Source organism: Peromyscus californicus, unplaced genomic scaffold (assembly GCF_007827085.1).
Source record: "Peromyscus californicus insignis strain IS unplaced genomic scaffold, ASM782708v3 Scaffold_4__1_contigs__length_199733344, whole genome shotgun sequence".
Lineage (NCBI taxonomy): Eukaryota > Metazoa > Chordata > Mammalia > Rodentia > Cricetidae > Peromyscus > Peromyscus californicus.
The window spans coordinates 53,155,023-53,288,130 of record NW_026294562.1 but is presented as its reverse complement, the minus strand read 5'-3'; the positions used below and the strand labels follow the sequence as shown (position 1 = coordinate 53,288,130).

Genomic DNA, 133,108 nt, shown 5'->3' with positions numbered 1-133,108 from the left:
TTCTATTTCCTGGTCTTCACACCTTATATACCTTTCTGCTATCTGTCGTCACTCCCTGGGATGAAAGGCTCACTTTCTGGGATTAAAGGCATGAGTCACCATGCCTGGCTGTTTCCAATGTGGCCTTGAACTCACAGAGATCCAGAGGGATTTCTGCCTCTGGAATGCTAGGATTAAAGGCGTGAGTGCCACCATTTTCTAGCCTCTGTACCTAGGGGTATTCTGTTCTCTGACCCCAGATAAGTTTATTAGGGTGCACAATATTTTGGGGAACACAATACCACCACAGGGGGACATAATACATCACATTTCCCCTTTTTTTGTCTAAAAAAGTTATAACTAAGAAAAACTACAGTAAGTACAGTAACTACATTACATAAGCAAAAATACATCAGTAATGTCTAGTCCATTTGCATTTGACAAATTCAGCGAAAATATTCCATTATCTATCATATTTTGTTGAATCCTAAATGTACCTAATTCACTTTCTATCCTAACTTATTAACAGAAAACTATCTTATGTCTTTCAAATTTATACATTTTAGACCTCTTAGTTTCCTTTCTGAATTTCCCAACAAAAAAAATATAATCTTCAACTCCCTCAGAGACCCAAGAAGGAAATAATATTACCTAGTAAAACAGGAAGTGCAAGTAAACAACTTCCAAAAAATGTGAGTTATGACAGAAACAGCTAGTTTCCTGGACAGTCACCCGAGGTTTCTCTGCAACATTGGGGCATCATCTTTGGCCTGCAAGCTTAGCATATCTGACAGACTCATTTGTGAAGCAGGATGTTCGCAAGGCCTACAGCTTGACCTCACATTCGATGGGAGTATTCCATGTACCAGATAAACTTGATTTCCACCAGTGTCATGTCATGATTCAGGATATTAAATTCTGGAAATTGCTGGTGTTTTTGGAATTCGGCTTCCCATTCTTCTTTCTCGGCTTGTGGGTGGCTTCATCTCCTTTATTAATTGCCAGTCTACCATTGAGAGGCCAGACAGACTCTGTCAGTCTAGTTACTCCTCCAAGAACAACTGTTCAATTGCACACCAGGAGTCATGGGTCCTCTGCATTCTCAGCTGCCTTCAAAGGAAGGGGCACTGTACCTTTTCCAGATTACAAAGCCACTTCAGCAATGGTGCCATATTGCCCTGGCCTCAGAGTATGCCTTTTGCCAAAGCTGCAACCACACTTGTCTTGCAAGGATCGGTAGTCCGTGTGTGTGTGTGTGTGTGTGTGTGTGTGTGTGTGTGTGTGTGTGTGTCTTGTTTGTCCATTTTGGACAGCATACCGTCAGCAGTTGATGCAAGGGCACTTTCTTGCCCGGTGGCTGACTTTTGCCACAGTGAAAGTAAACTCCATGTGGAGGTTCTTCAATGCCCATATCTTCTCTGAAGTAGATTGGTGCTACCAGGAGCAGACATGTCTCATAGTCATAAAAAAAGAAAAAAATCTGTTATTAAAACATTTTAAATGTCATATTCTATAGATCTCTGAAGGGTTTGAAGATGACTTGTCTGTCTAAAATATATCTCTGCTTAACCTTGAAATTAAACCTGCTTAACCAAGTAGAATTGTAATGACTACTAACTTTCATTTCTTTATATCCTAAGAATTGGTAATAATAACTTTCAAGGATTAGCAAATTGCGTTACATTGTTAAATGAACTGTATAGGTACAATATCTTGAACAAGATTAGAAATATATGTACAATATATTCTAACAAAATCAATCTCAAATTTGTAGCAATATACATAATTTGTATACAATATACAAAAATTCAATCCAATGTAAAATATTTAAAGCTAGTCGTTGCCTTTTAAAAGTAGATTCAATAATCTACATTTTATCTATATCATATCTATATCATCTTTTTTCTTTTCACAGTAGATTCAATAATCTACCCTTTATTCTATCATTTCTGTATCTTTTTTTTTGTTGTTTTTTTTTTGTTTTTCGAGACAGGGTTTCTCTGTGTAGCTTTGCGCCTTTCCTGGGACTCACTTGGTAGCCCAGGCTGGCCTCGAACTCACAGAGATCCGCCTGGCTCTGCCTCCCGAGTGCTGGGATTAAAGGCGTGCGCCACCACCGCCTGGTTCATTTCTGTATCTTTTTTTCAGAGTAGATTCAATAATCTACCTCTTATCTATATCCTCTTTTTTCTTTTTCTTCTCTTCAAACAAGAACCTTTAATCTCCCTTGTTTAGCCTTTTTCCTGACCGTTAACAATAACAACTTGTAACCTACCATCCTAAACAATGACAATTATCTAAAACCCATTGGAAGACCAAAAACCACCCACCCCACCTCTTGGGAATGTGGACGTTGTGTTCTTAAAATTACTTCTTGCTGTTTGGGGGTGAAGGCATCTTTAGGAGATTCTGAAAAGAAAAATTTTGCATTAATTATCAAGTCCAGGGAAAGGTAGCTGTATCATTTGTTGTCCAGTCTCTGCATAATGCAAAAGTGCAGGGCTTATCTCAAGTCCTTGTTCTAGTAGTCCGTGAAGCTGGATCACTTCAGCTAGCCATCTCAAAATTGCCCTGAGCAGTGTGTAGTCCAAAGCTGATCTTTGGGTGATGTTTGTCAACTTAGTGGTATTATTATTGTCCATGTGGAATCTTCTTTGTGGGGCCCCATCATCCTTTTGGAGACTTCAAATTTGCTGTTAGGCCTGGTCATGATTCCCTGCAGAAAACTGATAGAGACTCAAACACGAAAACATGTAGGCAGCTAGATGCCTTTTTTCTAGAATTAGTACTTTGTATGACCATTAATATCATGATAAAAGTTAATATATGTATGTTAATCTTATAAATTTTGATATAAAATTTATACCTTAAAAGTTTAGAACCATGGAATTAAGAGATTAGTGGCAATAGAATAGACCCTTATTTTTGGTTTTCTTCTGTCCCATATCAGATGGCTATGATACAGAGATTTTGCATTTTCTTTTAACAAGCATGCTTGGGTTTAGAGAAGGACAGAGCCAGCTTGAATTTTTAATTGAACTGGGACTACATAAAGACCATTTGTATTAAGTGTCTATAGAGAAGAGCAGAAACAAACATTTAAGAAGACTTATGAAATTTTATATGTGATATACCAATAGGCCAATTTACTTTTTTTCTTGGAACTTTTTTTTTCCTGGATGATTTGTCCTTTTTCTTCAGATGTTTCATTTGTCTAGTGTTCTTCAGATTCCTTAGCCTTCATTCTCCTGAAAGACAAAACCAAAAACCATTCCCCAAGCCTAACTTGGGGAGGTTCACTTTTGGCAAGTTATATCTGATTAAATGAAAAGCATTTGTTAGTGGTATAAATTAATTTAAATTGGATGATCATGCTGGTTGATGAACTATCACCTCTTCTAATTAAGAGGTCTCTCTTGTTCAAATTGAACTTTTATCAATTTTGATGGTATCCATTGCTGTTCTTTTGTAGAAACAAAAGCAAAACCTTGTCCCCAATATAATATATATCCTGGTTTCCATTCTGAGGTCAGCACATCTTTAAAGTATATAGGCTGATTTAACTCTGTAGTTTTTTTCTATTTTCCAATGTCTCTCTGTAGCTGTTGTTCCTGTCTCATTAGCACTGAAAAAATCCTAAGTTAATAGAGCATTATGTAATCTATTTCTGGGGGTTTTTGTTACCCCTTTCTGTTTATTTAGCATATTCTTTAGAGTTCGATTTGATCTTTCTATGACAGCTTGGCCTGTAGGATTATGTGGTATACCTGTAATATGCTTTATATTGTAATAAGCAAAAAACTTTCATTTTGCCAGAGACATATGCTGAAGCACTGTCAGTTTTAATTTGTGCAGGTATACCCATGATGGCCATAACTTCTGGCAAATGCGTGCTTACAGAATTAGTCTTTTTTCAACTCAGGGCAGTTGCCCATTGACATCCTGGATAGGTGTCAATGGTGTGGTGTACATATTTCAATTTTCCAAATTCTACAAATGAAACACATCCATCTGCCAGATTTTATTCCTCTGAGTACCCTTTGGGTTACATCTTGCTGGTAGTGGAGTTTGATTGTATAAAGAACAAGTAGGACATTTCCTTATAATTTCCTTGGCTTGTTGCCAGGTTATGGAAAAATCCTTTTTAAAACCCTTGCTATTGACATGATTTTTTTAAAATGAAATTCTGAGGCCTCGAGCATATTTCCTATCAATAGTTGATCAGTCTCATCATTACCTTGTGCTAGAGAGCCTGGCAGACTCATATGGGATTGGATGTGAGTTATATATAAGGGAGGCTTCCTATTCCTGATTAAATTCTGACTCATCAGGGATAAATTCTGCAGTCTCAATGTGTAAGACCACTCCTTCAGCATACTGAGAGTCAGTAACTGTGCTGAGAGGTTCTGAAAAAATCCATTAATACCATCAGAATAGCATACAATTCCAATGTTTGAACTGAATTGTAAGGACTTTGAACCACTTTACTTAAATTTTCTGATTTGTAACCTGCCTTTCCTTGTTTGCATCTGTATAAAATGTATGGGTTCTAGATATGGGTGTTTCCCATACAATATGAGGCAGAATCCAATCAACTCTAAGAGTTGAATTCTATCATTTTTGGGATATTTGCTGTTAATCTCTCCCAAAAAATTACTGCAAGCTCTTTGCCAAGGTTCACTTTCTGTCCATAATTTGTCAATGTCATCTTTGGTTAAACGTACTACAATTTCTGCTGAGTCTATTCCTGTTAATTGATAAAGTCTCAGTTTTCCTTTTAAAATCAAGTCAGAGATCATATCCACATAAGTTTTTAATTTTTTAACCTGTTTATTTGATAGAAATAGCCATTCTAATATAATATCTTCCCTCTGCATTAAAATTCCTGTAGGAGAATGCTTAGAGGGTAAAATAACCAAAATGCAATCAAGCTTTGGATCCACATGATCCACATGTCCCTCCTGTACTTTCTTTTCCACCAAGGTCAGTTCTCTCTCAGCTTCAGCTGATAATTCTCTTGGACTATTTAAGTCCTTGTCACCTTCTAAGGTTTTCAACAAATTACTCAGTTCATCATTTTACTCCAACAACAGTTCATAGATAGGAAATGTCTCTGAGTAACCTTTGAAAGTCATTAAGAGTCTGTAATCGATCTCTCCTAATTTGCACCTTTTGGGGTCTAATTTTTTGTAGACCTATTTTATATCCTAAATAATTAATAGAATCTCCTCTTTGTATCTTTTCAGGAGCAATTTGTAATCCCCAACAAGGCAAAATTTTATTTACTTCTTCAGACATTCTAAAGTATCTCCATTTGAGTCAGCTAGTAAAATATCCATATAGTAAATTGTTTACATATTACTTCCAGTGGCTATTGTATAAAATATTGGCATAGGGTTGGACTATTTAGCATTTCCTGTGGGAGAACAAAATTGATATTTTTAACTGGCTGAGAATTATTATAAGTAGGCACTGTGAAGGCAAATCTTTCTCTGTCCTTTTCTTGTAAGGGTATTGAGAAGAAATAGTCTTTTAAATTTATAGCTATAAGAGGCTATCCTTTAGGTAACAGAGTAGGCAAAGGAATTCCAGATTGTAGAGAGCCCATTGGCTGAATTACCTAGTTAATTGCTCTTGGGTCTGTTACCATTCTCCATTTACCAGATATCTTTTTAATGACAAATACAAGAGAATTCTAAGGGCTAGTTGATTCTTCAATATGCTGAGCATTTAACTGCTCTTGTACCAGCTCTTCTAAAGCCTGGAGTTTTTCTGTTGTTAAAGGCCATTGCTGAACCCATACAGGCTTGTCTGTTAACCATTTTAAAAGTAGAGCTGTTGGTGTCTTTGAAAGTCAGGAGTTGTTGTGCCCTGTTCTTGTACAATCTGTATGGACTATGACAGCTCTGTATAATAATACCTCCTAATATTTCTCTCAGAAACATGTGTTAGTTTATGGTTTGTTTCTGAGGTTGGAGGAATGTTAATATGAGTATTCCATTGTTGTAATAGATCATGGCCCCATAAATTCATGGCTACATTAGACACATATGACTTTAATTTTCCTCTCTGTCCTTCTGGCCCTATACATTCAAGACATCTTGCACTCTGTTTCACATGAGATAATATTCCAATCCCTAACAGCTGAACATTTACCTCCTGAAGAGGCCAATTTGGATGCCAAAACTGGTGCAATTGTTGTGACATCTGCACCTGTGTCTATAAGACCTTCAAAGAGAATGTCATTTATTTGTAGTTTTAATTTTGGTCTTTGTTCATTTATAGAAGTTTGCCAAAAATTTGCTTTATGGTCTCCTGATTTTCCTGTTCTCTCTGCTATAGCTGTTTTATCACCCCAAGCAGTCTCATTTATTCCAATAGGCATTTGGTTATTTAATTGCTCTGAGAAGGGGTTTCTTCTACGATGGCAGGAAAGGTCTGAACTGAATTTGCCATGGGGTCCTGCAAGAGGCCCCTCAGGGAGTTTCCCGAAGGCAAAGGCAAAGGATTACCTTGTCTGTCCCTTGTTGATCTACATTCGTTAGTCCAATATTTACCTTTACCATATCTTCTGCATATTCCAGAAGGGAGGGGTGTAGATGTAACCAACCGTCTTATTAAATAAGAAACACAGAGCCAATACAGAGATGAAAGCCAAGAGGTCAGAGCAATAGCTAAGAGCTAAAAACCTTACCCTTCACTGTCACTGTACCTCCCCGAAAGAGACCTACTTCCTGTGTCTGTCTTTTTTATAGAGTTTCTGTTCTGCCTTCTCATTGGTTGTAAACCCAACCACATGACCTCCTAGTCACTGCCTGTCTGTACAGACCTCCAGGTCTTCTATGGTTGGTATTGAGATTAAAGGCGTGTGTCTCCAATGCTGGCTGTATCCTTGAACACACAGAGATCTACCTTGCTCTGCCTACCAAGTGCTGGGATTAAAGGCATGCACCACCACCGCCCAGCTTTCGCTATGGCTTGCTAATAGCTCTGACCCCCAGGCAGCTTTATTTATTAGCATACAAATCACATTTCAGTACAAATAAAATATCACTATATTTCCCCTTTTCTATTTTAATAAAAAGAAAAAAGGAAAAAGGTTATAACTAACATAAGAAAAACTATATACAAAACTACAATAACTATATACAATATATACAAGTAATAAATACCTAAACAATGTCTAGTCCATTTGTATTTGACAAATTCAGAGAAAATAATTCCATTATCTATTCTATTTTGGTAAGCCCAAAATGTATCTAATTCACTTTCTATCCTAATTAATCTTCAACTATAACTAACTAATTTTCAACTATAACTAACTAATCTTCAACTATAACTAACTAATCTTCAACTCCTTCAGAGACCCAAGAAGGAAATAATATTACCTAATAAAAAATAAAAACAGGAAGTGCATGCAAGCAACTTCCAAAAAAATTGTGAGTTGACAGAAACAGCCAGCTGCCTGGACAGTCACCTGAGGTTTCTCCAAAGTGTTGGGGCATCATCTTCAGCCTATAGGTTTAGCGTATCTGACAGATTCATTTGTGAAGTAGGATGTACACAAGGTCAATAGTTCAACCTCACATTGGGTGAGAGCAGTCCATGTACCAGAAACACCTGAATTCCACTAGTGTCCTGTCATGATTCAGGATTTTAAATTATGGAAATTGTTGATGTTTTTTTAATTCAGCTGTCCATTCTTCTTGGCTATGTGTGTGTGTGGCTTCATCTCAGCATCCCGTTCTTCTCCACATCCCTCTATCAAATGCCAGTCTACTATTGAGAGGTGTGAGTTTAGTTACTCTTCAAGAATAACTGTTTCAGCTGTCGTTCCACTGCACATCAGAAGCCATCGGCCCACTGCCTGTTCAGCTGCCTTCGAAGAAAAGGGCACTGTACCTTTTCCGGATTGCGAAGGCCACTTCAGAGATGGTGCCATATTGTCCTGGCCTCAGAAGATGACTTTTGATAAAGCCATAACCACACTTGTTTTGGCAAGAATCGGTAGTCCTTTGTTTCATGTCCTGTCCATCTTGTTTGTCAGCAGTTGATTCGAGGATACTTTGTTGTCCAGTGGCTAACTTCTGCCACAATGAAAGTTAACTCCATATGCAGTTTCTTCAATGCCCATATTCTCTCTGAAGTAGATTGGTACTGCCAGGAGCCGACATGTCTCATAGTCATAACAAAAAGAGAAATTTTCTAAGTTATTAAAACATTTTAAATGCCACATTCTGTAGATCTCTGAAGGGTTTGAAGATGACCTGTCTATCTAAAATATATCTGCTCAATCTTGAAAACATACTAATATGACTACAAGTTTAGTTGTAATGTCTAACTACTAACTTTCATTTCTTTATATCCTAATAGTTGGTAATAATAACATTCAAGGACCAGAAAATTGCATTACATTGTTAAATGAACGGTATAAGTACAATTAGAAATATACATATAACATTTTCTAACAATATCAATTTCATTATATATAATTTGTACAATCCAATCCAATGTAAAGTATTTAAAGCTAGTAATTGTCTTTTTTTTAAACAAGAACCTTAAATCTAATTTCCTTTGCTTAGCCTTTTTCCTAACTCTTAACAACAACTTGTAACCAACCCCCCTAAACAATGAAAATTATCCCAGACCCAAAACCCATTAAAAGACCAAAAAGCCACCTGCCCCACACCACCTCTTTGGGAATGTGGGTGTCGTATTCTTAAAATTGCTTCCTGCTGGGTATGGGCGAAGGTATCTTTATCCTGAAAAGAAAAATTTTAGGTTAATTGTCAAATTCTAGGAAAGGTAACTATATCCTTTGTTATCCAGTCTGTGTATAATGCCAAAGTTCAGGGTTTATCTCAAGTCCTTATTCAAGTAGTCTTTGAAACTGGATCATCTCAGTTTCAAAATTGCTAGCCCTCTCAAAATTGCTCTGAGCACTTTGTAGTTCAAAGCTGATCTGTAGATGATGTTTGTCAGCTTAGTGATATTATTATTGTCCACGTGGAATTGTTGTTGTTGTGGGGCCCCATCTTCTTCCTGGAGACTTCAGTTGATGTTAGGCCTGGCCGTGATTTCCTGCAGAAAACTGATAAGAGACACAAACACAAAGACATATATATGCAGCTAATTGAAGCCTTTTTTCTAGAATTAGTTAGTACTCTATATGACTATTCATATCTTAACAAAGTTTAAAATGTTTATATATATCTGTATATATATATTAATCTTGTAACTTTTGATATAAAATTCATACTTTAAGAAAAGTTTAAAGAATTAGAATAGAATCAAAGAGTTGAGATTAGTAATATAATAGTCCCTTAATTAATTTGGTTTTTTTTCCTATCCCATAGCAGAAGATGGCTCTTTTCTTCTGGCATGATACAGGGAGTTTGCATTTTCCTTTTAACAATGTGCTTGAGTTTAAAGAAGGAGAGAGCCATTCTCCAACTCCAAAGTCAGCTTTAAATTTTAATTGAACTGGGACTATTAGAAGACCAATAGTGTTAAATTTCTTTAGAGAAGAGCAGAAACAAATATTTAGGAAGACTTATAAAATTTTTTAGATGATATACCCATATGCCATTTCACTCTGTTTCCTGGGATAGATGATTTGTCCCTTTTCTTCAGTTGTCTCATTTGTCCAGTGTTCTTCAGATTCCTTAACCTTCATTCTCCTAAAAGACAAAAACAAAAACCTTTCCCCAAGACTAATTTTGGGGATGTTCCTTTTTGGCAAGTTATTATCTAATTAAATGAAAAGGCATGTGTTACTGGTATAAATTAGTTTAAATTGGATGTGCATGCTGGTTGATGAACTATCACCTCCTCTAATTAAGAGGTCTCTCTTGTTCAAATCGAACCTTTATCAATTTTGATGGTACCCACAGCTTATCTTCTCCTGTAGAAACAAAAGCAAAACCTTGTCCCCAACGTAACACATATCCTGGTTTCCATTCTGAGGTCAGCACATCTTTAAAGTATATAGGCTGATTTAACTCTGTAGTTTTTTTCTATTATCCAATGTCTCTCTGCAGCTGTTGTTCCTTTCTCATTGGCATTGAGAAAATTCAAAGTTAATAGAGCATTATGCAGTCTATTTCTGGGGGTTTTTGTTACCCCTTTCTGTTTATTTAGCATATCCTTTAGAGTTCTGTTTGATCTTTCTATAACTGCTTGGCCTGTAGGATTATGTGGTATGCCTGTAATATGCTTTATATTGTAATAAGCAAAAAACTGTTTCATTTTAACAGACATATACTGGAGCATTGTCAGTTTTGATTTGTGCAGGTATACCCATGATGGCCATAACTTCTAGCAAATGAGTGATTACAGAATCAGCTTTTTCAGAACTCAAAGCAGTTGCCCATTGAAATCCTGAATAAGTATCGATGGTATGGTGTACATATTTCAATTTTCCAAATTCTGCAAAGTGAAACACGTCCATCTGCCAGATTTCATTCCTCTGAGTACCCTTTGGGTTACATCCTGCTGCTAATGGTGTTTGATTGTAGAAGGAACAAGTAGGACATTTCTTTACTATTTCTTTGGCTTGTTGCCAGGTTATGGAAAAATCCTTTTTTAAACCTTTGCTATTGACATGGTGTTTTTTATGAAATTCTGAGGCCTCCAGCACATTTCCTATCAATAATTCATCAATCTCATCATTGTCTTGTGCTAGAGGGCCTGGCAGACCAGTATGGGATCAGATGTGAGTTATATATAAAGGCTGACTCCTTTTCCTGATTGTATCTTGTAACTGAATAAATAGTGAAGTTAATTCTGAAGCATCAGGGATAAATTCTGCAGTCTCAATCTGTAATACCACTCTTTCAGCATACTGAGAGTCAGTTACTATGTTGAGAGGTTCTGAAAAATCCATTAATACCAACAGAATAGCATACAATTCTGATTTTTGAACTGAATTATAAGGACTTTGAACCACTTTACTTAAATTTTCTGATTTGTAACCTGCCTTTCCTTGTTTGTTGGCATCTGTATAAAATGTACAAACTCCAGATATGGGTTTTTCCCATACAATTCGAGGCAAGATCTAATCAGCTCTCTTTATAAGATCAATTCTATCGCTTTTGGGATATTTGCTGTTAATTTCTCCAAAAAAATTACTGCAAGCTCTTTGCCAAGGTTCACTTTCTGTCCATAATTATTCAATATCCTCCTTAGTTAAAGGTACGACAATTTCTGCTGGTTCTATTCCTGCTAATTGACGAAGTCTCAATTTTCCTTTCCAAATCAAGTCAGAGATTTTTTCCACATAAGTTTTTAATTTCTTATTCGGTTTATTTGGTAAAAAAATCCATTTCAATATAATATCTTCCCTCTGCATTAATATTCCTGTAGGAGAATGCCTAGAAGGTAAAATAACCAAAATGCAATCAAGCTTTGGATCAATACGATGCCCAATACAATCCACATGCCCTTCATGTACTTTCTTTTCTACCAAGGCCAATTCTTTCTCAGCTTCAGGCGATAATTCTCTTGGACTATTTAAGTCCTTGTCACCTTCTAAGGTTTTGAACAAATTATTCAGTTCATCATTTTTTAACCCAACAATAGTTCGTAGATGAGAAATGTCTCCAAATAATCTTTGAAAGTCATTAAGAGTCCGTAGTCTCTCTCTCCTAATTTGCACCTTTTGGGGTCTAATTTTTTGTAGCTCTATTTTATATCCTAAATAATTAATAGAATCTCCTCTTTGTATCTTTTCAGGAGCAATTTGTAATCCCCAGCAAGGCAAAATTTTCTTTACTTCTTCAAACATTCTTTCTAAAGTATCTGCATTTGAGTCAGCTAGTAAAATATCATCCATATAATGATAAATTATAGATTTAGGAATTTTTTTATGTATCACTTCCAATGGCTGTTGTACAAAATATTGGCACAGAGTTGGGTTATTCAACATTCCCTGTGGGAGGACCCTCCATTGAAATCTTTTATACCAGTTGGGAATTATTATAAGTAGGCACTGTGAAAGCAAATCTTTCCCTGTCTTTTTCTTGTAAGGGTATTGAAAAGAAACAGTCTTTTAAATCAATAACTATGAGAGGCCATCCTTTTGGTAACAGAGTAGGCAAAGGAATTCCAGATTGTGGAGAGCCCATTGGCTGAATTACTTTGTTAATTGCTCTAAGGTCTGTTACCATTCTCCATTTACTAGATTTCTTTTTAATAACAAATACAGGAGAATTCCAAGGGCTGATTGATTCTTCAATATGCTGAGCATTTAACTGTTCTCCTACCAGCTCTTCTAAAGCCTGGAGTTTTTCTGTTGTTAAAGGCCATTGCTGAACCCATACAGGCTTGTCTGTTAACCATTTTAAAGGTAGAGCTGTTGGTGTTTTTGCAAGATCATCAGTTGTTGTGCCCTGTTCTTGTATAGTATGGATGGCTGGTGACCACTCATTAGAATAATATCTTCTAATATTTCTCTCAGAAACATGTGCTAGTTTATGATTTGTTTCTGAGGTTGGAGGGATGTTAATCTGAGTATTCCATTGTTGCAACAGGTCTTGACCCCACAGGCTCATAGCTATGTTAGCCACATATTGTTTTAATTTTCCTCTCTGTCCTCTGGACCTATACATTAGAGCCATCTTGCACTCTGTTTCACTTGAGATAATGTCCCAATTCCTAACAGTTGAACGTTTACCTCCTGAAGAGGCCAAGTTGGATGCCAAAATTCTGGTGCAATTATGGTAATGTCTGAACCTGTGTCTACCAGACCAGACAGCAAAACACCATTTATTTTTATTGTTAATTTTGGTCTTTGTTCATTTATAGAAGTTTGCCAAAATTTTTTCTTTATGTTTTCTCCTGAATTTTCTATTCTCTGTTTCATTATCCCGAGCAACATGATTTATTCCAATAGGCATTTGGTCATTTAATTACTCTGAGTAGGGGTTTCCACTATGACTGCAGGAAAGGTTTGAACTGGATTTGCTGTGGGGGCCTGCCTGAGGCCCCTCTGGGAGTTTCCTGAAGCCTGAGGCAAAGGATTACCTTGCCTGTCCCTTGTTGATCTACATTTGTTGGTACAGTGTTTTCCCTTACCACACCTTCTGCATACTCCAGAAGGAAGGGGCATTCTGTTGCCATTGTTCCTTGAAGAAACATTGTTTCTAGGAATGACCTGTTTACAGTCCCTTTTCAAATGTCCTTGCTTTCCACATCCAAAACATCTAACATTCCTCAAACCTTTTGAAATTGCTTCTCCTACCCACAAATCATCTTGGTCATGAGCCTCAACATTAACAGTGTCTCTAATCCAATCTTCCAACGGTGCAGATCTTGCCTTTAACGGCCTGATCATTCTTTTGCATGCTGCATTCGCATTCTCAAAGGCCAAGGATTCAATTATCTGACTAGCTTCTGAATTCGGGACCATTCTCTTTACCGCTGAAGCCAGTCTTTGTAAAAAAATCTGTGAAAGATTCTTTTGGGCCCTGTATAACCTTTGTAAATGACTCAGTTTTTTTCCTGGTTCCTCAACTCTGTCCCATGCATTCAAGGCTGCCATTCGACATAGAATTAGGGTTTGGACATCTTATAAACATTGTGTTTGTACTGAAGCATATTGGCCTTCTCCAATAAGCTGATCCTGGAAGACTTGTATTCCTTTATCCCTCCATTGTTTTTCTATGTTTTTAGCCTCCTCTTTGAACCACATTTGCCACTGGAGCCTCTGTCCGGGTTCCAGAATAGCATGTGCCAGCTCCCGCCAGTCCTGTGGTATAATCCTATTGATCAGGTGTTTAACATTTGCTTTACATATGGGGAATGCATGCCATAAGATACTATTGCTTCCTTAAACCTTCGTCAATCTAACATTTCAATTGGAGCCCAAATATTTTGTGTATTCACTTGATCAGGTAACTGCTGTATGGCTACCGGATAAATTAAGGGTGACTGTGTGAAAACAGGCTTTCTTTCTGTAACCTTATGATCCAATCTTGAAACAACTTCATTGTTAATTTCTTCTGTCTGAATTTGAATTTCTCCATAATTCATTTTAACAGGTTTAACAGGTTTTTCTAAAACTTTTATCCTGGCACTTAAATTGACTATCTTTTTAAATAGTAAAATGAGGATAAGAAAAGTAATAAACTGCATAATTTGATCAACATTAATCTTCTCATATAGTTGTTCCATTGTCAGATTGCCTAAAATTTCAGACAAAGCCCATTTTTCTTCCAATGTACACATAAAACCCATTTTTTTTAATGTGGAAAAAAATTTCTCTTTTAAATAGTACACTGAAACTGAAGTAAAGTCTGCAGCATTAGACTATAGTCCTCCCCATTAAGGTCCTCAAATCCTGGATTTCGAAGACAAATCTGCATAGGTCTCAAAGGTTGACAGGTAATGCCCAAACAGGGACCTGAATGAAAAGCTATGTGAAGACACGAGGACCCCTGAAGGATTAAAATGGGGCAAAAAGCTAGAAAACCAACACCATATATTGAGTTGATACATCATTTAAAAAAAAAAAAGTGCTGCTGCAGTGTCTAAAGCCCAGCTGCAAGAATGTTGGGCTTTAGCAACAAAATAGAACCCTTGGTTTCCTGAAGAGGGCACTCAGGATTGCAGAGTACGGGATCAAGTAAAGAAAACACAGTGGAAACCCATCCACAAGGAGAAAGTATTCCAGTGCAGCCCTGGGTGGCTTGGGCATTGGTCCGCATCATGTTACAAATAAATGAGGACAAGCCAAAGGATTTAGAAAAGGCTGTGAGCTAGATAATGAAACATAAGAACAAATCTTTCAAGCTAGAAAGGAAGTTTTTCCCGTGCAAGGTTGAAAGGGACCGAGCGGAGCAAAATTGAAAGTAAAAATGTCAGCTCGCTGGAGGATGAATGCCCTTAGCCGGTCACTCTCCTGCCTGAAATATATCCTCTACCAGAGGGTGATGATGATGATATGATTGGGTCAAATGGGGACAGGGAACAGCAGCACAGTTGCTCCAAGCATGGTATAAGTTACTAGACTGTAAAGGAAAAAAAAAAAAAAAAAAAAAAAAGGAACTTGATAAAATTAGACAGGAGCCTGATGAGCCATGTTGTAGAATATTAGTTTAAGATGTGTTACATTCGTTTATGCTGTGGAATATTTGTTTAATGATGCAAAGATGCGTTACATTCTTTTATGTTGCATTTGTTTAACTCTGTAAAGCTGTGTTGCTTTGCCTGCCTAAAACACCTGATTGGTCTAATAAAGAGCTGAATGGCCAGTAGCTAGGCAGGAGAGGGATAGGCAGGGCTGCCAGGCAGAAAGAATAAATAGGAGAAATCTAGGCTTGGGAGAGGAGCAAGGAACGAGAAAAGGAGAAGGGGAGGTGGATGCCAGGGGCCAGCCAACCAACCACACAGCCAGCTACAGAGTAAGAAGGAAAGAAAGATATCAGATAAAAGTTAAAAGCCCAGAGGCAAACCGTAGTTAACAAGAAATGGAATAATTTAAGTTAGACTAAACTGGCTAGAAACAAACCAAGCTAAGGCCAGGTATTCACAAGTAAGAGTAAGTCTCTGTATTTATTTGGAAGCTGGGTGGTGGGCCTCCTAAAAGTAAAAAAAAAAAAAAAAAAAGAAAACAGAAAAAAGAAAAAGACTACAGAGTCATATCAAAACTTTGTTTCTCATTTTTTTAGGCTGTCAGTTGTCTGATGGTTGGTGGGGAGGCAAAAATACATACTCTTAAACAGTTGGCATATGAGAATGCTAATGCTGCATGCCAGATTGCCATCCAACCTTTTCAAAAGAAAGTAGATATTAATGATTGCATCCCCCTTTTGCTAATGAAAGTGTTAACTCTGGCGATGGGCCTCCAAGAGCAGACAATGCCTAAACTATTGGCAGTCATTCATCAAGAATAAAAAGAGCTAAACAGCTGTTTCCTCTTGCTTTTTTTTTTATTTTTATTTTTTGGTGTGTATATGTGTTCAAGTAACCTTTATTTTACTTAATAATGGCACAAAGAACAAGAATAGGGATGTTGGCAATTGTATTATGGTATATTGCAAAAATTGTCCTATATTATTTATTGTTATTAATTTCTTACTGTTCCTTGCTTACAAAGTAATTTTTTTTGTTTTTACATTTCAATCAAAGATTCCCCTCCCTCCTCTCCTCCCAGTTCCTCCCTGTACCTTGTCTCCCTCCTTCCACTCCTCCTCCTCTGTTTCTGTTCAGATATGGGTGTGCCTCCCATGGATATCAGCCAGCCATGGTATATCAAGTTGCAGTGAGACTATGTACCTTTTCTATAAAGGCTGGATATCCTCTTGCTTTTATTATGCATTATATGCATAATATAATATTATGATATCTGCTTCCTGCAAAAAAATGCTAAAAAGATCTGTTTATAAAATAAAAATTAGAAAAAAAAATAGAAAAAAAATTAGATTAACCCTTTAAATTTGTACTTATGAAAAAAATTAAAGTTTTGGTAAATACTTTGGATGATTTAACACTGGCTTTTGCTATTTTGTGCCCCTGTAAAATATTAAAAATCTAAAAATGTGCTGGGTGGCGGTGGCACAAGCCTTTAATCCCAGCATTCAGGAGGCAGAGCCAGGCAGATCTCTGTGAGTTCGAGGGCAGCCTGGTCTACAGAGCGAGATCTAGGACAGCTAGGACAGCCACCAAAAAACTACACAGAGAAACCCTGTCTCGAAAAACAAAAACAAAAACAAAAACAAAAAAATCTAACAATACTTCTGCATACACTGCCAAGCTTTTCAGGAATTTTGTCAACAGTTTGATATAACCCACATCACAGGCATTTCATATAACTGTCAGGGTCAATCTTTTGTGGAAAGAGCTAATGGACAACTTAAACGTTATTTAAAAATAGAGGAGGAGTAGAGTAGTATGGCTACTTCTCACAATATTTTGTCTTCTATTTTGTATACTTTGAATTGTTTTAAATTTGGGCAAGGATGGCCTTACTGCTGCAGAATGTTTTGAGCCCCTCTGAAAAAAGTAAGTGTCATGGTTCTTTGGAGAGGTGTTATGTCTGGCGAATTGAATGGCCCGGGTCCAGCAATTTACTGGAGCTGAGGCTGTGTTTATGTTTTTTCCTCAGAGTGTTGAAAAGCCAGTGCTGAGAGACTGACTGGACCCGGTGGAAGATGGACAAGGAGGATCCAAAGCATTTGCAGAGACTACACCTGAAGAAAAAGAAGAGAATGGGGCGACAGAGTGGTTGGACTAAAAGAATAGTGTCTCCCTACCAACATTGACACAATGAAAAACTTAGTAACTGAGGGAAAAGGGTGATGAAACCTCAGGGGAAGGGTGTGACTACAGAGTTGCTGTTTTTGCTATGTTGTCTCTTTGGAACTCATCTGTTACTGCTGAGACTTACGGACTTATGCACCTGATCCTCCTATGCCTCACTTTGTTGCTTTGTTAATGGGGAAGAAAGTAACATTCCTGTTTATTACCCTAGTCAATGACTCTGAGATCTTGGGTGCCCTCAGTGCTAATCATATTGTACCCCAAACAAAGATAGTCATGTTGACAATTTAAGTATTGATGCTCAATCCTTACATGATAAAATATTAACTATTTAACATTCAAAGTTAGATAAATTATCCTCCTCCAAAGCTCTTACTTCCACCTTATTGCAGGCATTCACTGTTATGGGTATTCCAACACAGTTAAAAACAGATAATGATCCTGCTTTTAAGAAATTCTGTGAAGAATGGCAAATTCAACATTATCATTGGAATTTCTTTCAACCCACAGGGTCAAGCATTTGTAGAAAGTGCTTATTCCACCCTTAAAAAAAGCAAATTTTAAGCCAGCTGGTGGTGGTGCATGTTTTTAATTCCAGCACTCCTGAGGTAGATGCAGGTAGACTCTGTGAGTTTGAGACCAGCCTGGTTTACAGATCAAATTCCAGGAAAGCAGGGCTACACTGAGAAACCCTGTCTTGAAAACCCTTCCCCCCCCAAAAAAAAAGAAAGCAACTTTTAAAAAATAAAAAAGGGGTTGGGTGTAGCTAGAGTTTTCCTGCCTTGCCCACAGTCAGGACAAGTCTTTGTCACCCGCCAGTCCCACAGCCGCTCAGACCCAATCAAGTAAACACAGAGACTTATATTGCTTACAAACTGTATGGCCATGCCAGGCTTCTTGCTAACTGTTCTTACAGCTTAAATTAATCCATTTCCATAAATCTATACCTTGCCACGTGGCTCGTGGCTTACCAGCATCTTCACATGCTGCTTGTCCTGGCTGCAGCTGGCAGTGACTCCTTCTGCCTTCCTGTTCTTTCTTTTCTCCTCTCTGTTAGTTATAGTTAGTCCCGCCTATACTTCCTGCCTAGCCACTGGCCAATCAGTGTTTTATTTATTGACCCATCAGAGCAACACATTTGCCATACAGAACATCCCACAGCAGTTGGGGGAGTCATTTCCCTAGATGCTCCTATTACCTTATTTACTTTAAATTATAGATGTTCAATTTACAAAAAGTTAGCCCTTTGATGTAATTGGAATGTAACTAGTTATTGTATAACCTCTGCTTGATTTAATCAGCCTTTACAACTGGATCATGATCAAATATCATTTAGAGATATGCATGGGAATTTGTCTCTCAATATTGCTGCCCTGATAGACCCCCAAATCTAGGGTCTCAAGTGGGCACCCCAAGAACCCAGACTCCAGTCCTGTTGATGCAAGAGCAGGAGGTTTATTGAAGAAGAGGCTGTACAGTCAGGCTATTCTTGTCCTGAGAGCAAGAGTCGCATCTTACTGCAGCCACATAGGTACTTTTAAAGGAAAAACCCACAAAAGCCACAAGATTACAATTCCCATACAATTTCGTTTCGATTGATTTATGTCTAGAGGCTAATTTCATAAGATCATGGTCTGATCACAGAGTGATTACAAAGTGGGTACAGTCACGTCTGCATGCACATTCTTCCCAAAACCTCAAGGTGGGTATCAGGGTGGAAGTGAAGTTTACACAAAGGTTACAGTGGTCCTTCCTGGAACACTTGCAATTATCCCAGTCACAGTTGAGCACATCTCTTAATAGCAATATGTGGCAGGGGGGTAGTTGAGTAATGGCTGAGTTAGGTTGCCCTTGGAACTAGCTTTTTTTTGTTCCTCATTCTCCTGGGGCTTGGGGGGTATAAGCCTGAAGGGTTAGGGTCTTTCAGCCCTATAGGATGAAACCTTCCAGATGTTCTCTAAACAATTGCCTGGAATTTTGGGACAAGGAATACTAAAAGGGATTGTTGATGCCTTACAAGGCATGGTTCCTGGTGGCAAAGCATCATTCACAGTGCTCTTGCATCTAGTGTTACACTTATCATTCCTTTTCACACTTCTCTTAGGATGTTGATGGCCCCAAACAAGAATAAATGCATGAGGACACTCAGCTTTATCTACTGCACTGTTCTTGCTTAAAAAAACAAAACAAAATGGGGGGGGGTGCGAGGAGATGCCAGAACGGGTCAAACGAATGATACATGATGAACAATGCCTAGGGGAACTATGAGAGGCTCCAGGAAAAAAGGCAGAGGACCTTTTACCTCAAATGCATTTTTGTTCCCTGGATTGTTCTCAGACATGATTTCATACCTCCTGCAACAAACATTTGCAATTAATTTTTAAGATATATTTGTTCCTGTTGGATGTTGAAACATAGCTATAGAACCCAGTCTGGTGAACAGATATGCAGAGTGCTGTCCCAAGTGCACCCTGAATCTGGACATGGCCTTCTACCTTGCTTTCATGCTTTCCTGGATATAATCTGTAGTACATACCAGACAATTGTTTTTAAATTGGTCTGTCCTGAGAAAGTTCTGGGAAAGGGCTGCTCTGTTAATAGTATGTGCTTACTGGTGTTTATTAATTTACATGTTTTTCTGAACTCAACCTTCCTTGGTTCATTGCTTTCTTTGTTCCATTCATGTATAAAAATACACTGAAACTGAAGTAAAGTCTGCAGCATTAGACTATAGTCCTCCCATTAAGGCCCTCAAATCCCGGATTTTGAAGAAAGATCTGCATAGGTGGACGAAGGTCAGCAGTTGCCCAGATTGGCCTCAAACTCATTGTATCTGAGGATAAGTTTGGTTCTGCATCCACTTGCCTTGTCTGGGATTATAGGACTGAGTTGTGCCATACCCAATTCATGTGGTGCTGGGAATGGAATCAGGACATCAGACATTCTAGAAAAGTACTCTTGTAACAGGCAGGGCAAGACAGTACAGAGGTTCCTCCATCTTATATTTTTGCTGAATCCATTTTGTTTAGCAAGAATTTGAACTTAATGGAGAATCCATGAAAAATAACCCGGCTTTAGGAACCTGAGGTCAAAATGCTCCAGCTAACTTAGCTTCTGGTAAATTGCCTACTTGTGCACGACCCCAACCCACAACTGTTGTCTTAGCTTTTGTTAAACTGCCTGCTTATGCAAAACCTCCTTGTCAGCTACTGAGGGAGATACCACGATGTGGTTTTTGCTTTTAAAAACCTCTTGCTCTAAACGCTACACTTGGATCCCAAATACCTGCTGGCTGAAATAAAGACTTTCAGTTTGATATAAACTTTCCTCTCTCAGGTGGACCCTCAGGTCTGGGACACCCAAAACCCTTCTGTTGCTAGACACCATTCCCCCATTGTCATCCAATTCAGGACCCTACTGGAACATTACCCAAGCTCAGTATCCACTTTCACTGCAGAACCTTAGGGGACTTAAACCATCTGTGACCTTCTAAGGAAAAAGCTACTTCACCCAACCTCTTCTTCTTTTAACACCACTATACTTGCAGTTAAGAAATCTTATAGAATCTACCACCTGGTTCAAGACCTCCAGCTCATTAATTCTGCAGTGGTCCCCCTCTATCCTGTGGTGCCCAACCCTTACACACTTCTCTCCACTATCCCCTCAGGAACCTCCCATTTCTCAGTTCTGCATCTCAAGGATGCCATCTCCATCCCTCTCAGCACTCAGTCTCAAAATACCTTTGCTTTCAGCTGGACTGACTCTGACACTCACCTCTCCACACAACTCACCTGGACTGTCCTACCCCAGGGATTCTGGGACAGTCCACACCTATTTGTCCAGGCCCTGGCTTCTGACCTACTTGCTTTGTCTCCCCAACTCTAAACTCATACAGTATGTAGATGACATTCTACTTTGCAGTCCATCATTACAAATTGGCCAAACTAACACCTTTGCTCTCCTAAATTTCTTGTCCAGCTGGGGCTCTTGGTCCTCACCTTCCAAGGTCTAACTGTCCACTCCTCAGGTCACTTACTTGGGTCTAACCATTACCCCAACCCACAAAGCCATTACTTTAGATAGAAAGCACCTAATCCAGTCTCTTGCAGTTCCCTCTACTAAGGAGATTTTATTGTTTCTAGGAATAGCTGGCTTCTTATGTTCCTGGATCCCCCTTTTCCCTCCTTGCTTGCCCCTTATACAAGGCAGGCTCTCCACTCAAACCCCTCCTCAATCCCATTACCAAGCTCTTTCAGAAGCTCTAACAGGCTCTCCTCCAGGCCCCAGCCCTTCATCTCCCAGACCTAACTCGTCCCTTCTCCCTCTGTGAAACAGAAAAAGAGGAATATGCTCTTGGGGTCCTAGGCCACCAGCTGGGACCTTCCTTTGCACCTGTAAAAAAAAAAAAAAAAAAACACTAGACCTTACTACCCAGGGATGGGCACCCTGCACACATGCTTTAGCAGCTGCTGAGCTCCTTATTTGTGAATCAAAGAAACTAACCTTTGGGTCACCTGCCACTATCTTCTCCCACCAAAACCTGTCCCATCTCTTAATTTATAAAGGCTTACAAACTTTTTCTCCTTCCTGAGTTCTTTCTCTCCAAGCGGCACTAGTGGAAGATGCCACACTTACTTTCAATCTTATCTCAATCTTATCAATATCTCAAATCTTCTCCCTTGACCCAATACTGACCATTCCCCCATCTCATTCTTGCATTGAAACCCTAGAGGAACTACTGCCCCATCCTTCACACATACATTGTTTCAGGCCACCTATACCTGGCACACGGATGGCATCTCCTTTTTACATGAGGGGACGCATAAAGCAGGCTCTGCCATAGTGTCAGATACTGGGGTGGCTGAAGCACAGGCACTCCCTGCCCACACTACTAACCAGCAGGCTGAACTTATAGCCCTCACCCGTGCCTTCCAATTAGCACAGGGACAATCCCTAAATATTTACACAGACTCCAAATATGCTTTTCATATCCTCCTGTCCCGCATTGCTATCTGGAAAGAGCGCAGACTTCTCACAACAAAAGGAGGATCCATAACTATTTCAGGCCAAATTATGTCTATTCTAGAAGCTTCCCATCTCCCCAAAACTATAGGAATCATTCACTCCCCGTCTCATCAGACCGACAGCTCCATCATCTCTAAGGGAAATAACTGAGCCAACCAGGTAGCTTGGACAGCAGCCCTCCAAGGTCCAGACTTACCTCACCCACCACAGGGAATCCACACACTACAACTCACATCCTCACAGTCACCCCTTGACACTCGACAAGTTCTATCCTATCTATACCAGCTCTTTCATCCTAATAGCCAGACTCTGTCTCATTTTATCAAGGCTCACCTCCAGCACACCCCTGAGAACTTAGAGTTCTTAAAAACTATCAGTGCCTCTTGTAAAATTTGTCAAAAGTCAGACCCCAATTCCAAATACTGTAGCCCCCTTTTCCTACCCACCAGGCCAGAGATCCCTTCCGGGGACTGACTGGCAACTTGATTTCACTCAAATGCCCACAGTCAGATGGGTTAAGTGTATCCTGGTTGTAGTAGATACATTCTCAGGCTGGGTTAAACTTTCCCAGTTACCACTAAAAGAGCTCATACAGTCTCTGACCTCCTTCTCCGGGAGATTATTCCCCAATTTGGGATTCCTGTCTCTCTCCAGTCTGACAACAGCCCTGAATTCACCTCCCAGATTTCCCAAACCTTATCTAAAGCTCTCAGCATCCCTTGGCATTTTCATGTCTCATATCACCCTCAGGAAAAACAGTCCTCAGGAAAAACAGAATAAACTACTCCTTAAAAAATATTCTTGTTGCTGGACAGTGGTGACACACACCTTTAATCCCAGCACTCGGGAGGCAGAGCCAGGTGGATCTCTGTGAGTTCAAGGCCAGCCTGGTCTACAGAGCAAGATCCAGGACAAGAACCAAAACTACATGGAGAAACCCTGTCTCGGAAAAAAAAAATTCTTGTTAAAATGTCACAGGAGCTGGGCGGTGGTGGCGCACACCTTTAATCCCAGCACTCGGGAGGCAGAGCCAGGCGGATCTCTGTGAGTTCGAGGCCGGCCTGGGCTACCAAGTGAGTTCCAGGAAAGGTGCAAAGCTACACAGAGAAACCCTGTCTCGAAAAATCAAAAAAAAAAAAAAAAAAAAAAAAAAATGTCACAGGAACTTCACCTTGACTGGATAAAACTCTTGCCTCTGGCTCTTTTCAGGCCCCGGGCTCTCCCAAAGCGACCCCTTTCAATAGCACCATTTGAACTCATGTATGGGAGGCCAGCTCTAACCCCTGGCCTCACATCTAAACCCTCACCCCTCCCTGATCACCTACTCACCCCCCTACTTTATCACCTCCATTCTCTCCTGTGGAACTTTACTGACCACTCTCTATCACAGCCATTCATCAACTCCTGCCCATCTCTAATCAACATCGGGGATCAGGTCCTTCCCTCTTCCCCGGACCAATGCTCCTCGTCCCTTCCCCCTAAATGGCAGGGCCCCTTCAAGGTAATTCTTGTAACCCCCACAGCTGCTAAGCTTGAGGACCTTCCTCATTGGATTCACTTGTCTCACCTCAAACCCTTTACTCCTACCTCAAGATAATCTTTCCTCATACACAGCAACTCACACAGGGCCCTGCTCTCTTAAGTTCCAGAAGACACTGAGATCAACTGCTTTGTCTCCCTAGAAGAATGAGGTTTCACCCCATAGCTGTTCTCAACTCTACTGGATTGGGAACCCAAATACTTTCCTTCCTGACCCCCCCTGCACCCCCCCCAGCCCCTGCCGTGTTCTCCTGTCTCTACTAATCACATCCTGCTTCATCAGTTTCCTCTCTACCTATCTTCAATGACATATTCACATTTCTAATGAACTAATCAGCTGTTGTTACAGGACCACCATTAGCCACAGGGCCCGAGGTGCAAAGACTGTCATTGTGCCTGGGTGGTAAGAAAGAGCAACACCCCAGAGATAGTCACACCCTCAGACTCAAAAGGGAGGCTCACAGAGCAGGCTTTAATATGACAGTTTATAGTTGGCCACCCCCAGCAGTCAGCCACCTCTGTCACCTGACTGTTAGGGGATACCATGATAATGGAGAAGAGAACAGGTGCCTCAAGGTTTGTTTCAGGTGGAGATAGAAAGCTTAATTAGTAATAAGGAAAAATAAAACATGTTCCAGATTCCTCTCTCTCGCTATGTGACTGTTTATAACTTTAACACCAACCAATAAAATTCTGATAAGCTACTAACCCAACTCTAGCAGGGTACTAACCACTACATTCTACTGCTGTATTATCATAGCCACAAGCTCGGGATTTTAAATTCCCTTTGGTTGCTTCTTAATGTGTCTAAAGCTTATTTCTTGTAAACCTAATTTTTGTTTTTGTTTTTGTTTTTGTTTTTGTTTTTCGAGACAGGTTTCTCAGTGTAGTTTTGGTGCCTGTCCTGGATCTTGCTCTGTAGACCAGGCTGGACTCGAACTCACAGAGATCTGCCTGCCTCCCTAAAAATTCTTGTAAGCTCCAGGGAGTCAACTTGGACCCACCCGCACAGGTCAGATTCACTCCAGATAAGTATCATTCAACCTTTCCCTGGTCTCGGAACCCCCCTCACTCATCTTGGGACCCCTCGGGACTCCCCCCAATCTTGGGATCCTCCTCTCTCAATTACCAGGATCTAAGAAAAATTTTTGCTAAACTTCATCATCTGCCTTGCCAGCATCTTGTCAGGTCCAAGTGGCACCGCACGGTTCCACAGAGCTTGAACAATAGTGAAAACAACCAGCTACTTCAGTACAAGTTCCCCAAAGATGATCCACCACACCAAATCAGCAGGAAGCAGTTTCGAGAAACCCAGCACCCTCATTCCCGCCCATCTGCCACTGATAGATTCACAACACGCCCCCACTGTTGTGCATGTCTGGTGGACCTAGACACTTCTGCCTAGCCAGTTCCAGGTCAAAATAGCCATTTCCAGGCCAAGGCATCTCGCGTGACCAGGACCCCGTGGCTTTGCATGGTTGCATAAGAGTGCGCAATGCAACCATGTGATCTATGCGCATGTGTGGAGTAGCCACATCGACCTGTGTACACATGCGCCACCCAGCCTTTATAAGCTGGCGCCATATTCCCAGCTTTCTTCTTCTTCTCCACATACATGTCTCTTCCGCAGGCCTGAGCACTTGTCTGTCTCTCTTATCTTAGTAAAACTCTTGTTAGTGGATTCTGTCGTGTTTCGTGACATTTCCTCGCAGGGTAAGAGTGCCGTTAAATAACTAACAGCCACCTCTAACCCCTCACTTTCTATAATAAATGAAAGGATGGAATGTTAGCATTTCTGGTATCCTCTAGCCACTTCTGGGGTCCCACAGCTGCATATGCACTGTCAGCAGCCAGGCAAAATGCTTAGTCACCAGGGTCTCATGGCTGTAGTCTTATGTAATCCATGCGCATGTGCAATGTATGCACACGTTGTAATCTATGCGCATGTGTGGTGTGGCTGTGTAAGCCCCTATGCGCATGTGCTGAGCTATACCTTTAAAAGCAGAGCCCTCTTTAATCCCAGCACTAGGGAGGCAGAACCAGGTAGATCTCTGTGAGTTCGAGGCCAGCCTGGTCTACAGAGCAAAATCCAGGACAGGCAGCAAAGCTACACAGAGAAACCCTGTCTCGAAAAACCTAAATAAATAAATAAATAAATAAATAAATAAATAAATAAATAAATAAATAATAAAGCAGACCCCACCCATCCCGTGCTCTCTTCTGTCACTTCTCTTCCAGACAAGCCTGTGCACCTTCCCTCCACTCTCTATCGATAAACTCTTAAAGTGGGTTTCGTTGTATTTGTGGTCCATTCTTGCCACTGGTAAATACAACTATAAAGGCCATTTTTTGTTTTTTTTTTTTTTTCAAACCACCACCGACTGATCAATGCTGAGTGCTCTGGAGGTACCCTGATACTTCCACTCCTCCCATAAAAAAGAGCAAATGAAAAGTCATCTTGTTTGAACACCTCTGGAGCTAAGTGTGGTCTGTAGGAAGTACCATCTAGTTAGGAGCCAAGAGGGGAGGTCGGAGGCAACCATAGTTGCTGTGTCCAGGATCCAAGTGAGATATGAGATGTCACTTATGAATGTGTGGTGGTCACCTCTGGCGGTGTTTCCTATGTGTCTCTGTGTCTTTCTGTGCGTTTCTGTCAGTTCTGTTGGTTGGAGAAACATCTAAAATGGAAGGGGGAGTGAGCTGTCCTGAGACCACAGCCACTGCTGCCCTCCAGCAGCACACAATTTCCTGAAGGCTGGAGGTGGTGATGGTGTGCACATGTGTCTGGGGACAACTGTAGTCAAGGCTGGCTGTTACTGTGACTGTGGCAGTGCCTGCAGCTCCCAGTGGTGGTGGTAGCCACCAGTTTCCTTGTAATAACCAATGGCTTTCTCTGGTGCAAGACCCTCTCCCTGGCTTAAGACCTGTGCCATCTTGTTGAGAATCTATCCTTTTGGCCTAGCTAGGTTGCCCAGAGAAACCCAAAGCCTCCTGGTTCTCTCAGTTCTGCCTGAGGAAACTGATCTTCTTCCTACCTCCCACTCCAGACCCCTCACTTCCGGCTTGTTTAGTCACTTGACTCCCGCTTGTGGTCCAGGAGTCTTGGTCCTGTCTCCGGTGTGGAGGTGGGGAGGAGCCTGGTATCTCACTGGGGCAGAGGTTGGAGGAGCCCTGCCATCTAAGCGGAGTGCATATACAGAGGAGGAAATAGTTCCCTACCTGCTCTAAGCAATTGGTTGCACCAGGAAAAAGGGCAAGTAGTTCCCCCAGTTGTAGGACAGGGTGGGGGTGAGGGAGGCTGGGGGGGGGGGGTGTTGGAGGTGATGTAAGTTCAACTCCTTCCCTGTTCATGGCTTATGTCTCCTTCTCTACTAGTAACTTGTATAATTGGAAGACCCCAAACCCTTTCTTTTTTTTTTTCCAGAGAAGCTACAGGCCCTAATCAACCTGTTGTAAGGTAAGAGGGTATTGAACACTTTTTTTTGCCAAGCATTACTGAGAGGATTAAAAGCCAAAGCCAGAAAACCTATCAGCTTATCCAAGGTAAGTAAGGTTACTCAGGACCTGATGAATTGCCCACTTGGTGTGAGAATAAGACAAAGATAGGGTAAGAATGCCCCCCCCCCCGCAGTGCAGTGATTGTTCCCTCAGGTAAACAGATGATGATAAGAAATAGATCAGGAGAAAGGATTAAAAAGCTCACATTGTTTGATGAATCCCTGAATGCAGATGTTGGAATTTAAATTAAAATATCCACAAAGTACCTTGCTCCAGTATGTGGATGACCTCAGATCTTTGACCTATGTAGGAATGTAGACAGGCAGCAGAAGGCCTTTTAGAAACTCTGCAAGCTGTGGGGTAAAGTCTCAACTAAAAAAAGGTACAGCTCTGCATCTTGCAGGTCATATACCTAGGCTACAACCTAGAGGAAGGTAAATGAATGCTTTCCCATGACTATTTCAACCATCCTGAAAATGCCCACTCCCACATCAAAAAAACAAGTACAGGAATTCTGGGGGGCAGTTGGATACTGCTGGTTATGGATAATGGGATTTACTGAGACAGCTAAGCTCCTCTAAGGCAGCACTGGGAGTACACAGAAATGGACTGAGACTGAGCAGAGGGCCTTTGAGGCCTTGAAAAAGGCCCTGGTGTATGCCCTAGCCTTGGTCCTAGCCATCCATCTGTATGTGGATGGGGCATTGCCTGGGGGGGTGGTTCCTCACATAAACACTGGGACCCTGAACAAGACTGTTGGCAAAGCTCTCCAAGAGACTTGACCCTGTCACAGCTGGGTGACCATATAAGGTTCATAGCTGCCACTGCCCTGCTGGTAAAAGAAGCTGACAAATTAACTTTAGGGCACGAACTGTTACTGACAGACCCACACTCTTTTGAGACCCTCTTGAGGAGGGCACCCAAGAGATCAATGTTTGACACCTGGGTGACTCAATATCAAACCTGGATCAAACCTGTATTTGGTATTGTTCACAGATGGTAGTAGTTTCCCCCAAGATGGTGAAAGATCCCCACCAAAGACCCAGACACAGTTCCCCCAGAAACCCAAAAGAGCTGAGGAAAGAGATATCTTAAAAATAAACAAAACTGAGTCAGTTCCCCCTTCCTGGAGAGGGTGAAGTCAGGTGTTTTCAAAAGAAAAAAGTCAGGATGTCTGATGGTAACTGATTAACCATGAGATGCCCCTCTCTGGAGATAACATGACCAGACCCCGGAGATGGGTTGTAAAACTCCTGACAGGGCAAACAGATAAGCTAGAATAAGACAAAGTCCAGGCCCGGGAAAAACTGGACCAATCAAGGATGGACCTGTACTAACCCCCTCCCCTCTAAGAAATTTTGTGGGTTTTGCCTATAAAAACTAACTTCCCCAAGAAAGAGTATCCTCCCTGCCTCACTGCCAGTGAGTTGAGATGAGTTCCCTGTCATGACTTGTAGCAGAAAGAAACCTTGCTTTTGCATTCTGGTATGCTCGTCCTCGGTGGTCTCTCTGGGGGTCATGATCTGGGCACAACAATGGGATCAAGTATGCGGGGGTATGGATTGCACAGAGTCCAGGGAAGATGCTATGTCTGGCATGGGATAGCTGAGGGAAAAAAAATCTACGTACACTTATGTCTTATGTCTGTTAACTTTATTCCTCTAAGACAAAATTTTATACAGCTACAGCTCTGTCAGGCATTCAGAGCAGGAGTAAATCTAGATACACCAAGCTCTTTGTCTGCCTATTTTATTTCTCTAGGGTGAAATCCCGTCTACATAGCTTCAGTTCCGTCCTGACCGTCAGTTCTTCTTTGTCTCCCTCTTTTACTGCCCTCTCATAGTCCTGCTATCAACTAAGCTCTTATGCTTCCAGCCCATCTTCGTCCTCTGTTTCTTTGCCCTCCATCTCTACTTGCTTTCTACTCCTGGCTTTGATGAACTCTACAAGAATTCTGCCTTACCATCTACAAAACCTCTGTGTTCTTCCCTTCTCCCTGGTCATGTCGTTCTCTCTCCTCTACAGATATTCTTCCCCTGGCCACACCACAAGGCTCTCTGCCTCCTCAGGAATGTTGCTCCACTCTATCTTCCACCTTGATATGTAAAAACCTCTTTTATTCTCCGTCAGTTTCTCTGGAGAGCCACTAGGCCTCAAGGCAAGGGGATAAAACAAAGCTATACATCTACCACCTGCTTGGCTTTGCCTACATGACCAAGTTATTGGCCCGAGCAGGAAGTTCACACACACATTCTATGGGAATTGTGAGCACAAGAAATTCATAACAAGGCACAGCTGAATATTAAGCGGTGTAACACCAAATAGTCCATGCTAGATGACTTCCCACTTGACTGACCCTTGGCCTGGTCAAGGTATAGCTTTAATACACAGCTGAACTCCCTATGATGTATTTTTGTGGCTCACCACATAGGGGTAGAGATGCTGACCTAAGATAAGACTGTCTGGGCAGCCTGTATGCCAGCTGGGCTTTTATCTTTGAATCAATCATTCCACTGGAGAAAGACAAAGTTATCACATGTACACTGATAGCCAATATTATTTTGTCACAGCCCATGTCCACAGGACTCTATGTAGGAAAAGAGGATTGCTAACCTCAGTAGGAAAATAAATCAAAATAGATAAGAAATCTTAGCTCTATTGGAAGCTATCTGTTTACCCAAGAGGATGGCCATTGCCTATTGTAAAGGGCACTAAAAAGGGAATTCCCCAGAAACCAGAGGCAATAGAGCAGCTGTAGATGAATTTCTAAACAGTCTTATTAAATAAGAAACACAGAGCCAAATACAGGGGTGAAAGCCCTAGAGATCAGAGAAATAGGAATAGCCACCAGCTAATCTTAGCTCACCAAGCCTCTGTAGCTTTCCAAGAGAACCAACCTCTTCCTGTCTAACCCACGCCTTTATTGCCTTGATGTTCTGCCTTCTCATTGGCTTTTAGCCCAGCCACCTCACTTCTTCATCACTGTCTGTCTGTACAGACCTCCAGGTCTCTATGGTTGGTGCTGGGATTAAAGGGGTGGGTCACCATGCTTGGCTGTGTCCTTGAACACACAGAGACTCTACCTGCCATGTGATCAGATTAAGGACATGTGCTACCACCACCAGACTTTTGTTTATGGCTGGCTATCTATGTCCTCTGATCTCCAGGCAAACTTTATTTATTAACATACAAATAAAATATCACCACAAGCAGCTGACTTGGCTGCCTAGGAAGTGGCCCTAGAACTCTTCAAGTTTTGGTAACCCTGTCAGAGCCTAGCTTACTGGACAGCCTGAAACACACCCCTGGTGAAATTGTGCAAAACAAGAACTGGACACAGATAAACAAGGATGGTGGATGCTGCTGCTGGATGGCAGGCACATCTTCCCATGAGTCTGAGAAGGCAACTGGTTACAGATCTCCACCACAAAACCCATCGAAGGGCCACCAAAATAGCTGAATTCCTCAGACCCAGGCATTACGTTCCACGTTTGGAAAGCCCTACTAAAATATACACCTGTGCTCAGTTAAACCCCAAAGGGGGAAAGAAGATTCCACAGAGGATCTGGGCCTGGGGAACATTGGGAGTTGTGCTTTACTGAAATCAGGCCTGCTGTTTGTGCCATAAATATTTGCTGGTGTTTGTAGGCACCTCCTCAGGATGGGTGAAGGCCTACCTGACCAGAGCAGAGACTGATCCAATAGTTACTAAGAAACTTTTTCAGGAAATAATTCCTAGGTTTGGACTGCCCCTACCTTTAGGGTATGACAATGGCCTGGACTTCATGGCTAAAATATCTCAAAATCTGACAAAGGTATTAAATATTAATTGGAGATTGCATTGTGCATATACATCACAGAACTCAGGTCAGACAGAAAGAATGAATAGAACTCTTAAGGAGTGAGTCTCTGACTAAATTGGTCCTGGAAACTGGTGAAAAATTGGATCAACCTCTTCCCTTTGTTCTGCTCAGGACCTAATGTACTCCTTACTCCTCTTGAAATGATGTTTGGGAGCCCACCTCCCATCTTCCCCAAACTCTGAGGTATTTTTCCAGCAGAAATGTCTAATCACTCCCTTCTCAAGTCCTTGCAGGCTTAGCAGAAACTTGCCAGGCCATTGACCCAATGGTGAAGGGAATCCTGCCATCTCCCACTTCCAAACCTGCCCACTAGTTCCAGCCAGGAGATTAAATGTGCCTGCCCTGACTCAAAGGAAAGTCACACTCCCATTCTATGTGTGCTTGTCTAGGTTACCCTCCAGGTAGATGTCTATAATGGAGAAAAAGGGAGAGCTCATATTGGCCTTGATTCATGTTAAAAAGGTCGAACATGCTCCAATTCTGGTTCCCATCCTAGTAGGGGCAGGAATAGTTGATGCAACTGCCATAGGCACCTCAGCCTTGATTGTTGGAAACCAAAACTTTAGAGAACTCAGTTTACAGATGGGCTTAGGCCTAGGCCATTTGGAGAATTCTACTTCTAGGCTGGAGAGCCAAGGTGACTCCTTTGCAGAGGTAGTCCCATAGAACTAAAGGGGGCTAGACCTTCTTTATGAAACAGGGAAGACTTGGCATAGCTTAGGAGAAACTTGCTTTTTCTACGTCAACCAATCAGTGGCAATTAGGGAAAACTTTGCCATGGTAGGGAAAGCCTTAGAGAAAGGGAAGAAAGGAGGCATAAATCAGATAATTGGTATCAGTCTCTGCTTACCTGGTCCCCATGGCTGACCACCTTACTGTCAGCATTAGCCAACCATTGATTCTTTTTTCATTTATTTAAGACATTTTTTATTCATTTTACATACCAACCACAGATCTCCCTCTCATTTCTCCTCCTGCTCCCTGCTAGCCTTCCCCCAGACCCCCCCCCCCCCCATCCCCTCTTCCAAAATAGTAAGGCCTTCCATGGGGAGTCAGAAAAGCCTGGTACATTCATTTGAGGCAGGACCAAGCTCCTCCCCACTGCATCAAGGCTGAGCAAGGCACCCCACCATAGGTAATGGGCTCTAGAAAGCTAGCTCATGCACCAGGGATAGATCCTGATTCCACTGCCAGGGGCTCCTCAAACAGACCAAGCTACACAACTGTCTCCTATATGCAGAGGGTCTAGTATGGTCCCATGCAGGTTCCACAGCTGTCAGTCTAAAGTTTGTGAGTTCCTATGAGCTTGGTTCAGTTGTCTCTGTAGATTTCCCCATCATGATCTTGATGCCCCTTGCTCATATAATCCCTCTTCCTTCTCTTTGACTGGACTCCTGGAGCTTGGCCTGGTTCGTGGCTTGTAGCTAGAGTTTTCCTGCCTGACCCAGAGTCAGGACAAATCTCTATCACCTGCCAGTCCCACAGATGCTTAGACCCGACCAAGTAAACACAAAGACTTATATTGGTTACAAACTGTATGGCCGTGGCAGGCTTCTTGCTAACTGTTCTTACAGCTTAAATTAATCCATTTCTATTAATCTATACCTTGCCACGTGGCTTGTGGCTTACCGGCATCTTCTTATGCTGTTTGTCATCGTGGCGGCTGGCAGTGTCTCTCTGACTCAGCCTTCCACTTCCCAGCTTTATTCTCCTCCTTGTCCCGCCTACACTTCCTGCCTAGCCAATGGCCAATCAGTGTTTTATTGATTGACTAATTTGCAACACATTTGCCATACAGAACATCCCACAGCAGTGGCTGTTGTGGATCTCTGTTTCCATTAGTTACTGGATGAAGGCTCTACAATGACAGTTAGGGTATTCACTAATCTGACTACCAGGGTAGGCCAGTTCAGGCACCTTCTCCACTGTTGCTAGTAGTCTAATCTGGGATCATCTTTGTGGATTCCTGGGAATTTCCCTAGCACCAGGTTTCTCCCTAAACCCATAATGTCTCCCTCTATCAAGATATCTCTTTCATTGCTCTCCCACTTTGTCCTCCCCCAGCTCAACCATCCTGTTCCCTCATGTTCTTATCCCCCATCCCCTACCCTCTATTCTACCAGGGAACAACTGGTAGACCAGTTGTTGTCAACCAGGGAATGACCTGATGATAATTACTTCGAATACTATATTGAGTAGATATGGGGAGAGTGGTCAGCCTTGTCTTGTTCCTGATTTTAATGGAATCGCTTTGAGTTTCTCTCCATTTAATTCAATTCTATTGCCCCCCCCATCCCCAGCTTACTCATGGAGATCTCATCTGTTTCCCCTTCCCAAGGCGATCCATGCGTCCCTCTTAAGGTCCTCCTTGTTTCCTAGCTTCCCTAGAGCTGTGGGTCATAGTCTGGTTATCCTTTGCTTTACATCTAGTATCCACTTATGAGTGAGTACATACCATTTTTGTCTTTCTGAGTCTGGTTATCTTACTCAAGATGATATTTTTCTAGTTCCATTCATTTGCCTGCAAATTTCATGATGTCATTGTTTTTTACAGCTGGGTAATACTCCATTGTGTATATGTACCACATTTTTTTTTATCCATTTTTCATTTGAAGGGTATTTAGGTTGTTTCCAGGTTCTGGCTATTATGAATAATGCTGCTATGAACATAGTTGAGCAAGTGTCCTTGTGGTAAGATTGAGCATCCCTTGGGTATATGCCCAAGAGTGGTATCATTGAGTCTTGAGGTAGATTGATTCCCAATTTTCTGACAAGTCACCATACTGTACAAAGTGGCTGTACAAGTTTGCATTCCCAACAACAGTGGAGGAGTGTTTCGCTTGCTCCACATCCTCTCCAACATAAGCTGTCTTCAGTGTTTTTGATCTTAGCCATTCTGACAGGTGTAAGATAGTATCTCAGAGCCATTTTGATTTGCATTTCCCTTATGACTAAGGATGTTGAGCAATTCCTTAAATGTCTTTTGGCCATTTGAGATTCTTCTGTGGAGAATTCTCTGTTTAGATCTGTACCCTGTTTTTATAATTGGATTGTTTGATATTTTGGTATCTAGTATCTTGAGTTCTTTATATATTTTGGAGATGAGAACTTTTCCCATTCTGTAGGCTGTTGTTCTGTCTTATTTACCATGTTCTTTGCCTTACAGAAGCTTCTCAGTTTCTGGAGGTCCCATTTATTAATTGTTGCTCTCAGTATCTGTGCTGCTGATGTTGTATTTAGGAAGTGGTCTCCTGCGCCAGTGCATTCCTACTTTCTCTTCTACCAGGTTCAGTGTTACTGGATTTATATTGAGGTCTTTGATCTACTTAGAGTTGAGTTTTGTGCATGGCGATAGATATGGATCTATTTGCAATCTTCTGCATGCTGACATCTAGTTATGCCATCACCATTTGTAGAAGATGCTTTCTTTTTTTTTGTACAGCTTTGGTTTCTTTGTCAAAGAACAGGTGTTCATAGGTGTGTGGGTTAATATCAGGGTCTTCAATTCAATTCCATTAGTTCACATGCCAATATTTATGCCAATACAAAGCTTTTTTATTACTACAGCTCTATAGTAGAGCTTGAAGTCAAGGATGGTGATGCCTCCAGAAGTTGTTTTATTGTAAAGGATTGCTTTAGCTATCCTGGGGTTTTCGTTTTTCCATATGAAGTTGAGTATTGTTCTTTCAAGGTCTGTGAAGAATTGTGTTGGGATTTTGATGGGGATTGCATTGAATCTGTACATTGCTTTTGGTAAGACTGTCATTTTTATTATGTTGGTTCTACCTATCCATGAGCGTGGGAGATCTTTCCATTTTCTGATATCTTCTTCAATTTCTTCATGGACTTAAAGTTCTTGTCATACAGGTCTTTCACTTGCTTGTTTAGAGTTACCCCAAGGTATTTTATATTATTTGTGGCTATTGTAAAGGGTGATGTTTCTCTGATTTCTTTCTCAGACCATTTATCATTTGTATATAGGACCATATGTCATATGTACGTTACTGATTTTTTTTTTGAGTTAATCTTGTATCCTGTCACATTACTGAAGGTGTTTTATCAGTTGTTCCCTGGTAGAATTTTTGGAGTCACTTATGTATACTATCATATCATCTGCAAATAGTGAAAGTTTGACTTCTTTCTTTTCAATTTGCATCCCCTTGGTCTCCTTTTGTTGTCTTATTGCTCTAGCTAGAACTTCGAATACTATATTGAATAGCTATGTGGAGAGTGGGCAGCCTTGTCTTGTTCCTGATTTTAATGGAATCGCTTTGAGTTTCTCTCCATTTAATTTAATGTTGGTTGTTGGCTTGCTGTAAATTGCCTTTATTATGTTTAGGTATGTTCCTTGTATTCCTGATCTCTCTAGGACATTTATCATGAAGGGATGCTGGATTTTCTCAAAGGCTTTCCCAGCACCTAATAAGATGATCATATTTTTTTTCTTTCAGTTTGTTTATATGATGGATTACATTGCCAAACTTTCATATGTTGAACCATCTCTGCATTTCTGGGATAAAGCCTACTTGATCATGGTGGATGATTTTTTGATGTGTTCTTGGATTCAGTTTGCCAGTATTTTATTGGGTAATTTTGCATCAATGTTCATGAGGGAGATTTTTCTGTGATTCTTTTTTTTTGCTGTGTCTTTTTGTGGTTTGGGTATCAGGGCAACTGTAGCCTTATAAAAAGAGTTTGGCAATGTTTTTCCTGTTTCTATTGTGTGGAACAATTTGAGGAGTATTGGTATCAGCTCTTCTTTGAAATTCTGGTAAAATTCTGTGCTGAAATTGGGCTTGGGATTTTTTGGTTGGGAGACTTTTAATGACTGTTTGTATTTCCATAGGGATTATAAGTCTGTTTAAATTGTTTTTCTGGGCCTGGAGAGATGGCTCCGTGGTTAAGAGCACTGGCTGCTCTTCCAGAGGTCCTGAGTTCAATTCCCAGCAACCACATGGTGGCTCACAACCATCTGTAATGAGATCTGGCGCCCTCTTCTGGCCTGCAGGCACACATGCAGACAGAACACTGTATACATAATAAATAAATAAATAAATCTTTAAAAAAAATTGTTTTTCTGGTCTTGACTTAATTTGGGTATGTGGTACCTACCTATCCAGAAAACTGTCCATTTCTTTTAGATTTTCCAATTTTGTGGAGTGCAGATTTTTGAAGTATGACCTGATGATTCTCTAGATTTCCTCGTTGTGTGTTGTTATGTATCAAGGACTATTGGGGGACCAGCTCCTTGATAGCCCTCTCCCAGGATCCAATTTTTGATGATATTAAGTGAATCTCTGTACAGGAAACTCTTTAGTTACTTCACTTTATTTTTCTAAGTTCTCTCTCTACCTGGCTTCTATTCTGTTCTCTTACTTAGCTAGTGTCTGTCTTTGAAGTTGAGGTGTGTTTCTTGTATGCAACAGAAAGATGGATCCTGTTTTCAAATCCATCCTGTTAGTCTGTGTCTTTTTTTAATAATTTATTTATTTTTATGTGCATTGGTGTTCTGCCTGTATGCATGTCTGTGTGATGGTGTCAGATCTTGTAGTTACATATAGCTGTTAGCTGCCATGTGGGTGCTGGGGATTGAACTCATGACCTCTGGAAGAGCAGTCAGTGTTCTTAACCACTGAGCCATCTCTCCAGTCCCCAAAGTCTGTGTCTTTATAGATGAATTGAGTCAATTGATATTAAGGGATATTAATGACCAGTGATTGTTAATTTCTGTTTTTTTTTTTTTTGTGGTAGTGTGTGTGTGTTTCCCTTCTTTGGTATTTGTTGGTGTGGAGTTATCTATTGCCTGTGTTTTCATGGGTATATCTAACTTCCTTAAGTTAGATTTTTTTCCTTCTAATGCTTTCTATAGGGCTGGATTTGTGGATAGGTCTTATTTAAATCTGGTTTTGTCATGGAATATCTTGTTTTCTCCATCTATGGTGATTGAAAGTTTTGCTGGGTATAGTAGTCTGGGCTGACCATCTGTGGTCTCTTTGTGTCTGCATAACATCTGTCCAGGACCTTCTGGCTTTCAGAGTTTTCATTGAGAAGTTGGGTGTTATTCTGATGGATCTGCCTTTATATGTTAGTTGGCCTTTTTCCTTTGCAGCTCTTAATATTCTTTATGTTTAGTGGCTTGATTATTATGTAGCAAGGGGATTTTTTTGGGAGTCCAGTCTATTTGGTGTTCTGTAAGCTTCTTGTATCTTCATAGGCATTTCCTTCTTTTGGTTGGGGAAATTTTCATCTATGATTTTGTTGAATATATTTTATGTGCCTTTGAGCTGGTATTCTTCTCCTTCTTCTATTCCTGTTATTCTTAGGTTTGGTCTTTTCATGGTGTCCCAGATTTCCTGCATGTTTTGTGTTATGACTTTGTTGGCTTTAATGTTTTCTTTGACTGACAAATCTATTTATTCTATCATATCTTCAATGCCAGAGATTCTCTCTTCCATCTCTTGCATTCTGTTGGTTATGCTTGCATCTATAGTTCCTGTTCCTTTCTCAGATTTTCCATTTCCAGCATTCTCTTGGTTTGTGTCTTCTTTATTGTCTCTATTTCAATTTTCCAGTCTTGAACTGTTTCCTTCACCTGTTTGCTTGCTTTTTCTTGGTTTTCTTGACTTTTTTTAAGGGAGTTATTGATTTCTTCCTTTCTTTTTTTTTGTCTTTTCCTCGATTTCTTTAAGGGAAATTTTCATTTCCTCTTTAATGGCCTCTATCATCTTCCTAAAGTCATTTTTAAGGTAATTTTCTTCTGTTTTCTCTATATTGGGATGTTCAGGTCTTGTTGTTGTAGAACTGCTAGGTTCTGGTGGTGCCATATTGCTCTTTATGTTCTTGAATATATTCTTGCACTGGCATCTACTCATCTCTTCCTCCAACTGGTGCAAGTGGTGTCTGTGTCTCAGGGAGCTGCTCTTGGTCCATTCAGCACTAATGGTGTTTGTATCTCAGGAAGCTGCTGGGGTCTTTGGGGGATGGGTGGGTTTGGGGGACAAAGTGGGACTTATAGATTATAGGATCTGATTTTGGGTGGTGGTGGGCAAGCCTGTCTGCAGGAGTCTTGCCTGCTGTACTGCAACTGGGGCTGGACTGGGTGGGATAGGGGAGCACCAGTTGTGCCTAGGGACCTAGGACCTAAGGCCTAGAGACTGAGGTGACTGACTTGGAGAACAGTCACTCACCTCTTGGTCCACTTGTAGCTGGCAGAGTCTGTGTCTCAGGAGCAGCTGCGATCTTGGGGGATAGAGTGGGGCTTGTAGGGTCCAATGGGGGGTGGGCAGGCCTTCTCCACAGGAGTCCTGCCTGATGGCCTGCAACTGGGGCTGCAATGAGTGAGGGTCCAACCATTGATTCTTATCATGATTAAGCTAATGATGGGACTCTGCATCCTCAATTGCATGGCTAACTACATCAAACATAGAATAAACTAAGTTAAACTACTGGTCCTTAGGACCAACTATGTCCTCCTAGAACAGAAGGAGTCAACTATTTGATTCATGCCCATAAAACCAGTGGTCTATGTGACAGAGCAAGACTCCATCTTGTATTCTTGCTGAGGCCATTTTATGGTTAACTAGAATTTGATCTCCTTGATGAAGAATGACATGGAAAATTACCCAACTCTATTTTAGGAACCTGAGCTCAAGATGCTCCAGCTAACTTATCTTAGTGTCTGTTAAACTGTCCATTTCTGCACCCCCTATCCCAGCTAACTGATTACCTTAATTTCTGTTAAACTGCTTGCTTGCATAAAACCTCTACCTACAGCTATCAAATGAGATAACAGGATGTGGTTTTGGTCTTTAAAAACCACTTATGATGTAGCACAAATCTTAACAGGTCTTATTAACAAAAATAAACCTGGACCCAGGTATTGGGGTGAATGCTGGAAGATCAGAGAAGCAGAACAAGCCATAGCCACTCACCTTGCCAATTCCTCAGCTGATCCTGTTTCCTCAGACTGGAAGCCTCTGAGTCCTTTTCCAGAATGAATCTCAGTTGAACTGCTGATAAAAGCAGCCCTAGTTCCTGGTTTTCACCCCTTATATACCTTTCTGCTTTCTGCCATCACTTCCTGGGATTAAAAACATGAGTCACCATGCCTGGCTGTTTCCAGTATGGCTTCGAACTCACAGAGATCCGAGTGGATCTCTGCCTCCAAAAGGCTGATTAAAGGTGTGTGTGCCACCATTTTCTGGCCTCTATGTCTGTCTAGTAGCTGTTCTATTCTCTGACCCCAGATAAGTTTATTAGGGTGCACAATATATTGGGGAACACAATATCACCACATTACTCTAAAATACTTGCTGCTACACTGGATTCTGAATGACTGAGTGTAGTCTCAGCTAGCTGGAATGAAGACTTTCAATTGGTTGTATATTATGTCTAAAAGGTCATCTCTGGTGGGCTCCCTGATAACATGCTACCAACTTAGCTATGATTTTTTTTTAAAGATTTATTTATTTAATGTATATGGGTGCGTTGTGTGCATGCCCATCTGCACACCAGAAGAGGATATTGGATCCCATTATAGACAGTTGTAAGCTGCTATGTGGGTGCTGGGAATTGAACTGAGGAGTCCTGGAAGAATATCCAGTGCTCTTAACCACTCAGCGATCTCTCCAGCCCCCATGATTCTAGCCAAGAAAGATTTGTTCTGTACTTTGGAGTCCACTGGGTGGGCTCAGAATTCATTTTGCTTTCTGTCTCTGATTATGGATTGTGTCAGGTATTATTCTGGGTGAGTAGGAGGTCCTCACAGGTTAGCAGGGGAGGGGCAAACTCAGTTTGAAATGGGAGTGGTGTAAAAACAAAGATCCAGTACTTGCAGGCTGTCATTGTTGTCCTTGTCATTAGGACCAGTGTGCCTTCTCTTCAATGCTGATACTTGCTTTAGCTTACCTGGTAGCTGCCTATAAGGCAAGTCCAGCTTGAATGGGTGCCTAAGTTCGAAACGAGCACCAGGCACTGGAGAAAAACCTCCACAGGGCTCTTATCACTGAGCAACACATTATCTGCTGTGGCAGATGGCTTTTCCATATGCCTTTGGGGAGGCAGGCAGTCACAAACGGCCTTAGCCTTATGTCATCACACTTAAATGTCACTAGAGGAAAGAGTCTTTAAATTTTTTTAAATGTCTGTCTATTAAAAACACGTTCATCTCCATTCCAGAGAAGCTTTTGGATGGTATTGTTTGAGTCATGCCCTTTGTAGTCAGCGCTGGCCCAGGGGCTAAGGCTTAGGAAAGTCAGATCCAGGTCACAGATGATAATCTGCGGACTGCTCCTACCAGAGTCACCAAAGGAAAGACTGCTGGCCAGCCCGACGCAAGAACCCACTTCACTCCCTAGTTCCCCAGAATAGTCATTTAGCAAACATGGGATTGAGACACTTAAGCCTGGCACGCTGCCTAGGGTAAAGGTTCTGGAATGCTCTTTTGAGGGTGGTGGGCAGAGATGTAAATGCTGCACATTTATACAGGGGGTATGCTTCAGGGCATTTCACCCGGGACTTATTCTTTGGTCTCTTCAGCAGTACTTTGGGGGGTTTCAGAGGCAGGGGATTTGGAAGAAACACTTCACTGTTGTCTTTCATAAAAAGCCTAGCAAACTGAGAATTGGCATATTCACCAAGCGTTACCACAGCAACCCAGACACATGTGAAAACCCTGTATTCACTTAGCAAAAGGATCCTTTTCCCTGGGGAGACTGCCTGCTCTGACTGGCTGTTAAGCAACACAGTCTCTTGTGTCATCCAGGAGTCTGCTCTCTGGTCCTTGTGTAGAGGAGACAACATCACAAATAGCCCTGTACCATTTTTCTCCTACCCCCACCCCTCCTTATTCTACAGTGGCCTCTTCTCCACCTTCTCAGATTCCTCATGGGTTCTGTGAATCCTACTCAAAGCTGGTACTACTTTGGTCTTTTCCCTCAGGCAGAGTGAAAAGACAGCAAATTCTTAAAAAGTAGTATTGCTCCCCCCCCCCCCCCCCCCCCCCCCCCCCCCCCCCCCCCCGCTTTTGCAGAAGCAGAGTGGATTTGTAGAAAAGCCTGGAAGCTGCGGTCAAGGGATGAATTAGATCTTGTCTACCTTCTCAGGGACAGTTTAAATGTCCCCTAGAGTTCATGTGCTGGAAACTGAATCCCTAGCACTAGATGTTGATGGCATTTAAAAGGTGGGAATGTTGGGACATGACTGAGCAGAGCCCTCACTGACGGGCCAAACCCTTCATCGTTAGTAGGTAGTGGGAGGAGAGGCACCATCAAGAAAGCTCTGTCTAGCATCCCGGCTCTGTGCTGCTGTGCAATGCTGCTGCCATGTTCTGGTGCAGCACAAGGACCTCACCAGACGCTGAGGTGAACCAAATAGACCTTTCCTGTATGAGCTGCCCTGTCTTTGGCATGTTAAGGGCAGTCTAGTGACAGTGCTGGCGTCTCACAGCAACTTCTTAATGAGTATTGCAGAATGGGGTGAAAAGTAAACATTAGAAGCTCTCTGACTAGACCATTCCCATATAATTTGTTTTGTTTGTGTCTGGCACAGTATTAGGAAAGATGGGCAATGGAGGTGACAGCTGGGCCCATCTAGAAGCAGAGCATGAGGAAAAGCAGACGCCAATATGGGCTTCCCAAAATGCTCCTGGGTTGGGGGTAGAGCTCAGCGATAGGGCTATAGCTTGCCTAACGCTGGATTCTACTGCCAGAATTACTACTACACAAAATATCTTCCATCTTTGTTTTATTTACTTTATTACAGTTGAGACAGAGCGCGTGAGAGTGAGAGAGAGAGAGAGAGAGAGAGAGAGAGAGCGCACATATGCCATGGTGCATATGTGCAGGTGAGAACTCGCAGGAGTCATTCCCTCCCACTGTGCAGGTCCTGGGATCTAACACAGGTCGAGGCTAAAGCGGCAGATGTTTTTACGTGCCCAGCTGTCTCACCAGCCACGTCCTGGGTTTAGATGACCTTATAGTCACTAGCCCAATGTGCTTAGCCGTGGATTGGTTGAGGGATAGAGCACATAAAACAATGACATTTATTAATGTTGACTCTTCTTATCAAGAAGCAGGTGAATATCCTGTGATATGGATGACCGTGTGCCTCTCTTGTTACTAACACATCCTCAACAAGGACTTACCACATGGCAGACAGTGCTCAGCAGGTTAATGAGATCTTCCTTTGGGAAATATATTCTTATACATTGTCTAATAGCATTCAGCAACCCATTTTACAGATAAACAGAATGAGGTTCAGAGGAATCTACACACTGTGGTCTCTTTTTTTTTTTTTTTTTTTTTTTTTTGGTTTTTTCGAGACAGGGTTTCTCTGTGTAGCTTTGCGCCTTTCCTGGGACTCACTTGGTAGCCCAGGCTGGCCTCCAACTCACAGAGATCCGCCTGGCTCTGCCTCCCGAGTGCTGGGATTAAAGGCGTGCGCCACCAACGCCCGGCCACACTGTGGTCTCTTAAAGTAGCAAGGGCAAGGCCAGGGTTTGGCCTGAGCAGTCTCACTTCAAAGGCTCAGTTTTGGCATGGAATGGAGGAATATAGATATGATTAAGAATTCATTTTAGAGCTGTGCGGTGGGGTGCACACCTTCAATCCCAGCACTCGGGAGGTAGAGGCAGGCAGATCTCTGTGAGTTCGAGAGACAGCAGACAGCCAGGGCTGTTACACAGAGAAACCCTGTCTTTAAAAAACAAACAAACAAAAATTCATTTTAGCCTTCCCTCAGTTGCCGCCAAGGTGCTTGGTTCTTCCAAGGAAGCTAAGGCCACGTTGTAGTGAGACCCTCACTTCTTCCTGTAACTAGCACTGAGCCAGCAGTCTGAAACATAGCCTCCACGTCTGAGCTCGCCTGCATCTATTCCACCCTCATCCTGCATGACTATGAGGTGAAGGTCATGGAGGATAAGATCAGTGACCTCCTTGAAGCAGCTGGTGTCAGTGTTGAACCTGGCCTGGCTTGTTTGCAAAGCCCCTGGCCAATGTCAACATTGGGAGCCTCATCTGCAATGTAGGGGCTGAGCCTTCTCCAGCAGCTGGAGCCGCGCCAGCAGGCGGTCCTGCCCCTCCACGGCTGCTGCCCCAGCTGAGGAGAAGAAAGTGGAAGCAAAGAAGGAAGAATCTGAGGAGTTTGATGATGACATGGCCTGACACAGACTTTGGTCTTTTTGACTAAACCTTTTTTGTTAACTTGTCCAATAAAAAGCTGAACCTGTTGATATTTTATCTGTGTACCCCATTTAAGCTTATCTGAGAATCAGAGGAAAAAGCCAGCCACTACAATAAACATAGAAGTCAGGCAATGGTAGCACACACCTTTAATCCTACCATTCAGGAGGTAGAGATCCATCCAGATCTCTGTGAGTTCAAGGCCACACTGGGAACAGAGCCAGGCATGGTGGCACACACTTTTAATCCCAGCACTAGTTAACCATAGAGGTCTGGAGATCTTTACAGACAGACAGGAAGTGATGTAGCTGTGTGGAGAGAGAAAGTGAGATGGCAGAACAGACCGAGCAGTGGTGGCGCACACCTTTAATTCCAGCACTTGGGAGGCAGAGACAGGAGGATCTTTGTGAGTTTGAGGCTAGCTTGGTTTACAGAGTGAGTTCCAAGACAGGCCCAAAGCTATAGAGAAACTCTGTCTGGAAAAAACCAAAAAGAAAAAAAAAAAGGCATATAGACATAGACATGAGTATACAGGAAGTAGGTCTCTCTGGAAGCTGAGGAGTTGGTGAGGTGAGGTTGGCTGTGGTTTGTCCTATTCTTCTGATCTCTCGGCTTTCACCCCAATATCTGGCTTCGGGTTTTTTTTATTTTTATTAATAAGGTTGTTTAGCAATTCGTCTTACAACCTTTTTTTTTAAAAAAAAAAAAAAGAATTTATTTTACTTCTGTGGAGTCTGAGCCCAGTGCAGAAAAAGGGACTATGCTTGGTCATTCATTCAGTCATAAAATGCTAACTGTGTGCCACTGGGGATATATATGAAGACATTTGGGGATATATTATGGCTTAAAGTTAAAAGTCTTTTCAGCTGGATCTACAATTCCTGGTTGTCCCTCCCTCTCCCACTTCTACTGAGGTCTCTATGTTGACCAGGCTGGTCTGGAACTTCCAGAATCTAGTGATCTTCTGCCTCAGGGTGCAGCTGTATGCCACCAAACCCTTTCCTTTGGCTGGCTTTTAAGTTTCACACAGATTTGTAGGGAAAGGCAAAAATCCAACTCTACCGTCAACTCCTGGTTGGCTTTCAGACTTAAACGGACATGACATAGATGAATAGAGAAAAAGCATACAGGTTTCTCTGACTCAAGTTTTGTGTATCACAGGGGTTTGCATGGAGAAATGAAGACTTATGGACTCGTGACCCAACTGCAATTGCTAGTGTCCATAAGACCCAAGTGCCACTCCCAGGATCAGAAAGAAATAGGGAGTGTGAAGAAGAGGAGGAGACAAGGACCCCGGGAAGCAGTTCGGGAAGAGTCAGTTACTCTATACTGTGGACAAAGGATAGCTAAGGTCTGCGGAAGTACTTAAGTGGGAAGACTGAAACAGCGAGTTATTATTATCTTCTTGGGGCGGTGCTGGGAATGGAATCCAGGGCCTCTGGATGATGGTTTCTTTCTGATATAGTGAGGGAAGCTGTCATACGGGAATTTCATTTCCTGCTTTATTATTGTTTTATTTTGTTTATGAGACAGGATCTCACTACGTAACCCTAACTGGCCTTGAACTCACTGAGATCTTCTTGCTTCTCCCTCCTGAGAGCTGGGTTTGAAGCCGTGTGCCACCACCACCCAGGCCTCATCTCCTGCTTTTAGGAAACAGAAGAGAGCATTGTACAGAAGTTAACGGCCATATTGGCCCAAAATGTTTATTTTGCTTTTTTCATTTGTGGTAGGGTTTTAAACACTTAAGGTTGTATTCACATAGGTTTGGCTACAGAAACTAATAAAATGTTCTCTGAATACTGAAAAGGAAACCAAAAGAGGTTACACATTCAAGTTCCTCTATCAAAATGTCAGGGGTGTATTTTTTAACTCCAATTAAAAAATGTTTTGAAATTTGTTTTATGAGTATAACAGGGTCTCAGACTTAGAAGCCCCTGAGACCTTAGAACAGCTGACTCCATGATGGAAATACTATTCAGGTTGTGAAACTCAGCACACAGCACCACCTGCTAAAACTAAAACAAAGTCCTCCAAGTCCGCATAGTTCTGGGAAAGTCTCTAAATGTACTAACCTTGCTGTTTGGCTTCTGTAGTTCCGCTTCTGGCTAGGTTTTCTTGTTAACAGAAGTGTGTCAACCCAGAACATGGTTTCGTATTTGAAAGCTCCATGAGAAAGGCTCCGGGCTACACTGAGAGCCTGAACACCCAACGTAATTGCTGTCCAGCTAATAAAGACATTCTATTGTTAAACCCATGTCCAATCAGCTGTCTCTGGTGAGTACCCACAACAACGAGTATGTGTGTTTTGTCAGCATGTCTACATCTGTGTCAGGTGTGTGCCTGGTACTCAGTGATGTCAGAAGAGGGCATCAGATCCCCTGGAAGTGGAGTTACCCATGGTTGTCAGCCATCATGTGTGTGCTGGGAACCAAACCTAGGCCTTCTGCAAGGGCATCAAGTGCTCTTAACCCCTGAGCCATCTCTTCAGCCCCATATTACTGATGTTGTTGTTTTTATCTTTATTATTGTTTTTAATTTTTGAGGCAAGGTCTCTGTGTAGCCCTGGCTCCCTTGGAACTCACTATGTAGAGCAGGCTAGCCTCCAACTCACCAAGACAGGTCTGCCTCTGCCTCCTGAGTGCAAAAACCAAAGGCATGAACCACTAGGCCCAGCTATTATTATTATTATTATTTATTTTGGAGACAAGGTCTCAAACTGTAGCCCGGGCTAACTTTGAACTCATGGCAATTCTCCTGCCTTAGCTTCCCAAGTACTAGGATTACATGCATGTGCCTCTCTTGAGTGGAAAGATAAATAACCCTCTGGTATGATTCGTGTACAAAGATTAAAAGTAATGCAATGTGTTTTTACACATTAGGCACTGGCAGAGGGGTGTGGTGAAGGCTGTCAGGGGCAGGGAAATCTGGGGCAGAGGAGCCCAGTGGCCAGGCACGAAGCAGGAGGGAGGCATCTAAGTGACCCCAGAGGACACAGCAGGCCTTGGCGATGCGCTCATTAGCCAGTCACAGGAGGAGGGCGGGGTGACCTGGCGCGGCCCGGACTTTGCAGCCATTAAACCAGTCCTGACTGCGCTGGCCTCGCTTCACACTCCTGGCCGAGGAGGGTGAAGGCTTCTTTCTGGGACCTAAACTAAGGTGAGAATGCCCCGGTGCCTCTGCGGGTCCCCGCGGGCTGTCTGGGAACTGGAGAGCCGCTGGGCGGGCGTAAACAAGTCAGGCGAGTAGCTGCCACCTGCCTGGCAACCGCCGGGTGCAGAGAAAAGCAGAGAAAAGCAGCCGGGACGCGCGCGAGAATGCCTGGCTAGAAAGAGGGCGAGTGCCAGGATCCTGTGAGCCGCCCCTGGCTTCCAGCGAGGATTTGTCCTTCCAAGTGCAAGTGAAGAGCAGATCAGAGGCCGGCGGCGAGAAAGTTGGAGGAGTTTGGTAGCTGTTCCTAAAGGGCCTTGCTAGAAGCCACCTGCTCCTGGAGATTTGGGGACCCTGCTTCTTGTTAGAGACATAATAAGCTCTGCTCCCTCTGTGCCTTAGGCATCCACGCAGCTGCTAAGCTGAAGTTGAGCCCCACACATCGCCGAAGAAGATGCCAGCACCCATAGTAAGTACGGGACGGGGGCCGAGGGTGGGCCAGGGAGGGGGTAGTGTTTCAGTGATGACTCTTGTCTTCTCGGGGTCTGACTTGCTGTTTCGAAGAGGAGCTTTGTAGTGAAGGAACCACACTTTCTTCCACTGCTGGCATCGGGTATCAGCTGTGGGTCAGCTGCCACCTGTTGAGTGACGCCAGCACTTGTTGAAGTGGGCAGGTTGGAAGCCACCCTGCTTGAAACAGGCGCAATGGAAGGCAGAAGAGGCAGGCAAGTTGGAGGTTGGGTCTTCCTACCAAACCAGGAGGAGCACGGGACAGGTTCCTGGGGGGAATGTCTGAAGTTGAACCTTCTTGGCAGTGGGCTGTTCTGTCCTCCGCTGACTCATTTCACGACCATCCCTGCTGCCAGCAAATGCCCAGCTCTGGCTTCCCCTTCCTTCCATTCTTTCCTCCATCTCCACTTCTCTTTTCTTTCTGATTTTTTGTTTGTTTGTCTTTTTTGTTTTTGAGACAAGGCCTCAGGTAGCTCAGGCTGGCCTCAAACTTGTTATGTAGTGAGGGCAACCTTGTACTTCTAATTCTCCTGCCTCCACCTCTTGTGTGCTGGAATTATAGATGTGGGCCCCATACTCAGTTTTTTTTTTTTTTTAAACCCTCCTGCAGGCGAGGCAAGCACTCTACCAGCTGAGGCACACCCCAGCCCTGGCCTCTTGGTTAACTCATGATGTCTTGAGATCGTAACTGGGCAAATGTCTTCTTCGCTTTAACAGGGACTTTATTGATTTAGTTCAGATTGCAGGTTTTTGCAGACAACTCACTTGGGATTGTGTTCCAGCTGAGTACCTGTTGTGGATTTTAATTAAGTTCAACTTCGTTCTGTTCCCCTGAGTGAAACATCACTTAAAAGTTAGCAGCTCCCAGCCGGGCGGTGGTGGCGCACGCCTTTAATCCCAGCACTCGGGAGGCAGAGGCAGGCGGATCTCTGTGAGTTCGAGGCCAGCCTGGACTACCAAGTGAGTCCCAGGAAAGGCGCAAAGCTACACAGAGAAACCCTGTCTCGAAAAACCAAAAAAAAAAAAAAAAAAAAAAAAAAAAAGTTAGCAGCTCCCAGAATAGTCACACGAGTCTAGTTCCAGGCTGCTCTTTCAGTTTCTGGTACTGCCAGACCATGTTTTGTTTTCTGTTTAAACCCAGGAAGGCCTAAGACCACAGCAGTTAGAACCATAAACTGCGTATAAAGCTTGAACCCTGCTGAGACATTAGGAACTGACTGTTGAAAAATACATGTGTGCTTCTGTTGTGTGTTTTGACCGTGTAACTGTGTGTTCTTTGATTTAACTTTCCTGTGGTAGACGGCTTTAAAAACACATTTGTGTGTGTGTTTGTGCATATGCTCGGGGACATGCCTATGTCTTGGCAAACATGTGGAAGTCAGAGAACAGCTTGCAGGAGTTAGTTCTCCTCTTCACTATCTGGGTCCTGAGATTTGAACTCAGGTCGTCAGGCTTGGCAGCAATCTCCTTTACTTGATGAGCCATCTCACTGCCCTTGCATTTTTATTTAATTAAAGGAACAGGAAATAAATATGCCCCAACTGGAGGTTTGCAGAGAAGTTATTAAATCTTACTGATGATCCCTCTCCCCTCAGGCTGAGCAGGGAAACTCATTACCCTTTTCTCTGCACTCAGCTCAATCAATGCTGTAGTCATCCCCTCAGCAGGGCTGTGAAGCTGGGCATGCTGGCACACACCTGCAATCCCATCACTTGGGTGCTTTATACAAGAGGATGCAGAGTTGGGCTGTGTAGAGAGATCTTGTCTCAAACAGAATAAAACAGGGCTCAGTGGTTAAGACCACCTGATGCTTTTCCAGAGGAAAAGGATTCAGTTCCCAGCACACACATGGTAGCCAACAACCATCTGTAACTCCAATCCCAAGTGATCTGACACCCTTTTCTGGCATCCAAAGGCACTGTACACATGTGATGCACAGACATACGTGCAGTCAAAACACCTATACAAATAAAAATAAAGGAAGATAGTTTAAAAAAACAAAACCCACACCCAAACTAAAAATGCAGGGCTGTGGCTAGAGGCCTGAGTAGCTTCCTCTGCAGGGCATGGGGGAGGAGGCTGGCATGAAAGTTCAGCCCAGATTTCTCCCTGCCCTAAACTTTCTAACCGAGTAAGAAGTTTGGATGAAAGATGCTTTCATTTTCTACCCACTGTATTGCTGAACTTTGGATGTGTTTCCTGGAAGTGAGTATTCAAATTAAAACTGAAATTTAAGTCCTGTGATGTGGCTGTACCTTCCAGTCCTGAGGAGTCCAGAGTCCCTTAACGGACTACTTTCTTTTTTGTTTTGTTGTTTTGCTTTTTTGAGACAGAGTGTCTATGTGGTCCTGGCTGTTCCGGAATCCACTATGTAGACCAGGCTGGTCTCAAACTCAAAGAGATCCTCATGTCTCAGCCTCCCAGGTGCTGGGATTAAAGGCACGTACCACCAAGCCAGGCCTGATCTGAGGATGACATCTGGGGACTCTCGGTGGAGTTAGTGAGGGTGCAAAGAAAGGAGAGAGAGAAGAGGATGCGCCCCAAGTGTGGTGGGGGCTTCTGTTCCTGCAGGGTTGCAGCGTCATTCCCAAAACTGGGAGGAGCTGGAGGAGTAGATAGTGTCCCCTCCCCAGGCCATTAGTCTCTGATGAGACTCTGTAAGTGCCAGGCTGGATGCTGGTAGAGTGGATCCAGTCCTCAGCCCTCAGCATGCTGGACTAGTCTAGATGTTAGGATACACATGGAAACTGGTCACACATTCCCCTAGCTCAGCCCATTCATTACAGTCATCCTGTGTAAGAGAGCTATAGAGCTGGGCATGGTCACACACACTTGTAATCCTACCACTGGGGAGGTGGCATGCAGAGTTGGAGACGAGGCTAGTCAACACAGCAAGATGTCCATCTCAAAAATAAATAAGCCAGGCGGTGGTGGCGCACACCTTCAATCCCAGCACTCAGGAGGCAGAGCCAGGCCGATCTCTGTGAGTTCGAGGCCAGCCTGGTCTACAGAGTGAGATCCAGGACAGGCTCCAAAACTACACAGAGAAACCCTGTCTCGAAAAAACAAAAAACAAAAAACAAATAAATAAATAAACCCCACTACCACCAGCATTATCATCAACAAGGAAACAAAACAAACTACCACCTATAATGAGAAACCAAATCAAATCTAAAACCTGAACAGAAAAGACTGGGCTGGGATCACAGAGCCTGGAACAGCTCCCCCCTCTGCAGTGGGTGAGGGAGGCTTATCTGTCACTGGGCCTTGAAGCTGGTTTCATTTTCGAAGAGAGGGCCGATATGTGAGAGACTGACAGGCGTTCCCTGTGCACCCCACATACAGCTCTTTCTCGTTTTCATATCCTATTTTATCTCTGGATACTTGAATCCAGGCAGATCTGTGGTGGAATCTGGCTATGGCTTCTGGACAAACTCTGAAGCCCTGGGTAAGTTCATTGCCAGCTTGGAACTCCTTTTTCTCATCTATAAAATGAGGCCATTAGCAGGATTCCAGGTAATCTGTGAATGCCCCAGTAGTCTTGGGTGGTGGTGTGTGAATTGGGGGGTGGGGTGGTTCCCAATGCACAAATGGGCCAGGTTTACCCTGGAAGAGAATAGGCCTGGGGTTTGGTGCTGGTGAGTCTGGGCAGGCAGGATGCTTGGGCCATTTGGGCTTCTGATGCTGGGTGCCTGCTGGAGTTGCCACTGGCCCTCTCTGACTGACTAGGAGGCCTGGGCAGGGGTGCAGGGAAGGCTAATGTGTCAGGACAGGTCTGTCTTATCTATTCTTGTAGGCCAGAGGCTGGGAAGTCAGGGCTGTCAGGCCCTTCCAATTTCTACTACGCCTCTTCCCCTCCCCCCATCTATCCTGCAGCACAGGCCCTATCTAGCATTTTCCTTATAGGTTTAAGTGGTTTTTACAGCGTTCAGCCATTATCATGGTTATTTCTTACACAAACACTACTGGATAGGTATTAACAGTCCTGATTAACCAGAAAGTCCCCAGAGATGGATTCCAGAAGTTTGAATAGTTTCTAAGGGTGCCTGGTGTGTTTCTGGGGATACAGTCATCTCAGATCAGCCCTTAGTTCCTCACAGATTTTCTTTTCTCAAAACCTTGGCATAGAAACTCCCCCACTACTTATTGAAAAGTCCACTCTTGGCAAGACCCGGACTTCCCTTGTTTGTTTTCCTCAAGCTCCCAAACCTTTTTCTCAGCATCAAAAGTGAAAGAGATTTTTCATATTCGCTGGGGCATGTGGTTTCCGGGAACAGGGAGAGAATTCCCTCAGGCTGGGTTTCACAAGTGCCACAGTGTCCTCGATGTTTCTGGATAAAAATAGACTAACAGCATCCACCCACCATGGCAGCAGAAGCTGCTGATTCCTGAGCATTCCCTCTGCGCTGAGCACATGTTATAAAACAGCGTGCATATGCACATGTATGTAGTGTGCATGGGGAGGCAAGAGGACAGTCTTAGGTGCTGTCCCTCTTTCATTTTTATTCTGTTTCATGTGTGTGGGTGTTCTGACTACATATATGTCTGTGTGCTGTGTGCATGCAGTGCCCACAGAAGTCAGAAGAGAGCCTCAGATTCCCTGGGACTTGAGTCACAGAGGGTTGTGAGCTGCCATGTGGATGCTGGGAATCAAACCCGTGTCTTCTGGAAGAGCAACCAATGCTCTTAACACTGAGGCATATCTCCAACCCCTACCCTTTTTTGGGGTGGGGGTGGGGATCGCAGATTTCTTGCTTACCTGGAAATCCCCAGTTAGGCTTTACTGGCTAGTTATGTGCTGTAATGCTTGGGTGGAGATCAGAGAATTGCTTTTAGGAATTAGTTCTCACCTGCTACTTTGTTGAGGCGGGGCCTCTCTTGTTTCTGCCACTATGCAGTGTACTCCAGGGTAGCTGGCATGTTCTCCCTCTCTGCCTCCCTCTGGCTGCAGGAGTGCTGGGCTTAGCTGTATGCCACACTTTCTGGCTTTTTACATGGGTCCTAGAGACGGCACCTGGGTGAACTTGGGTCGTTTGTACTCATTCCAACTTGGCTTTCTGTTTTAGTTCTCTGTGTAGCTTTGGCTGGCCTGGAACTCACTATGTAGACCGGGCTTGAACTCATAGAGAGCTACTGACTCCCTCTGCTTCCAGAGTGATGGGATCAAAGGTGTGTACTGCTACCACCCCTGGCCCTTGACTTTTTTTTTCCTCTTTTTAAACTGGGTTCTTGGGATCAAATTAAGACTTTCGTACTTGTGCGGCAAATGCTTTTTCTATTGAGCTACTTCCTCCTCTACCCAGTGTTTTATAGTTATTGACTTATTTAATCTTCAAGATAAACCTCTGAATCATGTGCCATATATAACTGTCCCCATTTTATGGTCAAGGAGACTGAGGTCCAGGGAGAGTTTGAGTAAACTTGTCCAGGGCTCTCCAGTAAGTAACTGAGCCTTGGTTTCAACACAGAGTCCTAAGCATAATCACTATCTTGTTTAAACAGAGCTATCAGTAGCCAGGCATAGTGGTCCACGCCTGTAATCTATCACCCAGGAAGCTAAGACATTTAAATGCCTTGTACATTTAAATGGCCATCACTGAGTAAAGAGCTGGTTGTTGGTTGAGTGGGTTAAGATAAATGGAAATGTGAGTAAATCATGCAAAAGAATAAATGAATTGTTGGCTAAAACAATCCCTCCTGACAATGTCAACACAGTTTTCAGATATCCTGGAGGTTTTCCCACCTTTTAAATTTCTAAATAGTTCAAAGCAAGCAGTTTACTTTATATTGGTCTAGAAATGGTGATTTTTGTCCTTGAAACACTATTGTTAATTGTTGCTTGACTCTGTTTTAAATGCCATAACCTTTGGAAAAGCTGATGGCTGCCTTCAAGTGGGTCCAGCCTGTATTTCACAGTCTGTCACAGTCTGCCAGAGCCATCATTATCTCTCCTGCTTCCTCCAATGCCCTGTGTATGACCTTTTCCCAGTGCAGCAGTCAGGGAACCCATTTAGGTACCTGCCCTGGAACAAGCCTCTCATGCCTCCCACACCTTGATGTTGGCTGCTGTCAGTCAAAATCAGAGTCAAAGCCTTCCTGTTCTCTGCAAGTGATAACATGCTTCCTTCCTCTCCTGCTGTGGCAGCTTTGACCAAACAATCTCGCTCTCTTCCCATGTGCTCTAAGCTTCCTTCCTTTTAAAAAACTATTTAAAGTGTTACATTTATTTTAAGATTTATTTATTATGTATACAGCATGTATGACTGCAGGCCAGAAGAGGGTACCAGATCTCGTTAGAGATGGTTGTGAGCCACCATGTGGTTGCTGGGAATTGAACTCAGGACCTCTGGAAGGGCAGCCAGTATTAACCTCTGAGCCATCTCTCCAGCCCTTGTGTTACATTTATTTTATCCCCATCTCCCACCTCTCTCTGAGCCTGTGTGCTACGGCACACGTGTGGAAACCAAACAACCTATGGGAGTTGGTGCTTTCCTTCCATAATGGGGTCTGGGGATTGAATTCAGGTCATTAGGTTTTCATGACAAGTGTTTTTAGTCATTGAGTCATATTTCCAGAACATAACCCACTGATTTTTGTCAAGTTTCAAGGTGGTATAATTATAGCATTAAGAAGGTGAGGCAGGGGGATTACCATGAGTTTGAGGCTAGCCTGACTTGTATAGTGAGTTTGAGGTCATCCTGAACTACAAAGTCAGACCCCGTCTCAACAAACAAAACAAAACAAAACAAAACAAACAGCAGTGATGGAGAGACAGTGAAGAGGCTAAGGGCATTTCCTGTTCTTGCAGAAGACCCAGATTTCCAGCACCCATACAGAAGCTCACAACTGCCTGTAACTCCAGCTGAAGGGAATCCAATGCCCTCTTCTGACATCTGAAGGCATCTGGCACATACATGGTACACAAATATACATGTAGGCAAAACACTCATACATATAAAAAAAAGTAAAGAAAATCATTTAACTCTTCCATCAAACAAAACCCAAACCAAAACATAGATTCATATTTACTTCATCTTTTCTTATTTGTTCTCTCTCTCTCTCTCTCTCTCTCTCTCTCTCTCTCTCTCTCTCTCTCTCTCTCTCTCTCTCTGTTTTGTTTTGTTTTTCAAGACAGGGTTTCTTTGTGAAACAGTCCTGACTGTCCTGGAATTCACTCTGTAGACCAGGCTGGCCTTGAACTCATAGAGATCCGCCTGCGTCTGCCTTCCAAATGCTGGAATTAAAGGCATGTGCCAACACCCAGCTATTTAAACAATTTTGGAAGCTAGAAAATCAGTAAAGATTAATACTCCTAACTGAGACAATTTCATGAGGGTTTGGTAACATATGGTGTCTACATTTTCCAATTTAAAAACTGAATATTCAATATGTGAACATTTTATTCTCACTTAAATTTTCTTTTTTTAAATAATGGGATTGGAGAGATGGCATAGTCAGCAAAGCTCTTGCTGGGCAAGCTGAAGGCTTGAAGTTTCATTCTCAGCACCCACCTAAAAAATGGGGCCCATGGCACATGCCTGCAGTCCTGGCACTGGGGGGTCGGGTGGGGAGAGAAGAACCCCTGGAGCTCATGGGCTTGCCAGCCCAGCTCTACCAGTGAACTTCAGGTTCAGTGAGAGGCTCTGTCTCAAAAATAATGTGGACGTCAGCTGAGGAAGACTCCTGATGTTGACCTCTGGCCTCTGTACACACATGCATATGCACAGACACATGAACACACACATATGAACATACACATGCATGAAGTGAGAATTCTAATTGGTCCTAATAATAAAAACCAGTAGCCAGATATTGGCGTAAAAGCTGATAGATCAGAGAAGCAGAGCAGCCAGCCACTAGAGAGACTTCTGACCTCTAGGAATCCTCAGACTGAAAGGGCTTGAGCTCCTGTCTTCTCCGCCTTATATTCCTCTCTCCGGCCAGCCATATCACTTCCTGTCTCCACTGCCCTAGTGCTGGAATCAAAGGTGTGTGCCACCACTGCCTGGCCTTTATAGTTAACTAGTGGCTAACTCTGCACTCTGATCTCCAGGCAAGCTTTATTTATTATAGCACAAACAAAATATCACCACACATGCACACATACACACATGAACACACACAGACACACACATGAACACTCACCCAGACACAGGCACACCACACACATGTGTTCTCTCATACACAAATCTTTAAAAATTTTATTTTTGAAGTAATTTACAGTAAAAATATTCAAAGAGTTGACTAATAGGGCTGGAGAGATGGCTCAGTGGTTAAGAACATTGGCTGCTCTTCCAGAGGTCCTGAGTTCAATTCCCAGCAACCACATGGTGGCTCACAACCATCTGTAATGAGATCTGGTTCCCTCTTCTGGCCTGCAGGCAGAACACCGTATACATAATAAATAAATAAATCTTTAAAAAAAATAATTGAATAATAAAATATATGAGTTCCCAAATTTCTATCAGTCACTGTAGGGAGTAACCAATAGTTTGGCGTATTTTCCTGAGATCATGCATAATATATAATGCATTTTAATTCCAAGTGTATAAAAATGTGCATTAAGCAGAAATAGAACAATAATGTCTTTTAAGGGGAAGTGGATTCTGGCAATCAAACCCAGGACTTTGGGCATGCTAAGCAGGTGCCCTACCACTGAGTTACACCCTCAAGCTCATCATGTCTTTCAACTTACATTTTTGGGGGAGCATTTTTTGAGATTGAGTCTCATGAAGCCCAAGCTGGCCTCCAACTTCCTGAGGACGAATTTCTGCTCCTCTTGCCTTTACCTCCCAGATGCTGGGATTACAGGCATGCACCACTGCACTTGGCTTTATGCGGTGCTGAGGACTGAACCCATGGCTTTGTACATGCTAGACAGGTGCTCTACCAACTGAGTCACATCCTCAGCCTTCAACTTGCCTTTTTTTTTTCTTTTTTTTTTAAATGTAGCTCTAGCTGTCCTGAAACTCACTCTGTAGACCAGGCTGGCCTCAAACTCACACAGATCCATCTGCCTCTGCCTCCCGAATGCTGGGATTAAAAGCATGGGCCCCCATGTCCAGCTTTGACTTGATTTTTTGGAAGTAATTTTTATTATTGTTTCTATGCTTGCCCATGTAAATCCATATTGCTCTCGTCAATGATCTGATGTACATGTATATGTAGGATGTGTTTAATCTGGTCCTTAGGAGGTAGTTGGGGTTGTTTTTCAAAATGAATTTCAGAGTCCAGAAATTCCTCGACTTGCTTGCTAAGGAAAACAGCCTCTCTGCAGTCCTCTGCAGCTCTCTTTTTGTGGGAAATAAAAGTGCTTTGTTCTGAAATCCTGTCGGCACATAGTCCCAGCTTTGTTGCTGTCCCTGTCTGTGCTGTGTAGGGTGTTGTGATAGCTGGGGGGTTCCTGAGCCCCATTCTGGAAAAGGCAGCCTTGTTCCTGCATCTGAAAGGACTTTCTGCTAATGCAATCCATTTTCCCTATGCAGAACGCAACAGCATTCACTTGGGTTCCTGGGACCTTTTATAGCAGAGATTTGTTGATCCCACTGAGTGAAAATAAAAACCAAAGTCTGTTTTGCACTCCAATTATATTTTTTAGTTTCCCCCGTAGCCCCCTGTACTTCCACTGTTCTTTTATCCAGGGGTCCCAGGGGCTTCGTTAATGCAGAATGTGATGCTCCCACGTCTACCAGGAAGTTTACAGGTTGTCCCCCAATTGAGAAAGTTACCATAGGCTCCCAGAGGCCTAAACTGAAAGAGCCACGCTCCCAACCCCCACTCTTCCAGAGTCAGGACTGGTTTTGACTGAGGAATGCTTATCTGTGGCCGGAGAAGGCCTACCCGCTTCCACTGGGGTCATTCACTTTCCCACTGTCCCAGTTCCTTGCAGTACATTGGTCCTTTTGTAGGCCTTTTCTTTTTCTTGTAGGTGTTGGTCAGGGCTGAAAGTATGAGGAGCATGTAGTGCTGCCACAGTGGTCTGATTTATTTTCGTTAGAAAATCTTCCTTGCTGTCTCTGTTGTCCAGCACTTTTTGGGCTATTTCTAACAATTCTGACCGATTCTTTGCTGCAAACTCATCCATCTTTTGGATTTTCTTATGCACACCTGAAGCTGACTGAATTACAAAGGCCAGGTTAATTACTTTGAGGATTTCTGGGTCCTCCAGATCTACAGAAGTATATATAGTGGGTATGCCTCCTGCGAGTCTTCTGAGCCCTGTTTTACATCAGCTTCTGTAGACAGACTAGGTTTGTGAGCCGCCAGCCTCAGACCCTGAAGTAGAATCTGGAGGTACTCACTGAGTGACCTCCCACTTGTGCCCTGGACAGGAATTCGTGTACCTCATCAGGTACGTCACTGTCCCTAGATGGTAGCCCACCAGAACCAGTACCAGATGTCACAGAAGGGGATGCCTTAGTATGACTTACCGATGGAGGAAGCCTTCTTACACAAGTGTTTGCTGATTTTTTTTTTTTTTTTTTTTTTTTTTTTTTTTTTTTTTTTTTTTTGTCTTGGTCCCTCACTTCCGTAGTCTGTGGAACCAAAAGTGTGTTCTGGGCCTTGGAACTTTACCAGGTGCACTGCAGGGGGGAGCAGTCCCAGAGGACCAGAGGGAGGTCCCTGAGATTGGGTTGGGGTCTAATCTCAATGGGGCCTCCAAGAATGTTGACCCCAACTGAGCAAGAATGAAAACCACCACCCAAATTAAAGCCAATAAAGCAAGCTTTATCTACCATGCATAGGACTGACTCTCCAAAGCGGGATTTGAGAGAGTAGCGTGGGTTAACTTTTCAGGCCTCTTTTGCAGAGAAAAAGTGTAAACTGGGGATTTTCAAAGGAATTTGGTGACGTAAGGATTTGGTAAACAAATGTTGCAGAAGCAGTCAGATTAAATTATTTGACCTGTCAGTTTGGCAGAGCTTTGTTTATATTTGATTTTTTGAGAGAGGCTTTCTCTGTGTGGCCTTGTCTGTCCTGGAACTCACTCTGTAGATCAGGCTGGCCTCGAACTCACAGAGATCCTCCTGCCTCTGCCTCCCAAGTGCTGGGATGAAAGACGTGTGCCACCACTGCCCAGCCAGAACATCTTATCAGGATAGAGTGTGTCTGAAGTATGAGTCAAACTCTACAGGTAGGAACATGTCAAACCCCAGAAACAGGTTAAAAACACAGTCAACTTGAATTTTACAGCAAACAGAAATGAATTTATTTTGACGTTATAACAAAATGGCTTTTAACTTTAAAATGGAGTCAGGCTGGTCCATCAGATTAGCATTTTTTTTTTTCTGTAAAAGGCTAGATAACAAGCATTTTGGTTATTGTTTTAAAAGACTTATTTTAAAGTGTGTGTGTGTGTGTGTGTGTGTGTGTGTGTGTGTGTGTGTGTGTCTGTGTGTCTGTGTGATGCAAGTGCAGATGCCCGAGGAGGCCAGAGTCATCATCCCCTGGTCCTGGTGTTACAGGTGACTGTGAGCTGCCTAATATACATACCTGAGACCAAACTTGGGTGGCCTGCCAGAGCAGTATGCACTCTTAATTGCTGAACCACTTTTTCAACCCCTTCAGACAAAAAATAAAAAAAAAAGTTATTTGTGGGAGCCGGAGAGATGGCTCAGCAGTAAAGAGCACTGGTTGCTCTTCCAGAGGCCTTGACTTCAACTCCCAGTACCCACATGGTGGCTCACAACCATCTATAATGGGGTCTGATGCCCTCTTCTGGCATGCAGGTGTACAAGCAGATATAGCATTTCTACATAAAATAAATCTAAAAAAAATTATTTTTGTGTGTGTGGTATGTGTTTTTGTGTACTGTTCCCAGGCCAGAAGATAACATACTGTTTAAAAACTAGCTCCATTTCAAACTGAGTTTCAAACTAAGTTACTGTGTGAAAAAAGAAAAACCTAGGAGTCAGCAGGACCTTATTCTTAGCCTGATGGTTAGCCACTCTGGACCATGACCCATCAGCAGTTGAATCTTGACAGCAACCTAAGAGGAGACTGATCTCAGAGCCACCTGGTTCATTTCCCAAAATTGTCCTCCCTTCCCCTTATTGTGTAATTATTATCCTAAAACATTGCTCAACTTCTCATTCTGCTTCTGTAATCTCCCTTAGCTGCTGCTCACGCAGAAAAAACAAACCAAACCAAAACATGATAATGCCTCATGTTGAGACAATTGTGGTTTGTGCCTTTAAAAACTTCGTAGAGGGGCTGGAGAGATGGCTCAGTGGTTAAGAGCACTGGCTGTTCTTCCACAGGACCTGGGTTCAATTCCCAGCAGCCACATGACAGCTCCCAACTGTCTGTAACGCCAGTTTCAGGGTACCCAACACTCTCATGCAGGCAAAACACCAATGCATATAAAAAAAAAAATCCTATCTTTAAGGCCGGGTGGTGGTGGTGCATGCCTTTAATCCCAGCATTCGCGAGGCAGAGGCAGGTGGATCTCTGTGAGTTCGAGGCCAGCCTGGTCTACAGAGCGAGTTCCAGGACAGGCTCCAAAGCTACACAGAGAAACTCTGCCTCAAAAAAACAAAACAAAACAACCCCCCCCAAAAACCAAAAAACCAAAAAAGCCACTTCACTGAACTCCACAACAATAACCATGGCTATTGTTCCTTCAGTACGGTGGGTTGAAAGAAAATAGCCCCCAAAGGGAGTGGCACTATTAGGAGTTCTGGCCTTGTGGAGTAGGTGTAGTCTTGTTGGAGGAAGTGTGTCACTGTGGGGATGGGCTTTGAGGTCTTTTCTCAAGCTTCACTCAGTGTGACAGTTAGTCAACTTCCTGCTGCTTTCTGGTCAAGATGTAACCAGTACCATATATGCCTGCACACCGCCATGGCCCCTGTCATGATGATAATGGACCGAACCTCTGAAACTGTAAGCCGCCACCTCAATTAAATGTTTTCTTTGTAAGAGTTGCTGTGGTCATGGTGTCTCTTCATAGCAATTAAAAAAAAAACAAAACAAAACAAAAAAACCTAACTAAGACATTCTGTGTCTTGTTTTTGTTTTTGTTTTTTGTTTTTTTGAGACAGGGTTTCTCTCTGTAGCTTTGCGCCTTTCCTGGATCTCGCGCTGTAGACCAGGCTGGCCTCGAACTCACAGAGATCCACCTGCCTCTGCCTCCCGAGTGCTGGGATTAAAGGCATGCGCCACCGCCCGGCCATATCTTTTTTTTTTTTTTTTTTTTTTTTTTTTTTAAGACAGCACTCCTCATTGGCCTGGAGTGGGCTGCCATTAGGCTCGATTGCTTGGACAGCAACCCCAAGAGATTCACCTGTCTCCATGTCTCCTCCCCAGTGCTGGGATTGTAAACACACATCACCATGTCTGACTTTCTGTGTGAATTCTAGGGCTCAAATGGATATCAAGCAAAACAAGCACTTGGCTTACTGAGTTGTCGCCCAGCCCCAACACTTCAGGATCAGCAGGCTACACATTCTCTGTTGCAACCCCTCAACCCTGCCGTTGCAGAGAGAGAAGAGATATTTACAAAGCATACAAAACCATGTGAACTTGCAGATCAGGGCCTGTAGAGTCCGGAACACAGTGTCAGATCCTAGAGCTGGAGTTACAGGCAACTGTGAGCTGCCTGATGTGGGTGCTGGGAACTGAAACTGGGTTATCTGCAAGAGTTATCTGGTCACCTTAACCAGTCACCTTAACCAGTCTAAACCACTGAGCCCTCTCTCGGTCTTCATTATTACTTCTTCTTTTGTTTTGTTTTGCTTTTGGAACAGGGTCTCATCATGTAGTCCTGGCTGGCCTGGAGCTCGATATGTAGACCAGGCTGGCCTGGAACTCACAGAGATCCGTCTGCCTCTGACTCCTGAGTGCTGGGATTAAAGGTGTGTTGCCTCCACTGGCCGGCAAAAAACTAAATCCTAAAAAACGTAAAATACTTGGGCTGAAGAGATGGCTCAGCAGTTAAGAGCACTGACTGTTCTTCCAGAGGCCTGGGGTTCAGTTCCCAGCACCCACATGGCAGCTCACAACTGTCTTTAACTCCAAGATCTGACACCCTCACACAGACATCTGACACCCTCACACAGACAAACATGCAGGCAAAACACCAATGCACATAAAAGAATAATAAATAAATTTTAAAAAAGGTGTGTAGCACTACACTCAGCTAATTTTTATTTTTAAAAATTAATGTGTAATTTAACCAGATAATAATATGGGAAAGACATAACTTCAGCTAAAAGTATAAAGAGGGCAGGCTGTGGTGAGGCACACCAGAAATTCTAACGCTTGGGAGGTGGGTGTAGGAAACCAGAACAGGTTGTCCTCAGCTATATAGCAAGTTCTAGGCCAGCCTGGGCTAAGTGAGACCCTGCCTCAAAAACCAAACCAGCCGGGCGGTGGTGGCGCACGCCTTTAATCCCAGCACTCGGGAGGCAGAGCCAGGCGGATCTCTGTGAGTTCGAGGCCAGCCTGGGCTACCAAGTGAGTCCCAGAAAAGGCGCAAAGCTACACAGAGAAACCCTGTCTCGAAAAAACAAAAAAACAAAAAAAAAAAAAAAAAAAAAAAACCAAACCAAACCAAACCCCGAAATTAATATATAATTTACCTTTTAAAGTATATAGTTCCATTCTGATAAACATATACAAGTGAACCATTGCCCTAATCGAGGTACAGAACAGATACACTCACAGCCTTAAGTCATTGGGTGACAGTCAAAGAAGAGATTCTTAACTGGGCTAAGTGCTGAGGATAAGGGCTGTTGAGTGCTCAGTCCTAATGAGATATCTACATCACTCACTCCAAGGACCAGAGGCTATAGTGGAAGAAGGGGCGGAAAGACTGCAAAAGCCAGAGGATGGTGAAGAGTGCTTAGGAGCAATGTCTTCTGAATATGACATGACCACCGAGTCATGCATGTCATGAACATACAGCAGCTGTGAGCCCATGCATGAGACCTGCACAAATGAAGACATGAAAATAAGAAATGACAGGGCTGGAGAGATGGCTCAGTGGTTAAGAGCGCTGGCTGTTCTTTCAGAGGTTCTGAATTCAATTCCCAGCACCCACATGGCAGCTCACAGTCTGATGTTCTCTTCTGGTCTGCGGGCATACATGCAGACAAAGCATTTGTATACATAAAAATAAATTTAAAAAATATATATAGAAAATAGGAAACGACTAGCTGGGGCAATAAAGGGGGTCATCTGGAAAGAGGAGAGGATAAGAGAGGATAGTGGGGGTGGGAAATGTGATTACATTGTATACAAGGAGGAAACTAAAACAGTCAGAAAAACTGCAGAACAGCACAGTTTAATGACCCTAATATCCCCCATATTCCTTTCTTGTGGTGCCTCTCCTCACCCCAGCCCCTCAGATTGCTGATCAGTTTTTTGTCCTATATTTATGCCTACTTTGGAATGTCATATAAAGAAAATTGCATAGTGCATAACTTTGGGGGTATGACCTTCTACTTATTATTTTGTAAATAACTAAATATTTTGCAGGCTGGACTGTTACATTTTAAATGCTTTTTTGTCATTGTAATAAGTTTTTTTGGGGGGGAGTGGGGAGGGGCATGAAGAAGGAAGTTTGAGACAGGGTTTAATTATATGGCCCAGGCTAGCATAGAAGTCATTTAAAAATTATTTACTTATTTTGTGCATATGGGTGTTTTGTCTGCATGTATGTTGCGTACCATATGGGTGCCTAGTGCCTGAGGGAGGGCAGAAAAGGGCATTAGATCTCCCTGGACTGGAGTTTTTAGACAGTTGTAAGCCACCTTGTTGGTGCTGGGAATTGAATCTGGATTCTCTGGAAGAGCAGTCAGTGTTCTTAACTGCTGAGCCATTTCTTTACCCTAGCCTGGAATTCTTGATAATCCTGCCTCAGCACCTTGAGCAGAAAGGAGCTCAGTAATATTTGTAGCAAGAGCACTAAAAAGGCAAAGCTAATGAAGAGACCTTTTTAGGTTTGCAGTTTTTAAGGAATGTCTTTATTTGTTCTTTAATAATTGCATGCACGTGTACAATGTATCTTGATCATATCTGCCTCCAACTTCCCCTGGACATTCCCCCAACATGACTCCTTCTCACCTTCATGTTCTTTCTCTCTGTCTCTGGTAACCCACTAAAACAATTAGTGTTGCCTGCTGGAATCCTGACTGGTCTTGTCCCCTTGCTCTTGTGAAGTGACCACAGCTACAGTGATCCTGAGTGCTATGGCCATGTCATGTCCATCTTCTGCCACATTCCCTGAACCTAGGGTGGGTGGGTTGGTGATGACATAGATGTCCCATTAGGGCTGAGCACTCAATAGCTGCTTCCTCTTAGCATTTTAAGTTATGAGTCTCTGCATTGACTTTTGCCCACTGCAGAAGAAGCTTCTATCTATGTGCACAAACACAAGTATTTGGACGGAAGTTTGACAGTGTGTCCATTTATCAAAACAACAGCAGTAGGTCCCCTGCTAGAGCCTATGGCCTTCTTGAGTCATTTACTTTTGACCAGGTTTACAGTATTGTTCATTTTATAGGTTTCTTTTTTATTTCTATTTTATTTCATGTGCATTAGTGTTTTACATGCATGTATGCATGTGTACCACCTTCATGCAGTACCTGTGGAGGTCAGAAGAGAGCATAGGATCCCCAGGCAACTGGAGTTGCAGATGGTTGTGAGTCACCATGTGCTGGGAACCTAATCCAGGTCCTCTGCAAGAGCAGTAAGCAGTCATAACTGTTGAGACATCTTTCTAGCCCCCATTTTGCAGTTTTTAATCATGGCATATGGGAGCGGGGGTGGGGGATGGCATCTTTCTTGCAGGCCTGGATCATGGCCTTGTGAGGTAAGCCAGCATCAGACCTGCAGGGCCTGCATCCACATGAGCCTACCTACTGGAGCTGACTGGTGGGACTAAGGGGCTACACTTTCTCAACCCAGCCTGCCCAGGTCTCAAGGGTTCATGCCATTGCTAATAGTCCTGTTCTTGGTTTTGCAGACAGAACCAAAGCCTGGAGACCTGATTGAGATTTTCCGTCCTCTGTACAGACACTGGGCCATCTATGTCGGTGATGGATATGTGATCCACTTGGCTCCCCCAAGTAAGAACACCGGGTCTTCATTGTGCTGGGCCTAGGGACTGGGAAAAGATATGTGGAGCTATGGGCAACAGGTAGCCCCTGGATTCTCCTTGCTTAGCCATTTGTCTCTAAGTTTATGCGAAGGCAGTCCGATGTGCCAGGATGGTTTCTGAGCTTTATTCCTTAGGCCCCAGGGTGTAAGCCCCTCAAGGCCTGTGAATAGCCAGACCCTGCCTCTGAGGACCTCCAACTGCCAGGCTCTGCCCACAGAACACTCTAGGGGCTGTGAAGGCTCAGGCTGCCAAGCTCTGCCATACAGAGCAAAAAGTCCACTCCCCACCAATCCCCACCCTGGAAATCTCCACCCTGGAAAGCTCCATCCCCCAAGAAACCCTGTCTTCTGTTAAGTTTTCTGCTGCTTCTTGCAGGAGAAGAGGCAGACACCCTCCTGGATTTTTCCTTCTCAACAAATCTCTTGTGTGAGGTTTGTGGTGCGTTGTGATTTTGTGGTATTCCTTGGCTCCCAACTGCCAGGATACTTTTCCCCTTCAGAGCTGGAACACTTACACAGGGGGTCTTTGTAGAGAGGCTGAGGTGTGCATCCAGGCATGACTCTGCTTAATTTTCTTTCTTTATAATTTTTTTAAATTGAATTTGTTCTTGGACAGTTTCATCACGTATAAAGTGCATCCTGACTGCTATCATCCTACCCTCTCTAGTCCCACCCTTATCACATCCCCCTACAAATCCCTTTCCCACATTTATGTCTTTTTTTTCTTGAGACCCATTGGTTTAACCAGGGTCCTCTGTGTGATGCTGGGTTTGAAACTCTCTGATGGAGCCTGGTGGGTTCATCAGTAGGTATACAACAGAAGACAATGCCTGCCCTGCCCCTAGATCTACCAATAGCCAATAGTTCAACAGGGAGGGTAGAGACCTGTGAGTCCTTCCCTAATCCATGTGTGACTGTTGACAGGATCCGTCTAACGTCAGGTCTGTTGCAGACAGTCATACATAGCTGTTTTCAATTTTTCATTTTTTTAAAGGCAGGGTCTCATGGCTGAGTGGACACAGTGGTGCACTCCTCTAATACCAGCCCTCAGGAGGCAGAGGCAGGTAGATCTCTGCTGGGGAATATTCAATCACACTGAACCCTGAGTTTGTATTTGTGTTAATTAAATAAAATTAACCTTGGGTCAGGAGGCCGAGTTAGCAACTAGTTGATAGAAAGTAATCCTAGAGCATCAGAAAGCACCTGGAAGAGACAGACGCACTGGAAGGAGTTGGGAAGGATTTGGAGTGGCGTGGCTTGTGTGGTGGAGCAGAAGGATGAGCTCTTTGGAGACGCCAGCAAGGAGAGAAGGTCAGCTAGGTGCTACCCAACCTCTCTGAGCCAGCAGGTTTTCACCCCAGCCTTTGAATCTCAAGTCTTTTGATAAATAGAATGATAGAGATTTAGTTAAAACTACCTTTAGTGGCAGCGGCAGAGCTGGTGCCTGCAGGAACAGAATTCCCACTGGGGTACAGCCTGCCAGAGAAACAGGCAAGTAGCTGTGGAAATAGCAGTAGATTAAGGCACAGTTACTGTGCCAAAGTTAAAACAACAAATCTCTGAGTTCAAGGCCTGTTCTACATAGAGTGTTCCAGGAAAGGCAGGACTTCATGGATCCTGTTTCAAGACAAAACAAAAGTCAGGGTCTCACTATGCCATCCTAGGTGGTCTGGAACTCCTCATGTTAATCCCACTGAATGAGAGTAAAGACCATACACAAATTCTTTGGTCAAATTAAGCAAGCTTTATTTTCTGTCAGATAGGGCTGTCTCCCTAAAGTGGAGTTTGAGAAAATAGCATCGAACACAGGAGATAGTGGGGTATTTTATATAGCTCCCCAAACCTACAAGGCTAGTAGATTTTTAAGGGTTGGGAGATTTCAAGAGGAATTTTGGTTATGAAGAAACGTAGCTGAACATTTTAGAATTATTTGGTAGAACATCTTATCTTCTCAGGGTGGAGGGTGTAGAACATGTCAGGTTCCAAAAAAATGGGTCAATACATGGTCAAACCCAAGTTTTACAGAAAACAGGAATGAACTTATTTTGACCTTGTAACAAGATAGCTTCTAATCTTAAGATGGAGTCAGGCTGGTCCATCATTTGTGTAGACTAGACTGCCCTTGAACTCACAAAGATCTGTCTGCCTGTCTCGTGAGTTTTGGGATTAAGGGAGTGTACCACCATGCCTGGTTCAAGTGTTTGATGTATCAGAAGAGTTCAGCCTGTTCTGTGGCTCCGTGGAAGAAGGATCACGTGGCCTCTGCCCTTTCCCTTCCTGCCTTTGCCTGATGCTCTCCTACTGTCTGTCGCATTTAAAGACTGGTCCTGTCCTGCTTACTGGGGTGCTGTTGCTTCACCCAGGGGGCCCTGCTCCTGACAGGGAACCAGCCTTGTGATGCTCCATGGGCTCCTGGGTCTACTTCTTCAGTGTATAGCTCCTTTCTAGCCATCATACCCAGTGCATGCCTATGGTATGGGTCCTTGGGTTAGGAGACCCTGGCTGTGTGCTCTGTCAGCTGACCCTCACTGCCCCAGCCTGGTCCTACAGAACCCAAGTTCCTCCTCTTCTAGTCACTCCATTACTGTCTCTTCTCACCTGTATACCATGGCCAGGGCTGCTACCACATCCTCTGGGTCTCTTTTGGGGAACAGCTAGAGAGTTTTGATCTCTTTTTTTCCCCCCCTGGAAGGGTGGAACGCTGGAAGACCAGCCTCTTTTCCTGAGGCCATCAGCCTGGCGAGGTCGAGGAATTGTAGCTCAGATGGAATCAATAGGTTACATGCTCTTTTCCCAGAAAGATGAGGGAGCTCCTGGCACATATTTGCAGAATCAAGTAGTGGTTACAGCATAGAAGACCAGCTTCTTCTGATTAAAGAAACACTCCAGTAGCCAGGGATTGTGATGCATGTCCATCATCCCAGTAGCCAGGGGTGATGGTGCATGTCCGTCATCCCAGCATATGGACTGCAGAGGCAAGAAGCAGTTGAGAGTTTGACACCAGGTTGGACTACATAGTAATTTCCAGGTTAGACGAGCCTGGATTACAGAGTGAGACCCTGTCTCATCCCTCAACTGACTTCCACCCTCACTATCATGGCTACCACTAAAACATCCCAATAAATCATGGCCCTTTACTCGTCTCCATCTTGAAAAGGGTTCAGAGACCACAAGAACCTTTTCTAAAGCCTCACCTGTTTTCGTCTTGCTCGTCCCTTGTGGATGGTGCTAAGCCTGGATGCCCAGCTGTGGGCTAGCACCCAATCCCTGTGGCCCTGTCCAGAAACAACTCCTCTATTCTTTGTGGATCCCCAGGTGAATTTGCAGGAGCCGGGGCAGCCAGCATCATGTCTGCTTTGACCGACAAGGCCATAGTGAAGAAAGAACTACTGTGCGATGTGGCCGGGAGGGACAAGTACCAGGTCAATAACAAACACGACAGCAAATACACCCCGCTGCCTCTAAGCAAGATCATCCAGCGGGCTGAGGAGCTGGTGGGGCAGGAGGTTCACTACAAGCTGACCAGTGAGAACTGTGAGCACTTTGTGAATGAACTACGCTATGGAGTTGCCCGCAGTGACCAGGTGCGTCCTCAGCCCCTGTACCTGACTTTAGGTGCCAGATCAGTTCCCCAGCTGACAGTGACTGGACATGATGTGGGTAGAGACAGAGTCACAAACAGGACAAAATTAGCCTAGGTGTATGCTTCCTGTCCCTGAGAGTGTCGTGCTCAGGGTGGGGAGTCAGGCAGGGTGGTGAGATGACAATTCAGATCAGCACATAGGGTCTGATGACCAGTCCACCCCGTGATGATGCTCTTAGAGCCTTGGAGGGACGCTCTGATAGCCCCACTTTGTGGATGAGGAAACAGAAGCTTCTAGAACTCAAGTCATCTGGCTATGGCCATTCATTTCACCCAACCAATCTTTTTGAGTCTTCAGACCTGTGCCATGTTTTCCTGGCAGTCAGATGCAGCTGTGTTGGTGAGTGGCAGAGAGATTTGATGTGTGGGTTCCTTTAACCAGCCTCACTTAGCAGGCAACAGATTATAATGTACTTATCCTAGAGGGGGTCCTGCCATTTCTCCATTTTCTCTTTTGAGACAGGGTCTCTCTGGGCAGCTTAGACTGGTCTGGCCTTGAACCCTTAGGCTTCTTCTTTAGCTTCCCAAGTGCTCGGATTCCAGGCAAGTGCGACCACACTTGGCTTTGCATGGGTGAGAACTTAAGGTCTGTGTGGTTATTTGTTTCTGTGTGTGGCAATCCTTTCTCTTTCTACTTGGCTAATGTGGGGATGGAGAGCAGGGACTCCTGGAGTCAAATAGACTGGGGCCCTCCACTTTCAGTGCTAGGGACTGAACCCAGGGTCTTGCCAATGGTAGGTAGGCCCTCGATCACTGAGCTAACCACTCCCTGCTGGCCCTTTGGGCCCTGTCTTTTACTAGCTGTGTGATCTTGGAGGACATATTTAGTCAGGCTCCCCACTTGATATAAAACCTGTGAGAACTGATCTCAGAGGATTTCATGTGAACTAGAGAGGAGAATCCTTATACTCCTCACAGGGCTGACTCAGGAAATGAAGCTGATAAATGACAGTAGCAGAGACAGTCTCTGGAGCTTGCTCTTCTCGCTTGGCTCATCCAGGGTTTTGGCTGCTGGCCATTCTGAAGGGCCACTGTGACTTGGTTGGGAGGCATTTGCTGACAGGGACAGTCTCAGCTTTTTCACATGCTGACTGTTGTTTGGTCTCTCTTCTCTACAGTGAGACATTAGGTAGCTTCCTAATGGGCCTGGTTTCTTTCATCAGTTAGCTGAATACTGTTCATCAGCTATTTAACATATCATTTTCAAGTGGGATTGACATAGAGGAGCAGCACATTTCTAAGTGGATGAGGAAGGCAATATTGCCAGTATTTGCTGAGCACTCCCAAGGGTCTGAGCCACAGTCTGGCTTCAGTGAGCATAAAACAGCCTCTCTGGGGTAGGAAGCAGGCAGGGATAGAAGAGGAATGTCATTCGTTCTTGGGTAACTGCAGTTGTGGTGGTGTTGAACATTTTAATCCTAGCACTTGGGAGGCAGAGGCAGGCAGAGCTCTGAGTTCAAGGCCAGCCAGGTCTACAGAGAGTTCCAGGACAGTCAGGGCTACACAAAGAAACCTTGCCTCGAAAAACAAAAGAAAACAAAACAAAACCAACAAAAAAGAAAACCAGAAAATGATGCCATGATAGAAGGGATCTGGGGGATGACAGTACTCAGTCTGTCTATTGGCATAAAGGCTAAAGGCTCTGGGTTCAATAACCAGCAATACACACACACACACACACACACACACACACACACACACACACACATACACGCACACACGCACGCACGCACACACATGCACATGCACACGCACACACACACATCCTGCATATACATGCACAAACACACATGGATAGATACACGTACCAGAGACACAGAGAGAGAGACATACACACAGATACACAGTAAGAAACACTTGTTGCTGAGTCCTATTTGATCCTGATGGTCATCAGCCCTGATCCTTTCCCGGTGCACTGAGAACCCTTGTACTTCTCTCCTGCACTAATGATTTTATCTGTTAGAAGGCAAGAGACAGGCAAGAGTTCCTAGAAAGGAGCTGACTTGAAGTTACCCTTCAGAAAAGCTTTATTAGGAGAGAAAGCGAGAGCCTCACGACCACAGGTAGCCTTGATCAGGCTGAGGTGCAAGAGAGCTTTAGGAGAGATGGAGCTGTGCACTACAGACGGCACAATGGAGTTTAGAAGGGAGAGTCTTCAATCCCTGGATATCAGGGGCGCAGTAACAACATGGGCGTAGACAACCATGAGGGTCACCAATGGGACCTAGAGGCCCCCAGTTCCCTTCAGCTCCTGAGAGCAAGGGGAACTTCTTTGTCTTACAGGCTTTCAGGGGTGTGTGGGAAGCTCTACACCACGTGACCTACCTGGCTTTGCCTGAATGCCAAGGGAACCAGGGCAGGCACTAAAGAGGACCATAAATTTATCCTGCACCTGTCAAGAGGTAGAGCCAGTTCAAGGTCATAGGAAGGCTCTTCATTAACGCTGTCTCAGAGAGAGCTGCAGGGGACATGGCGTAACTGAGTGAAAGGAAGCAGGGCTAGAGGGTCTGTGATGTGATGTCCTCTGCATTGCTCACATCCTTCACTTTCTTGGTTTACTCCCTTTGGGTGGCATGCTTTCCATGATCGTTGTGTTAGCTGCTTTTCTTAGCACTGACCAAACACCTGACAAGCTGCACCTTAAGGAGGGCAGTTGGTTTTGGCTGATACTTGAGGGCTAGCTGCTGGGACAGTGGCAGGTCAGGAAGCAGAGGGAAGGGAATGCTGGGGCTCAGCGTGCTTTCTTCGGGATTCCAGCTAATGCAGTGGTGCTGTTCACATTCGGGGCAATTTTCCCACGTTAATCCTTTCTGGAAACGCCCTCAGAGGTGTGCTAGTGCCTGAGGCATTTCTTAATCTGCAACCAATCATAACAACAGTTTACCAAGAAACGTTGCCTTTAAAAACAATCTTATATGTGTGAAATGTTATTTACACACAGCACTACACAACAATAAGCAGCATTATACCTCCTGCTTATGTGGCCTTTGAGCTCCTTAATCATTAAAGGGAATTTAGTTAGGCATGTTTATAGGGGTAGAAATTGCAGGGACAGAGAGCTTTGCAGCAAAAATAAGGTTCCAACATTTGGCAGATAGTAATAAAAAAAAACATAGACAATGTAAATAACAATAACTTTGGTCTGTGAAAGCATTCTTTTAGCAAACAGAAACAGGACCTGCAGCATCATGTTGCCTGTGACACCTTAACCTTCAGGCAGTTTTGGACAAGTGTTAATTTTCTCACATAAGAAGGGACTTCTAACCAGCAGGCAGAACTCAGTCTACCTATATCAAACTTTAAATTACATATATAACCTGTCACCAAGCTATCGTAGCATGTTGTTAAATGCATATATAAAAGTTTTATGTATGTGTGTTTGTATGACCTGACTATACCACCTTATCACCACCAGAACTAACTAGATACTGTATTCATATACTGATCACTCTCTTTGTGTACAAAGTGTGACCACGAACAGTGGAGTCATTGTTGTGTGCCTTGTCAAAGTATCTTTTATCTGAACCAGTGGTATCAGCGTTATTTTGTTATTGTTCTCACATAAGCTTCAGAAAGGGATGAGGGTCATGTTACTCCTCCATTACTGCAGACCATTTTACCCCTCCTGATACAGAACAGCAAGGAAAACACTAGATAGAGGTGTGTGTGTGTGTGTGTGTGTGTGTGTGTGTGTGTGTGTGTGTGTGTGTGTGTCCTGTGTGTCTGGGTATATGTAGAGGCAAAAAGTCAACCTCCAGTGTCATTTCTTAGGCACTATCCCTCTTTTTTAAACAAACAAAGAAAAAGACGGGATCTCTCACTGGCTTGGAATTTGTCAACTGGGCTGAGCTGACTGACCAGCAAGCCCCAGGGATCAGTTTGTCTCATCTCCCATTGCTGGGACTAGAAATGCATGCCCCCACACCTGGCTTTTGACAGGGTTCTGGAGATCAAACTCAGGTCCTTGTGTTTACAAGGCAGGCACTTTACACCCTGATCCATCTCCCCAGCTAGATACTTAGCAAGGTAGCCCTGTAACACCATGGCTCGAGGCTAGCCAGCAGTCAGACCTCTCTGGTTGATGGTACCATTCAAACTTTCATCCAAACTAGAAGGTTAACAGTGAGGGAAGACCAGGAATACAGAAGATAGGCACCAGGGAAGGAGCCAATGAATGGGGGTGAGGGCAGGGCTTCATTAATGTTGAGTTTCATTGTGCGATGAGCCCAGTGCACTGTTTGAGAGTGCTCAGTACCCAAATCTTCCACTGTTTCTACTTGTCATGGTCAGATTCTCCAGAAAAGTTTTCCAGGCTTGCTTGGAGGATGCTATTCAGGGAGCAGCAAGAGAAGGGGAGGCTCATACTGAACATGCGCACAGTCACTCAGTGCCCTGTTTGTGGTATGACACACCCTCGAATGTGTCTAGACTTGTAGACCCCCCCCCCCCCCACCTCCGAGAGCTTCTGTTTTACCCTGTCCAGAGAACCAATGTTCATACCTCTGCTGGCGTCCAGGGAGGCAGTCCAGGGAAATGGTGGACATGTTCTCTCCTGTTCACTCCAAGAAGACCCTGGGCTTGTCAGTTGGATCCTTTTAGGAATTTCTTTCTCTAAGTAGGGTTAACTCCCCAGCTTCTTTGTCCTCGTTGAATTGTGCTTAAAACAAATGCCTCCAGGGCTGGAGAGATGGCTCAGCCATAAAGGCTAGGTTCATAACCAAAGAGAAATGCCCCAAATTAAAAAGAAAAATCTCTGTGGTGTTGGGGATTTGAACTTAATGTTCTCCTGTTGGTAGGCTGGTGCTCTACCATGGAGCTACCTCCCCAGCCCAAGCAAATGCTCTTTTGTTTTAGTTTTCAGTTGGGTTTTAGGAGAGTGAAATCTGACAAATGTTCATCTCCCCACACCCCTCTCTCTTGCGATGTTTCCCTTCTCTGCAGCACAAGTCAGACATGCTTCACCCCTGTGGTACATCACTACCATCCCTAGCGGAATTTAGGAACAGAAAGTCAGCTTCAGTGGGCCACACCTGTAATACATGGTGGGTGGAGGCAGAGGACCAGGAGCTTAAGGTTATCCTTGGTGTGATGGCTAGTTTTATATTAACTTGACACAAGCTAGAGTTATTTTGGAATGAGGGAAACTCAAGAGAAAATGCCCCCACCAGACTGTCCTGTGAGCAAGCTTGTGGTCCATCTTCTCTATTGATAATTGATGGGGGGAGGCCTACTTCATTGTAGGCATTACCACCCCTGGGCTGGTGGTGCCAGGTGCCAAGAAAGCAGGCCAAGTAAGCTGTGAGAAGCAAGCCTGTAAGCAACTTTCCTCCATGGCTTCTGTGTAAGTTCCTGCCCTGGCTGAGTTCCCTGACTTCCCTCAGGGATCGAGTGTTATCTGGAAGTGTAAGATAAAATAAACCCTTTCCTCTACAAGTTGCTTTTGGTCAGGGTGTTTTATCACAGCAACAGTAACTCTAAGACCCTTCACTATATAGTGAGCTCGAGTTTGAGGCCAGCCTGGGCTACATGAGACCTTTTCTTAAAAAAAAAAAAAAAGGATTGAAAGGAGGAGGGCTGTGGAATAGGGGCAACTATGCCTTGACTGTGGCCTCTGTGCAGGGACCAGATTCCATACAAAGAAAGAACTGTGTGTAGTGTCATGCCTTTAAGCCTGGCGCTCAGGAGGCTGAGGTAGGAGGATGTTGAGTTCAAGGCGCTACATAGAAAGACCCTGATTACAAGAGAAAAACTAGCTTAAGCGTTAGTCTAATTATTCCATGTCAATAAAAGTTCTCGAGTCAGATATCGGGTAAGAACCTGAAGGATCAGAGAAGCAGAAGCTACAAGTCCTGTTCCTTCCTCCAAAAGGGCCGAGATCCCTCTCCACTCTGCCTTACTACTTCCTGTCCTATCTGTCTACAGTCCTCCAAAACCCTGGTGGTTAATTTTGGTCGGCTAGTGGCTAGCTCTGCCCTCTGATTCCAAGCAAGCTTTATTTGTCAGAACATGATGAAAACGTCACACAACAACTATCAAACAGCAAAAGCAATAAAACCCCAACCCTTTAAAGGGAACACCTTGATACCTGGCGGCCCCAGACACTGGAAACATGGCACGAGGTGAGAGGTCTTTGCATCATGAAGGTCAGATTTTTTTTTTTTTATTTCTCAATTTCTTCCTGATTTCACACTCGCCCATTGGCTGGCCAGGATCCTCACCATCCTGCTGTCATCTCACTGCTCTTTCCATAGACGCCTTACAAAGATTTTTATGCTTGAAATAGTCCAGGGCTGAATTCAGGTTACCGTTTTGGGTCCAGGTAAATCCAAGGCCAGCCAGTTCTGTCCATTTCTCTTCCCTCCCAGCCCTCTTCTCCTGTTGACCCTGCCAGTATTTGTCGGTTCTCAAGTCTGGCCACTGGAAGTGAAGGGGGCATGTGAGGTGCCACGAACTGAGTGACCCTGTTCAATGCACAGCCTGTTCCCACATTCTTAACACAGAACCTGACCCACTTCCTTCTCTGTTGCAGGTCAGAGAAGCTGTCAAGATGGCGGGCATTGCTGGAGTGGGCTTGGCAGCCATGGGCCTCGTTGGAGTCATGCTCTCCAGAAACAAGAAACAGAAGCAATGAGTTGAATGAGCACCCAGCCTTAGGGGTTCTTCTTTTGCTAGAAGGGTTGAAGTTTGACTCCTAGATTCTACTGTTTTATAATTAGGCTTATTTTCACAGCCCACAATAAAGCACAAGAAGGGAATTTTACTGACTGGATGCTGCAGTAGTTACTTGGTGTGAAGTCTCTGGAGAGAAGCTCTCGACTCTGCTCTGGGCAACACCCTTTCCTGCTGGTTCTTTCTCTTTGCTGTAGCACCCTTTGCACGGCAGAAAACAGAGTCCAACACTATTAAATGAAGGGCATTTCTGTGGTATACCAGATATTGCAGTATGCCAAAGGAGACAGTCTGGATATGCAGAAATGGAAACCTCCGATAACCAGGGCTTGAGTGGCCTAGAACTTGATCCACCATGGCACCTTGAGACTCAGGAGCTGGAGTCTATGACTATTCAGTGGAGTGTGAAAGACAAATCCTCCAGGTCTGGGACTGTAGCTCAGTGGAAAGAGTGCTACCCTAGGATGTATGAAGTCTTAGGTTCAATCCCTAGTACAACCCCTTTCCACAGAGAAATTCAGGATATATTTGACTGCTCTTCCTAAAGTCTTCCAAGGTCTGTTCTAGTTAGGTGTCTATTGCTGTGATAAAGACCAGAAACAACTTGGGGAGGAAAGTGTTGTATGAGTCCTAATCAGTCTTATAATAAAAACCCGGAGCCAGATATTGGGATAAATGCTGAAAGATCAGAGAGACAAAGGAAGATTCCACTAAAGAAACTTCTCACCATTACTGAAGCCTCAGGCTGAAAGGGAAGCGAGATCCTGTCTCCTCGATTCCTCAGACTGAATGCCTCTGAGTCCTCAGCCAAAAGGAGCCAAACTCCTGTCTCCTCCCACCTTGTATTCCGTTCTCCGCCCAGCTGTCACTTCCTGTCTCAATCTTCCTAGTGCTGGGATTAAAAGTGTGTGCCACCACTGCCTGGCTTTGTTTCTCTTTTAGACTGGATTAATCTCATGTGGTCCAGGGTGGCTTTGAACTCACAGAGATCCAAAGGGATCTCTGCCTCCCGAGTGCTAGATTAAAGGTGTGTGCTACCACTGCCTGACCTCTGTGTTTAATCTAGGGTTTATTGGCTTACATCTCCCTAGTCATAGTCCATTGAGAGAAGCTGAAATGGGAACTCAAGGCAGGAACAGAAGCAGAGACCATAGGGAGGGGGGTTGCTGCTTACCGGCTTGCTCTCCATGGCTTACTCAGCTTATTTTCTTATACAACCCAGGCCCACCTGTTGAGAGGTGTTACCACCCACAGTGGGTTGGGCTCTCCCACATCAATCATTAATCAAGAAAATGCCAATCTCCTGGAGGCATTTTCTCCACTGAGGTTTTCTCTTCCCAGATGACTCCAGCTTGTGTCACATTGAGAAAAATCAAGCAGCGCCAGGTCCTTCTGCCTTAGCTGTTCCTCCTCCTCAGTACTCCTGCTTTCTCACCACTAGTCCTGTATTTCCACCTGCCCTTCTCTTCCCACCTCAGCTCATTATCGCTTACACGCTCAACCCTGAGTCCCCAAGAGAGAATGTGATTGGCTCAGTGCACTACAGAGCTCAGCCTACACACTGACTGCCTTTTGGTCAAGTTGTTTCTACTAAGTCAATTAGCTGTGTCTTATGGTTCAGAGTCACATGGTACAAACATTGCTTTCAGACCTTAGGGATTTTGGGGGCATCTGATACAGCTGTTACCTAGTGCTCATCCCAGGACTGAGGCAAGTCACCTTTGCAGTTGATTTTTTTAAAAAAAAGATTTTTTATTTTATGTGTATAGGTGTTAGCACATATGTATGTGTGCCATGTGTGCACAGTGCCTGTGGAGGCCAGAAGAGGGCACTGGATACCCTGAAACTGGAGTTACAGGTGGTTGTGAGCTGTCCTGTGGGGAACCAGCCTCAGATCCTCTGCAAGTGCAACAAGTGCCCTTAGCTGCTGAGCCGTCTCTCCAGACCCCTGAAACTGATCTTACTCTTGGTTGGGATTGGCAGATATTCACAGTGACTGTTCCAGGGGACTTCTGCGGGCTCCTCAGAAATTCTCCGCTGGGGCCAGCTGCCGTTCCTCCGCAGGGCCACGATGCCTTCACTAGGTTGCAGATGTTGCCTTCCACTGCCGGTTGTCTGCAGACATCTTGTCCATTACAGCCCGAGTCAGGGTACAGGATGGTCAGATACCACCTCGCTCCATGGCAGCTTTCCCCTGCCGTATCCATATCTCACACAGAACACACATGTGCTCTCCAAGTCCCAGCATCGAGGGAATAATTTTCTTTGGCACAGGTTCCTTCCTTAGTGTCTCATGCCAGTGCTCAAGTTCCCCAAACCCAAGGAACCCGGATCCGAGTTCAAAGGGCAGATATCTTGATGCACCCTGCCCCCCACCCCAGTGTGGCACAAGGTGAAGGGGACACACTGAGGGCTTCTAAACCAACAATGGAGGGGAAAAGAAGGAGAATAACCAAATACAAGAGAACCAAACAAAACCTCTGCTGTCCAATGAGAAAAAGCAACCCAGGGCCATGGAAAGGGCTCAGAAAGGAGAGGCATCTGCTACCAAGTCTGTTGACCCGAGTTTGATCCCTGGGACCCACATGGTGGAAGGAGCAAACCAACTCTGAAAAGTTGTTCTCTGACCTCCACATATATACCATCGCATTGGTGCACACATGTCTGCATTCACTACATATGTAAATGTGATAAAAAGTTCTAAAAAAACAGAAGAAAATACAGACTTTCAGGCAAAATGATTACTACACAGAGAAAATAAAAAGGTCCTGATTAAAGTTTCAACTTAAGTATATACTAATTCTAAATTCACTTGCATTTAATAGTCTCAAAGTAGATCATGAGTTCTTGGCCACTTATGAGGGGAAATCAACAATTTGCCATCAAAGTGGGAGATCAAAACACATGTCTTTGAGGTTGGAGAGATGGCTCAGTAGTTAAGAGCACTGGCTATTTTTCCAGGGGGCCTGAGTTTGGTTCCCAGCACACACATGGCTGCTCAAAACCATCTGTAACTCCAGTTTCAGAGGATCCAACACCCCTTTTTATCCTCCATGGGTACTGCACACACAGACATACGTACAGACAAAACAACCATATACATATAAAAAAACCTTAAAAAATGCATATCTTCTATGAACTGATAATGCAACACAAAAATATAGAAAATTTGAAAGAATTGGCAAGAAACAAGTTTCAACAGACATGCGCAGTATAACTGTGAAATTCAAATTCTAACTAGATACATAGGCATATTTATAAAAATTAATGATACATTGGTGTGGTGGTTTGAATAAGAATGGCCCCCATAGGCTCATATATTTGAATGCTTGGTAATCAGGGATTGGTACTACTTGAGAGGGGTTAGGAGGTGTGGCCTTATTGGAAGAAGTGTGTCACTGGGGAGTGAGGTTCCAAAAGCCCAATCAAGCCCAGTGTCACACTCTCTCTTCCTGCTGCCTGTGGATTCAGATGTAGAACTCTCAGCTGCCATGCTTCCCACCGTGATGATAATGGACTAAACATTTGAACTCCAAGCAAGGCCTGATTAAATGTTTTCCTTTATAAAAGTGTGGGGACCCACAGAGACTCTATAGTGTGGCCTTATTCCATCTTGACTCAAGGTCAGAGAGTCTGAGCTTGTTTTGGCCCGCAAGGCTGCATAATTGGAAGTTTTGGCCAAAGGCATGGTTACCAGGTATCTTATCCTTCAAGGCCTAATTATAGGATGCTTTACCATAAGGTGTGGCTACTAGATGTTTTGAGAATTAAGGAAGTGTTTACACTTATCTGTACTTTGTACCTTGAACCATTGTGTCATTGAGAGGGGGAAGTCTTTTGCCTCTCCCCTTGCTGGTGTATAAAAAGCTCTTGAGGAATAAACTTGGGGTGACTGTTATACTGACCCAGAGCCCTCCTGATGCTATTCTTATGTCTCTGTTTTTCATATCTATTATTTCTTAACCCTCACTCCTCTCTTTAAGGACAGTTTGATAGTTGGGCAGGATCCGACATAAGAGTTGCAGTGGTCATGTATCTCTGCACAGTGAGAGAACACTAAGACACCCGGGGTCTTGGTGTTACAAATGGCGTGTGTGTGTGTGTGTGTGTGTGTGTGTGTGTGTGTGTGTGTGTGTGTGTGTGTCCTTTGCTCTTTTCTGAGAGACATCACAGAGAGGCAAGATCCAGCTCTTAGTGTTGGGGATCCTGAGTTTCAGAGGCTCACAGGCGTCTCAGTCTCCAAGTCTAGAGGCAGATAGCTCTAATCTTTGAGAATCAGAGCCAGAGGCTCAGTGCTCTCAATAGAGGGTGACTGCTATGGGCGCTGTGGGCCACAGACACACAACAGCTAGTGTTTCAGTTTCTGAGCCATAAGGGTTAGGATCCCTGGTGTCTCCACCGTACTTTCTAGCAATTAGGAAAGTTCTCAAAGGCCTGGATTCCACAAATGACTCTTCAAAATCACTTGTCTTTGATAACAGCCTCAGCTTCTCTGCTGTCTCTTGCCTTCTCAACACTTCTGCCATTTATAGCTGCTTTTAAAATCTTCTTTATTTATTTTTGAGACAGGGACTCAAAAATGTAGCTGTGGCTGACCTGGAGCTCACTATGTAGACAAGGCTGGCCCTGAACTCACAGAGATTTGTCTGATTCTGCTGCTTCCTGTGTGCTGGAATTAAAGGTGTGCACTACCATGACCAGCTAGCTGTCCAAGGCATTTTGAAGTTTCTGCCTTCTCTGGAATGCTTCAACTCTTCTGCCCCCTGGTGTCAGGTCTTGGAACTTCAGGTGTTAGGGCCCTAAGGCGGCCCCCCTCCCTCCCCGCGTGCGCGCGCTTGCGCCTCCAGTGTATATAGCTCTATTTCTGGTGAGAGACTTTATTATGGCAGGGAGAAAGGCCTCCCAACTGTCCTGAAAAGACGGGAAAACAGGCTATTTCTGTAGCTAGAAAAGGGGCAAGGCACATGTGGATACCTCAAAATTCCCACCCATCACCGAATGGTACCCAGTCCCAATCACTGTCCCTGCATAAGGACCAATCACAAGCTTTCTGGGAGATCCCTGGAGCAAGGCCTCCTGTAGTGGCAGCTGTAGCTCCAGCAGCTGAGGTTGCAGTGTTCCTCACAGCTGGAGTTTAGCTCCTTCAAGTCACCATATGCCTGGACTGCCATATTGTGGTGACCCATTACCCAGAGAGGGCTGCTTGGTTGACAACTCTCCACCTGTCTTAGGGTCTGTTGCTGTGAAGAGACACTATGACCACGGCAACTCTTATGAAGGAAAACATTTAATTGGGGAGGCTTACAGTTCAGAGGTTTAGTCCATTATCATCATAGCAGGACATGGTGGCTTGCAGGCAGACCTTGCATGGTGTTTGAGAAGGAGCTGAGAGTTCTACATCTTGATTTGCAGACAACAGGAAGTGAATTGAGACACTGGGCATGGCTTGAGCATATATGAGCCCCCACAGCTTGCCTCCACAGTGACACACTTCCTCCAACAAGGCCATATCTACTCCAACAAAGCCATACCTCCTAATAGTGCCACTCCCTATGAGCTTATGAGGGCAACCACATTCAAACTATCACACCACCCAAAGTAGCTGGTACAAGGAAGTATCTGACAGTTGTCAATAAAATGGTAAAATGTGCCAGACTCTCAATAGCCTAGGTTATCTGAAAGAAAAGTACACATGAATGGTGCTCACAATAGCAGCTTAGAATTAATAACAACATTCCTAGCAGTATTTGACAGTGCTTACTTAGCTCCTAGCTGAATACCCTTATGAAATGTTGGGTTATCCTATCTGTCTCAGACTGATAACATGGTTTAGAGGTTAAAGGCATCTGCTACCAAGCCTGGCGACTTGAGTTCAATCCCTGGGAATGTTGTATAACAATTTCCTCTGAAATTGAAACATTTCATCTGACAGGGAAACTCTTTAAGCAGGGAGGTCAACAATTTAAAATAGTTGCAGGGGCACTGGAGAGATGGCTCAGCAGTTAAGAGCACTGGCTGTTCTTCCAGAGGACTTGGGTTCAATTCCCAGCACTCACATGGCAGCTTACAATGCCTGTAACTGCCTCCAGAGGATCTGACATCCTCACACAGACATATATGCAGGCAAAATACCAATACACATAAAGGAAAAACAAATAAATCATTAAAACTAGCTTCAGGAAGTCCCTGAAACTGATTAGATTCACTAGGCCCTTCCCTCCCAGAGTAAGCAATAAAGCTGTTGAGAGTCACTCAGATAAGTAAAGGTGCAAAGTGATTCAGACGAGTGAAGAGAAGACTCTGAGACCAGAACAGCTTCCCGGAAGAAGTAGAAACCAGCCAAACTGCTTAGAAGAGGTTTAGACCAGCCGAGTCACTTGGGAAGGACACTTTCCAATCTAGTGAGCTGCCTGCAGGCTGTGCAGTGTGCTCCAGGTTCCCATCTTTGTGAGCTGTCAACCATGCAGGGGTGTCAATCATGCAGCCTTCGTGATGCAGCTGTTACTGAGTTATTTCTGCTCCTGTAAGTTGTTGTTTTGCTCTTTTTGGGGGGCCTGCCACTCAGCTCCCAAGTAAATCACACACAGAGGCTTCTACTTACTTATGAATGCCCGGTCTTAGCTTGGTTTCTTTCTTACTAGCTGTCCTTAACTTATTCCATCTACCTTCTGCCTCTGGGCTTTTCTGGTTTTCTTATTTCTGTAAGTCTTACTCTTATTCCGTGGCTTGCTGTGTAGCTAGGTGGCTGGTCCCTGGAGTCCTCCTCCTTCTCTGGCTCCTTGATCCCTCCTCAGAGTTTTCTTCATATATATATATATATATATATATCTGCCTGCCAGGCCCACCCATCCTTTCTCCTGCCTTGTCCAGTTCTTCATTAGACCATCAGGTGTTTTAGACAGGCACAGTAACAGAGCTTCATAGAGTTAAATAAAAGGAATATAAACAAAAGTAACATACCTTAAAATAATATTTTACTATAGTAAATAACCCCTAACCTATATTCCTGTAACCCCAATGGAACTCATTGGTTCACTAAGCTGGACTTTAGTAGTGTCTTTTGTGGGCTCCTTATCTGGGGTGAGCAGACATGTGTGCAGCGTCTCCTCGGGAAAAGTTCTGATATACAACAGGGACCGACACTGTGGAAGGAGAATACTGACCCCCAAAGGTTGTCCTCTCACTTGCACCTGTATGTCATAGCAACATACCTACAGGTCGTCAGAACCCCTAGGACTGGAGCTACAGATGGTTGTGACACCTTCCCCATCACACATGGTGCTGGGAAACAAACGCAGCTTCTCTGCAAGAGCAGTGAGTGCTCTTAACCTCTGAGCTCTCTCTCCACTCCGTGGACACGGCATTTTAAAAGGGGTTGAATTTGAGTTTCTTTTGGGGATAGCTCCTATGTGGACCAGAGAAACAGAGGGGTTTTTTGTTTGTTTGTTTGTTTTTGGTAGATTTTCATGTAGTTCAGGCTGGCCTCCAATTCCCTGTGTAGTGAGGATGACCTTTAATAACTTCTGAGCCTCCTACTTCCACCTCTCAAACACTAGGATTACAGGTATGTGCCCCCATGCTTAGTTTCGGGGGGATGGAACAAGGGCTTCATACATACTAGGCAAGCACCTTGCCAAATGAGCAACATCCCTGATCCAGTAAAACTTGTGATAGTTTGAATGTAACTGACTCCCATAAACTCATAAGGAGTGGCACTGTTAGGAGGTGTGGCTTTGTTGGAGGAAGTGTGTCACTGTGGGGGTGGGCTTTGAGGTTTCCTATGCTCAGGACACCACCCAGTGTCACAGTTCACTTCCTGTTGCCTTCTGGTCAAGATGTAGCCAGCACCACGTCTGCTTGCATGCCACTCCCTACCCCCACCCCACCCCTGCCATGATGATAATGGACCGAGCCTCTGAAACTGTAAGTGAGCCACCCCAATTAAATGTTTCCCTTATAAGAGTTGCTGTGGTCATGGTGTCTCTTCCCAGCAATAGAAACCCTAAGACATTTTTTTTTTTTTTTTTTTTTGGTTTTTCGAGACAGGGTTTCTCTGTGTAGCTTTGCGCCTTTCCTGGAACTCACTTGGTAGTCCAGGCTGGCCTTGAACTCACAGAGATCCGCCTGGCTCTGCCTCCCGAGTGCTGGGATTAAAGGCGTGCGCCACCACGGCCCGGCAAGACATTTGTTTTTAATCAAATGCACAAGACTCTTTCTTCTGAAAAACTCTCAAGGAAAGAGACCAGCTGGGGATGCCCAGAGAACAAAGCAAACGGGAGGGGTGAAAATTGCTCTCTGCATATAAAATTATAAAATTACTTATTTTAGTGGCTCAATGACATTAATCAAAATCTATATATTCTTTCTTCTTTTGTTGGCATATAAACAATTTCCACCATCACAAGCAACAATGGTAACACACGCCACTTGTTCACCTTTGCACACGTGTGTGTTTTGGTTTCAGTACTTATTTAGATATTACGTAATTGAAACTCCTTTGCAACAAAAAAGGGGCTAACTTATTTATGTGTGTGTGTGTGTGTGTGTGTGTGTGTGTGTGTGTGCCTGTGAGTTTATATGCACCTCATGTGTGCAGGTGTCTGCTGAGGTTTGAAGACACCAGATTCCCTGGAACTGGAGTTATAGACGGTAGTGAGCTGCCTGACGTGGGTGCTGGGAAACAAATCCAGGTCCTCTGAAAAAGCAGTACATATCTTTAACTGCGGAGCCACCTCTCCAGTCCACCCTTTTCAATTTTTAAGGAAAAAACTCACCATTTAGCAATTGGTACTGGGCCCACAAAAACATCATCAGATTTTTCATGCTCTGAAATGTCCTGCCCCTAGGGTGTGAGATTGTGTCCCCAGTAACCGGGCACAGCCCTGGGGATATCAAGAAGATTACAGAAGCACTATCAAGAGATAAGTGTCCAAAGTCCATTCTGAGTCCAGATTTTACTCCCTGCCCTAGTCCAGCTGTTGGGGGACTCAGCTGCACCCCACTGAGTTCAGGCTGTTTGTCCTTGGAACCACTGTGAATCAAGGGTTGTAGGCTGATGGAAAGGGATTTCAGAGTTCAGATTGCTAAAGTTGCACTGCGCTTTTATTTCCTTAAGATTTATTTTTATATTACATATGTGTGTGCTTCTGTTGGGGTTCTGTGTACATTTGTGTATTTGCTCATGGAGGCCAGAGGCATTAGATCCCCTGGGACTAGAGTTACAGGTGGCTGTGAGCTGCCCAATATGGGTGCTGGGAACTGAGCTAGAATTCTCTGCAAGATCAGGAACCTCTTCTGACCACTGAGCCATCACTTCGGCCTTACACTACACTTTCAGTATTTTGTATTACATTTTTCTTTCTTTGAGATAGGGTCTTTCTTTCTCTGTAGCCCTGGCTGGAACTCACTATGTAGACCAGGATCACAGAGATCCACCTGCCTCTGCCACTGTAACTGGCTACTTTGCACTTTCACAGGAGTACAAATGTGTTGAAGGAAATAGGAGAGACAGGATTACAGAGCTGAGTGGGGTGTGTGTGGGGGTGTTCCTCTTTTAGCTGAGTCTGAATACCCCGTACTTCATTACCTCATGGAAGTCCCCAAGTACCCTCTGCTACACCAGACACAGGTGAGCCTGACCCTGCAGGACTGGCGCCTGCACAGACGTCCTGTGTCTCAAAGACCAGTCCAGCAGGGAAAATGAATTTTTCCACAGCAAGTGCCATTTTCCATGAATGCCTTCTAAAGACAAACTCTGGAGTTAGGCTTGCCCCAGGCGTTTATAGAAGGGAGCGGTCTGGGTACTACAGATGCTATCATGAGAAGTTCCAGAGGATTTAATGCCTCCATCTGGAAGGCAAGGTAGTATCTACCAGCTGCTATTGTTTCTTTTGTGTCAACTTTTGAGTATTTCATTTCAACTTCCTTCATTCTCTGTTGGGATATGTTGGGAAGATAAGTAAAGCCTGCTTCCACACATGTCTGAGGATTTACTAAGCATGAAAGACCTGACCTGAATGTAGGCACTGATAGGCTGGCAGCCACAGAGCAAAAAGAAAAAAGCGAGCTAGCTAGTGTGGGCACACCCCACCCTCACCTCCTGGGTCCTGGCTATCATGATGGGAGCAGCTGTCCCCTAACCTCCACGGGCTCTTTACCATGATGTGTGGAAAACTCTAAAACTGGGGCAATATAAATTCTCTCCTTAAATTGTTTCTTAAATTGTCACAGCTGTGAAAAGTCTAACACGTGCATTGTTTGGTGGTTTGAATGAGAATATCCCCCATAGTCCAGATGTTTGAATACTTGGTCCTTTGTGGGTGACGCTGTTTGGGAGGCTTAGGAGGTGTGGCTTTGTTGGAGGAAGCATGTCACTGGGGGACGGGTTTGGGAGTTTAAAGACTCCTGTCACTTTGAATTGGCTCTCCCTTTTACCTGCTTGCATAGTTCAAGATGTGAGCTCTCATCTTGCTACCACTCTAGCCATCATGCCTGCTGTTTGACAAACTTACCCCTCTAGAACCATAAGTCCAAATAAACCCTGCCTTCTACAGGTTGTCTTGGTTACGGTGTTTATCACAATAATAGAAAAGCCACTAATACATATAAATAAGTAAAATGACAGGCCAATTATAAACAATAATACATATTAGTGAGTAAAATACACAATGTATTTATTAAGATTCATCAACATCATATGAATTTCACTCCAAAAATTTTAAGACAGTATATTAGAATTCTCTCAATATAGTTTATTTCATTAGTAGATTAAATAAGTAAATATGATTATATTAATAAGTGCTGCTGAGGTGCTAATGCAAATAATGAATTATATATGTGTGGGAACTGACCAGTTTATTTAAAAAAATTTTTTTTGGTAGGTTGAGACAGGGTTTCTCTGTGTAGCCCTGGCTGTCTGGCACTTGCTCTGTAGACCAGGCTGGCCTTGAACTCAGAGATCTGCCTGCTCTGCCTCCCTAGTGCTGGGATTAAAGGCATGCACCACCACCTGGCTAATTTTTCTTTTCTATATGGGTGTTTTGCCTGTGTATGTCTGTGTGCCACATTTATGCAGTATCTGTGGAGGCCAGAAGAGGGCATCAGATCTTCTGGAACTGGAGTTACTGATAGGTGTGAGTTGCCATGTGGATGCTAAGAATTGTACCCGGGTCCTCTGGAGGAGCAGCCAGTGCTTTTAATTGCTGAGCCATCTCTTCAAGCCTTAATAAGTTTATTTTAAAAAATACTGTGGTATATAATAAAGGGCTGAGGAAAGTTGAGGAAAAGTTGTATGGAGAATAAAGAATTTCTCTACAGAGTTTTAGGGTTTACTTTAAAGCTGTAAGAAAGCCATCAAGGTATGTAAGCAGCCACAGGATTTGCTCCTGGCTAAGTGGCATGTTGCCCTCCCTTTGTTTTTGCCATGAAAGCTGCACACTCTCTACCTCAACCTACCAACCTGCCATCTCTTCTTTGACCCAGATTCTTCCCAGAATCCAGGGCCTTGGTGTCTAAGAGTTATCTTCCAGCCATCTTTTTCTCTGGCCTCTAGTTTCCCTGGATTATGATAAAGGCACATTTGCAGGAAAAGCTCCTCTCCCCTGGTATTTATTGAGTTTTTTTTTTTCATGATAGATGTATGATCAATCTTGGTACATGGATTAGGGAAGAAAATGGCTCTCTGCTTATAGTTATAAAATGGCGAATCCTTCATCAGCATCCTCCACCCAGTGACTTGACACAGCTGTGGGCATGCAGATGGGATTACAGAAACATTTCCAAGAGATAGAGTCTAAAGTCCATTCTGAGGTGAACCCAGACTTCCAGGAATAGACCAAATCAAACCCTCTACAGTCTTCCTTTTTTTCCCTGGTCTATGTGCTCTGCTAAATACAGTCATGTATCATTTTATGACAGGGAGAAATTCTGAGAAATTCATTATTCGACCATCTTGCCACCGTGTGAACATCACAGGGTATATTATACAAACATAGATGGTATTGCCTCTGACCCACCTAGACTATAATATAATCTTAGGAGAGATTACTGTTGTTTACACGGTTGGGTGCCTAAAATGTGGTCCCATTATCAGTGTGTTTTCCTGGGAAGTGGCTATTTTGCTTTGGCCAAAACTATGCAAGCAACTGCGGTGTTTGTCACTTTGGGCAAAGGCTTCACAAACTGTCGAGCAACTGTGGATGAAATTCAAGTTTAGATGGAAATGTGAGTGTAGAAGGTATGTGTTGATCATAGGCCTGGGGCTCATCTTCTCACCCTCTATTTGCCTTCTCAGTGGCTGGGCCTGGATAGGGTTTCAGCCACACGGCCCCATGGAGTGACGGAAGGAGGGCCAAGACAGAGTTTGAATGCTGAAGAGGGGTGCAGAGACACCACACTGACCTGGGCCCTTGTTTTCAGAATTGATTAAAATGCAATAAGTGTGTGTGTCTTTGTGAGGTTATAACATTTGTCCCCCTTGAGTATACTCTAGGAAGATAGAGCCACCAAGCTCCTGATAGAGGCGGCACAGAGCTGTAAGCCTTCCCTAGCCATGGGGCCCTGATGCTCTTGCAGACTCAAGCTTGTGATGTGAACTAGGCCTGCACAGTGATGACAGGTCAATGGTCTGGTGAGGACGGCAGGGTGAGGCTGCACTGTGGATCCCTGGCTGCAGCTGCCCTTCCTTTTCTCTGATTGGGGTGCCCTTGGAGCTCTCCTTAGTAGTGGACACAGTAGAGATGGACACTTCCACTGATCCTGAGCTCCCGTAGCTGCTCCAGGGCTTTCTGGTCCAGGCTGGTGGCCCCCAGCCCCTGCCCATTGAGTGCCAGCTTCAGCCCTCCCTCCTGGCACAGAAGCAGTACCTGGTAAGAATAGCTTCAGTGGGTGGTGGGCTTCCAGACAGACCCTCCCTGGTGTATTACTATAGAGATCCCCCTCCACTGAGGGGCACAATGATCAGAGACAGTCAGGTTCAGGGGTTAAAGTTCACCATCTGCAATGTTGCTTTCCCCTGGGAAATGTTCTCAACCCTGGCTACACACTAGAGCCATAAAGGGAGCTTGAGATCAAGTCTCATGTACCTCAGGCTGACCTCCAGCTTCCTATGTAGCTGAGGCTGGTCTTGAACTCCTGATCCTTCTGTCTCCACTTTCCAAGGGCTGGGATTGGAAATCCAGGTGTTCTATCACTCTTGGCCTTTAGAATCTTAGGGGAGCTTTTAAAGACAACTGATGCTTGTCCTCATCTGCATTCACCATGCCTATGTTTCTGGGCCTAGTATCTCTGGCATCAGCATAGAGGACTGAAGGCCAATGTTTGGACGTTCTCTCTGTGGAGCTGGCTCTGGGTACCTAGCCCCAGGGTATTGGCTTGCTCCTCTATCCCAAGATCCAGCCCACAGTCTTCAGATTACTATGGGAATAGGCTCAAGGAGAGACGTGATGACTTGGCTCAGACCTACCTCAAAGAATCGCTGGGGATAAAAGAGGAAGGGGGCTGAGATCAGCTTCTTTCGTCCCCAGGAGGAGACCCAGGCCAGTGTCCTGTCTGTGAAGGAAGCTCTGAGTGTCACAGGAACATGGGTGGCCCCATCCCTCAGGCTCAGGGTGAAACTGCAGGAAGGAGGCAGAGAAGTGCATCAGCCTCTGTTGCCTACAGGCTGTCGTATCTCTGAAGGAGAAGGCTGGAGGCAGGAGAGCCACTGGAGGATTAGACAGCTTCCAAGAATTAAGTTTCTGTGTCAGGCTCTGGGCGGAACACTTGGACACATAACAGCACAGAGGCATAGACAGCACGTGAGTATCATACTTGAATTCCTGACTGGAAGACTATGGGGGCGGAGTAATTACCTCGTTGGAGCCTCAGTTTATTGCCCCGAAAATGGGGACAGCTGTGATCACAGCAGCAGCTAACATTTATTGTTATGTGTCATGTTGTGGTTTAATGCTTTTGCAAGAGCTTAGTGGTAAAGACCAGGCTGCAGGGTTTATGCTCTAACTTTAGAGCTTTGGTCTTGGACAAGCCACTTCATCTGTTCCCATCTTGGGCTGGTAGAATTAAATGAAAGAACATGTAAGTTGCTTGTGTAGAAAAGTAAATAAGTATGGAAATGATATTATTTGCTTAGATAGTATTATTACATATACAGCATTTACATCTTTGTGTGTGTGTGTGTACACACACACACACACACACACACACACACACACACACACACACACGGGCTAAAGGAGGGTGTCAGGTGTCCTTCTCTATTTCTTTATGCTATTTCTTTGAAACAGGCTCCCTCCCTGAGCTTGGAGCTCCAGCTTCTCAGTGAGGCTAGAGGCCAGGAAGCCCCAGCACTCCTGTCTGTCTCCAGAGGTGCTGCGGGCTATGCGTGTCCCTGACTTGTTCCAGGGGTGCTGGCATCTGAACTCCAGCCTGCTGTGAGATGTTCTGTATGGCAAATGTGTTGCTCTGATTGGTTAGTAAATAAAACACTGATTGGCCAGTAGTCAGGCAGGAGGAAGTATAGACGGGACAAGGAGGAGAAGAATTCTGGGAAGTGGGAGGCTGAGTCAGAGAGACACTGCCAGCCGCCAGGATGACAAACAGCATGTGAAGATGCCGGTAAGCCACGAGCCATGTGGCAAGGTATAGATTTATAGAAATGGATTAATTTAAGCTGTAAGAACAGTTAGCAAGAAGCCTGGCACGGCCATACAGTTTGTAAGCAATATAAGTCTCTGTGTTTACTTGGTTGGGTCTGAGCGGCTGTGGGACTGGTGGGCGACAGAGATTTGTCCTGACTGTGGGCCAGGCAGGAAAACTCTAGCTACACCAGCCCTCACATTTGTATTGGGAGTGCTTCTAAATGCTGAGCCATCTCTCTAGCTCCAGAGTTTTGATGGGCATCTCAGGGAATCTCTTACCAAGTCTAGGGCTCTGCTGGATGGGGTCAGGGTGACATTAGGGGACACGGAAACCTCTAGTCTAAATGGTCCTAAGCTACAGGTCAGGGTTTGAGCATCCACTGGAGAAGAAGCCAGGAAGCATCCATTTTCGAACTGCCTCTAGGACCTGGCTTCCAAGCACTACCGCACACTTTCTTTCCAGGGTAGCTTGTTTCCTAAACCAAGCACTGTGACAACGTAGGAGGCCATATCTCCTCTTTGGGTCTCAACTGCAAAGGCTCTTTTCTGGGACTTGTGATATGAAGCTAGTTCACTCCACAGGGAAGCAGCACCCATAACTGGGGCTACTGTTCCCAACTCCAACTCGATTCACAGTCTCTACAACCTGGGCTAACTCATTTCTCTTTGCTGTTCTGTAATACAGGGCTAAATGGTGGTGCTGGAAACTTAACCGTGAGGCCAGCCTGCCTCCCTGCCTCCCTCCCTTAGTTTTTCATTCTTTATTTGTTTTTGAGACAGGGTTTCTCTGTGTAGCCCTGGCTATCCTGGAACTCACTTGGTAGCCCAGGCTGGCCTTGAACTCACAGAGATCCGCCTGGCTCTGCCTCCCGAGTGCTGGGATTAAAGGCGTGCGCCACCACTGCCCGTCTCTTTCTTCTTCTTAAAATTAAATACTTACTCTTTTGGCTCTTGCAAGACCAATCCTCGAACTACAATGACTTGCCCGGGCCAGAGACCCCGAGGAAGAGTGCGTGAGCAGGGCACCTCCTGACAGACAGAAAATGACTAAGATGGTGATCAGAGTGGTGTCAGGGTCCCTCACCAGAGCAGGCTACCCTCAGGGACCCAGGAATGCCAGGGCAGGTGAGTTTCTCTATAGGCTTGCAGCTAGGAGACTCAGTCCTGCTTACACCTGCTGCAGACCTGCTGAGAGCCGGCTCAGGCCCCTCCAGGCTGTGCTCAGTGTCCTGGTGCCTTCTACCACAGATGTGCTCTGAACTGTATGTAGCAGGCATGCAGTGGTTTGTCACTCTGCCACCTATGAGCAACTGGAGGTCTGGGGGGACCTCCTAGCCTTGGCACTGGGCCAGTCCCAGGGAAGTATTAAATACCCATGTGCAGAGTAAGTGAAGAGGGTCAGTGAAAGCGGAGTTCAGCCCGGAGCTGCCTCGCCCTCCCACTGCTGAAGTTCTCCACAAAGAAAGGGAAGTCAGGGAGCTGAAACGGGACTCTGCCTCCAGGAGAGACCTAGAGCGAGGCTCACTTACCAGCCTGGAGCTAGACAGCAGGAAGGGCTGACGGAGAGAAAGAGGCAGGGGAGGTGGTTAGCATCTGCTGGGCAAGGAGGTCTTCCTACTTTGCTTGCATTGGGGGACACAAAGAGATTGTGCCTTTCCTAGCAGCAGGTGAGTGACTGGGCTCCTGGTGGAGGATCCTTTGACTCTTGAGATACCCCCCGCCCATCTTTGAGTAATAGGGAAGAGTAGGAAGGACAGTGGAGCTGCCATCCCACATGTCCGGCAAGGTCATGGGTCTCATCTCCCGTCTTTGTCCTGTGAAGCCAACCACAGCCATCTTGCAGGGTTGATCTGAGGATCTAAAGCTCCATAGAAAGTATCTTCTGATGGGAGTCAAGGGCCCCTGCAGGTAGCCAAATACCTCCAACCCATCTTCCTAAGCTTGCCTTGGAGACAGGAGGGGAGAGACAAATCTAGGCTCTCCAGGGACTTAAGGGAGCCAGGCACATTCCTGGTATCCACATCAGTGAGGGAAGGGGTCAACTGGGCCTTGTGCAACCATGTGCAGGGAGGAGAGAGGCCAGCTGGCGTCTAAGCACGGTTGTCCAGCCGTGCTCCCCAAAGACTCAGATATCCGTCCCTGGACTCACATGAGGACGGGAACTCCTACAAATTGTTCTCTGACCTCCACACATGCATGCTTCCCTCATCATAGACATATTATGTACACACACACACACATAAATGTAATAAAAAATAGAAGGAAGAAACTCACATATCCAACTGGATACTCTCTGCTACCCTCCACAAATGGCTGTTAAGAAAGAAAAAACAACTGCGAGCCTTTGGGACCACTGTAAGCCCCTGACTGCTTCTCACACCTTTAAAAGCTGAGTGTTGAACGTTCCTGTTCCTGGCCCCACCTCAGACTTACTGCATCAATTCAGGGCTGGTTTTGGCAGTACTGGGGATTGAAGCTAGGGCCTTGTGTTTGCCAGGGCAGCGCTACCACTGAACCACGTATTTAGCTGAATTTTGAATAAGTTAATTGGGTAGATAGGATCCATTATCAAACTGCAGCTTGCATGGACCCTGATGTACCAAATCCTTTGCCCCCTCAGGGCCAAGCAGACTCCACCAACAGGAAAGAGTCTTATCTACGGCTCCTGGGCTTCCTCACTGTGGCCACCTTCTCTTCTTCCGCTCCCCATTCATTTCTGACACCTTTGTGCACTTCCTCTGTCTCAGTTATCCGGGGCATAGAAGACCTTCCTCTGTCTCTCAGTCTGGGGTAAGTGTGCAAGCCCCAGACCTGTCCAGACCAGGAGAAGTCAGAGGCCACCACTGCCCAGCCTTGACTCCAAGAGAACTTACATTGGTATTCAGGAATCCAACAGCCTTCACCAAAATGTCACCAAATATGCCCAGGGTGTCCACACGTGACAGTGGGAGCCGGTAGCGGTAGTGAAGAAAATGTTGTCCATTTACACTCACCTGGAGAAGCAGACAGAGCCCAGCTGAAGAGCAGCCCACTGTTCACTGTGTGCATAATCCATCCCAGGCACTAGCAAGCATGCCTCCCTAGTTTTACATATTTGTTTTTTCCCCCCAAACTCTGCAAGGCAGGTGCATTGTACAGATGAACTTAAGTAATCTACCCAGGGTTGGAGCTGGTAGGTGGCAGAGCTGATACTGGGACCAGGGCACTGTCCAGGCTCTTTATCGATGACAGAGCTCTTCCCTTCTTAGACAATGTAGTCATTGTCATTGCCACTACCTGCTGGAGACCTGCTTTGGCAGAATTCAGGTCCCAAAGAGGATATGTGGAGTTCTGGGGGTGGGGTGGGGGTTGGGGGCGGGGAGACGGACAAGATCTGAGGGTGAATCAGGTTGGCTGCCATTCAGTTTATTGAAAAAAGGCAATAGTGTAGCCACAGGCGAGATTGAAAGCAGACTCAATGATTCAGGGGCAAAAGTGGCCATTAACTTCATTACAGCATTTTCCCTGAGACAAAAGTGATGTTTAGCAAGTATCTAAATGCCTATTGTTCTCAAAGGTTCAGTAACTCCACCAGTAGCCCTCTTATACCAAGGAAGGGCCACAAGTTCCTCTTGCCAGAGATAAGAATAGTGCTTTTAGCAAGTAGGAACTTTCCTCAAGCCCCTGAAGGAATGGAGGTCCTTAACTAAATGCCTGACCTTGGGAAAAGGAATTCTTCTGGGGACCAGACACTCCACTACAATTTAAGAGCAATTTTCTTTCCTGGAGGGGCATGGTGCAGCATTTGCACAGAGCTATCCCCTAATTGTGCCCCTTTGTGTCTTAGTCTTACTATGTGGGCCTGTTCCCCTCATTCGCTCCTAGGAGGGAAGATCCTCATGTCTCACTCTTTTCCCATTACACTGTACCACTCTGCTTTCTCTGGACTTATTAACTAAACTCTGGCCCTTAATGGCCTCAGGCTCTGGATCTGAATTGTAGGCACTTCATCCTTGGGGTCCAGTGTGTCCTCAGTAAATCTCTAACTTTCCTGTTCTTGGTGTAATCAGGAGGGCACAATGGGGTTCCTGTGTGCAGAATCATCAGGCTATACGGTTCCTCGGTAGGGGGGATTTTTTTCCCTAGGAATCATTTTGTTTAAAGAGGCTGTCATTTTATACATTTCTCATTCTTCAAAGCCCATACAAAATTTCCCAAAGGAAAAGACATAGGGAACTCCCAGAACACACAGTGAGAATCATTAAAAGTGAAAGTTAAAAGGTGCTAGAGAACTGTCTGCAATGTTGAAATGCTGGAACTTTGTTAAGCAGCAATGGTCGCCATGTGGTCCACAGCAACCACCACCACCACCACCACCGTTCTTCTCCTCTTCCTTCCCCTCCTCCTATCTACATCAAGGAAACCAAGGCTCAGGAAGTTGGGGATAATTTGTATGCATTAGGACTTCCCTTCCTCCAGTGCCTTGTCTTGTAGAGCCTTCCGAAGGTCTCATTATCCTTCTATTAAGATCATAATGAAGGTCAAAGCCTGGGCATTAAGTTCTCTCTCCCTGTCTCCTGCTGCCTCAGCTGTAAGGGGATTGTGAAGGTATCCCCCTCAGGCCTTATGGGGAGGATAAATGGGTACATCCTCATAAAGGGTTTAGCCCAGTGCCTGGCACCAAGCAGGAGTCCTCTAAGTGCTTGCTCTGACCGTGCAATGGAGCCCTCTCCCCACTAGATCCAGGGGTTAGTGCTTTCTTGTTGTTGTATGGGCCCAGAGCAGCCTCAGCCCCCTCTCCACAGTGCCGTTTATCACAATGCCATGGGAAAATGGGATGAGAGAAGGAAAAGTGTAGGGCTGCCGTCCTGGACTGCTGGATGTCTACCCTTTGTACTCACCTTCGCCTCTTCGTTCTCAAAGAGAAAGAGGATGAGGAAGCTAGCACCTCTCTGCAGGGCGACGCCGGGCCACCGGACCTCTTTTTGCCAGAGTCCACCTTGGAGGGTGTTGCAGATGACATGGGGTTTGACAGTGTAGAAGCGAGGGCTGAAGTGGAAGGCGATATCTGGCCGAGGATGCAGGCAGCACCCGCACTGGAAGTCCACCTGAAACCTGGTGGGGGTGTTGTGTGGCTTTTGAGATGTCCTTCTGGTCAGAGACCCACAGAGATTCTGAAGGTAGAGAGGAACCCCAGATTGATGCCCCTAAATCTGGGCTGTACCAAATCCTAGACAGTCCCCCTTACCTTCGTGCACGTAGAGGGACCACACCCTGCAGCATGACCATCTTGCCTGTATACAGGCCACCAAAAATTGTTGTGACATAGGGAACCACCTGAACAGGGGAGAGAAGCCCGGTGTGCCGACTGGAGTTGGAACCAGGGACTCCTGTGTGCAGGGGTGAGTATGGTGGAGAGGAAAGACCAGGGAACTTGGCTTCCCCACTGGGAAGCCAATCTTGACTATTAGCTTGATGAAATTTACAAATACCACAGAAACACACTTTTGAGAACATCTCTGAGGGATTTTCTAGGTAAGGTTACTTGAAGTGGGAAGATCCACCCTAAACGGGTGCATTGCCTTTTCATAGGCTGCTCCCAGACTGAATAAAAAGGTGAAGGCCAGTGTGGAGTACAAGCATTCATGGCCCTTGCTTCTTGACATTGGAGTTGAGAGTGGCCACCTCCTACCACCTTCCCTGCCGCGGCGGATGTGTCTCCCATGGCCGGGAGCCGAAACAACCTTTCCTGCCTTACGTTGCTTTTGCTGTATTTTTTTTTTCCACAGCAATGAGAAAAAGTAACTAATAAAACCGCAAGAGAAAAATGTCCTTGAAGAGAAGAACCCGTTTTTTCTCTAATATTCCCAGATTAATTACTTCTCTCATTGCTGTAACAAAATCCCTGACAAAAGCAACTGAAGGGAGGGTGAGTTTATTCTGCCTCACAGCTTCAGGGGTACAGTCCAGCATGACAGGAGGAAGTCATGGCAGCAGGCGCTTGAAGCAGCTGGTCGGTCACATTGTATCCAGTCAGGATTCAGGCTGCAGTGAAAGCTAGCGCTTAGCTCAGCTTAGCTCAACGCATGCTTTTTATTTGGACCAGGATTCAGCCCCCAGGATGGCACCACCCCACACTGAGGGTGACTCTCATTATCTTAAGGGAGTCTAGATAACACCTCACAGGCTTGTCCAGAGATTTGTTCCCACGGCAATTCTACATCCCATCAAGTGGCTAGTCCAAGGAACCGTCACAGTTCTTTTCAAAGCTCTCCTTTCTTGGGCAGAGATGTCAAAACCACAATGCCTGGGGAAGTCTAACCTAGCTTCACTGGCCTGTCAGAGCACTGACAGGCCGCGGTGTCCCCTCTGAGGCTTGTCACCCATTGAATGCCACCTGGGAAAGAAGCATCTTGAGGACTAGCGAATGTTCAGAGTTTAGGAGCTGAGAGGAGAAAAGAATGGAGAAGTTGGGAGCGAGCTGACCCTGACGTGGACTCTCTTCAGAGATCCCCAAGAGTGACCAGCCCCCCCCCCCGCCCCCCTCTGGGGCCCATCTTTCCTCACAGAGCAGTTGCCTGGCCTTCCTGAAGTATGCACACACTTTTCAACTCTTTTTCTGGGTCTGTTCCCTCTCACCCTTTCCTCGTTCTCCCTCCGGACACCTTTCAGCCTCCCCTCTCCTGAGTTCTCAGAGCACTTAGCTCACAATGCTAGCTTGGCCCTTGGCCCCTGGTAGAGAGGAGCTGGCCAGCTGGTTTCCCATTAAGATCACAGCCCCATATGACTGGAGCCTCCTTGTCTTTCCCTTCAACAAGCTCCGCCCTCACCTGAGCACAGTGGGAGCTCCGCAGAAGACATGTCAACAGGTGAACCTGGGGCAGGTCCACAGGGTCAGCCTCCGTGTATGACTTGTCAACACCCAGTGGAAATCAGAGAGCCCAGACCACCCCAAGGAGCCCTCCCGATGACCGAAGCAAGAGGTGACGGGAACCTGGGAGGTTTCCGGTGTTTCAGCCCATTACTCAGGCACCTGGGGAGATGCCAGAGGCCAGGCTCTCCACATGGCACGGTGCCCACAGCTTTGCAGGGTCCAGCAGCACAGTGGCTCCCAGTTCCCAGGCTCTTGGCAGAATGTGTTAATTAACCGAGTGACTGGAGGCCTCTAGGGAGGAGAGGACCAGGCAGGAGAAAGTAATAATCAGTGCTCATTAATGGTAGTGCCTGCTGGGAGTTTGGCCTCCTGTAGAGCATTGCTGGCCTTCAGAGTCTCCTGGGCACTGAACAGGAGGAGAGACAGAGGAATTCCCCCTATCCCTGATTGGGAGGGTTCCCAGGCCCGCACTTCCAGCTTGGAGAAGCGGCTGCCCTTGGTCCTTAGTGTCCCTCTCGACAACCCCACCTCCATTCTTCTAGCCACCCAGCCCAGAAGAGGCAAACTGAAAAGGCAAAGACCCCGGGAGCCCACTCGCTCACACCCAAGTTGGAATTCAGCTGATTAGTTGCTGTGTTAAGCTTACCGGGTGGAAGACCGGCGGCTGCAGGATGAAGCTGTCAGGAATCGGGTCCAGATGTTCATCCGCGGACATGGGAGCAGGCGGGGCAACTCCAACTCAGCTGCCGATCCTGATTCCTGAAGCTCTGTCCCCCACTGAATTCACTCACCTTTCCCCAGGCAGGGTCTGGGTGAGATAACAGCTGCGCAAGGTGTTGGTCTCACCTGTTCCCTATGGAGTCCTAATGCTTCTTGGAACAGACCTGGAAAGGGCAGTGGCCCACCTCTAGGGCTCACATCAGCACCCACCCCCCTCCGTCCCCAGCCCTGGTGGTACACAGCAGCAGCTTTGGCTGGACCCGGTCTGCTAGCGGAAACTCCGAAACTCCGTGTCCAGGGGCGGGTAGCGAGCACTCACTCACGGACCAGCTAACGAACCCGTCTGTGTCTGAAGCACTTGGCCATTTCGAAGGGAAGCCTGGGGTTGGCTCATTTCAGCGAGGGCTCACCTGGGCCTACAGCCGCTCCGAGGAAGGAACGGAGGTGGTACACGTGTGCAGGTTCCTTGAGAGGCCCCGCCCTCAGCTTCCAGGCTCCTCCTGCTCTCATTCCTTTCTCTTTCCCGACTCCTTTTCTTTCAAGTTGTGAGGTCCCTTGAGACTATTTCATCATTAGCTGCAAATGCCAGGGACCAGCTGGGGTCACAAGAAAGTGGAGTGAGCAAAGGGCAGGGAGAGGAGGGCTCTTGGGCTCAGATAGAGCAGCCTGGGCTAGTGGGAACACAGCCTCTGCTCTGTGTCCTTCCACAAGTCATTTCTTCTCCCAGAACGCCTCCCCCACTTCGTTCACCTGTGGGTCAAGAGGGTGACCATGGCAGGGGCTTCCTTGTGTTTGAGCCTGGGCTTAGATAGCTGTGTTTTAGGAGAGGCCTCCAGGCCTGGTACAGATTCCAGTAAAGCTTCCCCTTTAAAAATAGCATAACTTCTCAACTTTAGCCTAAGTTGGGAGGTTTCCTGATTTAACCATGGGGTCAGACTTGGCAGCAGGGAGTTCCTGGCAGGACCAGGGTAGACAGAATGTCAAGTGCATGGGGTGCAGAAGAGTAAGTAGTTCCTGGTACAGGGGAGAGAGAGCAAGTCAGGGGCCTGGGCTGAGGGATCTGGCGGGGCTACTTCACCAGATCTCCTCACCTAGAAGTCTGCCAGAAAGGTGAATTGTGGGGCCTCCACCCCAGGCCTACTGAAGAGGGCTTTTGGGGGTGAAGTTCAAGAATTGGCCCTTCAGGCAATTCTGCTGGGTACGAATGTCTGAGAAACCCTGACTTAGGTCATAACTGAAAGCTTGCCGGGTGCCCAGCCAAGGAGTTTGTTTAGCTCCTGCTAGGTAGGTGGAGCAGGGGAGCCAAAGGTGTTTCTGTGGGAAATCAATCCCCAGTGTGTTCAGGATAAATAAATGCTCTCCACAGTGGGGAGGAGAAGCTACAGGTGGAGAGACCAGTTGGGCCAGGATACCGTGCCCTGCACTGTAGTCAGATCTGGGTCCCCAAGGCCAGTGGTGCCCTTCCCCCACTCCCCACTCAGTCCTGCTGGGATAGAAGGAAGGAGGGTGTGTTCATTTATTTGGGTTCCACAACAAAATACAACAGACTGGGGTGGGGTTGTAAATGACAGAAATCTGTTGTGTCTTTGTTCTGGAGGCTGGACGTTGAAGATCAGGTGTTGATAGGTTTGGTTTCTCCTGGGGCCTCTATCCTGGGTTGGCAGATGGCTTCTTCCTGGCCTCATACAATTGGTTGCCTCTGCTATCTGTAGCTGGGTTCTAATCTCCCTTTTATGTGAGGATGCAACCTTATTGGACTAGGGCACACCAACAAGACCTCATTTTTATCTTAATTACTTCTGTAAAGGCTGTGTCTATAAACACAGTCATGTTTCCGAGGCTTCTAGGGGTCAGGATTCAGCATGCAGTTTTTAGAGGGTCACAACTGGGCCTGAAACAGAGCAGTGGTCTGTGCTCTCCTCCTCAAACTCCAAGGCCCAGTGGTGAGGGGTATGGCCAATGAGGGCCTTCTGGTGAAGGGCACAATGAAGAAGGGAGGCATGATGTTTCTTTCTCCAGGTTACCTAGGTTTTGAACATCAAGGAGGGCACTGGGTGAGCTCAAAACACCCCAAGAATCCATTCTCCAGAACAAGAAAGGGGTGCTTCTTCACAACACTTGGGAACTGGATGAGATAATTAGAGGGTGTGAACATTCGGAGAAAAACTAGTCGGGAAGAAGGGACAGGCTTGGCAGCTAGCCCCACTCCCACTTAACCTACTGGAATTATTTCTGTGTCTGTGGGAATTGGGTTCATTTTTCTCAACATGAATAATAACTTTTCTCAAATTCTCACACATGGGCATTCTTTCCTTTTCCAGTGATGAACAAGGTCACCTATGTCTTGTGTTGGGTTTTCACGAATGAACAGGAGTATTGCCAACTACATTTCATCCCTCTGTTCTTGTGGTATTCATTTATTTGTTATTTTGGTTATGTTTAGTGTATGCCTTTTGAGTACAAAGGCCAGAGGGGGGCATCAGATCCCCTGGAGCTGGTGTATTAGCAATTGTGAGCTGCCCGATGTGGATGCTAGGAATCAAGTCTGGGTCCTCTCTAAGAGCAGGAACTGCTCTTAATAGCTGAGCCATATCTCCAGCCACAGAGTAAAATACCTCAATAAAATATTTTATAACCTTTTATCTGGAAAGATTAACTATGAAAGTATTAACCACTGATGAAAATGTAAACCAATATGACCTCTAACATATTCCTGGTAGAAGTGAATTTGGTATTGTCAGAAAGAGATACTTTTTCTTTTTTTATCTTAAAGCTGAAAATTTGTATGCACCCTTGGGTATCAAGTCTCATGAACTCTCTTGCATGAATATACCAAGACACAATTCAGGTTCCTTTCCAATTGCTTCAATTAAGGAAAAAGGCAAACAATCAAACCTATCCACCCAGTAGCTTTATAACTGGATCAATAAATCATGGTATGAGTACACAGTGGACTGACTAGTTTACAGTCTCTACAGTAATATGAGTATGTGTATGGTTCTCTGTGACCACCATGAACAGCAGAGTAACAATCCTTGGGAGGCAAGAAGGCAGTTCAGTTCAACACATTGACTAAGTAGCTAGTGTTGGTCCAAACTTTGTAAGTCTGATTCTAAGTAGTTTAGACATATTTAAGCACAGCACAATTTGGTAAAACTTTCCCAGTGATAATTAACTCAATCTTGTGTGCACAATAAAGCCCAAAGTAAGCTAAATAAAGGTTGTATTTTACAAAGTTTCAATGTAGTCATGTTCATGTGACACTTTGATGGGTTCTATAGATTGACTGAGAAAAACAAACTCATAATAAGGGTCTGGGGGAGGATCTGGTGTGGTCTCAGCCACAGAGATAGTGCAAAATTCACCAGGCTATTAACCACAGAGGATAACAGGTTATAAATCTCTTCCTTTGAAGGAACAACCCTGTGTGTTTAACATCAATGGTTCCCCAGTACTTATCTGTGAGCATAAGGACCTCTTGCCTCCTACATCTGAGTAAGTCATAGAAACAACCTCGGGAGAAGGAAGTCGACAAAGAGAACACACAGTGTGATAGGAGCATCTGTCTCAGTGCATTTGCTGAGTGTACCAGTTGTTTTTTTTTCTGTTGCTGTGATTAAAAACCATAACCAGGGCAACTTATAGAAGGAAGGGTTTATTCGGGCTAATGTTCCAGAGGTACAAAAGCTCACGAGGTTGAGAAAATGTCTTAGGGTTTCTATTGCTGTGAAGAGACACACAATCACGGCAACTCTTAAGAGGAAAACATTTAACTGTGGTAACTCGCTTACAGTTTTAGAGGTTCAGTTCATTATCATCATGTCGGGGAGCATGGCAGCGTGCAGGCAGACATGGTGCTGGTTACACCTTAATCAGAAGGCAACAGGGAGTAGACTGAGTGTCACACTTAGTGAAGCTTGAGCAGAGGAGACCTCCAAGTCTGACTTCACAGTGACGCACTTCCTCCAACAAGGCCACACCTATTCCAACAAAGCCACACCTCCTAACAGTGCCACTCCCTATGAGCTTATGGGGGCCAATTCCATTCAAACGACCACAGGAGGCATGGCAGCAAGCTGCAGGCATGGTGGCAGGACCTGGAAGCTGAGCGCTCACATCTCAACCATGAGCACAAAGCAGAGAGCAGAATGGAAGTGGCCGCGAGACTTTTTCCTCCTGAAGTCTAAAACCTCCAGCAAGGCCACACCCCCTAAGTCTCCCTGTAGTAGTCAGGGTTCTCTAAAGGAACAGAACTGATAGAATGAATGAATATATATCTTGCGTAGTCCAACAATGGCTGTCTCAGGAGGGAAAGGCCAGGAATCCAGTAGTCAGTCATTCCTTCTCCAGAAGATGTCTCTGCAGTCCTGATCGGGTGCTGGAGTCTGGGAGGAGTCCTAGAGAGCTGCTGGTTATTAGTCTGTGTTGGAATCCCAAAGGAGCAGGCTCCAATACTACTGAAGGAATGCCTTGACAGCAGGTTAGATGAACTTGCTAGTGAGAGTGAGGTGTGGGCAAGTAGTCAAAAACAGACACTTCTTCTATGTTCTTTCATATGAGCTGCTATCAGAATGTCTGGCTCAGAGTTAGTTAGGGTAGGTCTTCCATTTCAAATAATCCCTCCCCTCTCCCTCCAAAAAAATCCCCCACAGACAGGCTCAGCTGCTTGGGTTTTAGCCAATTCTGGATGTAGTCAAATTGACAATCAAGATTAGCCATCACACTCCCCAAGCAACACCAGGAACTGGGGATTAAGTGTTCAAATTGCTGACCCGTTGGGGGCATTCATTCAAGCCATTTTACAGCATGCTATAATAAAGACCCTTGTAGATATCAGGAATGTCTCAAAATTCTCCAGGAGGGATGCTCAGGACCTGCTCTAGCAGAATCATTGTCTGGTGAGACCCGTCTTCAGGTCAAAGATGGCAATGGGGGTGCTCCTAGCTCTTTAGGGGCCTCTCCTATAAAGCCACAAGTCCCATTCATGAGGAGTTTGCTGCCAGGGTCTAAGTTCTTCTTAAAGTCTTTCACCTAGTTCATTTACTTAGGGGTTAGGATTTCAGTATATGAATTTTGAGAGGACACAGATATCCAGGCCAAACATCATTCTGAAAATAAAGGTTCAAGCCTGAAAACAAAATGAGGTATTAGGGATGCAAAAGGATTTGAAAGAAAAAAAAACCAGTTAAAAGGTAAGGGGAAATCAATGGATGAGTGGATAAGGAAAACATGGTTTTATTCAACCACAAAGAATGACTTTTCATTGTTTGCAGGAAAATGGAAGAATCTGGTGATCATGTTAAGCAAAATAAGTCAGACTCCGAAAGACGAGTATCATGCATGTGCTTATGTGTGGACTTCAGGAATAAAAATAATAAGGGCATGATGAGAAAGGCGGCTATGAAGGATGTGGAAGTTGAGGTGAGACTGAGGGAAGGATAGCTGAATAGTGAATTTGACAAAAGCACATCAAACTCACGTGTGAAAATACCACATGATTTCCTAGAGGGAAAGGCCCAGTGAGGAGAGTGACTGTATGTAGTCTTAGCTGAGGCTGAAAAAAAGGATCCTTTGAGGCCAGGAGTTCAAGACCTGCCTGCTCAACAGAGCAAGGTCTCATGGTAAAAAAAACTAAGCAAAAAACAAAAAGCAAGGACACCTTACACACAAAACTCAGGATGGAGGGGATGAGAAGTAGAAAGCAGGGGATATAGATGGAGCTTGTGTATTGGGTTGTTATAGTTCTGAGGTTCCACCTTTGTTTATTACAATATATATTTATTTAGCTTTAATTTTTTTTCAAGACAGGGTTTCTCTGTGTGTAACTCTGGCTATCCTGGAACTCATTCTGTAGACCAGGCTGGCCTTGAACTCACAGAGATCTGCCTGCCTCTGCCTCTAGTGTTGTAGAATATTATTTTAAGGTGTGTTACTTTTGTTTATGTTGCATTTGTTTAACTCTGTGAAGCTGTGTTATTGTACCTGTCTAGAACACCTGATGGTCTAATAAAGAGCTGAATGGCCAATAGCGAGGCAGGAGAAAGGATAGGTGGGGCTGCCAGGCAGAGAGGATAAATAGAAGAAATCTCGGAGAGAAAAAAGGAGGACACCAGGGGCCAGCCCACCCTCCCCTCCACACACAGAAAACCAGACATGAGTAAGAAACAAAAAAGGTATACAGGAATAGAGAAAGATAAAAGCCCCGAGGCCAAAGATAGATGGAATAATTTAGGACAAGGAAAGCTGGCTAGCAACAAGCCAACTAAGGCCGTGCATTTATAATTAAGAATAAGCCTCTCCATCCAGGCAGTGGGACCGGGTCCTGTACTCATTGCATGAGTTGGCTGTTTGAAACCTGGGACCTATGCAGGATCGCTTGGCTCGGCCTGGGAGGAGGGGACTGGACCTACCTGGACTGAGTCTACCAGGTTGATCTCAGTCCGCGGGGGAGGCTTTGCCCTGGAGGAGGTGGGAATGGGGGGTGGGCTGGGGGGAAGATGAGGGGGGCGGGAGTGGGGAGAACAAGGGAATCCGTGGCTGATATGTAGAACTGAATTGTATTGCAAAATAAAAATAAAAAATTAAAAATAAGCCTCTCTGTGTGATTTATTTGGGAGCAGGATGGCGGTCCCCAAAAGAGTAAAAATCGCCAACACTCCTGAGATTAAAAGGAGTGCACCACCACCGCAGGACACAATTTGGCTTTAAATTTTAAAAGGTTTATTTGATGTGTATACGTGTTGGTGCCTGCACGTCTGTGTACTTACTATGTGCATGCCTGGTGCTGGCTGAGGCCAGAAGAAGGCATCAGAACATCTTGCAGCTGGAGTTACAGACTGTTGTGAGCCACCTCGTGAACACTGGGAACTGAACTCTGTAGGAGCAATAGGTGTTCTTAACCCTAGCCACCACCCCAGCTCCCATATTTACCTTTGTGTCTCACTCCAGCGCAGGTTTGCCTGGATCTCACTGTGCAGCGAAACTGAGGCGGGCTTCCCAGGCCTCGGGGTGGCTGGTTAGTAACTGTGGACTTCTCCAGCGGCCTCAGGTGCTACCTCTGACACTTAGCGACCGCCGCGTTGCCTGATTCACGAATGACCCACCCCCAGCGTGGAGCGCCTGCCTTTCCTCTGGGGGCTGTGGCGCCTCCCTTCCGGCCAGTGTCCACGGATGAGCTTACTGCACCGGCGCAGGGTCTGCACTCCCCCCCGCCCGCCCCCACTCCCCGCGCGCCCCCGTTCCGTTCAGCCCCGAGCGCTGTCGCCGCCGTTTGCCGCGCGCCCCCTAGCGGCGCCGCCCCACCTCGCTCACCTCCAGTTCTAGCCACCGCCGGACCGGTGCCCATGATCCCGGAGCTCCTCGGACCCTGGGCCGAGTCATCTGCCAGCTCTCCGGGAGCGTCGTTCCCGCTGGCCACAGCAGGATGGGCCTGAGTCCGGCCGCCAGCGGGGAGCACAGCATCCGCCTCTCCAGGGTCCCATGGCCACGCTTCAAGCTCACCTCGACGACCACCAGTACCACTGGGTCAAGTGACACCCAACCTGCAATTGGAACTGGACAGTCAATCGTGCCCCACTCAGGTCTGCCCCAGTAATGGGGCCTCTTCCTTTGAAGGCTTTCTGGGTGGCTCTTGTCCCAGCGAGTCGCCTCCAGTCAGAAATGGCTTGGCAGTTGCTTGCGTCTAGACAGCCCCCCTCCCCCCAATTTTATAGAGGGCAAAGTAGGAGCTGGGCACAATTTTAATCTTTATTTATTTATTATATTTTTTGGAGACAGGGTCTCTTTTTGCTATGCAGCCCTGGCTGGCCTGGGACTCTATATGTAGGTCAGGCTGATCTGGAACTCACAGAGATGCGCTTACCTCTGCCTGCAGAGTGTTGGGATTAGAGGCGTTCACCACCACACCTGGCTTCAGAAACCATTCTAAACCAGAACACCCAGCCGACTTTTGGCTTGAGTTGGTCTTTTACAGGATTCACCTCTTCCCTGATAGAAGGCAGTTGTGTATTAAATCATACCCCTTCCCTCCTGAATTAGAGTCAACGAGCTCTCAAGGGCTGTTGGTCCAGTTCCTGCCAAAGCGGTTCAAGCCAGGCCGCGAGTTAGAACAGGCCGGAAGCTTCCAGCATGGGTAAGAGTCATTCTATGAGGACTGGGGCTTTGGGTACCAGAAGCTGTTTTGGAGATCTGTCTTAGATGCTAGCAAGTTCTGCAGGACAACTCCCCCACCCCCGTACCAGGTGATTTCTGCTGAATCAGGCAAGAGCAAACCAGTGAGTGGGGCTTGCCGGGTAAGACGGTGCTAAGCTGCAGACCTGATAGCTGTTGTACCTTGTTGAAGTTTTTACCCACAAGGCCCGCTCTGCAGACTCTTGAAAGTTGAGTGGATTTGTAGGGGCACAAACCAATGAAAAATTCAAGAGGCTTGTGCCTGGGCATTAGGTTGGTGTGAGAAGAGGAGGTATGCGGCCTTTTGCATTTTATCGTAACCTCTTACTGCCTTCTCTCCTATTAAAGTCAGTGTGCAAGCATCACTTGCTGATAAACATCCGAAAAGAACAATGAGCAAATTAAAAAAATCATCAGAAAGCTCTGATCAGAGGTGTGGGGGGGGAATAAAGAATAGAATTTACTTGGGAAGAAGTGCAAAGTGCTGTGCAAAGTGTACACACCTTGTGGAAACCAAGAGTGTAAACCACGTTCCAAGGACGTGGGATAGAGAGAAACATTAAGAGTTGAGAAGAGGAGAATGGAAATTGCTGTGAATTGATCTTTGGCCTCCGATTTAATAAATAACGGCAGCGTTTAGGGACCAGCAGGGAGGGGGGTGGAGCCAATCCAAGCTGACCTGTTGCTGGGCAGGCGTCCCTGAGAACTACTCTTTGTGGCGAGTCATGGCTTTGTGGAATTTCTCGAGTTAGCCCATGTTAGCAGTGCATGACAGCACTCCCTCTGGCTACATTTTGTCTGGATTTGAGACCAGGGATTCTATTTTGAGTGTGACACCTCTCACCTATGTGGGAGCCCACAGAGGTTTCCTAGTGAGATCTGAACTTGCTTTACCCAGCAGGACTGTATAAGAGGATGATTGGACCACCGGCCTGGGTACCAGGTGTTTGGAAGGGTCTACACTTGGCTTTTGCTCCTCCCCTTGGCATTATTATAAAAAGGCTTTTGAATAAAGTTCTGGGCCATTGGTTATCGACCCAGGTCCTCCTGAAGCTACCCTGTGTTTCTGTCTTTCCTCTTGTTGGCTAGGCCTATTATTCTATCTGATAGTTTCTCATCCCTCTCTCCTTAAGAGTACCCTGGGAAAGGTGGGAGTAGGACCCCCCACTTACCTATACATTCAGTTTTAAACAATTGTCAGAAAACCAGGAAGCAGTGGTTGTACTGCATGGTATCAAGTTTGCAGGTGTGTGAGGGATGTCTCAATGACAAAAACTGGAAGGTGTCTCAAAAGCACAGATCTGAAGTGATTGGTCACAGAGACTTTCCAACAGCTGTGGAATAATGTTGTTTACAATGTGATTGCAAAATTGTTTATAGAGAGAAGGCGGTAATTAACTTGGAGATCACATCCAGCAAGAAGAGAACAGAGCTGATTCCAACAACTAAGTCGGAGATTGAAGTCAAACTAAAAAATCAAGCAGTCGTGGTGCGTATCCCAGGAATTGATAGAGTAAGTGTTTTAGTCCCTTGGTGACTGACACTGTGTTGTGTTTTACTCTGTGTCTAATAAATATCTACACTGACTTGAGATATTGTTATGTATTTTCAAGTAGCTTTCCTGAGGTATATTTAGTACATATTTAAACTCTAGATGTTCAAGATATACAATTAGACACTTTTTGATATTGTTAGAGCTGAAAAGAAAAGAGAAAAATGGCAGTTCCTGGGAAGGAGCTGACATGAGATTACCCCTTAGAAGACCTGTATTAGGAGAGAGAGCTTCACAACATGGAGTGGGAGAGCCTGAGATGAGACAGAGTGTCTTAGCAGCATGGTGGGACCTTGGAGGGAGGGAGGGAGGGAGGGAGGGAGGGAGGGGGAGAGAGAGAGAGAGAGAGAGAGAGAGAGAGAGAGAGAGAGAGAGAGAGAGAGAGAGAGAGAGAGAGCGAGCGTTAGCCCTTCAAATCCCGAGAACAAAGGGGTTTTCTGACTCTGATAGGTTTTGGAGGTATGTGCGTGGGTGGGGGGGCAAGCTTCATATCACGTGATCTATCTTGACCCTGTCACTGTACCGAAGGATATGGTGGCAGGCATCAGGTAGGACCATGACTTTATTCTGCAGCTCAGGGGATGGGGTTGGTGGAGGGCTTCAAGGCCACAGAGCAACATGCTTTCTTATCTGTCTTATTCTGTCTCATAAACAGAGAGTTGCAGGGGAGCATGGTCTGACAGAGAAAGGGGGTGGGGAAAAACACCCATGAGCCAGCAGGGGGGTCTGTGACCTCACAGATACGTGTATACCATTGTGAAGCCCTGCCACAATTGAGACAGCATGTCCATCAAACATGTTTTTAAAAAATGCCTGTTTGTAACCCCTTCCCTGTTACCACCATGCCTCCCTCGCCAGGCAGCAACCAGTCTGCTTTCTGCCAGCTGTAGATTAGTTTGTGTTTTCTAGAGACTTAAGCAAGTATGGTCATAGTGCATGTACTTCATTTTAAACATTTTATTTCATTCATTCATCCATTGATTGATTGATTGATTGTGTATGGGGATGTGGGCTTGTGTGGGGGCCAGAGGACAACTCAAGGAAGTTGGTTCTCTCCTTCTACCACGTGGATTCCAGGATCAAACTCAGGTTGTCAGGCTAGGTGGCAATGTCCTTTACCCCCTGACTGAGTGATCTTTCTGGTTCTCCAGCAGTGGTTGTAGTGAGGTGCTCAGGGTCTTCTGGAGACCACAGCTGTGATAGCTGCTGCTGGCTTTCACTATGACCTTGTGATCCTGTTCGTTTAAATGATCTCTTTAGTAGGAGAATAATTCTAACAACCACAGGTTTTACTTTCTCATTACATAGCGGAAAAGTGTCAGCTGAGTCTGTAGATCAATTATTTAGGGTTATAGAGATGTCAGCCATTCTAACGTTTTCACAGAACCAATGCATGTGTCTCCGGTGTTACAACCAAAGAGAATTCCAGGCTCTCCTTAAAGGTTCTTTTCACAGGGCACTGCAAACATTTCTGTCAGTGTCAGAGATCTGTTAAATGATGCTTCCAGGGACTGATTTGTATTAAGAGAGAACAGAATGAGTTGGTATTAGTTATGAATATCATAACACCTTCACATTGCACAGTGCAAACATTCTCAGTTGAGTGCCTAACAAGGCAGGTTTGTTTTTCAGTAAGTTTTATGGGGCAGAAAGTTCCTGCTGCCTCTGTAGCTGCAGGGTGGTTATTGCTTTTAACCCTTAAGATTCCCCTGAAAAAAATTAGCAAGATTTGTGCTTTGAAAGGCGAGTTCCAGAACTTCAGGTGGCGACATGAGCAAATGTCAGGGCCTTGTAATTCCATATGACCAGCAAACTGGGGTCAGAGTAGAGGAAGGCTAGGTGGCACTGAACAGCATGGCAAGGGGTCCAAGCTTTGCTTCTCTGTGGTGCTTTGCCTAGAAGGGTGTCTTCCACGCCACTTAGCAGAACAGGAAGGAAATACAGATGTAGATAACTACTGGATAAGCTGTATGGCCATCAGCTCCCCATGCAGGCCTGGTATGATGTTCACACATAGTTTCACTCAGGTTCCTATGTTTAGAGAGTTGTGACAAAGATTTGCTGTGACCTATCACTTCAAGCCCCATCTAAATCTAAACACAAGTCTGTGTCTCTACAGGTGTCTTTGACAGAATGCTTGTTTATCTGTACCCAGTGTCCTTTAACTCTTCCAGGCCATTGTGAAGCTCTGTTCCCAGAGTCTCCATCCTTTCCCAGACCATCCATCATTTAAATTTGAGTTTTGCTGCTTTGACCAAGATGACTTACCTATTGCTTTACACAGCAAAGGTGAATTAATGCCAAGAGAGAAGATGAAATAAATGCATCTTGGTGTCCTAGCATGGGGAGGTACACCAGCTTCTTTTTCTTTTTAAAAATATATCTCTGATCTTTGAGAATTTAATTCTTGTATACAGTGTCTTTTGGCAAGATCCACATTTTTTAAAAAGCACTGAATCCAGTTGGTATTGCTGGTATGTGCACATGCGTAGACTCATCCAATGTAGCATGGGCAGCCTGCTAGGGGCCATGTCCCCCACTGATGCTTGCTGGGGGGAGGGAGAACCAGCTCTTTTCCTGAAATGAGGTCTTGAGATTTGCTGGACACAGATGTAATTCTGCCTCTACTCCTAATCCCATTCTCTCTCTTTTCTTCTTCCCCTACGTCTGTTCCATGTCCATCCCCTGCTCACTCTGTACAGGTCCACATCCAGCGAACCTAACTTCTTTGCTTCCTCAGGGCCTTTGCCATGGATTGCCAGGACTGCCTCTCTCTGCTCTTGTAAACATAGCATGTCTCTGCTCTTACAGTCTAGATGTATGTATCCCCTCCAAAATTCACATGTTGAAGTCCTAACCCTCAGTGTGTTTGTCTTTGTAGTAAAGAAATAGTTAAAGTTAAATGAGGTCATGATGTAAGGCCCTGAGCTGCCATGATGGGTGTTTTTGTGAGGAGAAACCCCAGGGAGCCCGCTTTTTCTTTACTCTCACCCCCCCATTTTCTGTGTGAGCGCACAAAAGGAAAGTCATTTGGGCACAGGTGAGGTGGTGGATACCATAAGTTGAAAGAAGGGGCCTCAGAATGACACTTGCCTTGTGATATTTTATTTGTGCAACCCAATAAAGCTTATCCAAAGATCAGAGGAAAAAGCCAGCCACTATATTTATGTTTAAGTCAGGCAATGGTAGCACACACCTTTAATCCTACCATTCAGGAGGCAGAGATCCATCCATATCTTTATGAGTTCAAGACCACACTGGGAACAGAGCCAGGCATGGTGGTACACACCTTTAATCCCAGCACTAACCATGGAGGTCTGGAGGTCTGTACAGACAGGAAGTGATGTAGCTGGGTGGAGAGAGGAAGTAAGAGGGCAGGGACAGAAAGGCATATAGGTGTGGGTATACAGGAAGTAGGTCTCTCTTTTTGGCTGAGGATTTCTAGTGGTAAGAATGTGGCTGGCTTTTTGCTTTTCTGATTTCTCAGTTTTTACCCCAATATCTGGCTCTGGTTTTTTTTTTTAAATATTAATAAGACCTTTTAGCAATTCATCTTACACTGCCTTGTTGCACCTTGCTTTTGGACTCCACAGTCTGGAGAACTCTGAGGAAGTTAACATGTGCTGTGTAAGGCATCCAGTCAGTGGAGTTTGGTCATGTCAGCTTGAGCAGACAAATACACAGCTCTTCCCTTGAGATAGACCCTCATCTGTCTGTCTGAAGTCTTACTCCTAGGCGCAGTCTGGGCACTGGTCCAGCCTAGTGAGCTCTCCAGAACATCACCCTTCCACACTGTCCCCACACTCCCAGGCCTAACTTGATTAATGTACCTTGTACACCAGCCCAGGCTGCCCTAGCTGAAAGCTTTCTTGGTTACTACTGAATTGGAATCATTCCTGTCCCTCCAATCAAAACTCAGCATTGAATGTCTGAAGGATTGACCTCTCAACATCTCATACCCGATCTGAAATCAACCAAACTTCCACCCACCAGAGGCAGGCTAGAATCTTACATCAGACATGCAACCAACAAAAGAAGCCTGCATGCCCAGGTCACATAGCAAACAGTATGAAATGCCAAGACAATAAATATGTGCCCTCTCCTGCCCAAATCCTCTAGTCCTGTAGAAATGTTCTCCCATGAGAATTACTAAGATGAACCCCAGGCCCAGAGTTTTAAAGAACAATCATGAGCATGATCAAAGAATTCAAGGAGTTTAAAGAAGACACTAACGCCTCAGTGAGCTTGAAGAACAGAGGAATAAACTTCTGAGTGATGACCAGAAAAACACAAACATTACTGAATGAAACAAAGACAACTCAGGACCTAAAAACTGAATTCAGTAGAGAGAGAAACATACCGAAGAAAACTCAAGCTGAAATGAAGATTTGATTGAAAAAACCGAAGGCCCCACCCCTCCTCACTGCGCTTTTGATCTCAAATCCTCCTGCGATCATTTCCAGGACCCCTTTCCTGGTGATTAACTAATTTGCTCTGTTGTCTTGATTGCTCTGCCAGAGCCTCATGACCAGCACTTCCACGAGTGCTGTTGTCTTTCCTCTGGGAAAGGCCCTCTTGAGCCCCTGGCCTTTAATAACCTGTGGGCCTTGCTGCCCACCACCCTGTCTTTAGTTTCTTACCTTCCATCTCCTGTGCGAGAAAGACCTTCACTTTCACTCACCCGCTGAAGTGATCTTCCAGATTGTCCCATAACTTTCTTCTTCTTGCCTTTGAGATCTCAATCTGCATCTTGTGAGAGATCTCTCTTGACTGACCATGTGACCCAGAAGAGCTCGATGGTTACTGTGTACTGTATCGATCTGTCAGTGGGATTGCAAAAGTTTTCATGACTGCTATTGATAAGAGCCATGGAGGACTCATCACAGGAGCTGGGCAGCTCTGGGCTCTTTTTGTGTATATGTGTGTGGTATACATGTTTGCATGTATACACAGGTGCACTGTCTTGTTTCAGGGACTCTGTCACTGCCAGCCACTATACAGAAGTTCCCGTTTATGCTTTTTTTCCTACCAGGTTACTTAACAGGAGGGCAACATATACACCATGGATATGTGAGCAAGGATGACTTGTGTCCCAGGTGGGGTAGAACAAGAAAGGTACAAGATTTAATCATATTCCTCAGAATGGCAAGAAATACAAGATTTAGGAATTGATCATTTCTAGCATTTTTTTTCCCCATTTAATATTTTTGGAGTACAGTGGATGGATGACTGTAGGTAATTGAAATTATAGAAGGTAAAGTGAAGACAACAGGGAACTTTTCATATGCAAATTCTTTTGTGTGGAGAATTTCTCTCCAGCTCCTGCCAAGTCCCACCAGTCCCGGAGCCCACTTATAAAATAAACACACAGACTCTTACATTATTTAAACTGCTTGGCCATTAGCTCAGGCCTATCATTGTCTAGCTCTTACTCTTATATTTAGCCCATTTCTATTAATCTATGCTTTGCCACGTGACTCGTGGCTTATCGGTACCTTACATCTTTCTTGTCCTGGTGGCGGCTTCAGGCAATCTCTCCCTTCCCTTCCTGTTTCCTCAATTCTCCTCTCTGTTAGTCCCACCTACACTTCCTGTCTGACTATTGGCCAATCAGTGTTTATTTATACAGAGCGATATCCACAGCACCTGTCAATACTTCAGGCTCCAGGTTTAATTACTGAGATGTCCCCTTGGTATGGGGTAGAGTGTGGAGTATGTTCCCATCATTCCCATCAATACACATGCATAAGTTTTGCCCCAGAGGGAGTAAGAGTTTCTTTCAGGAGGCAGGTATGTGAGATCCTGGTATGGAAACACAGAGTCAGGTTCTCTAAATACTGTGTTCTACTGTGGAAGTGCTTACATGAGATTTTATTAGTTGCCAAACAAAGAAGAGAATAAACTTACCAGCTGGCAGCAGGGCCCACGGGCAAGCAGCTGGGAGCACTCTGCTGTAGGCTTTAGGTGATAGTCTCAGCATTCGGACTGGGGAAAGCCAGTGTTCTGTTAAGAGTTCGTTGTGAGGTTTTGATAAAAGGATGTTAGGTCAGACACAGGGGTGGGCAGTGGGTAGCTTTCGAAGGGACTGAAAATATCCCGAGATAAGTTGGCTCTGATTTACAACATTTTAGCACTCCATGAAGTTTCCTCATTTGGCCTTGTAGAATCTTTAACACAAGTGCAGCTCCCCTCTTTCTCTCTGTCTCTCTGTCTCTGTCTCTCCCTCTCTTTCCACCCCTCTCTTTTGGAAGCTTCCTCTCACAGTCCACATTTTCCTCTCCCAGCCCCCATGACTGCTCTGGTGTCTGGTCACATACCACTAGAGAGTCAGTTTGCTTTAAAAACTGACGGGGGCCTTGCATTTGGTTCTAAAGTTGGAAGTGACACTCCTGCTCTGTGGCCTTGTTCTTGCCACCCGGCGCCCGCCCCAGGCAGGAACAAATTTTCCACCTACTTCCCTGCTCTGTGTCTACTTGATTTATGCCGCTTTTAGAATCTGGGCACCTTACAAAAGACTGGTTTTTCTCTTTGGGCGCCTGGGAGAAGGACCAGATCTGGGTGGCATCCTATGCAAAGGAAATAAACAGCAGATGGCTGAAGGGGGTTGAATTACAATGTTTTCCTGAGTGAGGTGGAATCAGAGAAAGAGTCAACGTAAGGTACCAAGAAATTGAACACTGGAGTGTTGGTTGGGGTTGGAGGCCACTGGGAGGGGACATATAGGTTCCTGCTGTTCACAAAAAGCTGCGGAATGAGAGAGTTAAGGAGAAGGAATGATGGGACCTTACATTTAGTGTGAATAACTCCAGATGACTCTCAAGTCTGTGTGAGTGCCATTTAGTTTTCTACTTTACGAGAACTGTCCAGTGACAAAGTTACAAATGGAAACATCTCCCCCAAACTCAAGAAAACTTGGTTGTTTAATGAGCACGAGGGTTTTACCTGCATGCATACATGTGCACCACGCAATGCAGTGCCTGTGGAGGCCAGAAGAGCTGTAGGTAGTGGTAGACTGCCATGAAATGCTAGGAACCGAACCTGGGTCCTCTGGAAGGATAAGGAGTACGTTGAACCACTAAGTCATTTCTCCAGCTCTTTAAGACAGTGCCTTAACATTTTCAGGTTTTCTCTTCTCCTTCCTGACTCCCTGTTTCCTGGACCACAAGGCTTGTTCAACATCCTTGGTGCTTGAAGTGGGATTTCATTAGCTTGTTTTCTGGTGTAGACTTGGCCGGTGTGCACTGTGCTGCTGTCATCTGGGCATCTGTTCTAGGAAAGGTCAACCAGGATCTTACTGCTCACTGCAATGGTGGTGTGTCCCCAGTGGGAAGGAAACAGCCAGGTTGCCTGGGAAGTCGTGGTGTTTTTGTTGGTAGGGAAGTGGGTTCCTAGAGAGAGCATCTATGGCATCCACTGGCTCAATAGTCTAGATACAGGGGAGTGTCATGGAACAGGACTCTCAGGTCCTCATGTCTGTGCTTGGGCACAGGGACAGAGTCAGTGGGTCGTTCAGAGATGACGCAGTAGCTTCTCTGGGGAGGTGCTGTGGACAGACTCAGAAAAACCTGCCCCACACACCACTGTCATCAGCCTTCCCACCCTGATCGCTGCCAGAGACAGCAGAGGCTGGTTATGTTGACCGCCCATCTTTATATATGCGCTCATTTTTCATTCACGGGTGACATGGTGGCCTCTTCCCTCCTTTCTCCTTCCTTTTATTGCTCCCTCTTCCCCTCTCCCTCCGCCACTATCTTCTCTCCCCCTCCCCCCCCAATTGCTCCCTCTTCCCCTCTCCCTTCTTTTTCCTCCTCTCCTGTCTAGTGTCAAGACTTGGATTATTATTATTATTATTATTATTATTTTTTTTTTTTTTGGTTTTTCGAGACAGGGTTTCTCTGTGTAGCTTTGCGCCTGTCCTGGAACTCACTTGGTAGCCCAGGCTGGCCTCGAACTCACAGAGATCCGCCTGGCTCTGCCTCCCGAGTGCTGGGATTAAAGGCGTGCGCCACCACCGCCCGGCAAGACTTGGATTATTAATGGCCTTTAGGTTGCATTATCAATGAAAGTAGGCCCAAAGTCTTTTATATATATATATATATATATATATATATATATATATATATAGAGAGAGAGAGAGAGAGAGAGAGACAGGGCCTTAGCTTAATGTATATATGTCCACTCAAGTACATTACATCCAATAAGTTCTGTAGAGGGTAGTCATTCCAGCTTTGACCTGGAAGTTCCAACCCCCACTGAGGCTTCGGTAACTGTCACGCCTACAAGGCAGGGCCAAGAGAGGACCCTGAAGACCTGAGATCCAGATGTGCCGGCTCTCTTGGTTCCTGGACCCTGGACGCTGGAGGTAGACCGAGCAGAGTTCTCCAGAGAACACCGTCGGACTGCTCCACACCTTTCCCAGACCCTGTTACCTATCCCTTCACTTGTGAGTTACTCCACAAAATAAACCTCCCTTTTAACTACGTGGAGTTGTAGCTAGAGTTTTCCTGCCTGGCCCACAGTCAGGACAAATCTCTCTCACCCGCCAGTCCCACAGCCACTCAGACCCGACCAAGTAAACACAGAGACTTATATTGGTTACAAACTGTATGGCCGTGGCAGGCTTCTTGCTAACTGTTCTTACAGCTTAAATTAATCCATTTCTATAAATCTATACCTTGCTACGTGGCTCATGGCTTACCGGCATCTTCACATACTGTTTGTCATGGTGGCAGCTGGCAGTGTCTCTCTCTCAGCCTTCCACTTCCCAGCTTTATTCTCCTCCTTGTCCTGCCCATACTTCCTGCCTAGCCACTGGCCAATCAGTGATTTATTTATTGACCAATCAGCAACACACTTGACATACAGACCGTCCCACAGCATGGAGTGGCCTTAATAATTTCACCAATATTCTCCTCTTATTTATGTGCAAAGGAAAAAAATGAATTAATAACCTGTATAGGATTAAAAGCAATTCAACTTTTTACCTGCATCAGTATATGAAAGTTTTGAACTTGTGTTAACTTTTTAAAGATGAATATAAAAATATCAGAAATCTAGACTTCCTTACTGACATTTAAAAATACTATTGTCTGGGCTGGAAAGATGGCTCACTGGTTAAGAGCACTTGCTCTTGTAGAGGATCCAGGTTCATTTTCCAGAACCCATATTAGGTGGCTCACAACTGCCTGTAACATTCTGGTTCCAGGAGACCCCAGTCCCTCTTCTGGCCTCTGCAGGCACTGCACACACATGGTGTACATACAGTTAAGTAGGTACACAAACATACACATAAATTAAAAGAAATACTGTTGTCTAATCCTTTTGTCATTTATTAAGACAAAGGCATTTGTGTGAAAATGGTCTTGTTAATATTGAGTCACAAAGAGAATCTTGCTAATTTGTCACTTGTCCCTTTTCAATATTCTTTAAAAGTGAGGGAGCTCCCTCTGTTCTTGCCTTTTCACTTGCTCTTTGCAGCTCTCCGGGCCTCCCCATCTTCTTATATGCTATTCTCACAGCCCTTAGCTCTCATTCTCTTCATATACTACTCCCTCCGGGCCTTTAGGAAGGGGTTATATCCGTATGTCTCTCTTTCTGGTCCTAGAGCCAAGAAAATAAAATCCGCTTGTGTGTTTGTTTATTATATTTTTTATTTTTGAGATTATAATATAATTACATCATTTCCTCCTTCTCTTCCCTCCCTTAAGCCCTACCATGTACCCCCTCCTTCTCTCTTTCAAACTCATAGATCTTTTTCTTTAATTGTTGTTATATAGATGTATATATATTCATTCATAAATATATAAATACAACCTGCTTAGTCTGTATAATGTTACTTGTATGTGTATGTTTTCAGGGCTGACCATTTGGGATTGGATAACGAATTCTCCAGGTGCTCTCCCCTGGGGAAGACGATTTCGTCCTATCTTAGCATTCCTTAGCTGCCTGTAGTCCCTTGGGTTGAGGTCTCCAGGCTTTTGTCCCTTCCACATTCGTTTGTCTATTGGTGCCCTCCTTGGTCAGGTCATGTTTAAGCAGCCATGTTGGTGAGACTTGATGATTCTGAGCATTAGGTTCAGGACCTGTGCTGTAGTTGTGTCTTTTGAGACTGGGCTCTACAACTCTACATTTTGATCAGTTGTGGTTTTCTATCGTGGTCTCCTTCTGTTGAAAGATAAATTTCCTCGATGAGGGATGAGAACACTTATCTGTGGGTGTAATTATATTTAGGCTGTGGTTAGTGGTTATACTGGTTTAGCAAAGTGGCAGTTGTAGGTTTGCATTCAAGATCTGACTTGAAAGCCTCCTCCCTGAAAAGGATTGCCTTTCATGGTACCAGAAGGTACCATATAAGCTTTTGAATGAGGGAAGCAACCAACAGTCCTGTCCAGCTATGGTGCCTATGAACCACAGTAATGTGCATGGCATGATAATCCTAAGGGTATAATGGTGACATGCATACTTTGGAGGTAACCAACAACTCTGTAATTGGACTTAAGGAGAGGTCATGGATCTTGAAATTCATTTTTTATGGGATCTTTTCTTTTAAAAATTTCCCCCTTTTATCCAAAATAGATTCTTTTCTCATATACTTTATCCTGATTACAGTTTTCTCTCCCTCTACTCCTCCCATTCCTTCCCACCTTCCCTCCCATCTGGATCAGCTCCCTTTTGGTCTCTCATTAGAAAAGAACAGGCTTCTAAGAGATAGTATCAAAACATAGCAAAATAAAATATAGTAAGATAAAACACCCCCCTCCAACCCACAACATCAAAAGTTGGACAAGGCAGACCAACAGAAGGAAAAAATCCTAGAGAAGGCAATGAAGCAGAGATCCACTCTTTCACACACTCAGGAGTCCCATGAAAATACTAAACTGAAAGTTATAATATTTACATAGAGGAAGAACCTGTTCCCCATGCTGGGTTGCCTCGCCTAGCCTTGATGCAGAGGGAGGAGCTTGGTCCTGCCTCAACCTGATGTGGCATGCTTCATTGACACCCATGGGAAGCCTGCCCCTTTCTGAATGGAAAGGGAGAAGTGGATGGGCGGGGGTAGATGGGAGGTAGGGTGGGGATGGAAAAACAGGAGGAAAGGAGTGTCGGCCCTGTGCATGCTGCTTCAGTCTCTGTGAGTTCGTAAGACCTTTGTTCAGTTAATTTAGAGACCCTTGTTTTTCTGGTGTCCTCCATACCCTCTGGCTCTTACATGCTTCCCTCCTCCTCTTTCACGAGGGTGCCTGAGCTCGGAGGGGAGGGATTTGAGGGAGACATTGAAATCCATTTTAATTTTACAAGAGGAGTCTACTTTCTGGATATGAAGCCTGGTTTGGGCCGCCCTCTAGTGGCCAGTTACTTGTCATAGCATTTCCACTTCAGGCAGAAAAGCAGACTGGCCCTGTTAGGAACTGACTAGCTCTGTCTGTGACTTGTTAGGTAACTTGGAAAGCTCTCTGTATCCCTCAGCTCCAGGTTCTTCAGTGAAGTATTGTGGTGTAGACTGTGTGCCTTGTGTCTTGCAAAAAAAATTCCTCCAGTGAGCAGGGTTTGTGGGACAGATGCACAGGTCTGAGCACATCCTCTTCCGGAAAAGCCAACATAAAACTGGGGGGAACCGCCCAGGGAGCACAGGGTCTGAAAATCTGACCGAAAGTGTGCAACACACTGCGGGGTATTTCTTTTTAATTTTAAAAAAGTTTCATTGATTTTATTTTATGTGTATGGTTGTTTTGCCTGCTTGTCTACCTGGTACTTGAGGAGGTCAGAAGAGAGCACTGAATCCCCTGAAACTAGAGTTATGGATGGTGGTGAGTATCTGTGTGGGTGCTGGGAATTGAACCTGGGTCCTCCGTAAGAACAAATGTTCTTAACCACTGAGCCATCTCTCTAGCCCTGTGAAGGAAGTATTTTTTTTTAAGATTTATTTTTATTTTTTATGTATATGATTGTTTGTCTACATGTATGTGTAGGATTCTGGTGCCCTCGGAAAAGTGCCTTGTGCCCAGGGATGCCAGAAGAGGGTACTGGAGTTATAGACAGTTGTGGGCCACCATGTGGATGCTGGGAACTGAACCTGGGACCTTTGAAAGAGCAGTAAGTGCTCTTATCTGCTAAGCCATCTCTCCACCTCTCACACTGAGAAATACTGAAATTCAAGATGGATTCTGGACCTCAGACTGTCTGAAAGGACGGTTGAAGTCTGTTGTGTTTCAGAGTGCCCTGGCTGGCTGGGGCTCACTAGAGGGTCTGTTGACCATGGCAGAGGGAGTGAATTTATTTGGAGTACAATGTGGATGATTCCATTCCCAGTGATGCTGCTGAAGGCAATTGCTATTTCAGTGACATGGAAGCATGGCCCAAGGTTACAATACTGACTGGGATAAGCAGTAGCCCAACTGACCAGCCAGAAATGTACTGTGAGAGATAGTTGAAGAGAATCTTGAGAAGGCCACACATCTCATCTGCACTAGAAGATGTGTGTAAGGCTGGTAATACATTCGGGAGGGACCTGGGGATCCTGGTAAGTCTGTTACTGCTGAGTGAACAGTAGGGCTTATGAACAGAAGTTGACACAGATTTAAGCAGTTCTGGAACTTTGAGTGAATTCTCCATGTCACCCAGAAACCCATCCATAAAAAACAAAGCTTTACCGACTTAAGGTGTGGCTGATCCTCAGTCGTGGGTGGGGCCATTGGATGATGCTGATCCCAGAAGCCAGGCTTAATAGAAACACGAGGTTGGGGAGAAGAAATCTTAAGTAGATACAGTAATGGTCTCTGCGGGCCACTAAACAATCAATAATTACCTATAGCTACAGTTGAGGAGGAGAATCAGAATCCAGAAAGAGAAAATGGATGTAACTGAAAATCATTATGTGACGTGAAATAAGCCAGACTTAGATGAATACCAGACCATGTTTCCTCTCATGTGTGAAACCTAGATTAAAAGTGTGTGTGTGTGTGTGTGTGTGTGTGTGTGTGTGTGTGTGTGTGTGTGATCTTAAGGGGAGATGAGGGCAATGAAATACACACATGGGAACGTGGAAGTTGGGACTGACTTAGTGGAAGGAAGAGACCTAGGCTGAGGGTAGAAAAGGGACTGGGCAAAGGGAACAAATGAGACTACGTGTTTGAAGAAGTGTCAGATACCCTGGAATTGGGATTGCAGTTGTGAGTAACCTGATGTGGGTGCTGGGAACCAAATCCAGGTCCTCTGCAAGAGCAGTAAGCACTCCTAACTGAGATGAATGATAAGTGACGCTAGTGGTGGTGCTGGTTATCTCGTGGAAAGGCCACGAGCCATGGCCATGCTACTCAGTAGCAGAGAGCTTTATTAGGAGGAAGGAGGGAGGGAAGAAGAAAAACCAGGCCTGGGAAAGGAGCATGTGCGGTGAGAGGGAAAGGTGGTGAAGAGACAGAGCAGAACAGAGAGAGACAGAGAGACAGAGAGACAGAGAGAGACAGAGAGACAGAGAGACAGAGAGATAGAGAGACAGACAGACAGACAGACAGAGACAGAGAGACAGAGAGAGACAGAGAGACAGAGAGAGACAGAGACAGAGAGACTCAGAGAGACACAGAGAGAGACAGAGAGAGACTCAGAGAGACACACAGAGAGAGACAGACAGAGACAGAGAGAGACAGAAAGACACAGAGAGACACAGAGAGAGAGAGAGAGAGTAGGGTAAGGGCAGAATTCTAACATTCTAGACTTTTTGCTTATTATAAAAAAGTGAGTGAACAGGAATAGGGGCGTTGTTTCTCCTGGAAAAACTGCTTCCAGCTGACTTGGCGGGCGTCAATTGGCTCTTGGGGGGAAGGGAAGGGGCTTTCTGAGGTAGACAGGCGTCCTGGGATGGTGGGCTGTCGTCTGCTGTCTTGGCGCTCTGGCTGCTTTTGTGTCTGACAGGATTCTGGTGAGACAGAGAAAAGCTTAGAGAAAAAAAATTACCTTCAGGGAGGTCCCAGGGTGAGGGAAGGGGAGTCCCGGGACTAGGAATTTGGGTTGCCCTTATCTGAAGCAGATCCAACCTGTCCAGATGGATTCAAGCCAGATTCTGGAGCTCACACAAATTTTGAACATATTAAGAAGCAGCCATGAGAAAATTAAAGTCTTGGGCTGATGACCATTGTAGTGTTTGGTACTCTGCTTGTATTGGTTAGTGTAATGAGAGAGACAGAGAGATTGGAACATGTTTTTAATTTTTTAAGCTGAGATAAGCTTTATCAGAGACAGATTATTTTAAGGCACCTGTTTCCTTTACTAGTTTAGCATCCAGGAGACACAGGTGATCAATTGTTGAGAGCATTTAACAGTAATAGATGGTTATGTTAAAGTCTGTTTTTGCAGAGCCCAGACACTTTTGGGTCTGGGGTTATAAATAGCTGTTACAGTTTATTACTTGATGATCCCTGGACTCCAGCTCTGTGGTGGTCCTGTAGCAATTAGCTGAGCAGTTAATTAGGAGAGGGAACCAGGAAGAGAAAAGCTTGTGGTGCATGAGGAGGAGAAGCACTGTGACAGGTCTGGAGTGAAGCACATGGAGGGAGCAATGAAGTGAAAGCTCCCATCTTAGCTGGAAATTTTTTTCCCATTAAGTAACCCTGAAATACAATTAAGTCTGGTGAGGTGGGTAAGGTTGTTTTCTCTTCCCCAACAATAGGGAAACGAGGAGAGGTGGGACCCCAGGACTGAGTAAGTGGCTCCGGTGTCCAGGAGGAAAGAAACGGATCACCTCTATGCTGGGTTCTGGGTTCCCTGAAAGCCATAGCCAAGCCTGGAGGTCTGCTGGAGGACTTAGTTTGATGCTCCCAAGCCCCTCGGTGACTGGGTGCAGTCAGCTGACCAGTTGTCTCTCCAGGTGGCACTTTGAACAAGGCTCAGTTGATGGCCTGGTCGGGCACGCACTAGCCCACATGGCCTTTTTTCCCCCCTGCACTTAAAATAGGGACCCAGCGGCTTTTGGGAGCCAGTTGGACAGTGTGTGCCAGCACTTGGCAATTCTGTTCTTGGGCTTTTTCATCTCTCCCCTGGTACACCTTAAATGCCACAGCTGAAACTTCTGCCTGTGGGGTCAGGAGTCTTGCTCTCCAGATGCTTAAGTTTGGCCCTAATGTCAGGGAGCTCTGGGAGACAAGAGATGGTTTTATTCTGTGTCTTGAATTTTTTTTGATGTCTGCTGGCTTGAGGACAGCTTTAGGAAGACCCACCAGGAGGCAGGCTATGAACTGATCTCCGGCTAAAGAGCCTGATTACTGTGATCCCCATGTGGGTCCTGATCATAAACTTATTTGCAAGCATCCTAGCCTGCTTTCAGACCCATCTGTGCTTCTCAGGGCAGCTTGAGAATGAGTGGGAGGAGTTAAGGTGAGAGCCCGAAATGGTGGGGGACTCACCAATCTTGGCAGCACCTGTGGTGTGTGTGGAGCGGTTCGGCAGCTGGGCAAATGAAAAAAGTGGAGCTGGCAATCACAGGTCCAATGAACCGCAGTATAGGTTTCTGACGCTCAGCCCCAGATGCAGAGCAGTGGAAGAGCCCATCCGAGTTGTGGCACCAATGAAATAAATGATAAGTGGCACTGGTGGCAGCACTGGTTACTGCGTGGAAGGGTCACGAGCCACGACCACGCTGCAGTAGCAGAGAGCTTTATTAGGAGGAAGTGGGGAAGGGAAGAAGAAGAACCAGGCCTGGGAAAGGAGCATGTGTGGTGAGAGGGAAAGGTGGTGGAGAAGAGACAGAACAGAACACACACACACACACACACACACACACACACACACACACACACACACACACACACACAGAGGGGTAAGGAAGGGCAGAATTCTAACACTAACTGATGAGCCATCTTTCCAGATGAATTCTGTCTGCCTGAATTCTTGCTTGGGTAAATAAATGGCTGAGAAACTTGTTTATTTGTGATAAGGAGTAGTGGCGCAGCGTGGATGGGAGCATGGGGTAGCTCACACCTCTCTTGACTCTGACTTCCTAGTCTGGGCAGCAGTGAACAAAGCCTCTCCCAGAACCACTCCCTGATACACTTAGGGGATAAGGAAACTGTCCAGGAAGAAGAGCTTAGATTAGAAATCTCATGTTAAAGAGCTCCTTACTGGACTAGGAAGAAGAAAGGAATTTTGGTGATTACAGGAAATCAATTATTGGGGAAGCTTATTGGGTACACATTGGAGTACATGTGTGTTATGTGAGTACATTTGAATTTTTTTCTCACAGAACCACAGGTATTTAATCTCAGCAGGTTTCTTGCACACACCCATGCAGACACATATATGCTGTGCTCACATGCACACACACATACACACACAAACACACGCGCGCGCGCGCGCACACACACACACACACACACACACACACACACACACACACACACACACACACACTCATATTCACTCATCTGCCTAATCAGACTATACCTTCATATGCGCATTCCCTCAGACATACCAGTGAACATCCTTAATATTTCTCTGCCTCCACTGCTATGGATTGTTTCCGACTGACCTGCATCCCTATTGCCCAGCATAGCAGTAGGATTAAGAGCATGTGCTACCACTGCCTGACTTCTTTATTTACTTAAAATAGCTTGCTATTTCCTCTGATCTCCAGGCAAACTTTAATTATTAAAGCACCAATAAAATATTACCACATTTCAGCACAAATATAAAATATCACATATATTTCTCTCTCTTATACACACATACTCCCTTTCTCATACACATTTACGTACACTCTCTTACACACAAACTCACACAAATGCATTTATATACACTCATACATTCACAACTCCACTTGGCCCCTGTGGTGGTATTTTGTGTGTGCTCTTAACAAGTAAACTTTGCCTGAAGATCAGAGGGCAAAGGCAGCCACTAGATTAAACACAGAGGCCAGGCAGTGGTGGCACACACCTCTAATCCCAGCACTTGGGATCTCATGCCTTTGCTTCCAGTATTTGGGAGGCACACACGCCTTTAATCCCAGCACTGGGAAGGTTGAGACAGGAAGTGATATGGCTGGGCGGAGAGAGGCATATGAGGCGCGAGGAGACAGGAGTCAGCCTTCTTTCAGGTTGAGGATTTCGTAGAGGTATGAACTAGTGGCTGGCTGCTCTGCTTTTCTGATCTTTCATCATTTACCCCTATATCTGACTCCAGGTTTTTATTAATAAGACTAATTAGAATTTGTGAAACAGGCCCCCATGCCTATACTTTCACATGCTCATACATATACTCACAGTTCACACACATACTCATATACCACTTCACCCCCTACATTTACACACTCACAACTCACACATATTTACCCTCACACCTACTCACACACATTCAGATAGACACATACAGATAGACATCTAGACACAGTCACATGTGTACACAAATACACATAGAAACACACACAGATCTTGTCGGGTGAACATTCTTTCTCCTCTTTGGCCTCTTTGAGAGACAGTGAATCAACATTCTGGGTCCAATCAGGAGGCGGGAACCATGCAGTAGGTTGAACTGAAGGAGTTTTAAGTATTATGAAACTGTGATAAAAGTCTTGTCTGCAAAGCGTGAGGGGTGTGGGGCCTCCCAGGGTTGAGGGAGGTACTCAGGGAAGGACACACTTGGAAGAGGTTCAGACTTTGTTGGACAGATGTGGTTGAAGTTATCTGGTAACAGGTTCCCTGGTGTTTCAGCTGGTATGCCACTGGTGTGGCTGCAGGTGAACCACCTAGGGGACTTGCAAAGGGAGTCGGGCTGTCGGTAAAGGTGGCAAGCCTTTAGACGCTGGTCTTGATATCAGGCATGCCCCAGAGAGGTCTTCCCCAGGCCAGGACTGTAAAGTGGATAGTGCTGAGGATTCTGGGCCAAGGCAGGGCTTTACATACCTCAGTAGTGACCAGCATCTGTTGTCCCTGCATCACAAGACCCCCGAGCAAGACCACCACAGAGCCCATATCCAATGCAAAACACACAGGGGTTTATTGATAACAAGCAAGCCCGGGCTTGGTCCGTGTCCAACGCTCCAACACAGCGGGTGGAGGAGGCCAGCCCTGAGCTCCCAGTATGAGGGGTTTTTAAAGGGAAAAACCTCAAGCAGGGTGGTATAAGCCTTTGTGTCATATGACTGGGTGAGGGTGTGTAACCTTTGAATTTACTGGTTGGGGGTTAGAGTTATTTTTGGGCAGGCCAGGCTTTGTCCTTGAGCTGCCACGGAGGCTGGCTGGCCTCGCACATTCACATTAACCCATGCACATAGCTCTAAGTTGGTAAGGGGTCCCAGACGATAAACAACTGGCTGAACCTTGAGCAGTCAGAGTACATGCAGAAAGGGAGCTACTACAAGGACTATGTGTTTTGTTCATGGCTCTCCCAGAAACTGCTTGCTCAAGTCTCAGGAAATTGAAATTGAGGTCTGGTCTCTGAGAGAAGACTGGGCAGCCTATTATGGTGTCTGCTTGGTCCTTTCACATCCTGCTTGCCTATGCTTGAAACTGCACCAGGCTCCTTCCTCGTACAGTGCTCCTACAGCACCCATTAATTTAAAAGCTTAATATGCTCACTCCCAAGGAGAAGTGCTACCAGGAGTTAAGGCACGTGCCACAGGGAATGTGTTGGTGCATTCAGAGCTGAGAGTCACTGATCACCAACACAGACAACCCCGGTATTGTGTCAGAGAAGGGGACATCCTGTGGTCTTCTGATGAAGAGGGTTCACGTTGGATTTCTGTCAAGTGATGGGCCACAGTGAGGTGACCTTCATACAGGCTGAGCTGTGGCTCTGGAGTTCCTTGGACATGTTCAGTTTATCTGTCTCTTTCTCTCTCTCTCTCTTCCCATTATAGGACAAACCAAGACCCAGACCTGGAGACCTGATTGAGATTTTTCGAATTGGCTATGAGCACTGGGCCATCTATGTGGAAGATGATTGTGTGGTTCACCTGGCTCCCCCAAGTAAGAATGGATACACTATTGAGATACTGCTATGGAAGTTAGCAGAGTAAATAGAAGGATAGTCAATCACTGTGGTCCTCAGCCACTGCCCTTTAGCACTAAACATTCCTGAACATTTATTTGTTTATTAGTAAGTACCAAGTGTCCAGCATTAAGAATGACAGGAGTGTAGAGTGTCCCTAAAATCCCCTCCAACCTCTGATTCTAATGTCAATCATTTAGTATCCTTCGTCATGTTTCTAAAGACACCTCGGAGGGTAGATGCTCACACGTCACTTGTTTCCTATTGCCCCTAACTGCTGTTTCCCACTTCTATATCATCTTTTGTCGCCTTCCTGCCCAAGGCTTTGTCTTCCTGATATCCAGTGTCTTCTAGGCTGCCTTACCCTAAATATTCACCTGGTCCTCATTTCATGGTTTCGACTGAACTTGGGGCTTATTAAAGTGATGTGGAGATTTGATGAGAGACCAGATAGTGAAAGTAGAGGGAGATTACAGAGGAATGTGAACACAACTTAAAATTGAATGTGGTCTAGAACCTTTGCTCATAGTGGCCATCTCAGGAGTCTGGTCCTGGGGGTGTGGTAAGGGAATGGGAGAGGGGCAATTTGATGTTTCTTGAAGTTTTGTGTTCTGTGTAGCTCTTGCTGGCTCAGAATGAAGTCACAGAAAGGCACTGCCAATGTCTTTGATTCACAGCTTTAATTCCTGCGGGCTTTTCCTTGGCTCCATCTCCCACCTTGGCAGGACCTTCCTGCAGAGCAGAGTCCCTTCCCTCTTTCTTCTCTTTTCAGCCCCGTCTGCTTCCTGTCTCCATTTTCTTTCTAGGAGCCCAATCAAAGAGATGAGGGGAGGATCTGGGAGGAGCTGAGGGAGGAGAAAGAATATGATCAAAATACATTGTATGAAATCTTCAAAGGATAAGTAAAAACACCAAAACGTGATATAAAAAAGCCTGTGTCCAGAAACACCCTATGTGTGTAGCTAAAGAGATGGTTAGCAGTGATCCCCTCCCTGCCTTCTCTAAGAGTGAATTCTGTCATCTCTGTGCCTGATCATGATGACAGTGGTTCCATAATGCACCTCCCTCTGTGGCCACTGCAGGGGCAGAGTAAGGCTGTTAGTGGGGTTAAATTAACTTTTGTGAATTTAACACAGTAGATTTTCTTGGAACACATAGGAATAGAATAAGTAGAATAAGAGACTTTTTTTTTTTTTGCTCTTGGACAACTTAGAAAGAGACATATGTACTATGTGCAACCATCCAGATGGCTCCTGTGGAGAAACAATCTTTTAAAATGTCCTGTCCTTAATTGATACAATAATAGTAGATGCTTGTGAGATACAGTGTGCTTTGCAGTGCTCACACACAGGTGGTTAGCATAGCCACCTCCTCTAATACTGTTTCTTTTTCTTTGCATGTGTAAGTGCATATAATGCTCTCTGTGTACATGCATGTTTTCTTGCATTCACATGTGGAGGCCTGAAATGTCATCATGTCAAAAGACACCTTGATATCAGGTGTCTTTCTTGATCACTCTCTCTCTGAACCTTATGGCTTACCAATTATGGCTAGCCCTGGGGATCGATCTCCATTTCTCCCTCCCAAGGATTAGGGTTGCAGATGACCTCCATTCTTGCCTGGCTTTTCCATGAGTTCTGAGGATATGAACTTTTATCTTCATGCTTGTGGGGCAAATGCTCTATCCACTGAGCCACCCCCAGCCCTACATTTCTTTTTGATGAGAATATTGAAAATCATCTCTTGTAGATGGTATTTAACATCTACCATGTGGTCTCAGACAGGTTCCCGACCCTCTTGGAGTTTCCATGTCTTCTAAACACTGAATGTGAGAGAATGTAGCAGCTTTCAAATGTTTCTTTTTTTTCCTGAAGCTGCAGAGCCCCACCTTGGTGGTAATGAATACCAGCTCTGAGTAGAGTAGGCACCAGAGATCCAAATACGTGATTTCACTGTTCCCTTGCAGAAGGAAGCATGTTTTGGAACCACTGTTATGCACATGACAGAGCCTTACCCGGGGGTGACACACAGTGGATGGAGATTACTGGCATCTGCTTAGGAAACAAGACTCAGCTTCCAAGACAGGGTCAGGCCAATGCAGTCTAGTCCAGGCCATATAATTGGGTATTTCCAGAGTTGCTAACAAGAGATTCTTCTAGAGGTAAACAGACCATGTAACTCAGGACAAAAGATTTCTTGGGTGAGAGCTGCCTCAGTTGGTAATGTGCTTCCCACACAAGCATGCAATTCTGAGTTCAGATCCCCAGCACTCATGTAGAAATCTGTGTATGGCAGAGACAAGTGAGTCCCAGAGCCCATTGGCCAGCCTGTCTAGCTACCAGGTGAGCTCTTGATTCACCGAGAGAGATCCGGTCTCAAAAAATAAGATGGAGAGTGATTAAGGAAGATAATTCGCCTCGGCTTCTGGCCTCCACACATGCATGCACACCAGCGTACCTGTGCTCACCCTCCCACCCACATGTGCATCCCCCGCCTTCATCTTCAAGAAAAATATCTCTTAGGAAATTTGGTCCTCTATGGTATATTTAATCCAATTCCTTCTCCGATATGCTCTAAATTGATGGTTTGATTGAGAACTTCACAGGGAGTGGCTTACAAAAGGTCTTAGATCCAGCGTATCCTGCCCCCTTGCTCCCGGAGGCCTTCCAACTTTTGCCCTTGCTCCCCAGGTGAGGAGTTTGAGGTGGGCAGCATCACTTCTATCTTCAGCAACCGTGCTGTGGTGAAGTACAGCCGTCTAGAGGATGTGCTGCATGGCTGCTCCTGGAAGATCAACAACAAGCTGGACGGGACATACCTGCCCCTCCCCGTGGACAAGATCATCCAGCGCACGAAGAACATGATCAACAAGATAGTGCAGTATAGCCTGATTGAGGGGAACTGTGAGCACTTTGTCAACGACCTTAGATACGGTGTGCCCAGGAGCCAGCAGGTGTGTTCTTGAGCGCCCTCGGTGGCTCCTCACAGTGCTTTGCTGGGTCATCTTTGATGCTGGGCATAGATATGCCATCTTCCAGCTCTTGTCATATTACCTGCCTAGCTCAGACAGGCCAGTGCTGACATACAACATAGCACACATGTGAAAGAGCCCTGAAGCCTAAATATTTGTAACAGTTTAATAGATGACCCTTATTAAAAAGACTTGATGAGCAGAGGGAACGTGCATCTCCCTGCAGATATGTGAGATACAATGAAACTCCCCGAAGGATTAAAGGTGGGACATCATTTTCTGTTTCCGCCTCTTCTGTGATTTTTATCTTCTCTGCACAGGGTGGGCTCAAATCTCCCTATTGTTATTTACCTCTCAGAGCATGCCCCCATTCCCTCTGTCCATTTGGTTTTCCGGCATCCTTCTCTCTACTCTGTATCCTCTGTTTGCCTGTGCTCTGTTCTTGCGAGACTTTGTGCTAGGAGTGTGGCGGGCTCCACTATGAAGGCTCTCCCATCCCATGAGCATTTGCATGTCAGTATAGACCCCAAAATGGAGGGCACAATAAGAGGTCCTCTGAAGATCTGTGGGCCCAGGAGTCGTGAGATTGAGCTCAGTGTGAATACTGATTCATATGCAGTTGTGCCCAGGTGAGTTTCCCTCCCTGGCTTTCAGAGTCCCTTTTTGTTGAATGAGGGCCTCAGTGGCTTCAGTCTATCTTGTGTAGAGATCCTTTGCATCATGTACCACTCTGGAGGCAGAGCCTATGCTGAATGGCTCCTGGGAAAGAAAAAGGCCAGAGGTTCCATGGCCTGGGGGAAAGGGAGCCTGCCCTGCCTTGGGTACCTGTCTTCAGATGCCTCCTTGGCTGGGTCTCTGGGAACTTTTGGAGGTGTAGGATAGTACAAGTGGTCCCCTCCTATAGGAAAAGACTCCAGGATGGCTGGGTCCTGAAGGGCATGACAGGGGTAGGAGCAGGGGAGGGTGCCAGCCTGAGATTGGTACCCACTGTCCCATGAACCACTGTGCTTTGCAGGTGGAGCATGCCCTGGTGGAGGGAGCAAAGGCTGCAGGCGCCGTCATCTCAGCAGTAGTGGACAGCATAAGACCCAAATCTATAACTGCTTGAAGATGCTGCGGATTCCGAGTGCAGGAAGAGCCACCGACAGCTGCAGGGCAAAGCTGCACTTTCTTCCTCTTTGCCTTCCTCACTCAGTAGCCCTGTTTAAGAAGACTGTGAGTTTCTGGAAGATTGGCATGTGTCTAGTTACCTCCTCTGACTTCTGTCCACTGTTACTGATGTAGACCCTCACACCTTCAGCATGGGAGGAACTGATAACCTGCTGTGAATCTTCCACGTGCCAGGCACTGTTGGGGCCGTTTCATGTGTTTTTTTAAACTTATTCCTTTGTTTGTTTCTTAGGCCAAATTTATTTTGTGGCCCTGGGAAATCATCAGAAACATTCTGGAAACTCCTTTAGAACATTTCCAGAAATGAAGACCTCTCCCCAGGAGCTCTTTCTAGGGTTCTCAGATGTCTCTTCTTCTGTTTATCTCAGTCCTGCCCTTTCAGACCCAGTGTGTTGTTTGGGGGAGGGGGTGGAAAGGACACCAAGGAAAGCTGTTGCTGACTATTTAGGGCCAACTGTACCTTCATCTGACTGGAGGGGTGGCCCCGTGGTTAAGTGCACTTGCTGCTCTTGTAGAGGACCTCAGTTTGCTTCCCAGAACCCGTGGTGGTGGCTCACAACATTTTAACTCTAGCGTTGTCCTCTGGCCTCTCTAGGTACCAGCACACACCCACACATAGACACACATACATTCATATGCTTAAAAATTAAAAAAAATAATTTTATATTATATATTATATCTTTAACAACCTCAGCTGCCTTCTAAACACCATCCCGGACTCTCCCCTGTCCTAACATGCCCTCTGTCAAACAAGCCAGTACATAAGCTTTCAATTCAGCTTCACTTAGGTTCTCAGGACATGGGCAGAATGAAGCCAGATTCTTGCCCCAAATATCACACAAATGGTCCTCAGCTCAGTACCTGATAAAGTCCTTGTTTCCCTCTGAAACCCCAGGAGCCGGGCATTTTTCTTAGCATCCTCCTCTTCTATAATTGCACCAGAATTGCTGATTAAGCTCTGCTTCCAGCTTCCGAGGGCTTTTCTAACTCCAGTTTCCAAACTCCCACATTCTAGCTCCAAACCTCTTCCACATGGAAGGACCACATGGTGAGGATTCTTAGCGGTGACCCGCTTCTTGGTGCTGATTTCTGTCTTGGAGTCTAGTCTGTTCTTGTTGCTTTGATAAACTACTCAGATACAAGCACCTCAACAAAAGCAACTGTGAACTTACTTAGTTCACAGTTCCAGGCCATGGTCCACCAGGGTGAGGAAGCCATGTGGCAGGCACTTGAGGGAGCTGGGCACGTTGTGTCTGCGGTCAGAAGAGAAGAGCGGTGAATGGGTGCATGGCTACTGCGCAGCTCCCTTCCCCTTTTCCAGTCCAGGGCCAGCCTGTTAAAATGGTGCTGTCCTCATTCAGGGTGGGTCTTCCCACCGCAGTGAATTCAATTAAGAGCATCCCTTCCAGCCATGGCTCAGAGATCCATCTCCTAGGTAATTCTAGATTTTGTCAGGTTGACAATTGACCCTGACCATCACGTGTCAACTTGGTTCCTTTCTGTTTAAAAATCTTCGATTTATAGCACAACCAATGAGACTATTAAAAAAACGTATAATTGCCAGAAAAATTGACATTTCCATTCTGACTGATTTCAGATGAATATTCGAAACATCTAAGTCCACTGATCTCCACTGTGTGAATGAAGGAGTGATTTTGATTGGAAGATCTGAAATTGTTCCTGTGGATTTCACTCTGTGGAGAGCCAAAGTCACCCAAAAAAGCTAGAGATGGTTTCCCCCATGGCTCTGGAAATGCCTGGAAAATATGGAGGACATGGACAGCATGCACTAGCAAGATGGAACTCTCAAAATGTTTCTGAGATCTTTTAGGCTGCTTGCTCAGGGGCCTTTCTCCTGTTGGAGGGAAACAGACACAATGAAGAACTTCAGTGTTTGTCCACCATCCCTTTTTCAGCATCCAAAACTTGGTCCCTCATTCAGCTTTTTGGATACAGGAGCCTGGGCACATTTCTTGGTTGGAGTTTCCTCTGCCCTTTCCCATCAGCCTGTGCACTGTGCACGGCCATCCTGGACGCTTGTGGTCTGGCAAGCCCTCATTTCTGCGCATCGTGACTAGCAAGAAGCCAGTACCCATGATTCCCTTTCTTTGCCTCCCTGACACCTGGAAGATCATCTGGGCCCCTAATACGTCTTCTTTCAGTCTTTTAACTCGTGGTATTGTCGGTGTTGAGACTTCCTTCGAGGCAGAACCTAAGCCCCAGGCCTCTACAAGCACAGCCTCTAGCCTTAAACTAACACTGTTATGTTTTAGTGGACTCCTTAATGATTCAGAACTCTTGGACTGTGTTGATGTCTAAGAAGCAAACAGGGATTTGATTAACAACAGCTCCCCCACCATAAAGTGTTTAGTGACTCTGATAGTGAATTCCTCCACCTCTTGCTCACTGCTCTGGCTCTCTGGTGTGAACCCCATAGGCAAAGTATATTATCAATTATGTTCCCTCGTCCATTAAAAAACCTATAAGCAGTGGTTTAGGGTACCCAGGTGCCAGACCATTGCCATTCTGCATCAGTTAGGGAGATGAAGACACATGGGGCCGTAGACCACTTTCTGGACAGCAGTCCTTTCTTTTTTCAAGCTGTCTGTAAGGCCATGAGCTCTGGAATTCACATCTCACACATTCAAGATGAGGAGGTGAGACTTTATTAAAGCTTTTTTAAAGAAACAAATGTTGTTGCAGTTTCTGCATTGTAGACTAGGAATTGAAATCTCTTCTTTAAGGAGACATGTCATGTCACCACTCTGAGTGGGCATGTACCCCCTGTTGATGGTAGGAGGGCAAGGGCAGGGGGAGAGCCCAAGGGAAAGTGACCTGAATGCGAATGTTTCTGAGAGTCAACATTGGAGGGTGAGGTGGGTCAGTGGTGGGGCTGGTCCCTTGGCATGTGATGACAAATCACAGACATGGGATGCGCACTCATGGTTAGGGAGGTGCAGGATCAGTGACACATGAGTCAACGAATGCTGCTATCTGGATGTTTTACCTTATGATAGGCTAACTTCAGGAAGCGATGTTGCTGAGGTGTCACAGCCATGGGGAGATGTGGTTTTGCTAGTTGAAGTGGGAGAACAGAAGTAGAGAGCGTGTCAGTCAGATGTGCCATGCACGCGTGTGTGTCCTGAGGCTAGAGGAGGACTTTGAGTGTCCTACTTTATCACTTTGTCTTGAGAGTCTTTTTGCTGAACCTGGAGCTAGGTTGGCAGCCAGCTAGCCTCAGCAAGTCTCCTGTCTCCACTCCTGACATCCAGTGATGGGATTACAGGTGCATGAGGCCACACCCAACTTTTTACTTGGATGCTGGGGATTTGAACTCAGGTTCTCATGCTGGCATGGCAAGCACTCTTACCTACTGAACCCTCTCCTTAGTCTCAGACCCTGTCACCATGGGTCTAGCTAGGGGTACATGTCAGAGACTTCAGGAGAAGGGGCCAGAGAGGACCCTTTTGTGAACTAGGAAGAGAGACAAGCTGTCTCCTGTTTTCAGCTCAGAGTTTATTTATTTCTCTCATAATCACTCTTTGCTATCTTAAAGCTTTTTTTTTTTTTTTTTAAATCAGCTATGCTTGGGGAATAAAGGGAGGTGTCAAGATCCAGAGTTGGTAGACACAAAGAACGTTGTAGCCATGG

General features: G+C 45.0%; 3 protein-coding genes and 1 pseudogene across 5 annotated transcripts; 3 read left to right on the top strand and 1 right to left on the bottom strand.

Annotated features, from left to right (window-relative positions):
* The first annotated feature begins 41,722 nt into the window (after window positions 1-41,722).
* LOC128123795 (60S acidic ribosomal protein P1-like) lies at window positions 41,723-43,947 on the top strand (annotated as a pseudogene).
* A 2,420-nt stretch (window positions 43,948-46,367) lies between these two features.
* Plaat3 (phospholipase A and acyltransferase 3) lies at window positions 46,368-75,332 on the top strand. Of its 2 annotated transcripts, XM_052763105.1 has the most exons (5): window positions 46,368-46,501; window positions 46,895-46,961; window positions 63,969-64,071; window positions 67,418-67,686; window positions 74,275-75,332. In XM_052763105.1, the coding sequence occupies exons 2-5, from the start codon at window positions 46,947-46,949 to the stop codon at window positions 74,374-74,376; spliced, it is 489 nt and encodes a 162-aa protein (XP_052619065.1). In that variant the 5' UTR covers window positions 46,368-46,501; window positions 46,895-46,946; the 3' UTR covers window positions 74,377-75,332. The 2 variants fall into 2 exon arrangements, with proteins under 2 accessions (XP_052619065.1, XP_052619064.1); XM_052763104.1 differs by lacking the exons at window positions 46,368-46,501; window positions 46,895-46,961 and adding an exon at window positions 50,326-50,450.
* A 9,837-nt stretch (window positions 75,333-85,169) lies between these two features.
* On the bottom strand, window positions 85,170-97,050 carry Lgals12 (galectin 12). 2 transcript variants are annotated; one of them, XM_052713857.1, is made up of 9 exons: window positions 96,550-97,050; window positions 94,278-94,366; window positions 93,931-94,144; window positions 91,924-92,043; window positions 91,325-91,363; window positions 90,580-90,606; window positions 89,991-90,079; window positions 87,877-88,027; window positions 85,170-87,277 (listed from the first exon to the last, which is right to left on the bottom strand). In XM_052713857.1, the coding sequence occupies exons 1-9, from the start codon at window positions 96,616-96,618 to the stop codon at window positions 87,131-87,133; spliced, it is 945 nt and encodes a 314-aa protein (XP_052569817.1). In that variant the 5' UTR covers window positions 96,619-97,050; the 3' UTR covers window positions 85,170-87,130. The 2 variants fall into 2 exon arrangements, with proteins under 2 accessions (XP_052569817.1, XP_052569819.1); XM_052713859.1 differs by lacking the exon at window positions 94,278-94,366.
* A 6,823-nt stretch (window positions 97,051-103,873) lies between these two features.
* On the top strand, window positions 103,874-132,049 carry Plaat5 (phospholipase A and acyltransferase 5). The gene is made up of 7 exons (XM_052712111.1): window positions 103,874-104,203; window positions 104,661-104,754; window positions 106,173-106,281; window positions 125,186-125,294; window positions 128,007-128,269; window positions 129,303-129,502; window positions 131,055-132,049. The coding sequence occupies exons 1-6, from the start codon at window positions 104,047-104,049 to the stop codon at window positions 129,393-129,395; spliced, it is 825 nt and encodes a 274-aa protein (XP_052568071.1). The 5' UTR covers window positions 103,874-104,046; the 3' UTR covers window positions 129,396-129,502; window positions 131,055-132,049.
* The last annotated feature ends 1,059 nt before the right edge of the window (window positions 132,050-133,108 follow it).

Excerpts from the sequence above, each read along its gene's own strand:
- Plaat5 (XM_052712111.1), top strand. The coding sequence starts at position 104,047 with ATGGGCCTGAGTCCGGCCGCCAGCGGGGAGCACAGCATCCGCCTCTCC. Across the intron at positions 104,755-106,172 it reads GCCGGAAGCTTCCAGCATGG|AGAGAAGGCGGTAATTAACT; the intron begins GTAAGAGTCATT and ends AATTGTTTATAG. Across the intron at positions 106,282-125,185 it reads TAAAAAATCAAGCAGTCGTG|GACAAACCAAGACCCAGACC; the intron begins GTGCGTATCCCA and ends TTCCCATTATAG.
- Plaat3 (XM_052763104.1), top strand. The coding sequence starts at position 50,421 with ATGGCTTCTGGACAAACTCTGAAGCCCTGG. Across the intron at positions 64,072-67,417 it reads GATCCACTTGGCTCCCCCAA|GTGAATTTGCAGGAGCCGGG; the intron begins GTAAGAACACCG and ends GTGGATCCCCAG. Across the intron at positions 67,687-74,274 it reads GAGTTGCCCGCAGTGACCAG|GTCAGAGAAGCTGTCAAGAT; the intron begins GTGCGTCCTCAG and ends TCTCTGTTGCAG.
- Lgals12 (XM_052713857.1), bottom strand. The coding sequence starts at position 96,618 with ATGTCCGCGGATGAACATCTGGACCCGATTCCTGACAGCTTCATCCTG. Across the intron at positions 94,367-96,549 it reads AGCCGCCGGTCTTCCACCCG|GTGGTTCCCTATGTCACAAC; the intron begins GTAAGCTTAACA and ends TCCCCTGTTCAG. Across the intron at positions 88,028-89,990 it reads GTCTTGCAAGAGCCAAAAGA|TTTCACCCTGAGCCTGAGGG; the intron begins GTAAGTATTTAA and ends TCCTTCCTGCAG.